Here is a 143,068-nt window from a genome sequence, read left to right as displayed (position 1 = left end):
GTCCCACCTTTAAGAATTGCAAAGGGATTGTCCTGGAGGAATCCCATAGGATGTGCTGCTGAAGAACTTGTTGGCTTCAACCACAGCTCATGCTTGGAGATAGATGTCTGCAAAAGTGTTTTCCTTTGTCTTTCTGTAAGTCGCGTTCTGCTTGAATCTACCTCTCCTCCCCCCAAATGGGTCAGTTCAGCCTGGGCCTTGCAGAAGGGTTGGTGCAAAGGCGGCTCCTGTTTATTTCTCTTTTACCATACTGTGATCCTGCTGTGGTAACTGACAGTGTTACAGCAAAAGTACTGTGATGACTTCATCAAGGAATGTTCCATTATGTATTTTCTTCTTCTAATGCCAACCTGGAGGCCAGCGCTGCATGTGTCAGCTGCGGAGCAGATTATAGTTCCAAGAAGCAGGACTAGCTGTTTTATTGTCTAACAGTAACACATAAAACTCTCATCTCAAAACACTATTTTGAGATTGATAGGAAGCGGTGATTCATTGAAAATTGCCAGGCTGGGCCAAAGCATCGATTGCTGCTGAGCAGATAGATACACAGCGCCTGCTGCAAGTCACTGGTGTGTGGGATGGGGGCATGGTGCACATCCCAGGATGGCATCAGCGTTCCGGTGGGAATCTATGAAGTGTGGGAATCTATGAAGTGTGGGGAGTGGGGAGAAATATCAGCTCATCATGCTGATCAGTCTGACTTCATGGCTTACCCCATGGAAGCTACACAAGTTACACTGTGCATGCATAACACTGGGTAGAAATATGTTACTGAGCCAGATAGGAAGTCAGGACTGCGATGCAGTCAGGGCATGAGGTGTTGGGTGTTCCTTCCTGCAGCATCTGCTCTGGCAGAGGGACGTGCTGGTATTCTTAATAGTGCCTGGTGCCATTGAAGAGGGGGCAACAGCACTTCGTCTCTCTCTGTATAACAACAAAGCACTTCAATTCCAGCAACCAAGGAGGTAATGCTGTTTGATAAATAAACACTTATTGCTTGGTATTTGCTCAAAGCACTCCTGAAAGATGTCCTGGGCAGGCTGCTGGCAGAGAATCCAATGAATATGGCTTTGGAGCAAGGTGTGACAGGGAGAACTCATCGGATTCATCTCTCTAAAGGAAATCTTTTGTAAACATCTTGGTACAGCACTGCCTGATCTGTCCCAAGAACGTAACTTTGATGTCAATCACTTCAGCCACAAGGAATGTCAGGAATGTTCTGAGGTCTCCAAATAAGTCCAAATCACTGGAGGCAGGGAAATCACGTCAGCCTTTACCATTGGTGATGTACCAACGGCCCCTTGGGACACCCCACCATTAACCAAACTCTGGAGGACGTGTGTGAGGTCAGGCTGGGGAGCTGCGGCAGTGCAGGGCCTGGGTCGTGCTGCCTGGGGATGTGTTGCTGTGGGTGCTGCAGCACTACGGGGCACTGTCAGCCCGACCGCTGTCTGCCTCATTTCCTGTGTCCCAAGCATTGTGCTGGCCTGCCAGCCTTTTTGCACTGGGGACAGATGAGCCGACCCTGCAAGCTTGTTCTGGCCATCTGGATGCCAGCTGGTGCTCGGGGAAATGGAAGTGCTCACTGGGGACCCTGAATGCTACATTCAGCAGTGCTGGTGGCAAGAGTTCCTTCTACAAACCGGTGAGCTCCCAAGTTGAGCACAGTTCCTTATTACAGGCAGGATAAGCTTCCCAGCTTGTTTCCATAAATAGGGATTGCATGTGAACGCAGATGGAAGTGTTGGAGCTGGCACATAGCTTGGCTAGAAATCAGCTTTTATTTAGGGAAAGAATAATCTTACAATGGTTTCAATGTACCCTTTAAAACAAAAATATAACCGTAAGGAAGCAGATTTACAAATAATATAAGCTTTTGCTCATAGTCCTGATTAGCCCAGCAGCAATGCTGTGCGCCAGTTACCACTGATCCTTTGTTCCTTTGAACAAAGTGAAAGTGAATTTGTGCAAAGATGGGATGTATGTGACACCTTGTGCAGAAATTATTAGAAAATCTGCCCAGTACTGCTCATCACTCTGTGATTTTTCTCATCTAATAATAATCGAAATCTTGCTCTACAGAAGCTGTCACCAAGCTACCCAAAAAGACGATGATTTAAGTGTTCATTCAGAGCTAAGCAAGAAGGGTGTTTTCCCCCCTATTTTTGGAGGTGTCTGCATAGGGCAAACTGATGTTGCTCAGTGTCTTGGGTGGGGGAGGGAGCTGAGCAGAGCATGGGGGGCTGCCCCTCAGTGAGGCCCATCAGTGTGTTGCCACCGCACAGCAGGTTGGCCTCCATGGTCAGGGAGCTGAAGTGAATAAAATCCTCAGACCTGGAGGGATAAACGTGTTCTATATATATTCTATAACGTAATGCTATAATCAGCTTGCTGCATGAGCTTGTGCTGCAGCTTCAGTTGGGTCTTGGAACGGTGGTGCCATGAACAGGGTTTCACATGTGCTGTGGAATTCCAGAACCTATTGCTGAGCTGTTTGACATGCAAAGTACCAGGCTGCCTTTTTATTAGCAGCGCTGCTTGTCTGACGGGTCTCTCTGCGAGTGCTGTGGATAGACATCTTAGAAGCAAAATGTAATCGAAATTCTGAGCGGATGAGATGAGAATTAGCTGCCTGTCGAGTGCTTCCCTGTTTATCTCCAAATGTCAGCACTCCGCACTCAAAGTTTTGATAGGAAGGCCTCTGCTGTTCTGGGCTAAAGAATTAGCAAATGAGGGTTAGGGTGTGGGGAGAGGGCTAATTAAATCAGCTGTGATGAGTGCAGCCCTGCGAGGTGCTGGGCCAGGAGGAGCGGTGGGGTGCAGCAGGGGAGTCTCACACTGCTTTGCCCTGTACCACCACACACCAGGACAGAGGTGGTGTTCTGTTCAGCGCTCTCTGTGGAGCACTGCCTTCTCCTTCCATCCTCCTCACTCCTCTACTGCCAATATTTCCGTCTTGGAGGCAAACATAAAAAGACCACGAATAACCACTAAGAGCACATCACCAACCTGTGGGCCACAGTGGGAGCGTAACAGCGTGAGCACGATTTGGTTCTGTAAGAGATGAGGGCTGCATTGCTGTGCAGTGAGCAGAAAGGGGTCATCACTGCTTCCCCGTTCCTCACCGCGCTTTGTTCCCACTACAGACACCAGGTAGGAGTGAAGCTCCATCCTTGCTTCCCAGGGCCTTCAGCATAAGTGAAGAGAGGAAAGATCAGGCTTTCCTTCCACGAATGGCTTTGTAAGGCAATTATAGAGCTATAAATACACTTTTTAGGAAGCAGCAGCCTATGAAATCGGTATCAAACAGTTCTGTTACCAGTACAGCTCTCAGTAGCCTTTCAGTTTCAGTTCATCGGAATGTTAAATGGCAGGGAAGGGAGGGGGAGCTGCCAGTATTTCGGATACTATTTGTTCCATTATTCATCTCTTTCATTCCGTGTGAGTCATCCTGAGATGGAACCTCTTCTCAGGAGTATGCAATGTGAAACGCTCAGTGCATGCAGAAAGAGGGCAGTGGGGCTGCTGAGAAGGGCTGTTCTGGGGGGGTGTGGAGTTATTCCTCCTCGTGATAGAGTGTAAATATGGTTCAAAGAAAAAGGTGATGAATTGCAGGTCGAATACATACACTTACAACACCTTGAATTCTGGTGTGAATTATTACACAGCTCTCTTATGTGAATGAGTTGTAAAAGAAAGTGGTGACGTACTGCCAGGTCCTTGTGTGTACTGAGGATTATTGGTGTTAAGAAGCTGGGAGGGATGGTGAATGAGGGAGAGTTTGGGAATAAGTGATTTTTTTTTTTTTTTTTTTTAAGGGAAGAAGACTGAAAAACTTCCCTAAAATTAGGGAGAATAAAATAAATATTGGGGATTAAAAGCCCTGTTTGGTAGTGTTTACAGCAGGAATTTCTTGCCACAGGTGTGGGGGGGAGAAGGAGGGGGGGAAAGCTTATGAGCAGTGAGTTAATACAGTGCTTTCATCTCTCCTTGCATTTAAGGGGAAATCCTGTCCAGCATGAGTAAAAGGGCTTCTTGCATGGCTGCTTGTAGTTGTAAAACCAAATGAACCTTTGCAGTGCTGGAGGTTTTAGGTGGGTTCCTGCCTGCAGCATCAATATGCTCTGTTCACACGTGGTGATGCCGACAGACCTCTGTGTGCCCATACATTGCCATCCACATGTCTCCATCCTGCCTCGTCCTGACCTTCTGCTGGGCTGGGCTGGGACGCAGGCTGCGTTCCGCATCACCTTCCTCTGTGCTCATCATCTCTGGGCTGGAGGAATGGGTTTGATGTGGCTCTGTGGGGACTGACCTCCCCCTGAACTACACATCTGGTGCACAATGCAGACTGATAAGGAATTAATTCTTGCTCTGTGCAGGCAGTGTGGTGGGGAACAATGGGAGCAGTGGCATCCCATGTACCAGCAGTTATCAGCTCTGCTGCGTGCTCCAGTTCAGATCCTCTGTTTTTCCCTGGCAGCAGCATGAAAGGGTGGGAGGAAAGAATAACACCCAGTGCTAATCTCCTCCCCCCACTCGCCTTTGGATACGTGTTTCAGGAATGATTTGTTTCTGTACAAATCCTGTTTTTTACACCTTTTTATTAAACAAAGCCTCCAAATAAATTTTAGCTGCGTTTCTGCCTGCCTAATCCCCATGTTTTTGCACAGATAAATCTTGTATAATTAGCTGTTGCTCTGCAAGCCTGCCGTGCCTGATGAGAATGCAATGAGGCGCTCTGTGGCACAGCTGTGGGCTGCAGGTCAGCATCCTGCATGGGGCAGCCCCACTCTGATCACCGCCACCCAACCCCTGCAGCCCCTGTGTGCAGGTCAATGGGCCCTGACCCCTCCTCAGGGGGCACAAAGCACGTGCCAAGCTTTGGTAATGGTTGGAACATCATATTCCATCTAAATGGAAACATCTGCATCCAAATCTTGTTCCCCTCAGCTCCTCCCCACCACTTCAGCCTGTGAATGGTAAAATAAAGTCACTCAGGCAGAGGGGCTTGGCATGGGACAGGAAAGCTTCCCTTCAGGATTTTGTGTTTTGTGCTAGTAAGGACTTGTGTTACTTCTGGCAATGGTATGTGCTATTTTTCAGGTTTTTCAGGTAATTTTCCTGTTAGCTAGCAGGCTGAGGGAGGCTCCCCAGCTGTGTGAATGACTGAACTAATGGTATTAACAGCAGTAACACTGACACGATTATTTTTTCGAGGCTGATCTCTGCGCTGAGTTACTTTCCTTGCAGAGCAGGAAGCCCAGTTAACCTGTTTCAGCTCACGGCTCTGCCCTCACATCAAGTCTCTGAGATTCAGCTCATCAGCAGAAGGGCAGAATCACACGGTGGATGAGCAGAGCGTTATCCAACAGAACATGTGGGCTTTTTACTTGCTAGCAAGTTGCACAGCTATTGGTAAAGCAGTTTGAAATGAGGCAGTCTATGTCCTTTTCATGGTTCAGGCTCAGTGCAGTTTCTTCCCCCTCTCCCATCAACACAGCTGTGTCAGCTGCCACCCAGCAGCTTTTCCCGAAGTATTTCATTGGCATCGAAATACTGACTTCTTGTGCTGGTTTCTGCCATGACCACACAGCCCTCCTTCAAAGCTGTGTGTAGAGAAAGCACAAGAAGAGAGAAATCAGCAGAACTGTTTTTAAACGTTAGAGCTCTCCTTATCCAAATGTACATCAAAGCATTCAGGCATTAAACCAACCTGCTCCAGAGTTTGGGAGAACATTTCCACTTCAAACCATGCAAGTTTAGTATTTCTCAAGGAAAGTTGTTTCTATGTCATATATATAGCACAAAAGAAGGAGGAGCTGGGGCACAAACACGGGTCTGTGCTGTGTTTGGGTGAGCAGGAAGGACCATGTCAGTGTTCTCCACTCACTCGTGCACCACGACCTGTCTGTGTGCTGTCCTACGGGGCACCATGGAGCTCAGCATTACCAAAGTGCATCGTATGCTTTTTATTCCCTTTTCTCTCAAGAGGGGTTAAAAACACTGTGGTGGAACACGACGTACTGTCTCTTTGCTTTGACCTTGACTGGATCAGAAAGGAAGAGTGTGAGTGAGCTCCTCAGTAAGGAAAGAGGCTGTGTGCTGACCCCAGTGAGCTCAGCTGTTTGGTGGCAGGGGGTGTGGGATGGCAGGCTGCAGGGAGGTGTGGAGAAAGGACTTTGTTGTACTAAGAACATGGCAGACTGATGAGAACAGGAGAGGAAACTTTTGCGAATGCCCTTCCTTCTTTTCCTTCTTCAAATATGAAATCACAAGAAGAGAGGACAAATGTGAGAACCTCTCAGATCCTTTTGGGTTTGGTTTTGTCTCTGCAGCGGCTTTGCCTTGACTCAGAGCTCAGGGGAGAACTGGAACTGAGCACTGCTCTGGGTTGGGTGCACTCAGGTTGCTCCTTGTCCCCCTGGCGCAGGGTTGGTAGCCATGATGGATGCTGCTCCTTGGTGCCACCTCTGCCATGTGCTGTGTGTGCTGGGCTCAGGGCGGGGTACTGTAGGAGCTGTTGTGGTGGTCACATCAGGGCCTGCTTGTGAAATGGGAACAACCTGGGAGGATTTTGGCTTTTTTTCTTTTTTTTCTGGAAAATGAGTGTAAGCAGGTGGTTGTGCATACTGAGGTATTTAAAGTAGCATTTCTGTGTTAATACTCGAAGGAAATGCCCAGCGTTCCTTACCAACGAGATCCCTTCTGGCTCTTCAGCCACCACGTCCTTTGAGCTATCCAGGAACAGCAGAGCTGAGAAGGGGTTGCTGGATTTTCAAAATGAAGCTGAACAAAACCTGAATGCATTCCAACAATAATTGGCTTCTGTACACAGAGATAAGCTGCCAAAAATAACAAGGCTGGTCTGATTCTTACGGAGTGAGGAGGGATGGAGTTCCATCTGAGTAATGGTGCTGTGACAGCACAGAGGGGAGCACCGGGCTCTGTCCCCTTCAGGGCATAGGAATTACATTTGTGTGGGCTTCTGGAAGGCACAGAACCTGTCGTTTTGAAATTACTCTTTAAAGCCTTTCCCAGGAAATGTGGTATTTATGCAGTCACCACAGTGGGACCTTGTTGGTTTTTCAAACAGGAAAGAAAAATCGCGCTGGCATGTTCCATCATCTCCAGGTTGTGAGGCTGCAGAATGAAGGCGGCTGAGCGGCAATAGGTGACTGGGGCAGCAAAATGAGGCAGCTGTGCCAGTGCTGCTGTGTCACTGGGATGCTGCAATGAGCAGGGGGAGAAGGGGGAGCTCCTTGGGAAGGCAGAGATGGGCTGTGGGGTGTAGGGTGTGAATGGAGGGCTGAGAGCTGAAGGGAGGTTCTGGTGGATGTGAGGAACTGCTTTGGGCATGGGGGTAGCTCAATAATGACAAAATGACAAAACAAACAAACAAAAAACAAAAAACCCAACAACAACAAAAAACAGGTGAAGCTGTCACAGGAGCTGTAGAGGCAGGCTGTGATATTGTGAGAATAATTTACCTCCCGTTAGATCAGGCCCTGAATTCCCAAGGATCCTCATTTGCACACATCGTGCCCAGGTGCTCATAGTGTAGCGTATGTGACCCACCACAGGATAGGACTGCAGCCTCCCCTGGTAACAGATGTCCGAGGTGAGGGCTGGCACCGCTCCCTGCGTTGTTGTAGACAGCCACAGCCTGGAGTCATGGGAGTATTTTAAAGGATGGACAGCGTAATGCATAGGATGGGGGAGAATAGTTGGTTTGCTTTTTCTAATACAAAAACCAGTGCATAAATCTGAGCTGAAAGCAGTCATCTATGTGTGGATTAGAAATAAAAAGCATTTGTTTTGCTCCCCCTCATACGTATATCTGTTGGTAGTAATTGAATATATCATTCCCAGGAGGAAAGAAGCAGCTCACCTGCTGGAATCCGTGCATTAATTGGTGCGAACAGTGAGAGTGCTGTGAGAAGGCAGCGCAGTCGGGGTGGTGGCGGTGGCTTATTTTGGCAGCAGTAAATGAATGAAGAATTGCAAATATGCAGTGGCTAAAATGGGAAATCCTGAAGTCAAACTGTGAATGTCAGAGCACATTTACATCAGACAGCAACAAAGGGCTGATTGATATCAATGTCTGCGGCCAGAAAGGTGCTGGGTAGTTCATCATCTGCAGCTGGAACTTCCCTCTCCTTTTTCTTCACTTACAGAAGTGCTGAGCTCAGCTTCACCATGCCAGCTCTATGCTGTTTGATTATGTTCCACTTCGGAGTGAGACGTACCAGTACCTCCGTTCTCAGACAGCCCACCAGAGAACTCACTTGGGTCTGCTCCTCCGATACAGCTCTTGCCAGCAGAAATCACCCACCTTCCTGCACGGCAGAGTGCAACAAACTCAAAAGCTGTCAGTGTTTCTGTATGGGGTTTCTGTGTGGGTGGGGGCAGATCAGGCTGGCTTGCAAGAAAGCAGAGCAGGGCCGGAGCTCATTGCCGTGTTGTGTGCAGTGTGGGCACTGAAACCAGCACTGCATCAGCAAGGAGTGCTGGAGGGAGATGTACCACTGACAGGGTTGTGAGGGGCTTCTGGCGCTGAGATCGTTCTCAAGAACAAAGAATGGCTTTGTGAAGCTGGAATGGTGTCAGACTGTTATGATCACAGCTTTGTCTTTACATGAGGCTCTGTGGGGCAGTGCTGCCCTATGTGCTGATGGTGACCTGGTGGTGCCTCACAGCACTGCCATCCCTGCAGTGCCATTCCAGCGCTCTGTGCTGTGTCTCAGGGCTGCTCTGTGCCCGGATTGCTCTGCTGTAGCCCATTAATATTCTTTATGAGCATTATGCTAATACCCACTTTTAGAAATTCTAGGAACTACAGGAGTGCAATAAAGAGGCCGTTACAAAACTTGCAGACATGCAGATTTCCCACCCTGAAATATCATTGTGGTGGATTGCAGCCATGTAGCTATGATTATGTTGACATAGCATAAAATAAATCTAATCCGGAATGCCTGGCTGCAGTTACGAGGCAGGGGTTGTGCTGAGGAATATATGCTGTTTGCTTTGCACCATTCTGATTACTTTAATCAGTTTTTGTTTGGCTTATTTGTATTAGAGTAATATAGCTTTCAAGACGGCTTCAGCCACATGGACAGTGGGAATTTTAGAAATATTTGTCATCAGCTGTGTACGAATCCCATCCCATCTCGACTTTAAAACATTAAAAAAGAAAAAAAGCGTGCATTGTATCTGCTTCACTCCTATCAGCTGCCTGCACTCACACCTGCCAGGTGTGTTTCAGGTTGTCAGCCCTCGAAGTGACATTTGTGGCTCACGGGGTGCTGTGTGCAGGGCCTCCATCCAGCACAGCGTGCTGAGCTGCTCGCACCCTCAAGGCACCACAGCCAGCATCTGTCAGTGGCTGCAGGGAGCTGGTGGGACACGAGGGCTGGCAACAGGAGGCGTTTTGTCCTTTCTTGTCCTGAGCATTCTAATGACCCGCAGCTCTCTGTGTTCAGGTCTGCTAGCAAAATAACCTGGAAAACAGGGGTGATCTGAGCTGACTTCCAAAAAAAAAAAAAAAAAAAAAAAAAAAGACGTGCTGGAAAGTGGGCAGTTATGGTAAATACAGTGATTTCGGTGTGAAGCAGTTCTGGAACTTTTTCACTGTAGTAATTACAGAAATACTCTCCCATGCCAGTTCTGTAGATGAATTCCCAACAGCAGAAAGAGCTGAGATGCTTCTGTCAGTGCAGGAAATGCATTGCTGCCGGTCTCTGCCCAGGGGGCTTCAAGCTGAGTCCTCCTGCCCTTCTCTGCAGTCATGGGTCATTTGGTTTATCAACCTACAAATCTCCTAATACAAATGTAAGCTGGGATTGACTCAGCTCTGCTTTAATCTTCAGATTCTTATGAATAACACGTTTTTTAGCTTATTTACCATTTATGAATTAGCAGCATATAATATACTGTAACTGAAAATGGGTCTTTGTACTACATGAAACCATGCAGGGATTCCTATTTTAGTTAAACGTAAGGGCTAGCATGGAAATCCACCCAGCAGCTTAGATCTGGAGCGTTACCTTCTCTACACAGACCGATAACCTCCTCAACGTTTAGATCTTTTCTTGCAGTTGTGCTTCAACAGTTTGTAGTGGTATAATCAATGAAAGAGATGAATTAAGTGCAGAAAAAATGTACGTTGATTTTGTGATAGACCTTGTTCTTCCTTTGGGTTCGTACAGGTCTGCTGGTGGGCAGAGCAGGTCAGGAACTTCACAGCCAGTGCTTTCGTTGGGAGGAGCTGGGGTGATGGTGGGGGGCAGCATGCATGTAGCTCCGTGTGCTGGCTCCGTGGGGCACATTCCATTCAGGAGATATCAGAATATTGCTTCTGGCATGAATTTTTTTGTTTCCAGTTAGTGGGAGATAAATACGATTTTGAACTGAATTGGTACAAAAATGAATCTTCAAGTATTAAAATTTTGCTTTAAGGAGATATTGTGAGCTATGGTTTATTGGCTTGTTTATGGTCTGAATCTGAGCTTGCTGAAGGCAAAAGGAGCAGAAGCAGAGCTGGTTTCAGACTAAAAGAGGAGAGATTTAGGCAGGGTGTAGGAAAAGATTATTCACACTAAGGGCAGTGAGGAGCTGAAAAAATGCCCAGAGAAGTGGTGGTGCCCATCCCTGCAGACAGCCCAGGTCAGGCCGGGGGGGCTCTGAGCACCGGTGGAGCTGTGGGTGTCTCTGCTCTTTGTGGGGTTGGGACCCAATGGCCTTTAGCGGTCTTTACTCTTCCAACCCCAATCGTTCTGCGAATGAGGCGCCCCAGGAAGAGGTGCACATAACTGCACGTTATGGCAGTGAGCTGTGGGGGTCTGCAGCTCTTTACTGGCTTAAAAGAGGGAGACTCTGATTGGATAGGATTGCTTCCACCAGCTGGAGGACGGTGCTCAGCCACACGGTGGGCAGCACGTGCAGCCAGCACTGCCCCACTGCTCCCTGCTGTGCTGCCAGCACTGATGAGTGCGGCTGCAGGAGATGAAATCTCACTTTGATGGCGTTGAGGAGCAGGAGCTTTGATGTCAGCCAGTCCATCTGAACGCGCCCTCATTGTTTCTGTACAGAGTTAGGGAACACTTTCTGGTCCTCTTTTATCCTGCATAATGCTTAGTCAAATATTAAGTGGACTGTTAACGAGGGAATAGCATAACAAGAAGTTTAATCTTCTTTGTCAAATCACTCCTGGAGAGAGCCAAATATTTGTGGACCTTATGGTTCCTGCATATTTTATTATAAAGTCATATTTTATGTATCTATCCCTCATCTCTAACAGAACCCATTGCAGGGGGAGCACAGATGATCACTTAATACAGTTCAGACCTCTGAAGTGATTGCACAAATGGAGGGTATCTCTGCAGCAATTCCCTCCCCCAGACAGCAATTATTTGATCAAACCCTGTGCAGCACATCCTGCTCCAGCACAGATCTCTTCTCCAGGAGCAGAGCCCCACTGCTGGCAGAGCCCCGCAGGTGACCTCTTCTCACTTCTGGGTCTGCAGCCAAACCTGCAGTGCTGGGTGACCTGGACTGGGCACAGCAGTGGCGTTAGGCAGCCACGTTGTGCTGCTGACCCCTCAGGGATGTCCTTACGGAGTTCAAATCACAGAAAGGAAGATGATGTGGAGATGTTGGATTTGTGATGGGGAATGCTTGCTTTTCTCTATTTCGGCATGGCATGGCCTCTGGAGAAGACAAAGACAGAGCTGTGCTGTGTTTGGAGGGAGAGAGATGGGATGTAGGGGCTGGGAAGCACCATCTGTGTTATGTGCTCAGAGTATGAATGAAGGCAGAAGAGAGGGGATGGCTTTTTTGAGGCAGGAAATGCAATGAATGCTGTTTGTCATTTATGCTAGCTCTGAGATGCTGAAATGGTAACCAGAAGTGGGTGACTCCAAAACAGCATCTGTCTTCTCTTCTCAGCCCTCCCTGTGCACCTCTGCTCTCACATCACAGAGCAGCCCTCTGTATGAGATGCACAGAGCAGCACAGCTCCTCTGTTATCACTTCTCAACACGGGAGATGCCGCTGTGATTAAAGTGCCAAATGGTTCCCGTTCACATTACAGTGAAATGTGACCACCGATCTCCATGAATGGGATGTTTTTGTCACCTCTTCTCTCTCTTCTCTAATATCTCTCTGCTCTGTGATGGGTAATGTGGATGTCGAGTCATATTTCAGTTCCAGTGAGTTGACGTCTGTTTGACAGATCTCATTATGTCATAGATCATCCAATTGAAAATGTACATAGGCTTGGATTAAAAGCCTTTATGAGGAAGATTTCCAGTCCATGGGGTTTGGGGTAGGCAAACTCCTCTCCTTATGTCTCTTTCTCTCTCTCTCTTTCCTTCTTTCTTTTTTTTAATTAATATAATCTAATACCAGAAAATTGAAGAAACGTAACAAAATCCAATCAAATTAATCATGGTTGTCAAAGAGTGCAATTGAAAATCATAACCTGGACATAACAGAGCAGATGAGTCACAGCTGGCCTCAGAGCGATGTCTCGGGGTTTTTAGACTTCTAAAACCAATATTTTTTCTCCTCGTGGAATTCCATTACCTTTGAAGTGGTGCTACCCTGCTTTTAGAGCTTGCATTGTAACCGAGTGCTGGCACAGCCCTGCACACCGTGAACAGGCACCTGATGATGATCCCTAACAGATTCATGCAGTGCAATTCCTTCCCAGGCAGGGCCCAGAGGGGCTTTCCACAGCAGAGGCAATCTGTGCCAGCGAGCAACCCGTGTTCCTTTGTCCTTGTGAAACTGGAACATACGGAGAGGATGGGTGCCTAATTAGAGCCTCCCAGGGAAACTTCCATTATCTACAGCAGGTATCTAAGCACAGCAATCCAACCAGCATCTGCTGCTCCTTCTGACATTGCCCACCCTTTGGGCCACCCAGAAGCTGTCCTCTCCCTTGTTTTGTATTGTTTCTGCCTCCTGCAGACCAGGGCTGGCCTCTTTGCACATTCTTTCTGACTGGATTGTGTTCTCTCATGTGATGATCTGTTTTGTCACAGAAGTGATCATTTTCATTTAAAAACTGCTGTACCTGTAGGGTCAGCTCTGCCAGTCTCCGAGGCAGGACTGCTCTCTGCTCAGTCACCTGAGAGCTGAAGGAAACCCCCATGCAGGGCTGCCCTGGTGTGAAAGGAGAGACCGAGCTCAGCTTTTTTCCTGAACAGTGTTTTGTTGGACTACATGTCCTGAAAAATTCTTATCCTGATGTGTAATCCACATCCTAATCCTGTATGCTTGTTACCATATGATTGCATTGGATGGGCTTTCATTCCCTGCTTTCAGTGCCCTTTTCGTAATGCTCCACCTGTGCCCGTGTCCCACTGAGACACAGCAGAAGCAGATTAGTGTTTCCAAGAATGTCAGTTAGAAAGTATTCATGAATGGATATCAGGTGAGAGGCCTTCAGCACATCTGCAATGTGATGGGCAGGTGGAACGAGCAGCTCACAGAGCACATGGTGCTGCTGGTGGTCAGTTGTTCCATGCTGCAGTCATCTCTATTTCCTTTGAAGCAGTTACGTATTTGTCTTCCTAGGGAACAGTAGACCTGCTTAATTATTCCATTACTGTTCAGCTAATAAAGGGATGGACCTGGGTAGATACCTTGTGCCTTTGGAAATCTGTGTGTTAATGAGATGTTCTGCTTGGGCAGTTTTGGATAAGTTCCTGTTCTGTGCTCGGTTTTACAGACCAGGAGAAACCTCTTGGTGTTCCACTGGAGAGTTTGTTTAAAAGTCTCAATCTGAAAGACTTCCATAGAAACTCTGTAGAGGTACAACAATGTAAATGTTTATCAGTGATGTCCTCTGGCTTTTCTTTGCTGTTGTGGAACACAGTTCTTCTGTGAAAACCAAAACCATTTTGTCTGAAGTTCTATGCCACATTTCCAGTGATTCCTTTTTTTCTTTCTTCAAGACTTTTTTTCTAAGCTCCCTAATAGCTCCTCATGTTTTTTCGTTACCCCAGGCTTGATTCTTTGGTTCCTTTGTTAATTATTCCATGACAGGACTAAAATACATTCACTGAGGGATTGGGGCGGGAGGGATTTGTCATGTGTTATGGTTTACCTGTTCTTTGGAGAAAACAGACTTCCACCTCCAGCAACATTGGGTTCTATAAACACTGTGCTAATGAGAGCGAGGAAAGAAACTGCATTTGTGCCAATGGTGGGAAGGAAATGCTTAATTTTCCCATTAGTCTATTACGTTAGCTCATATAAACAACATGATGAAATTTTTCTGCATGCGCCACGCTATATAAATAATAACGATAATTAAAAAACCATGCGAAGCCTGAGGATAATAAAATAATGTTGGAGAAGGACTGGGAGGATAGAAATGTTGAAACAAAGATGGAACGAATCCATCAGTGTGAGGGCCGTTCGGTCAGCGGCAGCTGGAGGTGCTCTGAGGGGCTGTGATAACGAGTTGGATTGAAGGAGCTTCGCAGCAGCATCAGCTCCTGGGAGAGGGAGCTTGGAATATCAGCTGGATTCCTCAGATGAATCGACTTTCCCTTTAGTTCAGATTTGCTCTGCAATGTTTGAAGATGCTTCATTTGCAAAACATTCACAAAAGGTGAATGCTGAGGTGCTTTTACTGCAGTTCCTTGTTACTGAGTCCCAGATCCACATGCAGAGGGAAACACACTGTGGAATTGCTTGCACTGATTTTCAATTAGAGAAGACAAATCTCGCCATGTGAGTGATTAGATAAAAAGTAGAATAAGCAACACAATGAATTTTGAGTGTGTTTGATCAGGGGTGTAAAACGGAGAGATGATTTGATTTATTTGCTTGCAGATAGCTGACAAAGCAATTGGAATTCCACCCGTGTTGTATGGGAGGATGCAGTTCTCTGAGGGGCATCAGCAGGTCTGGGGTTGCCCAGCATGGCCCCTCCTCCAGGGGACAGTTCTCACAAAGTGAAAAACTGGAATAAAAGCAGATGTAAAAGTCAGCGAACGACTCGGTGCTTTCCTGAGCTGCAGCTCCTCACGTTAATTTGTAGCAGATGTGGGAAATTAATTCACTGCCTTGACCCTTCACGTGAGATAGGAAGGCAGTCTGTGGTTGAGACTCCTGTGTGGACCAAAGTTTGTGCTGCTGTGTTAAGACTTTCCATAAGCCACCCCAAGTAAGGTCTGAAATACCCAGATAATGCCAGCGATGGCATGCATCCCTCTGCAGGGACTCTGATTTCTATTGATCCATCTGCAGACCTTGTGCATCCCATCAGCTGGACGCTCAGGGCAGTGCTGTGAGCAGGGAGCTGTGTGCTCCGTGTGCTCCGTGTCCCACAGCATTGCTAGCAGGTGCTCGTCTCCTGGGGGCTGTGCTCAGTGCTCCCAGGGCTCTGCTAGCACTGCCCCTGTGTGCATAGGCTGGGAATGGACTGGAATTGCACAGGATGAGGCGATTCAGAGGCTGTGCTACATGGGGCAGTGCCTTGGCACAAGCAGGAGAGCAGCTGGTGGATGAGTTCAGCAGAGCAGCCTCAATTTTGGGTTTGGAGATAATGGTGCTGGGTGGCACAGGGGTGGGTTTGCACCTCCACCGTTGGCTGATGGCCTCAGCATGTAGAACCAGCCCCAGCTCTGAGCTCCTGTCTGCAAGAAGTGGCATTAAATGAAAAGAAAAAGAGGAGTGTATGAAATTATGGAAATGCAGCATTGAAGCATTATGGAAATTGGTGGATATTTGCAGTAATATCATTTACTTAATGTCATGTTGTTCTGATAATAGCTCTATTTCCATTATGGGAAAAAAATCCACAAAAAACACACACAAAAAAAGCACGACTTGATGCTGCTTTATCCTTATCTATTCTCATGAGACCAGCTAGATTGTCAGGCAGCTTAACGTGCAAATCTACATGTATATGATTTAAGGGCACAAGGGACCATGAGGAATCCGTGAGAGCCATTTGAACTGCAGTGACACCATCTGTGGCTGCGCAGTGCTTTTGCCTGTGGAATAGGAATAAGGCTGTGGAACAGGAATAGGGCTGTCCTGCAATGCAGGCTGCAGAGCATCTCCTGGTCTGCACCAAGGGCAGCCACGACTTCAAACCTTTACCACGCTTCTGCCTTGCTGTAGCACTTATTTGCCTTCCAGCACCCACAGGTGAGCAGGAAGAGAAGGGCTCCCTGGATACGCACAGCACTGCACCCACACGGCCCCCAGCTGCTGGAGATCCCAGTGTGTCACTGTGCATCCTCTGTCTGATAGTGCTGCACACGAACCCCACCTCTCCCTGAGTCTGTCCCTTCCCCTCTCAGGCAGGGCAGCGCTACTGAGGCGCAGAGCAGAGGGACACCACAGCCTGCTTTGCTGCCAGTGTTGCTGTTCAGTTTCTGGGCCTGTGCCCTTTTTGTCATGGTTTTGGTAGCCTAGCAAACCTCCACAACCAGCCCATGTGCACCGTGAAATTAGGAATTATTACGTTTAGAAGAGGTTTGTTAGGAAAATTAGTGGGGTGTTATTTTCTCTTGCTTGATGCCCTGATATGGGAGCACAAGGAATCCTCTCAGCTGTGTGCAGTGGTAATGGTCCTCTCTGGGGTCCCAGCGTCACCACATTGTGATTGGTTAAATCTGCTCAGTCCTCGGAAGCGTTATTTGTCAGTGTAATTAGCCCTAGAGGAATTCTTCAAAATAGGACAACGGCTCTGGTATTTCCCAAGAAACACACAGTGACATCAGCAGTGGTGTCAAGTCAAACTAAAGAGTTTATAGCGAGCTCTAAATGGACACCTATAGAGCACTCAGAATCCCTCCTGCAGCCAGCCCTGATGTCCCTGCTCTTTGTGCCCCTCTCCTGACAGTTGCCAGCTTCATTAGGACCAAATTAGTGCAGTGGTACAGCTTTGTGATGTGTCAAATGCTGTTGCGTGGCGAGGAGAGGCAGGTTGGGCTGAGCTGGGGATGGCACTGCTGTCTGTGCCCACCTGCCGGCTGTGGTGAGAGGGCCCCTGCATGCTGATTGCAATTTCAGACAGTTCTTGTTAACGCTGTGCTATTAATTACTCTAATGATGCATTCATTTAGATTGAAAATGTGATACTAGTAAAGTTTAATTAAAAAAATCAATAACTCATTAGCACATTACCCCTACACCTACATGTGCCACCAGATTAATCTCCGGTGTTGCAGCAGTGGTCTCTGCAGCCCTGTGTCGATTTCAGCCTCTCTGTTAGAAATGATTTGCTGGAAGGATAATTGCAAAAGGAGCTATTTGGTCACTGCTTTTGTTAGGCAGCAGCAATGGGCCGGGTGTTGGATCGATGCTCCCTGTGTCAGGGTGAGGCTTATAGGTACTCCTGGGTAGAGTTTATCTTTTCTATATTTTTCAAAGAGAAAACACAACAGTGGTGTCTGTGTGCCCAGCTGGGATTCTGTCTTTTTGCAGTACACAGGAAGGAATAAGGCACAGAGCTATTAATTAGTGGCCACGGTCCTGGCATAGAGCCCAGCAGTGTTACTTACCAGCTGTGTTTCCAGCACTGGGAGCTCTGTGGCCGCTGCTGGACCTGGGGCTGCAGCACAGAGCAGAGCAGCACTGATGGCACGGCCCCTCCCAGATGGGCAGACTGGTGTGTGATGGGGGGTGGTGTGGTGTGTGGAGGGGGGGGTGTGTGAGGGGGGTGTGTGAGGGGGTGTGTGCACGTGCCGTGAGGTCAGAGCGCTGTTTGGTGTTTCTCAGTGGGACGGATGGCAGAAGGAGCAGTGGTGATCTGCTGGAACCCATCCAAGTGTTTCAATGAGAACTGAGTTGAGGAAGGAACGCTTCTGAAATTGTATTTGCTCCTTGATGGATAAAATACATCAGTTATTGCTGAGTTCCCATGCAGCGGCTAGTGTGGGTTTTAATTAAATTATCCCTGATGGGTGTCATGGCACAATTCTCAGACAGCAGACACAAATTGTATGCAGTGTGGGAACCTCAGTGGGCGCTGGGGCCATGGGTGCCCCAAATACCTGCAGAGCTGTCCCTGCTCTGTGGCAGCACTGTGCCCTAGGGCTGAGGTTTGGCTTCAGCTGCTGCTCCGGGAGAAGTGGTGCAGCTCTGCATGGCCACCAGCACAGAGCAGCAGGTTCTCACATGCTGCTGACGCTTCGCTTCTGCTCCCCAAACTGAGGGCTGGGCAGCAGGGCTAGAAAGAAAGGGCTCTGCCTCCTGGTTTGTCAGTTCTTCTCCTTCAGAGTCCGCACTGCTGACTGCAAGCTGCTGCCAAAGCTGATGATGGATTTTTTAATTAATTTTTATTTCCATTTGTAGCAGCACAGAGCGGCTGCAAGCCTGCACACCCAGCCCCATGCTGCTCTCTGGGTACTGAGGACACCTCAGGCCATGCTTCTCCTCAATCAGGAAATTTTAGAGCCTATTATCTTAGTTACTATGTCACATTCTTTTAGATTTAAGGTAGAAGCATGTGCCGGACTTTGCAACAATTGCACCTGAGTCCTCATCTCTGCAGTCCCTATTCCCATTGTTCCCAGGGAACCACTGCTCTGAGCCCCACAGGTGGAGCCTGGCTGTGCCATCCCAGCTCCAAGCTCCACACCCTTCCTGGAGCCACAGCCACGCTAACAATGCTAGCAGCGATTCATTATTAATAATTATGCTTAGCCAATGTGCACTGCTTTTCATTTTCATTGTTATACATACGTTAACAAATAAATCTCTACAGTGTCCCAGTGAGAGTGGTAAGTGCTGTTATTTTTGTTTTATGGACAGCAAAATGAGATACAGAGAGGTTAAGCAAGTCTAATTGGACAATAATTGCCCACTTACCACACTGGAAATTAAGAAATAATCCTCCCATTGTCATCACATCAGCAGAACAAGGAGAGAACAGCACTCCCATCTCTCCTGTCCCACTGCTCAGCCAAACAGCCCACGTGCAATAAAAGCAGAAGGAGCATGAGAACAGACAAAAGCTGTTCTGTTTTGTTTAACATGTATTCCCCACCACTGAGTCACTTCAGGACAGAAAACAGTTGTGCAGTTTCCTTAGAAATGCATTAGGAGATGGTTTAAGTGAGTCCTGCCCATTTGTGAGATGTGTGTTTTGGAGAAATGGAAAAGAGGTCCCGCAGAGCTGCAGGGCCCCATCTCACACTGCTGCACTCACTGCCTTTTCCTCTTCCCTTGCTCACAGGAGCAAAGCCCAGCACCACTCTGGGGGTGGTGGTGTGATGTCAGCATTGGCTATCCTGAAAGAAATGCAGGTTGAGTGAGGAGGGCACTGATTGCAGCTCAGAGTGCTCTCCTCGGGGCTGGTGATGCTCCTCACAGTGCTGTCCCTGCAGGACCTGGTGTCAGCTTGGGGAATGGCAGCAGTGGTGTTTTGTGACACCTTGGCAATGAGATCCGAAGCCTCTCCTACCTTCTGCTACTGCATGCTTCCCCTGTGCTGAGCAGGGAACCACGGGAGGATACAGGACCTGTGTGCAGCACCAGGGTGATGAGAAATGCCCCACTCTAAGCCCGATTTATCCCCCGGACATGAGGGGCTGTGAGCTCCCCAAAGCTGTGTCCCCACAGGGATCAGTGTGAGCAGCAGTGCTGGGCACACCTCAGCATGTCCCTGTCCCCAAAGCCCACGCTTGGCATGGCGAAGGCAAACAGCACTTGAGCCAGGTGTGCTCTGCGTGCTCCTGACCCGCTCCATGGATGGCAGTGCTCACACCTTGCTGCAGGCTGCCCCTCTCCAAGGGATTGTCTCTTTGTGCCCTATGCTTTGCTGCACGCTGAAGGAGAAACTGTATCTCAGTAGTTTTAGTGACTATAAAGTAGTAAGTGCTGAAGGGAAGCCCACGGTCACTTGTTAGTTCTGATCCATGAGCTGATGGCTGCAGAGGGGATGCAGCTGTGCGGGGTGCTGCTGGGCTGTGCTTCGCTGGGTGTTTCCTGAGGGCATTCACTCCAGAGCTGAGTGTTCCTCAGCCACCCGTCTCCTTCCTAATTGCCTTCTGCTGGATGTGTGGGAATCCTGGGTTCTACATTAAACTGATTCACAGTTCATTTACTGCACGCTTCCATATGTCTGTGTATGTATCTGCAAAGTGTGTGAGCGTGCCAGTGAGACACCGGTGTTTAACCAATAAATAAAGCACTCTGTATAACGTGGTAACTGTCTGGGATCTGAAAAATGAAAAGGAATATAAATTGAAGTGTTTTATTTGTTCTGACCCCTCCAGCAGAGGAAAGCGGGGCAAAGCAGAATAGTTTAAACATCCGCGTCTACCCAAATACAAAAGCACACCTACCTTATGGTTAGTTTCCAATGGAAACACTATGCTAATTCATTTCTTCTGAACGTTTAAGCTTTCTTCTACCAAGTAAATATGGCTATTATACAAGTGACAGCCACTATATTAATAAAATGTTTTGAGTATTAGTTCCCAAGTGACCTGTTTCAAAACAAATTTTTTTCTTCCAAATCAGCATTTCAAAAGGTGTTTTGATACACAGAGGAACTCAACTTTCAGTGTAATAAATAAAAGAAGACCAGAAGATATATTGGAGAAAATGTTATGCCTCTTTCTGGGTTAGCACTTGAAGTTGGCTTCATCTTGTTTCCAATTTTTAAAGCAAAAACCATTTGAAAGACGGCGCCTAACAATCCACTGTATTGAAATCATCCATTTGAGTTTTTCCGTAGGAAATGAGAAATACAGCTTGAATTTGGGTTTCTGTGGGTGACTGTAACTCTGCTGGACGGCTCTGCTGAGTGCTGCCTCTCCTCCGAGAGCCTTCCTCTTGGGCTGACCTGTGGGATGAACATACCGAGAAAAATTTCAGGGCGTTCTGTATGATTTTCATTTCTTTCAGACGTAAATATGCTGCTCATTCTTTGCCCATCCTCCAAAGGCATTCTTGCAGCATCCATCACATTGCCACGTCTCCATTCAAAGAAAAGAAGCGAGGCTCACGTGTAATTGATTTTTTAATTCACAAAGGCAAAACAGCTGTAGAATTGTGCCCAGATTATTCACTGTGCAGCTCTTTTTGATAGAAACTTTGCAATACCAGATCCTAGCTTGGGGGCTGCCTTTGGTCTCATTTTTCCAGGTGTAATAACGTGGTTGTTGGAATTAAGGTCTTAATTCGGATTCCTGGCCTCATGTGGTGCACTGCCATGGCTGCTTATCTGTGCAGTGTGTGCAGTCCTGAGGCAGCTGCAGCTCATCCTCACTGTGTGGGGCGTTGTGAGCAGCACTGCATTGCTTAATGTAGAACTAAACTTGTGAAGCTCAAAAGAAATGTAACGGCGTTTTCCAGATTTGTCTCAAAAATCGATGTTGGACGATGTAAAATCCTCTTTGTCCAGAGGTGAATTGTGTAGCACTAATGTAACTTTTGATTAAATTCTCTACAGGAGATAAATAAATCTACAAAAATCTATTATTTGCAATTAAGCTCTATAGAGCTGCTCTATAAAGTGCGAATACAAACGGGGAGCTCAGACAGATCGGCCTTTTGGCGTGCTTTGTTTTGATGGCAGAGCTCCTCCTGATAAAAAGTGATGACAAAAATAGATTTGCTGTCAAGGATGGAGCAGTCTTTTTTTAATGCGCTCCAAGATTTCCGTGAGGCTTCTGCTCTTTAAATACGCGCTGTAGTACATCAGCGGAGCTCCACGAAAGTCAATATCCTTTGCCAATGAGTAACACATTAAAACTGATGACCTGAGCTGCTCCTCATTGAGCTATCTATCTCTCCAGCTTTGTTTTCCTGCCGGGTGCCCCACATCGGGGGGTTTCCTTTTGGGCAGTGGGTGCGGTGTGCTTGGGAAGTGCTGGGGGTGGGCGGCTGTGCTCCCCCCCTGCAGTCAGAGGGCTGTGAGGAGGTGGCCCTTCCCATCCCGAGGAGAGAATTAAAGTGCTCTGAAGCTGGCTTCCGTAAATCAATCCGTTCAGCCCGGCGCTGGAAGAACAGAGGCTCCTGCTTCTTGCTTACACCAATGCTGCCCGGAGTGGGAAAAGTGTATTTTTAGATTATAGATTTTAATTAAGACTGAAAATACTCTCTCAATTATATAACTAAATTGGATGGAAAATTCAGTTCTGCATATGTCTGAGTTGCTTGTTTCAGTGATTTGGGTGATTGAAAGTTGAATTGGAGATGGGAGATATCTGTTACAGGATATCTTAAGTCCTATTCAGTGCCATTGTGAGTAAATAAATACAAGCGGCTGTCACGGGATGAATGAACAAGGAATTACCTGCAGCTCTGCCTCCTGAAAGCACTGCACCACCCAGTGACATAGCTCAGTTTTAAGCATTTTCTAAATCACCGTCAGTGCTGCTGAATACTGGAAAGGGCACTGAGAGCTGTGTGCCAGCTCCTCCTGGAATGGGGGAGAGCTGAATCTGAGGGGTGCACGCCTGTCCCTGACCTACCAGCAGATCTCCTTCCTCCTGCTGTCTCCTGGTGTGCATCTGGAGGTCCCTGCAGCCCACCGACCTGCAGGGGAGGGGCAGGGTGCTCTGGGCTGCACTGAGGCTGCCATCAGCTCAGATCCATCGGTATGCTGAGCATCAGGAACAGCATGGCCCTTCCCATCCCGAGGAGAGAATTAAAGTGCTCTGAAGTTGGCTTCCGTAAATCAATCTGCTGTTCTATGGGAGAAGGCAGTGCCATGTCTGCTCCATGTTCCATAGTCGTTTTTTATCCTCAAACTGTGCTGTCCTGTGTGTGACTGCACTCCTGCTTTGCTCTCTTGCTCAGCTCACTGTGCCCATGCTGGCAGCACCTGGATGGGCAGACAAGGTGCAGGTCTGCAGCAGAGGCTAAAAGTGAGGTCAAAATGCCTAGATGACAGTTTCCCATCCACCAGAACTGACTGTCATTTCCGTGTTTCAGTCACAGAATTTAATGTTAGAGGTTACGTACAGCACCCAGCAGGGGCACTGGGTGGCACTTTGCCCCCTGCCCAGCAGCCAGGCTGGGAGCAGTGCCATCGCAGTGCTGTGCAGGGATTGGGTGCAGCTGGCAAAGTGCAGGCTTTTCAGGCCTAGAAAGGAGCTGCAAGCCAAATTGCCAGCAGGGAAAGCTGGGAAAGCACTGTTTTCTTTCAGATCAAGACAATTTAACCCACATTTCTCAAATAACTTGTGTGTTGGGTTTTGTTCATTCTTGTTTCTCCTGGAGAAGGACAAGCTGCCATCCAGCGCTATCTGCTCTGGCACAGGGAGCATTATCTTGCTCTGCAACCTGTTCTGCGTTTCGTAGAGCAGATAAATTAGAGAAGATTGCTGACTCTCTGCTACTTACATGTGTACCGGCTTTGTTTCCCCATACATGCTATGCCTTGAGGGCCAGCCATGGAGAGGCTGCAAGTGCCAGCAGAAGTGTAGGATCTTGCAGTTGGTGCCTTTCCCCATTCCTTGCTTACCTGCACCGCTTTTCTGTTCCTGTGAGGCTCATGCAAACCTCCCAGGGATGGTTTAATTTTCTATAGCACATTGAGAATCAAAACTTCTCCAGTTCTGCTTTGCTGAAGCACTGTTTGTCTATTACAGAACAGAGACCCTTCTGCCCTTTGCCCACATTAAGCTGAATGCAGCTTTTCCATTCTGCACAAGGAAAGAAAGAACCAAATCGGCACAGAACCTCCATTAGCTGTGACCCCAGGCACCTCCCCAGCTGACAGTGCAGCTCTCACAGAGCACTGAGGTGAGCCCAGAGAGCCCGGCTCACACAGGACCATTTTCCCACTCCTTACAGGAACCTCTGCTGGGTGCTGGTGCTTTTCCTGTATTGTAGGTGAGTGGGAAACGTAAACCACAGCAACTGCACAGCGCCTTGATACAACCCTGCTACAGACCTTACACACCTGTTAGACCAAGCGGAGCTTTATTCGCTGTGCAGCCAGCACAGAAAATCAGAGCTATGCAGAACTTTGGTGTTCTGCTGCACAGTCAGCCTGAGTGCTTGGTGGTTCTCAGAACCACTTAGGAGGTTCCTTCACTGGTAGATTTGGGATCCTACGCCAACCTCAGTGGCTTTGGTATACTTCCTGTTTCAGTTCTCCCCTTCCTGTTAGAGTGGAGCCAGAGTTACAAACTATCATCTGCTTTTGCCTTTCATAGCAGAGCACTCACACACGACTGTAAGACACCATCTGCCCTCGGGGAGTCCTTCCCAGGCACATCTCCAGTGCTCTCTGTTCCACCTGTGGTTCCTGTGGCTGTGACAGCAGTGCTCATCTTCCAGGTTGTGATCTCTACGAAAGTGAAAGGAATGCTGTGCGTAATGCAGCTGATAAGGGCTCATTGTGCGCTTTGCTGCTCGGGATTTGGCTGGCAGTTACCAGGTTGAGATAAAAGCACTTCAGGAAAAGAGAAAAGGGGGGAAAAAGTCCGTACTATGAATATGTGGAGGGGATCATGGTTTTCCAGGTGCATGAAGCATTGTTCAGAGTGCCATCTGCACAGCCAGGCCGGTACCTCAGGATTGTGCAGCTTCCCTGAGCTTGTATGATGCATAGAACATTTGATGGAGTCTCCGGTTTATGGATGCAGGAGGCTTAAGAACCAGAGAATGATAGATGTGTGCCTGAAGCGGATTATTTGAGATAAAAAGATGGAAAGGTATCTGCTTCATCAGAGTACTATCATTAATTTTTATGACTTAGTGGATGGAATTCCCAAATGTTCCAAACCCCGCTGGCTGTCTGCAGCCCCAGGACACTGCTCTGGGCACTGGTTGGGTATCCCCATGTCATCTCCTATTTTCAGAGGTGCTCTGCAGAATGCAGGCTGGGGGTCTGACAGCAGCCTGGGGCAGGGGAGGGTGAGCAGTCCTCCACACTTTGGTGGTAGGGATGGGCTGCGTGGTCACTAAACGCTTGGGTTCAATTCTAGTCTGTTCTCTGTAATCATTAACAGTGACATCTGCTGCTGATGATAATTGTCCCCCAGAATTGAAATGGATACTGACTGATATCCTCAATTCAATCCTTATTAAAACATCAGTGAGCGCTGGTTTTTAATACACATTTTCAGACATGAAAATTGTAGCTATATGCATTACAGTCAAGCCCTAACGTGCTCAACTTGGGACAAAATATCTTGAAAAATGCTTTTCAAGCTATTGCCTGGACTCTCACCTAACACATCTTACCTGTAATAATTGCTCTCCCTTAATAGATTGGGTCATACTAATATCACTGCTAAATTTTAAGAGAGAAAATTGGAAATAGAGAATAGGCATTTTTCCACGCTCATACCCTGGCGTGCATCAAATCCTGTTTTTATAACTTACTAATGATAAATTGATCTCGGGAGATACTAACTCTGTATTTACAGAGTGTTCAGACGTGCCAGAGGCTGTTTTCAATGTACCAGCTCCTCGGTGCTGATTTAAGTACACAGCTGTTCTCATAGCACAGCATTTGGATCCGGTGCTGTCCTTACCCTCACACCCAGTGTGCAGTGATGTGAGCAGAGCAGCACAGCAGCAGGCAGCCCATTGCCCCTCGGCTGCTCAGGCTGGGGTTGAGGCCCGGCTCCGGGTCTCCCAGTGCTGTTCCCCAGGTGCGGTGCAAGGGCAGGGCATGGGGCTCGATCCTGGCTGCGCCCGGCTGCATGGCAGTAGTGGCACCGGCGCTGTGTGGTGTGGAGCTGCTGCTGTCCTTCACTGTGTGCTTGCAGCTCTGTTCTGCCCTTGCTTTGTGTTTTCGAGGCACGGGCTGTAATGGGAGGTAATGTTCAGTGGTCTTTGAACCAAAGGACTGTGTAGTAACGATGGCAAATTGGTGTCTGGCACATTGAATTGCTCGGCGCAGAGATGTGTCTGAATCACCGCTCGGGGTGGCAGCTCCACACAGCTCCACGCAGCCCCTGGTGACTCGAGCCCCAGCCTGGGGTGACGGCCCTGTGTGTTCACTGCAGCATGAGGGCATGGCTCTGCCCTCACCACAAAGCAGCAGAGGCTGTCACGGCACTTCTGAACCAGCCCTGAATTGCCCCAAGTTTTAGTGTGATCTTCATTGGGAAAGAAAAGTTATTTAACTTTTCCTGCTTTATTGGCTATTTTAAAACAATCTTTTTGTTGTTAGCCACAGTGAAAACTGTGATTAACAGTGAAAGAGCAGTCAGCACCAGCACAGCTGCCTGGGGAGAGGGGCAGTCACTGCCATCGGAGCGCTCCAGAACATGGAGATGTGGTGCTGGGGGTCAGGGTCAGTGGGCCTGGTGAGGGGCTGGGGCTGAGCCTGGGGATGTGAGAGGTCTTCTCCAACCGGAATGAATCAGTGATAAAGTCCTTCTGCAAAGGGGCTGCTTTCTGCAGGCTGGAGTGGGATGAATCGTATGAGGTTTCACCAGAACGTCTTCATTCCAGATCAGCCTCAATCCCACCTGCTCCCATGGTCTGTATGACAAGGTCTGAATATTTAGGCCAATATCTAATTTTTGTAGGGGGATTTATTTGGCCTTCCACTTCTTGTTCTGACAGTGAAACCCCCGGATCCCACCCCCAGCCATTTCCTCACAGTGGTGGTTTATGTACATGCGCTTCCTCACATCTATTTTTGTTCACCGTTCCTCCTGGCAGAGCTGTGAGCAGTGCTTGGAGCGGTTGATGTGTTTGAATACCTCCTGGGTTTGGGCTGCACGCTTTCAGCAGCCGGAAGAGATCAGGGCCGTGTGAGTCCCACAGTGAGTGGTTTGCTGCTCCTACACCCCACAGCAGCCATCCAGCTGCCTGGGGAAAGGGAACTGAGGCCAACAGAAGGGCTGGAAATGACTCCAAATGATATCTCGTCAAAGATCTGGGAAATATCACAAAGAATATAACAGAGGCTCAAGAAGGATTTTCCTAGACACGCTGTTATAGAAGCCTTTACCACCCCCTGCAGAGGTAATCAAGACTAATGGGAACATTAGTGCAGCAGAAGGCTGCATATCAAAGAGCCCCCGGAGCACATCACGCCCAGCAACAGAGCATCGCTGGCGCCGCTCCGAGCCACCCTCCTGTCGCAGAAATGAGTAAAAGGGTCATAAACAGCAGAGACAAAATTTTTGCCTTGTGACTGCAAATAAGCACCCAACAGAGCTGTTAAAAGTTACTTGGTGAAGAGAAAAATATGATTCTTCCCATTTTATGGGCCATGTTCAGATAGCTCTTACTCCTATGCCATAAATCCCGTTATCACATAGATCCCACAGCAGAGCTGTCCCAGACCCTGTGGAGTGTTGCTTGGATTGCCACGCATCCAGCACGTTGTGCAGCCAAGCTGAGCCTGGACTGCCAGCCACATGTGGGGAAGAAACACTGCAGGGGCCCCTACAGCACTCCTGGGAAAGCACAGTTTTTATGTCAAGGCCTGCTTGGATCCCTCTGTACTTTTAAAATCTGAATTGAATGAAAAGCAACACCAACAATTCCTGTAACCTCATGATGGAGGTTAGGCTAAAACCACACCTCCAGAGGTGGCCTGGGGAGAACCTGCTGCCTCCAGAGCAACACGGAGCTGCAGGCGGAGCAAAGCCCGGCCCTGGGCACAGGTACTGAGGCATTAACTGGGGTGTCCCTAAATGTCAGCAACAGATCCTACATCTGAGTGGTCTTCAGTGTGTGGTGTGCTGTGCTGTACGGTGTGTTGTGTTCCTTACTGGATGCTGGATGGAAAGAAGCACCCATCGCTGTTTGGTGATCCGGATAACTGAGCAGGTGGTTGATGCAGCACGAGGCGTTCTGGGGTTGTTCCTCACTGTGTTTAGAACAAAGGAAGGGATAAATCTGCAGCCCACCAGGTTTTTTGTGCCCTTTGCAGTTTGGGAACCCTCAGAAAGATCTGTGCTGCTTGCACTGTGGTGAGCATTCTCCTGTCCCTGTGTTCAGCTCAGAGCACGCTGGCCTGTTCCCAGTGCTCAGGGTGTTGTTTCTGCTCTGCACATTGCATCCCTGCTGGCGGTGGTAACTCTGCAATCTGTTCTCGCCGTGATTGCTGATCCTCTGCCGTGTTTGTTGGGTGCAAAGCCACCAGTGAGTGTGGTCTGTACGGCCGCAGCATTTACAGGGCTTTAAGGGAGGGCTTAAAGACAACTTGACTTTCTAGCTGCATCTACTGAAGTGAAGAACAAGATCCCAGGCACGATAAAATCAGTGGGGACGGGGCGTTCCTTCGCCGTGCTGTGCCCCGTATCGCCCAGGGGTGCTGTGCCCCTGTCCCCCGGCTGCTGCCACTGCTGCACCCACCGGGAGCTGGGGGGGCTCTGGGCAAAGCGTCCTGCTGGAGCAGCGCAGTGTGGGTGCGGTGCTGCTGGCTGTGCCCACAGCTCAGCGCCGAGAGCGTCTTGTTCCCGTGAGCCTGAGTGCTTTGGGCTTCAATCTCATGTGAAAATGGGTGGCTAAAAATAAACGTGGCACGGTTCCTGGAAGCAGCGCTGGGTGTGGGTGGGAGAGATGGGGGATGTTTCTGAGATGTCACCTTTTTTCTCACTCAGAAAAATTCAAATTCAAACAAATTTACTGAAATTCAGCACCACGTGTTTGATTTTCAGCAAGACCATCTCACTTAGGTGTTGGCGCATTGCGAGTGTGAGAATTGAATGTTGTTTCTGCATCAGAACAAAATAAGAATTTTGTTAATTTCATGGCCTCTGCTACTGTTTGGATCCTTTATTAGAGCTAATAGTTCTTCTTAGGGGCCTTGCTACTTTATTGGGTTTCTCTGATAAGTTTTCATTGCTAATCCCCTAGATAAATCTTCCCCAACAACACATACTCAGTATATAAGTAAAGTAATATGTATGTATATATATATATATATCCATAGAGAGTAGGTAGATGAAGTAAATTATAAGCACAAAGACTGAAGCTCCTGTCTGTCCAGCCATCTGAAAAACTGGGCCTTCAGTTAAAGGCAAGCTTGACGTAATAAATATCTTTACAAATCAGAAACCTCTCGATGTTGAAAAATGACTAGCTTTTGGTGCTGGATAGACAGGACCTGAGTAATAGAGAATTAAAGGGGGAGAAGTTAAATAATTAAAAACATATATATAAGCTAGTAACAACTTATGTATAGCCAGCATTGAAAATATATGTCACACGTATTGCAAGAGTATCCTGCACAAATGAAAAGGGCGATTCATTACACACCTCAGGGAGTGCCTGAAGAAGGTATTGAGGAAGATCGGCACCTCCCCTCCCTACTCCTTGTTTAACAAGGACTCTGAAGAAAATCACCGTATCAATATGAACAAGAAGAGTGTTGAGACATCTTGGGGACCACAGGACTGACACCAGATAACAAACAAATTAACAAGTAATTAACAAATGTAAACCTTCTGATAAGACTGTGAACTTGGAGTAGCCAGCCAGTGGGGAAATAGGGGAGGCAAGGGGGGAAACAGGGTATAAAGGCTGTCATGTTGTGTCCACAGGTGCCTCTGCTTGCGGGACGCCCGCCATTGCAATCGTGATTAAAACCTGCTTTTATCAGAGATACCGTCCTGACAAAATTATTTGGATATTTCCAACTTGAGGCATTTGGGTTTGTCCTTGGAATGATTTAAAGCCACAAACAAGCAACAGCTTCTAACACAGGTCTCCTCACAACAGAAACCATTTATCCAAAGCGTCCCAGGTGCGAGCAGCTCCTCACTGCCCAGCATTCACTGCTGCAGCACAGCTCAAAATCTGGCTGACCAGCTTCAGCGTGATGCCCAAAGCCCTGTGGGGTGTGGGGCCGCATGTGGGGATGTGATCCCTGGGCAATGTCCAGGTGTGTCCCCCTGGCCCTGCTGCAGTGCAGCTCCCGCATGGAGCTCTGCGAGAGCTCTCTTAGCACAGCACCGATCCATTCGTGGTTTCCTCTGCCTCTGATGTGCAGGCATTGCCTCCCCTGGGCTGCAGCCCATTTGCACACCAGTTGCACGCTGTGAACGTCGGAGCTCTGCTTTGGGCTTGGACTGAAGACTGACAGCTGTGATCAGATGCTGAGTGCTGGTTGGTGCTCTGCCATGCACCACGTGGTGCCTGCAGGTGATGGGCAAAGCCAGAGCAGCAGAAGTTGTTTCCTTCCTCTTCTTTCTGCTATTCTATGCGACCGGTCTGTGATGTGAGCTGCAGAGCTGGGAGGATAACTTGGCACAGGGAATCTCCAAATACAATGCCTCATTCTAATCAAAAACTGATAAAAGAACAGTACAGACTGTTACTCATAATTAGTCCTATCTTGAACTGTGGAGGCCAACAACTTCCAAAACAGCAATTTAACTCCAGAACAGCAAGCATCACAATAGGTGGCAGAGCAGAGACAGAGCTGCTCTCTGCCTGGTTTGGCACCATTGCTCTGCCCCAGCCTGCAGAGATCCGCCTGTGTGCATTCCCCTCCTCCCACAGCTGGAAGTTCTGAGGAGCAGCAGCTCTGGGTATTTCCCTGCTGGGTTTGCAGCACTCACCCAGAAACCTGGATTTCAGCATTGCTGTAGCAGAGAAGGAACCGTGATCAAGGATCTTGCAGTAGAAGAGCTGTGATCTACTTTGAATTATTCTGCACCAAACACAATCTTCAAAAACATCATTTCTGTCTCTACTTGAAAATTGCATTCTCTGCTTTTGAATTAAGCAGAAGAAACAAGGAGCGGTGTTTGTGTGATGAATGAGAGATTTCTTTACAGCGTACAAAATGAAAATTCATTACAAACATAATGCAACAACAAAGAAGCAAACGTTCAGACATGGGTAAATGGAAAGTACCTTCAGCAGAAGTTATGCACTTAGTGGGAAATGACACAGCAGTGGGGTGCCTGCATGACTCAGGTGGGAGGCAGCGCATCCCTTCAGAGCAGGGCTGTGGCTGGCAGCAGCACGCAGTAGGAGCAGCGCTGGGCCTTGTCTGCTGGCTGCAGGGCTGTGCCGCAGTGATGGCCAGTGGTGCATCAGGGCTGCTGGGCCGGGCAGCCCGGTTGGAGAGCACCTTGTGCTGTAGGGCCTGGGGTCATCAACCTGCACGTCTCCTCCTGCCCGCCCCACTGCAGCCTGGCAGAACTGAAGTGAGCTGCATAAACCAGCGCAGAACGGCTCTCATGCAATTGCTCTGCTAGAAATGATCCCTTGGAGGTTCGAGGAGGTTGGTTTCTCTTTGCTCCTTTTAACCTTTTCTCTTCTTACAAATGAAAGGAACTGTTCCAATCAGCTTCGCTTTCTTATTCAGGCGAGCATTCCCATGCTGGGAGATGGAGCCATGAACCAGCGGTGGCTCCGGGGCAGTGAGCACTGCGGGACACGGCCGTGTGTGGTTGGAGGGTTCTGCACCCCACACAAGGAGGGCCCACAGCTCTGCAGCTCGGACCCCAGCACATTGGACTCTGAGGTGCTGATCCTCTGCTGACTGTCTCAGGAAAGCAACAGCCATAGGGGACATACAAGGCGCTGTGCTCAATTCAACAACTATTTCAGTGCACTCCAGCTTTCCAAGCACCGGATAGGATCTCATGTAGGGCCATCTCACTGCCTGATAATGAATCTGGTGGAGAAAGCACTGCCATGCATCTCATGCATTTTTAGGGTAAAGGGACCATTATGTGAAGGTGAACCATTCCGAAGCACCAACACAGCATGAAAAAGCATCAACACATTCAGGAATGCCTCTTGCTGCCAGCAGCAACCTGTTATATGGCTTCAGTCATTTATTTCTGATATATCTGGGGACATTTTTGTGAGTACATTTTGCGAGTGTTAACCTGGGGCTGGGAGATGGTTCAGGGTCACTGCAGGACACTGCATTCATCGTATTTTGGTGCTCATCACTCCTCTCCCTTCTGCACGGAGCTGCTTTGCAGGGGCCAATCCCTGCTCCTGTGGGTCTGACAGCAGCAGGTCCTGCTCCTTTGTGCGTGGCACTTAGGAACAGGATAGGGAAAAGGTCCAACTAATTTTCTGCCATATCTTGCAGCCACATTAGGATGAGATCATTGTGTTGATACAGAGGAAGTGTCTTCCATGGTCATGTATAGATCTGGAGAATATTCTGAAAGCTGTCAGATTCTGCTGCTCACTGCAGCTCAGGCTCAGGCTCCTCTCGTTCCTGTCCCTTCACTCCATTAATTCCTCCTCCTTATGGCAGCGCTGAGCTCTTATCTCCCACACTGGTTCAGCACATCCATTTGTGCTCAACCTGCCTCGCGCCTGAGCCCATGTAAAAGCCTCTGCACTCAGGGGCTTGCTGCAAGGTTTTCCATTTCCTTTTCTTATTTACTGTAGAAAATTGGTGATGGAAGGAAAAAAAAAAAGAAAAAATAGTTCCTCTTTTGTTCACAGAAATGTATCAGAAATCCAGCGTGGCTTCAGGGCAGAGCTGAGGTCTGTTTGGTAAGCAGGAGGGCGGCACCAAGGGGACATGGGCACTGAGTTGGTGTAACACAGCACTGTGGGCACCCAAACGGAGGCACTGAGCTCCGTGTTGCAGCAGTTCCCTGTGCCTTGAGGAACAGCTATGGAAGCTCTCTGAGCTGATTTGATGGGGAATGCTGTGTGGCTGCTCTCTGCCCTCTTCTCCAAGATTCTCACTCCTAATCTGTCACAGCACCTGGGGCCCTTTCCTGTCCTGGCTGGGGGAGCTCTGCACACCGGGACTCGGCAGTGGGGTGGATGGTGGTGAGTGTCAGGTGGGTGCAGCTGAGTGTCCCACTGGGTCATTCTTCTGGTGCAGACCAGCATCCATTAGGAGCTGTACCCCAAATGGCTGCCGAACACAGGTGTTCTGATGGGAACAGAGCAGCATCTCCTGGGGTGCAGTAGGAGCACTAAATCCTGTGTTGGCACTGCACAATTTTCAGTATCTGTGAATTTTCTTCTGTGTAGGAAGGCACTTTCTGCACGGCAACGTGCTGAACAATGCTGAATAATTCAAGTGACCGCAGGTACTGCAGATACAGGCACATGTGCTTCAGCCCTGCGTGCCCCTGGGCTCCTCCCTGAGCACTCCCCTGCTCTACCTTCAGCCCCAGATGAGGTTTCCTTTGCTTCACCCCATTGTGCAAGTTGTTCACAGCCCCTGCAGTCCCATAGAAGAGTATGAATGCAAACACAGGAGGTGTGCTGTGAGGTGCTCCCTGGCTCTGTCCCCACAAGCAGTGCTGCAGCTGCTCCTGCAGTTCTGCAAAGTAGAAGAAGCACCGGATTCATGTGCATAAGCTCTCACTGGAGCACTGCCAGGTCTGCCTGTGCCACGTGCTGCACGCAGAGCACTGCCATGACCTGGGTCTCCCACTCTTGGAGCACACGTTCCAGGCACTACTGGTGGGATTCCATATGACTCAGCCCACTTTGTGCACCTCCCGTGGCTGGAGGTCACAGTCAGAGCCCCAGAGCCGCCTAGGGAGCAGTGTTCCCCAAAGAGCTCTGCCCCAACCCCCGCCAGGCGCCCACTGCACCTCCCTGGGTGCTCACTGGGGACAGCAGTAGTTGAGCACGGCCAGCAGCAGTGCCCATTGAAGTGCAGGAACAGGAGTGTAATGGGAGGTGAACAGTGTTGCGTGTAATGGCTTTTCACATGAATTCATACCAAATTCTACAATGAATGATGAATAACTTTATGGATAGGTAGCAATAAACCATGCACTCATTTCATAGGGAACAGCGGAGCCAGGTGAGCCTCAATTCCACAGCTCCCTCACTGCAAAGCCAACAAGCCAGGTGTTTAATTGCTTTTTTTCCTCCTGGCAGACTGAGAAAGCAGAAGAAGGTGCAGCAATGTCCCCAGCACAGGGCAGCTCCCACAGGCACACAGGCAAACCCAGCACTGTGATGGCACCTGCAGGCCCCAGCTGTGGTCTGTAGCACTTAATTTATGGGAAACCTGAGAAAGCAGAAACCTTTTTGTGCCTTTTCTTCAAAAGAATTTTTTTTGGGGGGTGGGGGGGAGGAGGGCAACATATAGCTTTAATTTAATACTGCCATTTATTTTTCTCAAATTGCAGAGGGCTCAGAGGGGTGATAGGACACAGACATCTAGGCAAAATAATTTAAAATAGTGGGCTTTTTTGTTTGTTTTTAATATAAAAATAATTTCAAATCCACCTCCTGGTTACTCTTGTAACACATGGGGGGCCAGTGGGGTCTGTATGGAGCTGTGCTGGAGGTGGATCTGAAATGAAGGGCTGCCTGGGCACAAAGGCTGCTGCCGGAAACAGCAGTTCTTTCCCCACTCACTCTGCTCTTCCAGGCTCTCACTGGGGCCACGTATGTGGTTTTCTCCCATGGCTGGCAGCAGCAGCAGCAAGAGATTCCTCCCTGCATCAAACAGTGCAGAGGTGCTGGGGATGGCTGCTGGGAGCCGGGCAGTGCCTGCAGGCACAGAGCGTGGCACTGCGCCCTGCGGGGAGGAGGAAGGGGACACTTCCCAGCATGGGTAGAACGATTCCAGTCCTTTCTTGGGCAATTTTTTAAGTATTAGCAACCATGGTAACTGAATAGAAATGTAACCCCTGCGCTGTGCATTCAGCTTGACACAATTATCTCTGCAGAACAGCCACGTTAAAAATAAACACAGCTTGCACCAGCATCCCCAGCCACTGCACGGGGCCCTGCCAGAAGAGCACAGCATGCTGCAGCCGGCAGAGCGAGTTTGGGAAGGAAAAAGGGCTTGAGGACTTCATTTTGTCACCAAACATACCGCGATGTGATATTCAGAGCTGTTTGGATTTGAAATTCCTTCCTCACGATGGTATATTCCCTACAAGAGACAGCAGAATGCGGGGGGCAATCACTACCAAGCTGGTTTGGAATCAGCAGTTCTTGGTTTGTGCATTTCAAACTGCACTCCCACACGGGTGGGCCCACACCACACACCTGAGGTGTTTTTCTCATCTGTAAACTTGTGACAAAACCTTCCCCTGTCTTCAGCAATGGATGGGATTGAATAAAGCCGTGCAAAACACTCCTCCATCTGTGAGCAGACGCTGGCTGCCATGCACGCTTAGGAGGGGGTCACCAATAAACCCCCAGTGCCAAACATTTCGGAACACAACGGAACACACTGAAACCTCTGCTGAGCTGTTGTGGGCTCAAGCACAGTGCCGAGGGAGCTGCCCTGCATCCCTCAGGTGGGGACATCAGGACCGTGCGCTGTGCTGCCCAGCTCTGGGTCACAGCCGAAGTGAAAGTGTTAGACAAAGACACATGGAAGTGGGTGAGTGTGGGCACGAGGAAGTAGGAAAGGGATCTTTTTTCCTGCGCTGTTTCAGTACATGCTGAGGAAATCGAGTGAGAGGCATAGATCGCCAGCTCTTAACTGCTAAAGATATTTGCAAGAGTCATTTCCGCAAATGTCTCCCGTTCCATACATAGATCCATGGAGCCCGTGCTTCTAATGGACTGACAAATGGACCATAACCCCGGATGACTGTTGCTTCATTGCTTGGCTATACAGATAAGAGGAATGCTTCCTTTTGATTGAGATTTTAAATCAATTGTTCCCTTACCCAGCGTCTCGTGGTTATTATCCAAGGAGAAGATAAAGTTTAGGTGGTAAATTGTTAATATTGTAAGAAAAATGTCTGTTGTGTCCTGCTTAAAGTTCCCTGTCTGGATGAAATACACCCTCCTGTAATATTTAAGACTGCACGTGATCCATCAGTGTGCACCTGGCCCTGCTGCTTAGTGCTGCTGCCAGCTGTGAAGCACAGCAGTGCAAGGCCTGCAGCGGGGCTGAGGGACCTTGAAACACTGCGTGGGATCACCATCGCCTCCTCAAGTGCTGGGAGTGGAACAATCAGCGACACCTCCTGACGCTCCTCTACGACTTCTCCATATCCACGTTACCGCATTCCAGGTTCCCTCTCAGGCAGAGGGCATACACAGTCTCACTTTTGTTTCAAAATGAGCAGCAGATGTGATCCTTCCTCTGCCGCTCTCTGAGTAGCTGTGGCCATCACATTTCATGCTAATTTGTTACTGAACTCTCACCCACATCACCAAAAGATGCAGTTCTGTGGTCTCCTGTTGGGGACTCCTGTTGCACCGAATGAACTTAACCCCTCTGGGTCACTTTCATTGATGAATGTCTGTGGGCTGCCCATGTGATCACCAGTCCTTGGGCAGGGGTGTGTCTTTTGCTGAAGAGTAAAATGATCCAAGCATTAAAATCTGTGCTCCGTCATAGGAAGGTGAAGTCGTGACCCATCCCCAGTGCCGGGCAGCCTGGAGCTGCAGTGTCACACAGCAGTGGGTGCTCACACTGCTCCTGAGCAGAGAGCTGGGCTGACCCAGGGCTGGGGGCTGCTCCCATGTGGGACACCCCTGGCAGTGCCCCGTCCCCATCCCTACGCGATGCCCCACTGCTTTCTTCCTTTCAGTACAGCACTGGCAGAGCCTGTGCTGCCGTCTGTGCCTTTCCTGCTTGGGGAACACGCAGCTGACTGTTGCCAGCCCAGGACACCTCACCAACATTAAACATGATTTTTTTCCTTCAAAGACACTTTGGGGATTTTAAATGATCTTTTTGACCTACGTGCTATGCAGCTCCATTGCAGCCACTGCAAATATTCACCTGCAGCAAGTGGCTCTCCTGATTCTTTTCCTACTGACAGGAATCAATAGCAGCAGATATGAGGATGCAGATAAATGCACGTACAGTTGATGAGGGGTGAATGGCCCTTCAGAGCACGCTACTCTCACAGACTTCCTCTCCTCTCTGCCTTGTTACATGCTTTGGCTAAATGCTCTGCGCGTTATCGCTCACCTTGAGTGCCTGAGCTCTCCCATCCCTCTCCAATATGCTTTCAGCATTCTGCAATGTCAGATGTTGCTTCCAGCTGTAGGAGAAATTATCTTTTATTCTTTAAAGGGAAAGCAATTCAGAGCATTTCCATCTGCAGAGGCAGCAGCTCCTGCTGCAGCCCGGCCCCGGGAGGCGCTGCCTTTCCTATGTGATCGGACTCCATCGGAGGCAGCGCTGTGCAGCGGTCATTCACCGCCTTCTCATGGCTCTTCTCACATCCTCGCGTAGTGCCTTTATTATTCATACCAATCTGTCTTTCAGATCAGCTTCCAGAGACACTCCAGATTAAATTTTCTTCGTTATCATTATAGAGCTAGATGAGTAAGTGGCACATCTGTTCACAAAGTGCTTTATTATCTGTTCTGATGGGCTTTGGGATGAATAGTGGAATGGCTTAAATATGGAGCAGACAAACACATACAGGCTTGTGCACGGTCTGAGATGTGCAAACAGCACTGCTAACTCGAGGAATCTGACTCCATACTAAAGAGACAATCATTAACTAACAATCCCGGTCAATTTATCACAAGGGAAAGCTTAATGAAGGGACAAGAGGAGGCAGAACACAGACGTGCATGTGGAATTGCACTAATGAGGACCCACACACTGTGCAACTGGTTCTCATTCCATCACCGTAGAGGAAAACGATAAATATTTTACAAACACAGCATTCCAGCCATGCAAAGCCAAATTGCACCAATAAATCTATTTATCCGGAAGTTATTTCCCAATTTCTTACAGCTGCACCGCTCACAAAGGAGGACAGGATCGTTTGTCTCTCAGACAGAGGCTGTGCTCCCACTTTCACCCACACGTCCCAGCAGTCCCCAGGAGGACTCCGGGTGCAGGTGGGTGTGAGCAGCGGGCACTGCTGGGGCAGCGGGGAAACGAGGCAGCAGGGAAACAAGACAGCGTGTCGCTGGGATCCTCATACCTTCGTGCTGGGGAAGGGAAATGTCAGTGGATTGTGCATAAAGCATGGGCCCATGTAAGACGGAGGGCTGCATCATCTTGAGATCCAAGTGACAAATCACTCGAGCTGCAGGAGCTGTCACAGCATACAAGGTTGCCAGGAACAATCAATGAAATTATAGCCCTGTGCTACATGGTTGTTTATCTGCTATTATGGAAATAAGGTACCATCAAAACTGTTGAAAAAACTTCAAGATTACAGTAGGCACAATTTTGGGGGATGACAGCAACATTTTATCATGTTATTCTGACAGGTCCTGTTAAAAAAAAACCCTGACTTCTGCTGTTGTTGCCTGCATCAAGCTGGGAGGGTAGCAGGGAATGCTGTTTGTCAGCTGTCGTGCAAGAGCAGACCTGGTGTTCTGTGCGGGGTCTCAGAGCAGCACGGTGATGATGTCAGCAGCAAAGAGGTGCTCACGGCTGGTACAGCTCCTACCGAGCCCATGGGAGAGCTGAGGCACAGCACAGCCACAGAGCATCCACACATAGTGTCCACACAGCATCTTCTGAAATAACCGAGAGGCGTGGAGCAGCACGCCATCAGATGATGAATCCGGACCTCCCCATCCCCGCTTGGAGCCACACCTAATGGGGTCATTGCAGGAGTCAGTGGCTGAGGTCCCCCAGCAGGGATGTGGGGCAGCCTGAGCAGCCCAGCTCAGCCCAGGGAGCATCCATTAAACGCGATTCTATTGACTAAAGATACCAACAAGTGGATATCGACATTGTCAGAAACAGTGCAGACAAATAATTTGCCCCAGACTGTCCTCACCATACCGTTACCTGCATATTTTGAGTTGTTTTTATTATCTATTCTCCAGTTTTATGAATCAGAAAGTCTTGGCTCTGGCTTTTGTGAGGAGGAATGATTTACACCTGGATTGCTGTTGTTGGAATTTTAAATATTAAAAGCTAACGTTCGGTCTAGATTAGCTCTACATCATCACTCCAATGGGAGCTGCTGTGCTGAACATTTCTATCTGTTTCTGAGCACAGTATCAACCACCTCTGTCCTTGACAAGCCCTAAGGAAAGGAACATTTACCAGACTATGAGAATGGTCTGAAAAATATCTGGAAATAGCATTTTATGAGAGAGTGTGCTCTGGCTGGAAGATATCAGAAGGTTGGTGTCTTGTCTTAGAAGTTCTGTTTCCTCCCTATACAATCGCTGTCATCACAGCACCCCCACCTCACTGTGCTTATTTTAGGAGATGCTTTCTCTGTGCTCTCACGTCAGTCTCAGTGGGGAAGCTTCCAAAAGGGGCAGGAAGGATCTGCAGTCTATTTGTGGCTGCCACAGCACCTCCTGCACCACGCACCGCTCCGTGCTGCCCGCAGAGCTGCTGAGCACAGCACCCACCGCACACTGAGCAGTGCCCACACACAGCAGATATCACTGAGTTTGGGCCCCGGTGCCTCTGGAAGTTTCCCCACATCAATCACAACGATGCAGGTCTCTCCTCTATGTTCATACTTTGAATTCCCATGTATTCCACCTATGTAACACAGAAGGAACACCTACCATGACAAACTCACAGGGTTGGGCAGCACGATGCTCCCTCTCCTTTTGGCTGCTTCCTGGCTATCTGCGCTTGCAGGGTCTTAGGAGACCTCTGCGGTTGTTTTGAGGAGTATCCTTCCTGCATTTTCCATATGTGGTCATCTAAGGACGAGCCAGTCATGTCTCCTCTTGCCAGCTTGCCAAGGAGAATGGTTGTCCTTAATTATTCAGATAAAATCAATGGCCAAGCTGCTCCGCGTTAGTATAAGCAGCTCTGGATCAAAGGATTGTACGTCCATGATGATTAGACACAGCCAGTGGCCCATCCTTCCAAGGGAAGGTCGTGGTTTCCACCACACGCATCTCCCCCCTTCCAAAGGCTCAGACACCCACCTAGGATCCATCTGGGGCAGCCGTGCTCTGGCTGTGTCTGTACCACATCCAGCCCCGTGGCATCACTTCCCTTTCCCCTCACCATGGTCCAGCCATGGCCCCACATCGCAGGGCAGCAGGGCTGGCACGCACGGCTCCAGCAGCACAGCACTGCGTGGGCAGGCAGCTGTGTGCCCAGGGCCCCGAGCTGACACCGCACGCTTGGCTCGAATAGTAAAATCAGGGGACTATTAAAGTAGATTATGCACTAATAATTATGCAAATATTCCTTCAGTGAAACTATAAAAATCTCATGAAGATTTAGCACCTGGCTATTATATGGAGAGAAATATGTGGAAATGAAAATGAAGATCATTAACTTTAAGGAGTTAGGGGAATTTTTTCTGCTATCATTTAAACACATGGCTTGGGATGCCTTTGAAGGTTTAACTTGGAGGAGATTATCAGTATAACACTGCTGAAATGCAGCTGCAGGCTGACAATGGGCTCTGCTTGGAGGAGGGAGGGCAGCGAAGAAGAGCCCACCCAGCACATCTCCTCAGAGAGAAAACCACAGCACCGCAGTGCTTCTAGAGAGCTGAACGTTGGCATCCCAGACAAGTGCAGGAGCAGCTCCCAGACTGCAGTGAGGATGGAGCAGCAGAACCCACCCACTCAGCTGCTCTGATCCCCACTGAAGAACCCAGAGCTACACCACATACTGGGACATGTGAGGAAATTTGATAGGAGCCACCTGAAGGAGCAAATCAATTCACTGATTGCAGCTGGGTTCAGCACCCAGGTCCTGCCATAACAAAGCATTGCATTAACTTTAAAAGTGCAGGAACCTCTGAAAGACTGGATATCAGCTGGTGGGTGAAGCTCAGAGAGGGATGGCTATCCTGATGGAAAAAATCAAAGCAAAACCTTTATTTTGTTAAGTGGGTGTGTTGGGAATGGGGCACACGGTGCTGCTCGTTATTTGGCCCCAGCATGGTACAGTTGCAGCTCTCTGTGGTGTCTGCAGGTGTCTCGGAGCTCTGAGCACAGAGTGCTGGTTGGACTCCCTGCACGAGGCCTTGGTGCTCACCTGCTGGGGGGGGCAATGGGAGGGAAGCAGCACTGCTTCCTTGCCAAACTGAGGGGGCACTGGGGCTGTGATTGGCAGAACTCACACAGCAGTGCTTGAGAGTTGCAGCCTGGCATGGTGCTGGGTGCAGAGAGCTTGCCTGCTGCTGATGGAGGGGAAATAACGTGGTTTATGAGTTTATTCACTCATTAATAAACAGAAAATGCACAGGCAGTTCCTGAGGCAGAAACAGAGACCAGAAGTAATGCCCCACTTGCTCACTGAGCTGTACTCCTTCCTGAATATTCAAGCTTTCTGGCCCGGTGAGCCTCAGTTCTGGGCAGTGGTGACCTCCCCGCTCCTGCAGCGCCTGGGGCTGCCTGACCCCGATGCCCATCCCAGCTGCACTGGTGGGTGCTGAGCTGCAAGCAGTGCCTGAGGGGGTTGTGGAATCATAGAGATGCTGGCATTGGAAGGGGTGCTTCATATGCTTGGGTTGCATTTGAAGGACTTCAATGTTAAGAGTCATGGAATCATTAACATTGAAAAAGATCTCTAAAATCATCAAGTCCAACAGCCAGCCCCTTCCCACCTCATCTCCAATGGAACCATTATTCCCAAGCTTCTCTTTGGGCTGTGGCTGCTTTATGCACAGTGATGTCACTCTGTGGAGCTATCTCAGTGTGCTACGAACACACCGCCCTCCGCTTCCCACCACCCAGCAGCTGAGCTGCCTCTGCCTCCCACCCCACGGCTGCTGCCAGCACAGCTTTCCCCATGGACCGGGGGAGGACTCAGGATTGCAGCCAGGCTCTCCCTCCCCTCATTTGGAGGGCACTCACTGCACACCACGGGGATTCTCCCCGTCCAGACCTGGGCTGGGTCACACACAGCACCCAACACCTCTTTGTCTTTGGTTGGTTTTTATTTACCAATAAACGATACTACAAAACATGGGAAACATCTGCTTGAAATACAGACTGCAGTCACACTGCCAGCCTTTAACCTGCTGTATTTACAGATTTCCCCACCCCCTCAGAGGAGCTTCAGCCTCTTCTTCCTCCTCCTCCTCTTCCTCCTCCTCTGGGCACTGCTGTGCTCACTGCTCTGTGTTGGGGCACAGCAGTAACTCAGCCCCACTGCTCCGGCCATGGGGGTCAGTGCCACCACCGGGCAGAACGGCCGTGGGTCCATCGGCATAGGAAAGATACACGTGTGTGTGCAGATACGTCTATATATAAGTGCTTTTAATTATATAGTTGTAAGGCAGATTAAAATTATTTTCTGACACCAGCTGGTATCAAAGGACACCACTCCTACCTCCCATGCACTTTGTGCAGTGTGTATGGGAGGTAATTAAGTCTGCAGTAATTATCATACAGGTAATGCAATCTGAACAACCTCTGCTCCTTCACATCCACCCCGTGTGAGGCTCTTGCTCTGCACCCCCAAGCAGTGCAGCCCCCAGCACTATGGGGCTCTGTGCTGCTGCCCCTTGGCACATGGGGGCACATGGGTAGATGGGAGGCGATCAGAAGCCCCAAACCCTTCCGTGTGCTGGGAGAAGGCAGGACTGCCTCTGAGCAGGGTTTCTCTCATTACCACTGGATTGTCCTCATCCTGGCTGCCAGTGAAGGGCAAGCTTTTTATTTCTTTGCACATGAAAAGAAATGAAGATAATAATGTATTCCAGAACAGTTCCTCTTCTCCCAAGAATTATTATCAGGGAGTTGGAGCCCTGCTAATTGGCTTTGTTCTGCAGCACCGAGTGGCTGCTGCTGGCTCCTCATGCACACAGCCCCGCAGCCCCAGACCCTGTGGCACAGCCAATGAACTTCGCAGCAGCACCGGGTTCTGGACAGACCTCCTCGAAGATGAGCACACGGTGCTCCTCAGTGCTGCTCCAGGCAGCAGTGCAGGCAGTGCAGCAGTACAGCAGACAGGAGGTGCGGGTGCAGTAGCACGAGGTGCAGCAGTGAGGAGGTGCAGGTGCAGCAGTCTAGGAGTGCAGCGGTGCAGGAGGTGCAACAGTGCAGAAGTGTAGGAAATGCAGCAGTGTGGGAGGTGCAGGTGCAGGAGGTGCCGTCAGAATGGGCTCTGCTGAGGAACAGGCAAGTACCAAAGACTAACAATAATTTAAAAACCCTTCTCCCGGAACATGCAGCCACACAGGTGCTCAGCTGCTGCTCTTCAAGCTCTTCTGTCCCAGTATTGCCAACCCCATTGGAGTCATGCTGGTGCAGAGCAGTGACTCTAAGAAACTGTGCAAGGAGGGGATGAACAGAAGCCCACGTCCAGCGGCTGCCACCCGGAGGGCCCTGCAGGGGCGTACAGCAGAGGGCTGCTCCCAGCTCCGGCAGCCGCCTCGACCCGTGAATGTGACAGAGCCTTCCCCTCACAGGGGGCCTCGAAGAACATAGGAGAGCTGCATCGTGGTGTTCTTCGGAATGCTCCATCAGGTGAACCCAGTGCAGTACCAGCTGTTCCAGATGAGCTGCAGCTGTGGCGGTGCTCCCATCTCTTAAGGTGGAGGGAGGAGGGCTGCAGTTCACAGTTGCTCTGTGCTGCCTTCAGCTTCTCGTGAGTACAAACGGGGCAAAACAAAAAACGTCGCGGGAGAGAGACCCCCATTCTGCAGGGACCTGGTGCGCATGGAGCAATGTGGAATCACAGCAGGCGAGGAGGCATGGAGGCACCTACTGTGCATTTCTGTGTGTGTGTGTGGTAGGTGAAGGTTGGTGGCCCTGCATGTGGCAGGGGGTTGGAGATTCAAGATCCTTGAGGTCCCTTCCAACCCTGGCCATTCTGCGATTCTGTGATTCTGTGAAGGGCACCAACTCGCTTAGCCCTGCCTGTACTCTCACAGTACGTGTGCACACAGTGGCACTGAGCTGCAGGTCTCACCTCCGACACAAAGCGCCGAGAGCTGCTCTCCCACCAGCACATTGCTGACACCCACCCATGCAGGACCCATTCCTGCACCATCACGCTGCGCTTATCGGGCTCCTAAGGCAGAGCTCAGCTCTCTGCCACAGCACCAACCCCTCCCTGACCCCCAGCACCTCCCCAGAGGGACACAGCATAGCAGGCCATGCTCGGGCACGGCTATTTCCCCCATTTCCATGCTATCTCGTTGTTACGTGTCCCAGGGAAATACAGCAGGCTAAAAGCTACTTTGTTGTTGCTGTTGTTTTTTTTTTTTTACATACCACAGTAGAAACAGTAACTGAGTTATATTTGTCAGAGTCACAGCAGTGTATGCGTATTTGCTATTCACAGACCGCAGAATATTGCCAATAACCTCACTGGTGGGGACTGACGACACGGAGATACATGCATTCGTGTGAGACCACAACCGATGATGTCTATACTGCATTAAGCACATTCATTGTTAAACACCTTCCAGTCAAATCGGTTCCTTTACGTTTGTTAAAACTTTAGTTTTTCTTCCACGATTAAGCACAAAGTAACCTGTAAACAAGTTGACATTACACTTATATACAAGTGAACCACGTCGGAGATAGAAGAGGTAATTCGGTGGGTGCCACTTAACCTACGTCGATGTGCAATAGATGGACTCCGCCGCAGCGAAGTCACCGCGTGCCATGGGAGGTCCGGGCTGGGAGGTGAGCGGGGCGGGGAGGCACTGCCCACAGCCCCCACCCCACCACGGCCCCCAGAGCCGCATCCCGTGCTTGGTCATTGCTATAGATTAAAATCTGCAATAGCATTCTTACAAACTGATTTGTAGCTAAGTGATATCGATGCCAAGAAAAATAAAGAATGTCTTTTTATAATATAAATAATTTAAAAGTGCTTTTTTTTTGTTGTTGTCATTGTTGTTCTTTTACTATTAATCTACAAAACCCCGCGGGGGCATAATCTATCCATAGGACTGGACAAGTAGTTCGTACCATGGTACACATGGGGCTGACACGTCAGGGACTCAGAACACCGCATGCAGCAGCGCTGTGGGGCAGGGAGGGGGAGGGGCTCCCTCCTGGGCCTGGGGGCACTTGGGGGGCGCGGGGGGGTCCCAGCTACCACACTCACTGCCGGCCCCGGGCAGCCCAGCACTGCCCTCTGCACACAGCTTTGCAAAGAAAGGAACAAACCGACTCCCAGGCTGGAACTAAAACCCCACAGACTGTCCACCAGAGCGCTGTAAAGCATCTTTGTGGTGCATATAGGAGAAAAATAGAGGGGAAAAGTATAGGGGAAGAAAATTATTTGGTCCACATAGGTCCATGTGCACCCTCACCAATACCCTCCCGCAGCTGCACCATGGGTATGATGCCCTGTTCGTGCAGCCCTTATGATCCTCCTGGCAAAACAAAAGCTCCCCAATTTGGGAACAGCAGAGCCCTGCAGGCACAGAGGAGCCCCTCACTGGAACCGCCTTAGGATCAGCAGAGATAACCTGTGCACACTGACATCATTTCCCACGGCGGACTCAAACTCAGGAGCTCTGGAGCCTGGATGATGCTAAATAAGTCTGAGACAAGCTGCTCATTCCAGCCGGCCCCATATCAGCATGTTTCTCTCTTTTTGTGCTGTCTGACAATGAATAATTTCTCTGAGCACCTCAGTGCTCGTTCCTCCCCCTGCAGCGGTGCCACCCCGCACCCACAACAGCCCCGGGGACACTCCGTGCAGCTCATTTCCTGTTCTCTGGAATGCACACAGCTGCTGACCCAGAGACCCATTCCCTTCCACTCAGAGCATTAAGCACGTCTCATCAGGCCGATCATCTCCAGCATCTGCTTCCACACCAGATGGGAGCCCGCTATGCCTGCCCTGCCATCAGCATGGGCTGAGCCCATGGCCCCCACACAGCCTGGGGGCACAGCAGGGGCGAGGGACAATGGAGGGAGAGCACCAGAAACGCACGGAACACAGCAACAGAGAGCCCTGTCCCTGTCTGCCGGGAAATGCATTCATGGCGCCTCAGAAAACGGAAAGGAGAGAGAGACAGAGCGAGGGGGTTCTGCTGCAGCCCTCAGAGGCTGCAAAGAGCCGACCATCCACGGCTGCTATCAGTGCTCTTTCCTGAGAAAGTGCAGTGATCAGGAGGGAGCCAATCTGCCAGCAATGTATTCTGATATATATACACATATATATACACGGAGATGTATATACACACATATATATATGTGCGCACACCCACACCCAGGTGCTGAAGGCAATGCTGTCCTGGCACAGTGCTCACAGCCCTGCTGCCCCCAGGCACGGAGCTGCAGACCCCCAGAGAGCAAAGCAGCGCTCACTGCCGGCCCTGCGTGCCCTTAAGGTACTCTGCTTGTGTAAGACTCAGAGTTGACAAAGAAAAACATTTGTCATTGTGCTTCCACAACTGGAAAAATATCGTTACCCTACGACTATAAATGTTAAGGTGAGATAGGCAAATTAGGCAGTACTATAGAGATGGATTGTTTTTTGTGACCTAACACATAATTACTATTGGGAATTATTTCCGTATCACTCCGTATCCCACTGTAACAGCAATGGGCATCATCCCACCTATAGGTGGTACTTCCGCAGCAGTTCCGACTGCCAGGGATGCTTTCTTTCTGGAAACCTGTCTGGGATTTTGATCTTGAGGAAATCCTGGATGCACTTCTCCAGCTCCTCCTCGATGGAGAGCTTCTCCTTCACTGCCTTCTTCTTGCCGGCGGTGGACTCGCGGGAGCCCGAGGTGAGCGTCCGCAGCAGGTCGCTCTTGCGCCGGCTCTCGGAGTGCTGCAGCAGCAGCACGGGGCCCTTCTTGGCCGGGCGGTCCAGTGTCTGGATGTTGGGCTGTCGCGTGACGGGGCCGCAGATGACGGTCTCCTGCGGGGAGCTGCCCTCCGACTGGCTGTCACAGCTGGACGTCGACAGCTCGTTGCAGGACGTGCCGCTCTCACCCTCCTTCTCGCCTTTGCCGTTCTTGCAGCAGCAGTCGCAGTGGGACGAGGTCCAGCGGGACGGCTCACCTGGAGGGAGAGAGCGAGATTAGAGTCTGCAGCAGCTCCCTGAGCCCACGGTTCCCCTGGAGCAGAGCCCTCGGGGCCATCAATGCCACAGTTCCCATGGCCACCCACTGATGGCACTGCCCTGGGCACATTTGGGATGCTCAGCAGGAACGGATGTGCTGATGGTGCAGGGAGCTGGTTAAGCAGCTCCATGAAAACTGAATTGTTCGGGACTGATGGCTGCAGTGACCGAGGTCCTGTGCACAGTCCTGCTCCCTGTACTCCTTGCATGCACTGCCTGGAGCCACGCGTGTGTCCAGCGGCACAGAGCACAAGCACAGTGCGGTGGTCTCATGGGAACAAAGCATGCAGGGAATGCCACTGCCTGCCCAGGGCAGTGCTCACTGTCACTGCAGCTTGTGCTCACTGCAGCTTCATGCTTTCATTGGATCCAATGGAACTACTTGTTATTTCTGAAAGTAACAAATCAAAGCCATAATGCCGAATTGGATGCTGCATCAATGACATCCACCCTGCAGCAGGAGGGATAAACAGAGCCCTCTCCAAAGGCCTCAACTGGGCATCACAGGCTCACAGAATCACAAAGAATTGGAAAAAACCTCCAAGATCACCAAGCCCAACCCCATCACACCCTCTGAATCATGTCCCTAAATAGAATCCCAGAATCATCAAATTGGAGGACTGGGAAGCAAAGCGCAGCTCTGGGGCACTCTGCCCTCAGTCCATTCCTTTTGCAGCCACAAGCACAATGCACATCATGGGTATAAATGGGGAAAGAAACAAACAGCTGAAAGCCTCCTCCTGTCTCAACAGTGGAGGAGTCTCCCAGTGTCCCTGTGTCTGAACTGAATTCAAGGCTTGCTTCGGGACCTGCTCTTTGTCTTGTCTGATGAAAGTCAATAATGGCCAAACTGAAATTTCTCATCATTTGCTTGGCTGTGACAAAGGCACGGAACCTTCCACCATGCAGCCCCCTGCCCACGTCTCATCCCACACGGGGCAGCCCTGGCACCCCTAGTGCTCCTGATCAGAGACACATGCCAGATGCCCCATGCACAGGGCAGTGCAGGGCAGTGCTGGCCCCCCAGCAGCCCCTGTCCTTGCAGAGATGTGCACACTGCAGAGATGTGCACACTGCAGAGATGTGCACACAGCACCGATGTGACCGCGCACTTTGGTAATTACCGCCTGCCTGCTCAGTGATGCTGGGATAAAAGGGGCTCATTAATCCCAGCCCGGCTCTGCTGCCTCTCTCCCTGATCTTAGAACATTTCTCTCCTACTGCCTTACGTATAATTATTATTAGAAGGTTCTGAAGCAGCAGCAAAGCCTCTGATGTGTGACACACAAGTATCCTTCGCGTGCTTCTCCTCTCCCCCTTAGAGCAAATGCCCCGTGAGCTGGGAATGGGAAACCTGAGCTGCTGCATGCAGCAACCCCATGGACAGGGAGCACTCATGGTCCGAGATGTGCACGGGGCCTTCAGACTGAAAGCAATGAAAATGTGTGGGTTTCTTGTTGATTTCTGTTGTTTGAAATGGTGCACAGACACCAACTCCAGCACTGCACAGCCCATGGCAGACACAGAGCTGGAATTCTGCAACCTGAGTGTGGGGAACATGGCCCCACGGTGCTCCTCCTGCCCCTGTCCCCCAGCACAGCCATACTGCTCTGGGAGCGGAGCTTCATAGGAATGCTGCCATGTGCCCAACACCACCCCGCAGTGTGGCTGCAGCACATGGGGCATCTGCTGCCCACCTGTATGGGCTCCGAGAAGTACGATATGTGCCAGCTCACCAAAACATCAATCATTCAGATGCGAGTGCCACCAGTCCCCAAGGGACCCCACAGCAGTGTGCTGCGAACACACAGACAGTGCCAGGGACACATCTCCATGTGGCCCCTGCAAGAGCAGGAGCCCCTGAGCCGGCCTTGAGCCCACAGGTTCCCGGTGAGCAGGGGCTGACAGGATGGGCTCCCCCTGGGTAAGTCCTTGCCACTGGCACTGCCTCCTGGAGCTGCGGTATTCCAAAAGCATAAGGTGACTACGATGACATTTGCACTGGGAAAGCACTCAGCTTTTCATCACCTCCCTTCGTTTTGACATCTATCTAATAATATTAGTTTTAATACCACACTACGTACAATCAATTTTCTTTTTAGTTTCAGATCTATAAAATCATAATGTTGTGATATTTCGGAATGAATCTGCCACAGATTACCAAGATCACCAAGGCCAGTCCCCAGCCTACCCCCATCATGACACTAAGCCACTAAATAGAACTTCAGCCCAGTGCCCCACATCCCACTCCTGCCCCTCCCAGCCCCACGGCTGAGGCACTGAAAACTACCACACCTTATTTGGCAGGTAAATAAAGCCTGGATGGCCCAGGCCTGAGGCAGGCAATGGTGGCCCAGTGACAATTTGATGTAAATCACTCGTTCACACACGCACAATGCCTCAAATTGCAAATGGGTTTTGCATCCATGCATGAATTAAAGGTGTTGTGATTGATGAGGGACTGAGGTCTAATTGGTATTTTAATAAATACGTTCTGAGTTGGTAATCTAGCCAGATCATCAGAAAATACCTCTGTCCAAATAAAATTACAAGGTAAAGCTCAGGAACAACGACAAGTGCTATGCAGTAATTGGCTCTGGTACCAGCACTGGCAGCAGGATGGATGTGCAGCAGAGTTATGTGCATTTTGGACCAGGGACTCTTCAGACAAACAGACCAGGGGAGGCCCCAGCAGTGACAGCACTGCTCTGAATGTGCTCATCTGCACTCTGGCCGGCACTGCCCGAGTGTCTTCTCTCCTCCACATCCTGCTCACTGCCAAACTCACCACTGGGCTTTGAGCTGCGCTCCACAGATGCCTGGTTCCTTCCCAATGCATTCTGATGCTTTTGAAGTTCTGTTTGTAATGTGCTTTTACCATATACATTTTCTGATGTGTAAAAGCAGCAACATTTGCTAAAGTCCCTGTGTGGGGCCTAACTATGTGCAGGATGACACAGCCCCAGCCTGTGCACACACATCAGCCTCCCAGCATGCTGCCATTTATCAGTGCTCCCATGGTGGTCATAGGACCACCATTACCATTACTATAGAACCAGTACCATTCAGGTTGGAACAGACCCCTCAGACCCCCAGCCCAGCCCACCTCACCATGCCCTCCAACCACATCCCCCAGTGCCACATCCCACGTTATGGAGCGCCTCAGGATGGTGACCCCCCACTCCCTGGACAGCTGTGCCACTGCTGATCATTCTTTTGGAGAAGACATTGCCCCTAATATCCAACCTGAACCTCCCTTTCCCTATAACACTCTGTGCTTGAAATGCAGCCCCTTTCCTTTCCAAATACTGCAACTGGAAAAAATATTTGGCCATTAGGACTGTGGCATTTATCTTCCTCCAAGAGAATTACAGTGAAATGAAAAAATGGTGCAGAAGTTTTCTTCCACCAATAGCATTTACTCTTCCTGCCCTCTCTCAAACGTCTCCAGCTTGTTTAAGTTGGGCGCACCAGGAATCAGCAGCTCCCCTTACAACATCTTCCCTTACATCCAGCCCTGCCTCCACCAGTGTAAGACTGTTCTGTATCTTTATTACTATGGTTTTAATATTTTATCTTAATACAATCCTGTTACTTAAAATTTATACTCGAGTTCTGGAAAGTGAAGTTGGAATAAAGGAGCAGGGGCTGCCCTGCCCCAGGGTACGGAGGCAGAGCATCCAGCAGGATGCAGACCCCCAGGTCAGAGCCCAGTGATGCAGTGCAGGTGGATGGTGGATTGAATCCTCAGACATTCAGCACCGACGTGCTCCTGCTATCTACTGAGAAAGGAGTTAAAATCCTCCATTAATTAAAACAGAGGTAAAACCATCTAGGCTAACCAGTCAGAAAGAACGTCCCTCTCGGTGCCCTAATTTTAGAATTACCCACATGAGCATTGCTCCAGACTCCCTCAGTGCATAATGCAAACATTCAGAGCCGGCTCAGTGCCACAAGGCACCACGGCCCCACCGCGGGCACTGCCAGCCCTACAGCCCCACCGCCTGCACTCAGCTGCTGCAAAACACCAGGAGATGCACACATATAAATACATGCATTTGCACACATACAGGTAGAAACTCACCCCAGTGTTTTCCTTTGTTCTGCCCTTCACCGTTTACATTTGAACTTGAGCCCCTCCTAAAACCTGTTTAATTAGCAAAGACAAAGCACACGGGCGTCCTGCTTCTGGAAGACTTACACTGCAAATTGCCAACAGATGGTTATGATAATATGGGAGCCACAGTTTCTGAATTTTTAAAAATTAGGACTCATAACAGATAAATGCTCTAGAGATATGAAGGCATCATGTCAATCTATGTTGTTCCAATTAATTGCAATCAATTGCTAATTGAGAGCTATTTTAAGACTCGTCATTACTTTGAACAAAATGTGGAATAATCTGTGTGGATCCCTTCATCTGCTGCAGGTGCCATCGGTGCAGAGAACTCTCGGGACACATAAGGAGAGCAGCCCCAGCAGTCTGCCTCCTGCCAACCCTCTGCTTCATGGGCAGAAACAGCCAAATGTGCAGCTGCGGATCCCAAACCTTCAGAGATGGGGCACCTCAGTCTCTTGTTGGATTTCTGCTTGCAAAGCTTTCTGAAGTGGCAGCTCTGATGTTACTGAACAAATACATCTGCCTTCTCTTTGGGTTTCCAGATGGCACCAACATCTCTTTGGGCAGCTGGAGCCAACATCTCCAAGGACACCCAAGCAGTAACAGTGGCACGGTGCTAAAGGCAGGAGGGGAAGGGGAGCCCATTTTTTTTATTACAGTATGGGAAAGGGTTGTCCAAAGACACATCGCAGATTCTAAAGAGAAATTAGGAATTTCTCTTTGCTTTTGCAGACAGAAAAAATACCAAAATAAACCCATACTTGGATGACGTGTTGGCAATGGCAGCACTCATACAGGGCCCTGCAGCCACCAGGTGCCGGAAGGACACAGCAGGAGTGGCATGGCTCTGGGCAACGGATGTGCTCGGTGGTGTGCTATGAACCATGGAATCATAGGATCATATCATAGAACCATGAAATGGTATGGTTGAAATGGACCTTACAGCCCTCCCAGCCCCACCTCTGCCATGGGCTGGCTGCCCCCGAGCTCAGGCTGCACTGCTCCCCATCCATGGCCTCGGGCACCTCCAACTCTGGGCAGCAGTGCCAGGGCCTGACCGCCTTCTGAATAAAGAATTTCCTCCTAACATCTGACCTAAATCTCCCTTCTTTCAGTTCAAAGACATTTCCCCTTGTCCTATCACTACCTGTGTGTAAAGAATCACTCTCTCTTTTCCTTATAGGCTGCCTTTAGGCACTGAATGTGAAGACAAAACAAAGTCCACAGTGCTATTTACATGGCTGCACATGCACCAGTGCTGTGCTGCAAGGATGTGTCCTCAAATATCTTTTCTGGTCACCAGTAACGATTACAGCAAGGGGACAGCTGAGTGCAGAGCTGCCAGCAGGGTCCCCACCCTTGGAGTGCTCAGCATCACAGAGACTCCGCGTGGTACAGCACAGCAGGTGCCAAAACATAACTCACGGTCTTTGCTGTTGCGCTGCATTTCCAGCAGCACTGAACCAAGCTCCATTTTCCACAAATGGCTTTCTCAGACTGGCACTGCATGGCTCTGGCACAGCAGCCACTGATAACCGGCTGCTGCCACCCCAAGCCAGCCCCACTGCTCCACAGCCCCACTGCTCAGCCCTGGCTAACGTGATGGCTACATGGCAATCAGGGCACATGGAGGTGGCCCTTCAGGGCTGCTGCTCATTAATTATCTGGAACCCAGCTCTGAGAAGCAGCTCTCTGAGACAGCTGCACTGAACAAAGTGGGGAGTGGAGCCCTCAGCACCCGGAGCTGATACCACACTTCTGGAGGATGGGAGAGCCCTGTCCAGAGGGGCACACACTTGGTTTTTATGAGCTATTCAAGACACTCTCTCTGGAAGCCTTTATATTTTTTTTCCTGTCTGAACCTCATAAAACAGCCTTCTGCTCTGTAGAGATAAATGTGGTTTATATGAGAGAAGCGTTCCCAGCCACAGTGGGTTTTGCCTTAAACCCTGTATCTTGCAGTTTAATCTTGCTGTGGGTTAGCTTTATTTACTGTCCTGTAAGTGGAGAATTGAACTTTAGGAAATGAATGGCGTGGTTTATCCATTTTAGCATCTAGAGCAAAGCACTTTTGCATTAAATGAATGCATGCAGCGGGACACCCCTCAGACACAGCTTGGAACAGCCCACAGCATTGCCAGCAGAAGCGCCAGGTTGATGCAGGCACCCACACCCAGCACTCCAACAAGGGCACTCCATGGGGCCAGCGCGGTGCTGAGCAGCTCACTGTGCCCGTGGCACGGCAAAACCCTGTTTCCATACACAGCCTCTGCTCTGCATTTGTAGGAGAAAACAGGGTTATTTTTGTTCTTTTGCTGCAGAATCAAATAGATTATTAGAAATTTTCTTCAATATGTTTCTAGTGGAGGATGAAAAAGCTCTTTAGGGATTGTTTAGTGGCTCCTATTGAACTCCATAGGGTTTTAGTGTCATTTAAGGAGAGCCTGCTGCTATCTGCATTATTAAATCCCATATAACTTCCTCATAAGAAAGTAGAAAATCTCAGCGATTATAAACCCAGCATCTCTGCAGATGAAAAATGTTCTCACAAGAAATCTCAGAGCATTACAGATGTATTCAAAATAATAACACCAGAAGGATTTTCTACAAGCTTAAACACGGAAAAATGGGACTAAGTGTCCTTTGACCCAGAGGAAATGTTGGAAATGGAGCTCTCAGCACGGCCTGATCCTATCCTTGTGAGAGTAACGTGAGCATTGCTACTGACCAGAGGATCTCAGAGGAGCACAGCGGCTCAGCTGTAGCACGGCGTGCACACGCTGCTTCTTCAGAAGTCACTGCACTTCTTCGCTGCCTGGAAGCCAGCAGAGCCCATCTCAAGGCAGGCTGAGTTGGGAAAAAACACAACATCGGACGGCAGCGCTGCAGGGAGAGCCCAGCCGTGGGTCTGCAGCAGCGCTGTGCTGCCCAGAGCAGGTCAGAGCAGGGCTGTGCCTCCAGGCTCTGCTTAGAGAGTCAAAGTGTCACAGAACGGCGTGGGTTGGAAGGGATCTCAAAGACCAGCTAGTTCCAACCCCTGCATCTGTTGCTGCAGCCCAGGACACAGCTGGCTGTCTGAGCTGGGAGGGCACATGCTGGCTCATGGCAGAGTGCCACCCACCAGTAAGGCAGGCACGGCAAGGCAGCAAAAGGAACGGAGCGCTGCCAGCCAGGAGCTCACAATGCTCTGCCTTCTCACAGCTCTCACTGCATCCGAGAGCCGTAAAATAAGCACCAAAGTAATTTACTTCTGCTTCAAGGCCCCTTTACAGAGTCAAAATGATTAACGGGGCCCCGGTGCACATGACCGACAGCTCCTTAATATTTAACGGCGGTAAAAAATAGTGCACAAACGGTGTGTTACGGAGCCGCTTTTGGCCTACAAACACATTAAGGTAACTCTGCGTACATTGCAACTGCTCAAATATTAATCATTGAATAATTTAGGCTGTGAATTTATTTGTTTAAAGCAATACTTCAGCAGATATATTCATCCACCGTAGTGCAAATCCATATTTATGATACGGTTATTGGTCTAACATGTGTTTTCCTTATCCTTATTTTGGCTGTAAGAGTCAAACCCAGCACTGGGAGTGCACCCATCTCTTTGGGCGCCACTCCCCACCTCTGTGCCAGGTGTTGCTCATCCCCCTGTCCCGCACAAGCACTGCACTCACCCTGGCATCCCCACACCCAGAGCCGTCCCCAGCACAAGGAACCCAGCAGAACTGCCTCCCCGCACCCCACGGCACCACGAGGCTCACAGCAGCATTTTGCTTGTTCCATTTTATTTCTTCATTATGAGCCTGCTGGCAGCACTGGGATGTTCACTTGGAGCAAGAACTTTCTCCCAGGTTGAATGTGCTGCTAAAACCATCCCAAAGACTGCTGAGGAGAGAGCTGGAGGTCTGACTGTGGCACAGAGCAGAGGGCCCTCCTCAGGGCAAAGCTCCTGGTTCCCAGCCTGTGCCAGCACTGCATCACTCAGACGTTAAAATCAGGACTGACAAGCAGCAACAGCCTGCAGCAGCTCTGGGAGTGCTGGCATGGGAAGCTGGAATGTGGGGGAGTATAAGAGGTCCCTGAGCTGCCCCCATCACAGCAATGAGGCCGGTGTTCTGGTAGGAAAATACAAACTTGATTTTAGGTCCCCTGGGAAATTCTGCTAAGCGATTTATCATGCAACTGATGAAACTGCTATTTAACTTCAAAGCCCTACATAGTGCTAAGGAAAGCCTTGAGTTCAAACGAACAGTAAAATATTTGGCACCTGAAATTATGGTAACAGCACATAGCACTGCTCCCCAATTACCTGGTGCTGTGGATTGCTGTGGGGGCTGGCATTCAGCAGGTAGGCACAGAGCCCTGCATGGGCTGAGCCTGCAGCCCCCGGGCAATGCCCCCACATGGGTAGCAGGGGAGCGGTAGGAAACAGTGCTCAGCCAGTGAATGCTGATTAGAGCAAAGCCACCCCACATTAGTAGCATGAGAAGGAGGTTCTGCTCTCCCTGAGGCTGGAGGAAGGAAGGGGACGGACTCTTTACGAGGGTCTGAGTGATGGGACAAAGGAAAATGGTTTCAAACTATAACGGGAGATTTAGATTGGACGTGACAAAAAAGATCTTTACGATAAGAGTGGTGTTATGGGCACACTGCTGAAGAACAATTTCCAGCACCATTGAAGAGATTTGTGATTAAACCAGACAGAGGATAGCTGAAAATAGCTAAGGTGAAGTTGTGCACAGCCAAGCTCTCTGGCAGGCGTGTTTTATTTTAGCCAACCAGCAGCGATGGCAGGAATTCAAGCTTTGCAGGTGCCCAGATAGGAGCTCAAATCCCCTCCTAAGCCTCCATGCAATCATGGCACACAAATTGCGCCCTTTCCACATTGCTCAGATTTAGGAAGGATTCATGGTTTTCCTATTTCAGACATGTTTTAAAAGACATAACAGCTGCTTTGTGTAAGATGGAGTGGCTGCCAACGACATTTGGGTCCTTGAGAGTCATATGTCCTCCAGTCTTCAGCTCTATGATTACTGAGTTGTTTTACTGGCTCTTTTCTTGATTAAGCGGAATCAGAGTGACAATCGTGCATCCTATCGCTACTTTCTAAGGAACTCTACAACTACATATTTTAATTAATATTCTTGTTCATTTCAGAAAAAAAATTTGGTTTTAAAGCTGCTTTTTTTCTGCAACCAAATTGCTTCCACACCACAGAGTGAGAGCTTTCCTGCTGCAGCTTCGGACAAAGCACCAATCCCAAACAGTGCCATTCAGGAATGATAGTTTTCCACATTAAAACACTGGATTTAGGCCATGCAAGCAGAGATCCATCCTTCCCAGCCCTCCTGCAGCCACAAGACTGCAGCAGATGCCGGTGGCAGCAGGCAGTGCCCACAGCTCCCTGAGGTGCAGAGCCCTGCAGTGCTGGTGCAGCCATGGCCCGGCCCGGCAGTGCTGGGTGCTTCCACTGTGCGCAGTGCCGAGAGCCATTACTCAATTGCTTTGATCTGTGCCCTTGTGAGATCTGTGCACTGTAATTATATTCTTGCTTTAAAAAGAGTGAAGAGGGAGAAAAAGTGTTATTTTGATGTTTTAGTGTTTGTTTCTCAGCAGCATGTGCTTGAAGGGAACTACAGCGATTTATCTTCCCCAATCCCTGCTCTCTACATCTAAAAAAAAAATAATAATGGGAAGAGCTGCTGTGCATTTGCATCTCAATTTTAGCTCAAGCAACGTGACAAGGATTCAGCTAAACGCCTTGGCACAGTTAGCAAGGAAAGCACTGAAGTAAACAAAACCTCCAGGGATGCCGCTGAAAAAAGCATTGAAACCAGGACCTGCTCATGGCACAGGAAGCCCAGCACAGGGGTGGGACTCCAAGTGCCTGGAGCCAGGCCAGGACCCAAAGGCACTGCACTCACTGCTGCTGGGCTGAGTGTGGTCAGACGCAGAGCCCCTGGGGTTTGTTCCACAATGCTCTTTCAAAGTTTCATCTGAAATGGAGAAAAATCTCTTTTTCAATTCCTGCAAGTTAAAAATACTGACTGCTCACAGGTTTCTGGGGAAAGCATTATCCAGTACAGACCACAAAACCCACTAGGACAGCACTATTTAAGGTTCAGACACCTGTTTGCATTTTACATAGAATGTGCACTGCATCCAGGTCCGGGGCCCCAGCACCAGGACACAGAGCCGTCGGAGTGGGTCCAGGGGAGGGCACGAGGGTAATCAGAGGCTGCAGCACCTGAGGTGGTGAAGGGAGGAAGGCTGAGGAGGCTGGGGATGTTCTGCCTGGAAAACAGGAGGCTTTGGGGAGACTTCGATGTGGCCTTTGGTGCCTGAACCGATGAACAGGAGGAGAGCGACTTTTTACACAAGCAGATAGCGATAGGACAAGGGGAAACAGAAACTAAAAGCAGAGATTAAGGCCAGATGTCAGGAAGAAATCTTTCACCCAGAGGCCAGTGAGGCCCTGGCACTGCTGCCCAGAGCTGTGGGTGCCCCAGACTTGCCCACTGCCTGCTGACCCCATGCCTGGGGGTGCATGCAGACGTCACAATGCGATTTCTCCTACAGACCATCGCAGATGTACTTAAAGCTTTCACTGCAAACACCTCACACTCCATTTTCTGTTGCTGTACTGTATGGGAACTGCTGAGTCCTGGCCTGAACCACTGTTTGAGACTTGGGAAAGGACCCGGTCAGCCCTGGGGGCACAGGTGAAAGCAATTCAGCTGTGTGATAGGAAGGGCTGCAGCCTGGCTGCACCTCTCTTAGACCTCATTTAAGGGCTGACTGCCACTAGGAAGGAGCTCTGGTTGGAGATTCCTTTTTGGTGGAGCTTTCCTCTGTGAGCCTGGAATCTTCTGATACAGGTAAGCAATCTTTCTTTATAGAACCTCTCTATTGTGCCAGTCCTTTTGTCATCACACCGTTGTTATAAAGCCTTTCCCATTGTACTGATCTGCCCAATTGCTACACTGTACTAATAAATGCTTCATTCAAGGCTTGGTTTTCCCTAGTGCATCTCAGGACAGATGTTTCTGCTGAGCGAGATAGGGCAAGCAGCTATGGGCTGCTCCTGTCAGAGTGCCTGAATAACCACTGTTCTCTGAGGCACAGGGGAAGAAAAGCTTCAGGCACTATCTCATGAAATACCTCAGGAGCACACTGAGCTCCAGCAAACAAGAAGCTTCCCTCCAGCAACAGATTGCTTTCTAATTCACAGAATGCAAATGCAGATGCTGTTCTTGGCTCCCAACCAAATTATTGCACGTGTTTGTTTCTAAAGTAGCAGCATTTAATACAGTAAAGATAAAAGGGAAAACAACATCCCACATCCACCTGTGTATGTGTGGCTTTGTCACTCCTGCATGGCACTACCAAGATCCCAAACATAAGGGAAAAGCTAAAGCTGCAGAGATCTTGGGCTGCCTACCTGCAAAGGACAGACAGGGAGGAAAAGTAACACAGCCTACTGCAGTGTGCTGCTGTGGTCCCGAGGTCATTTTGGTAATGAGTTCCCCTCCATAAATACCACCTGTGTCTCCATCCTGCACCACCTCCACTGCTCACAGCTCCAGAAGCATATTGTGGCTGGCAGCATGTGGAGCTATCCTGATCCATCCCCATGTCTGTCCCAGGCTCTGGGCATAACAACAGCCATGGCCGTGGGACTGCAGGTACAGCCACATCTGCAGGGGAGCCGAGCACCCCCTGCTCCTCTTCCGTCCTTGCACAGAAACCCCTGCCTCTGGCTGCAGGCTCTTCAGTACACACTTTTCTCAAGGTAAAGCCAATCGCGTGCTTCTACGCTTCAGGCCATTTTAGTACACTAGGTGTTAACTGCAAGGGTCCCCCCAGTTAAGCTGCACATAGCACTTCCCCTGGCTTTCTCCCCCAGGATCAGCCCATGGCTCTCCATCAGTGCCATCCTCCCCTGTACAGCCACTCTGAGGTGCTGGGATTACCAAGTCCCTAGCACTTCCCACAAATTGCATCTTATCAAAGAAGCACAGAAGTACATAATGCAATTACTCAAAGAACATCGTTCTGCTGCCAGAGACAGCATTCTATGCATGCCACTGAATTTACAGTTTAAGACTAAATACAGTCAATGAGCACCGATGTGATAAAAGTTCCTTTGTTTTTTTTCTTCCTTCCTCCCCCTTCCCCGCCCTGACTCACACTGACTACAGCAGGACCCAATGGGGGTGAGGTGACACCCAGGGATGCTCAGCAGCCCTGCTGGGGGGTCAGCGCCCACAGCCTAGAGGCAAAGACCCACTGCAGGGCCCTTGGGCTGAAGGAGGAGCCCCCACAGCAGCTCCCTGCAGCAAGTTGCACAGGAAAGCATTCAGGTGGGTTTGAATCTCTCCAGAAAAGGAGACTCCTCACTTCTCTGTGGGCTGCCTGCAGTCTTCATAGCTGGGCTTTTATCTGTCTACCTCGATTTATACAAATACAGTAAGTGCATTTGCCTCAAAATGCTGTTGTGTCGATGGGCACTGTTTGAACCCTAAACATCACTACTAATAAAAATATCAGCTCAAAAATCAATTAAGTCCCATGTAACCAAGCTCTCGGCAGAGATGAGCCGGTTTATTTCTGCTGAAGTCAATTAAGTTAAACTAATTTACACAGCTGCTAATGCCATCCAGATTTCTGAACAGTAATAAATAGTCTGTTCTCTCCTTTATTTAAACAAAAATGCATTTCTTTTTTAAATAGCAGAAGACCTTTCTGCATTAGCTGCAGAGATTTTTGCTTACATCAGATGCTGCTTTATTCATTTATTTTTAAACCAACAAGCTAAAACTGTTCTCTGAATTGTTCACCTTCTGTAACGGAAACTATACTTGATATGGCCTTAACAAAACCAATGTCAAAAAGGCAAAGTGTCCTACTTTGGTCTCTGACCAATTTCAGGATGAAGGGAGCATTGCTGCAGGCACTGCACCGCACAGGGCTGCAAGGAAGGAGCCTGCTGTTAATTCCACCTAATGAAACCTCCCACATATTAAGGCCCTGTGAGATCTACCAAACCAGGTTTCAAGTCTACTTTACCAGCCCGAACTACAAACTGTGGCAATGTGACTTAGGAGGATAGACACAAGTGCCAAACCAGCGCGCGCCCCGCAGAAGGCGTTCATTTGGAGAGCAGCCCAGCCAGAGGCCACTGTGCACTCACAGCCCTCATGTGCCCCTCAAATTCAGGTATTTTATAGAGATGAAAGCTACGCCTCGTCACGATTTAATTACAGGTGGTTAATGGAAATTCATAAAAATCCCAAGGTAGAATGTGTAAATGTAACAAGAAACTTTTGACAAAAATATACTAGGATTGAGTATGCTCTGAGTAGAACACTGAAGGTCTGCTTAACTAGACACGTCCAGGTTAATTAAATCACGGTTATGAAGAGCTGCTTTTTTTTGTTCCCTGTTTGTTAGAGAAGGCACTGCCAAGCACGCTCCCATGGTGCTACGCATTCAGTAATTATACATACATTTTGATAACTTCTTGTTTTAGTCTTTGTAAACTTGGGCAATCGAGATGAGATGCTCAGGGTGAGCCCAGAGCAGCTCCCCAAACACTCACGCTTCCCCAGGCTGCCAAATCCCAGCAGAATCGTGGAATTGCAGAACTGTGAAGGCTGGAGAAGACCCTTCAGATCGCCAGCCCACCCCGCCATGCCCACTGAACACATCCTGCCGTGCCGCATCCCTGCAGCTCTGGTGCACCTCCAGGATGGTGCCTCCCCACTCTCTGGGCAGCTGTGCCAGTGCTGACTGCTCTTTGGAGAAGAAATTGTTCCCAACATCCAACCTGAACCTGCACCGGTGCAACATGAAGCCGTCACCTCTAGGCTCACCAGCAGAGCAGCTCTGAGCAGTGACTGCTGTGTGTGGGCTGCAACAGCCCTGCTGCACAGGGCCATCGCTGGGCTGTTCCAAACAGTGTAATAAATTGGCTTTTTGTTTCAGTTAGCAAGATCAGAATGAGTTTAGTTGTGGGAAAGAATAATTAGGCACTGACTATGAAATCTGAAGGGGGATGGAGATGAGGATTTTATTACATTTATCACAGCTATAACATTATCTCCACGCAGGCAATGGGAGCTTTAAACTGAGTTTAAACTCTTCGGTGGGCTACAGAGCAAGTTAATAGTGCTCTTAAGATGTGGTGCTGTGTACCGTTTGTGATCTTTAAACTATTATCATAATATGAAGCAATTATCAACACTCAGAAATTAGCAAGTTAAACAGTTAACAAGTAAAACAGGGTCAATGAATGAAAATACATTATAATTACATTAAAGAATCAAAGAACTATAGAATGCCTTGGGTTGGAAGGGACCTTACAGCCCCCCAGGCCACCCACTGCCGTGTGCTGGTTGCCCCCCACCAGGTCGGGCACCAATGCTGTTCTGCACAAGCACCATCAGTGCCGACCTGGCAGCCCATTCCCTGTCCTTGTTTGTGGTCAGGGGTTGAAGGCATTGGATAACACGAGCGAAGGACAGAGCTGAAGGGCTGAACAGCATGAGTACAGAAAACAAGGATGAAATTTGAGACCTTATCACAAGTCTGCTGAAGTCCTCAAAAGCTTTTTAAGCTGAAGGTCTACTGCGATGCCCGTGGCCTTTCTAGAATAACAGCTTACTGGCATCGATTGCTTTTTTAGATCCATTTGTCCTGAACACTTGCTAGGGCTATAAATGCAAATCAGAGCAGCGGTAAATGGAAGGCAGCTCCGTCTGCTACCAGGGGACACGGTCACCTCCGCCGCACTGAGCCCAGCAGGATTGCGCTGTGCTGGGGGCAATGTGGGACAGCGAGGGGTCCACACAGCCACCAAGCATGTGAGCTGCCCACCAACACGTTTGCTAGGTGCCCAGCGACCTGGATGGGGAGCACGAGTGTGTGTGTGTTCCCACACAGAGCTTCAGGTGACACCCATGGGTAGGAGGCAGGTGTTATGGAGTGCCAGCTGCAGCCATCCTGAGACCCACACGTTTACAAGAGAATTCTCTTCACCACCTTTGTAAATGTTCCGTGCAGCTCTCAGAGAATGACCTGCTTTGTCTTTGCCTTTCATATGTCCCTGCAGAACTTCATCCACCAACACGTCTTTAATGCATTATCTGTGCCAATGACTCACAGCATAGCTTCCAGCTCCAGAACTTTCCCTTCCAGCAAAGACTGCCCTGCTCCATCCCAGGGAGCTCCACCCTTTGCGACCAGAGGGACTTGGAGCATCTCCACCTTTTCTTGCTGCACCATCATGCACTTCACCGCTATGGCCAACATCACGACTGTATGAGCAGCTCCATGTAAGCAAAATTCTCACCCCCAGAACTGCAAACTCACCCCTGCAGCTGTGGGGGACACCGTGAGCTGGGGGACCCTCTGGTCCTGACACCTGCAAACAGGGACCTGAATGGGAAACAACCTCAGCAGCCTGAGTGAGCCCTGGAAACACCCCGCTAGCCTGCAGCAGCTCTGCCCGGGGTGGCACCAGCCAAGCTACCTGCTGATCCTGCCTGTCGTTATTCATAGGAAGCAACAAAGAGAATGGCAGGCTTTAAGGCAACTCACTTGGGACTCATTAAAAATTGGGGGGGGAGAGGGGGAGGAGGTGGGGGGAGGTCCTTCCTATGTATCCAGTGCAAGTAAAAGGAAAGTGAAGCTTTTGCATCTTTAGCATTCAGAAGCCAGCATCCAAAGAAGAGGATGTTCTTCACGCAGCAAAGAAACTGACACAGAATGAAAAAAGACACTGGAAAACAAAGGAGGAGATCACATGCTGCACTGCATGGCCAAGGAGAGGGGAAGGAGAAGGAAAGTGAGAATTAAAAAAGAGATTCATGATTTGGTTTGTTTCTTTTTTAAAAAGGAAAAAGGGAATCTTAAGCTGGAATGTTTTTGGCTCAGTGCTGAGCAGTTGCTCACCCATGTGCTGGCACTCTTCTCTGCTCTTCCCACTCATGGGGAAGCTGCAGCCCAGGGGGCAGCACCGCCATCAGTGATGGGGGAATGCATTGCTGCTGCCTGTGCTCACCTGTGCCAAGGTGGAAACAAACAGTCATAGAAATTCCAATCACTAGGGTGAGGAATTATTAACAACGGGTTGATGAACACAATGTTAATTCTCCAACAACATTTCCTCCAAACTGTTTCCTTAGGAATTTTCCCCAGAGCCCAGAAAGCAGCTCCATGGAGCCCTCGTTAAGTACTGACTGCTGCTGTGGGACCATCACACTGCGGATAGGGCAGTGTTCCCAGGGCAGTCTGATCGGGGCTGATGTCTGCTATGGGCAGTGCCTCTTCTGTCCCAGGACGGAGGGGTGGGGGAAAATTCCCAACACCAACAAAAGGCATTTTCAGCCCAGGAGCAGAACACATGGATCTCAGCAGGGATAGAGCAAGGTTCAGCAATGGACTTGGTGTAGAGCATGTGTTTGTGACACCCAGCAGGACACGCACTGCTACATCTCTTTCTTCTGAATAAGAAAGCACCAACTTAGCAATGAAACCCATGGATAAATGGCTCAAAAATAATGTCATTTTCCAACATGATCTGCACTGAGTGCTGCAGCTCACACGCTTTATGCTGAGGGAATGCCAATTCCCCGATTTTCCAGACTCTGTAAGCTCATAATGAAGAGCACACGTTGGGGATTTCAGTCAGCTGCAGAAGCTGTTCTTCCTCTCTGGCTAAGAGGGTAAAACCACAGCCATGCACTTCTGCACTGTGTGCCACTGGTGTCATACAGAGGCCTGGATGCAGCGCAGCAGCAGCAGCCCTCGTGCAGCACCCAGCTGCAGGAGGAACAGAGGAGCACTCTTTGGACACAGTTCCCCTTTCCCTGAGGCAGCCGCCCACTGGCACATACAATTCCTTTTCTGCCTCTTACAGTTTACGATCTGATTTCCAGATTTCCCCAGCACAGAAGGATTTCCGGGGAAGGCAGAGATGAGCAGCACAAGAATACAGGAGCTGCAATGCTTCCCTTCTTTTTCAGCTACTGAAGGACACCGGTGGCAGCACGGCCCTTGTGCATCACTCACTATTACTGGGGCATGACATTTATTTCCATGCAACACAAACACTGTATGGAGGAGGGAAGAGCGACCAGGTACATCTTCTATGTTGGATTCAATTTTCCTAGTAAGACTCTCTGTCCAACATCGCTGTTCTGGCTTTTAATAATTGTAGTTTGGAGACGAAAAAACACTTTTTTCCTTAAAATTAAAATTCACTGATGATCCATTCAGCAGCTACACAGCTCAGCTCTGCTTATCATCATCAAGAAGCATTTGACTGACAAAGCTGAGTTTAAAAGCCCTGATTAGCACATGGAATTACAGAGAAAAAAAAAATCAGAGAAAAGCAGAGCTTCTCCCCTACATACGTGAACCCTTTTGGGTTTGTGGGGTATTCAGCATGAGAGAGGAGGATCCCCATCTGGGGGGAGAAAGAGCAGGGAGATGTTTCCAAGTGTGCTGCACATCAGCCATTAACGTAGCGGACGTGGCAGCGTAAGGTGGGAGTGAGCTGCAGTAGATCTTCCGATCTACCGAACAATCGGTGCCGATTCCACGTCTTTGTGCACCAACCCACCTCTGTCCTGAGGCCCTGCCTGGCACCAGCACCCTGCCCTGCTCCACCAGCACCCTGCCCTGCTCCACCACCCCCAGCACAGCCCTGGGAAGCAGTGATAAAGCCGGGGTGGTGGAAGTGATGGAAAAGTGCCTTTTGTCCCTCACATCTTCCTGCAGGAACTTAATGAGTGCAGCAGAGCAAGAGAAAAAAGACCTCATTCAGTTTTAAAGACATTTAAAGCCTGTTGTTCCTAATGGATCATCACGGTTTAAAGTCAAACCAGCTCAGATGCGTGCAGCTGAGCTCATCCCATAGCACCAGCAGCTTTCAGACTGGTCTCAGAGCGCTCCCATTAAAATCCCATCAAATCATTACCATCCGTTTGGCTGAGGACAGAGTTTTAACCTTACACTGAGTAATTTGGGGGAAAACTCAGAAATGTGGACGCAGCCCATTACTCATTCAGGGTGTTCATTTGTTCTGCTCCCTCTTCCTGGCGGTACCTCAGGGGCATCCCCGAGTCTGGACACATGGGCAGGGTCTGGTGCTGTGTCCCTGCTCCCCACAGGGTTTGTTGATGACCTCAGGGCCCCAGCTGGGCACGCAGAGGCCCCAGTGCCCACAGGGTCCCAATCAGAGCTTCCATTCAGGCTCTACCATACACTGCTACAAACCCACACCAGACATCCATACCAGATGGGCCCTTGCAGGGACAGGGGGCTGCACAGTATCAGGGATTCACCCAGACTCTTCCCACTCCAAGAACACTGAACTGCTCCATCTAAAGCTGCTCTACATGCTGCCGGGGTGGTCCTGGCTTTGCAGAGATGCACAGTGGGGGCCCCTTTTAATTTCAGCCCATGGATCACACACTTGTTTGGATTTTAATATTGAGTCTACGTTTCAGTGATTTGCATTTAAATGTGTTGTCAGAGAACTTCCAGAAATCTTTAATAACAAGAGCGATTTGCATTTTAATGTGCACTTAAAGAATTTCAAGAAATCTTTTCATGTGAATTGTGTTATCTGAGCAGTGCTTCTATTTGAGGGGCATGAGAGCTGCCAGTTTGTGAAGTAAAAGTCAAACCAAACCATTTTTGGAGATAGCCCAGATTTGCTGTGCTCTGCTTGAGAACTCCTCGCTGAACACTGTACTCCCAGGGGAGAGGGGGTCTGCAGAGCCCAGAGCACTCCATTGCACCTCTCTGCCTGCAGCCCTGCACAGCTCCTGTGTGGGAACTGCTGAGTCCTGGCCTGAACCACTGATTGAGCACCTGGGAAAGGACCCGGTCAGCCCTGGGGGCACAGGTGAAGGCAGTTTACCTGTGTGATAGGAAGGGGTGGAGCCTGGCTGCACCTCTCTTAGACCTCATTTAAGGGCTGACTGCCACTGGGAAGGAGCTCTGGTTGGAGATTCCTTTTTGGTGGAGCTTTCCTCTGTGAGCTTGGAATCTTCTGATAAAGGTAAGCAATCTTTCCTTCCCTTATTGTGCCTTTCTATTATGCCAATCCTTCCATCATTCCACCTTTTCCCTTCATATCGATCTGTCCAATTACTACAGCCCTGCTCCTCACACGCAGTCTGGCCCCCAGGAGACCCCAGCACCTCTGTGGGACATCCCAAAAACTTTCCCCAAGGCAGCCCCTAAGGGACCTGTGACCCATGGCTGCCTGGGGCTGGGGAGCAGTACAGGACTTCATGGCCATTTCATCACATTGATCATTGCAAGCAGCATGGCTTCAGAAATCAGAAGAGACTGCTCTTCTGCCTATCAGCTTGATCTCATACGTGCTCTTATGTAGGAAAGAGCCCCTGAGGTGGAAACAAGTTTTTACTTATATTGGCAGTAGCTTCTTTAGCTTGGATTTTCTTACAAACACTTTATATGTGGCTACAGATTATGTCAGCAGAAAGTTAAGTTTCTGTTGCTACCATGGTAATAGCTGCTCTATTCAATAGAAGAAATTAGATTCATAAGAACAACAGGTGGAAGAACTTGAAGCCCATCACATGATACAAATTAGCTCTTTTTAAGTGTGTTTCTAGGTTATAAGAACATAGAAAGCAGATCACCCCCAAAAACACACATACACTCAAAGTACTGAAGAAACACAGAGTCCAACCACAGCTCCAGTTCATCCCCAGCACCAATCCCACTTCAAAAGGTGGCTCAGACCTCATAAACCACAGCTGCAAACAAAACTGAGCCACCACAGCAGCTGCGTTCAATAAATAGCTGAAAGCAAACTCATATGAGCAGTAGGTGGAGGACCTTCAGGACCATTGCATGATTCAAAGCAGCCCTTGTGAGATATCTGCAGCTGAAACAATGCCCACAGAACACAGGAACTCCGTACTGCTGCCAAACAAATGCAAGGCTGAGGCATTTATCAAAAATGAATGACTTCAGGAAAGCAGGACACTATTTTTAGAAGGCACAGCGCTGCCTGACAGCATTGCCATCAGTTTGCATCACTTCACACAGACTTGTGCAGCTGTGACCCTCCCCAGGGGATGTGGGCACACACACACACACACACACAGCTCGCTGTGCCACCACCCCATTCTGTTGCTGCTGCTTTTGCTTCCTCTGGGCTCAGGGGTGAACAGAATCGCTCAGGACCAGCATCACTGCAATGTTCTCACAACCTGAGATGTGCTAAAAAATGGAGTGCTCCTGATCTGTGCACACACCCATTGGTAAGCCACTTACAAACAAGCATGCTTTCCCAGCAGAGCTGCAGCCCGCAGCATTGCATACCTGCAGGTACTTTGCAGTGCAATCAGAAGTTAAAAAGCCTTAAATCAGCAAGGTGGGGATAGATATAAGGAGGCAGCACAATTTGTGAAAAGCAATCAGATATTTTGGAGCTTAAATGATCTAACACGTAATCTGTAGGTAAGTAAGAATATTTATTTGCTTTTGGGTCACCCATTGCTTCCAGGGAACAAAGCTGTCAGTGACTCTAAATGCATCAGGCTTCTGTTTTCCAGCCAATTGTTTGTTCACCAGAGATCAGAGCATCAATAAAAATGAGCAATTAAAGCAGCTTTTGATCATATAAAGCTTTGTTTCTGTAGGATTTTGTCATATTCTTTATTGCATAGAACATAAACAGAGTACTGCCTATGCACGGGCATTGCCAACTCGTCGTTTGTCTGAGTGCTTCATGACAGCTGATGTGTATCCTCATCCACCTGTCTGGAGACACAGCCGTGGTGGGTTTGGAGGATTGGGGATGTTTTTAAGAACAAGTGACTGCCTAGGGACACGTGGGTACGTCCCTGTCCCATGGAGGGGAGCAGCTCTGTGTGAGCTGTATGCAGGTGGACGTGCACAGAGCTGCTCAGCATGGCTGTGAGCCATGTATAGCCAAACAGCTCCTGGCAAGCTATGTCTAGGTGGGTTTTTCAAAGTGGCTGTGTCACTGCACACAGCACAGGATGTGATGGAGCTGTGGTGACGGGCAAAACTACGAAGGAGCTCTTTGATGAGTACACAAGTGTCTCCAAGTTTACATTTTCAAATAGGAGCAAAGGAAAATGCTTTGGGTTAGAAACGCGGTGTCTGTAAAGGTCTGCAGGCTGCCTCCTCGCAGCCCTGGGGTAGCACAGCTGCATCCACAGAACCCTTCAGGGGAAGGAAGGAGGTAGGAAGGAATGGAGGGGAAGGGAGTAAGATTCACCAGCCCTGCCTGCACCTGTCCTGGTTGAACTCATGTGTTGTGAATGTAGAGCTGCAGGATGCACAGCCAAGAGGCTGATCGCTGTGCTCTAGCAATGAGTATGGTTGACATGAATAATGGAAAATGCAAACCATCAGATACCAGTAACCTTACGCAAAGCAGTTTTAAAAGAAATGTGATTTTTCCCTAAGAAAACATTCTTTAAGATTTAACTTAATCTGTTCTCCTCAGTTACTTTGTCTCTTGGGAATAAGCACATTATAACAACGACGATCTGTACAAGCAAGAAAAGGCATTACAATGCCATTATCAATACAAACCAATTTAGAACGCTTCCAGTATTTAAGGAAGAGTTACAGCAGGATTGCAAACAAAACCTCTGATCATTTTTTTAAACAACACTTAATCTGTTCTATTGCCATGGCTCTGTAAAGCTGTGAACAAAAATTACAGCATGTAACTGAAGTTGTCACCACAGCTGAGTAAATGCATTCCAGCTGATATTTCACATATTTTGCTTCTTTCAAATCTATTCAAAGCCACAGCTTTGCAGTGCTTCAGGGTCACTGGCTCTCCCAGGCTACTCCGTACAGCTCTGCCCTGCAGCAGCAGCCCTCGGAGCACAGGGGAGCCTGAACCTGCTCTGTGCTGGGCCAGACGTGCAGGGGAGCGGTGGGTTCCTGAAGGCTGTACACAAAGTGCAAGGCATTATCAGCACAGAGCTCTTTCATCCCCTCCCTCAGAAGCAGCAACACAGCTCTGATATTTCTGCAGCTGGGGGATGTGTGGTGGTCCAACTGGTTCTCCCCATTCTGGTAAAAACAGCACAGGAAAAACATACTGGCTGCAGTGAGGAAGCATCAGTGCATGTGCAGTGATGTCAGCTGCTTCACATACAGTCTTGTAATGGCTTTTCATGAAATATTCATTATTCATCCCACCCCCATCAGGACATGAGTATCACAAAGCTGCAGAATAGGAGCTGTTCTGTGTGGCCTTCCCTGACCCGGTGGGGCCAGGCAGCCACTTCTTCAAGTGCTAAAACAACCCTGGCACCATTGGGCTACTCAGCATCATCCCGGCCAAGATAACTTTGAAAAATACTAATTATAAGTAATAGGTAGGAGGCTACAATTTCTGCACTCTAGGAGATCCTGAGAGCCCTAGGTGCATCATGGCTGCCCTATGGGGTGGGACAGGATGCTTCCTGGGGAGGCCCCCACCACCCTCTGGGCATCACTCCCTGCTCCAGCCGCAGCCTTTTGGTGTGGGAGCAGCATCTGAAGGCTGCGGGTCTGACAGGCACTGCGATGCTTGCTGTTTGCATGCAATGCACTGAGTAATGACAGCAGGTATGAGGGAAGAATAAATGAACCTGATCATGCCTCCACCTGCAGCTGTCGGCTTTGCCCTCCTGCCATATGTTTTCATCATCTTTCGTGGAAATCTCTCAGCCGTTATTGCCAGGATGTAAATGTGAAATGCATCAAGGACAGGCAATAGATGAAGATTTATTTTTGCTTGTCCCATCACAGGCAGAGCTCATGCACTCCCAGGTTAGCAGTGAGCTGGGTTATAATGCCTTCTCAGTCCAGCGCTGTACCGATGATCTCCAAAAGGAAAGAAGATAAGGAGATGGGGAAAAAAGGATGTCAGGTGGGCTCTGGAGCCCACATCACCTGAAGACATCTGAGGAACAAGAAGACCCAGAGCAGCAGAGCCTCTGCCCTGCTCCTTATTACCACCCTGTGCTAGTGGAGCCAGATGGAAGCACAATGGCACGTGTGGGTGGAGTGTGGGGCAGGGGCAGTCGGCAGCAGCACCAAACAGACCCCACTGAGCGGCCGCAGTGAACCACAGGCCCTGGCAGGACAAAGGCTGGCACATGCATGAGTCCTTCTCTGAGCATCAGACATGAGCCAGAGAGCAATGTGGGAAATGCATGTGGGTGGTTCTGCAGAACACTGCTGGGGGCACAGGGGGTGCGGTACAGGGGGTGCAGAGCTGCCCCTTCCTGCAGCTCTGCTCCGTGTGTGTCTGAGGGGAAGCGAGGGGCGGCTGGGGGAGGCAGCTACACAGAGAGGGGCTGTGGACAGAGCAGGATGCTTTCAGCTTACGAGGAAGAGAGATTTTGAGAACATGGGCACGTGTGCGTGCACACACAGAGAAAGAAGAAGCGATGAGGAGAGCAATAATATCAGTCAAAAAGTAATTTGTTCTTAACCTGTTCAAAATAAAAATAGCTGGTGTACAAGTTCACTACATGGACCATCTGCATCTCATAAGCATAAGTTAAAATCCTGACACCATCTGTTCAACTGGAATTTTAATACTGTACCAATATGCCAAATCACAGTTACGTGAGCGAGGACGGCACTTTCCTCACTCACCCACAGCTCCCTGCCATGCCTAAATGAGGCAGGGAGCTAAAAGCAGCCCCTGGGAGCAGAACTCAGTAGCCCAGCAAAGGGGAATGTGCAGAGCTGGTAGGAGGACCTTGAGCAGGTGCAGGTGGGATGTCTGAGTCTGGTGGGCATCGAGAACACATTCCCTGGATTCTCACAGCATGTCCAAGAGTTACAGAATCCCAGAAACATAGAGGTTGGAAGGGACATCTTCCAGAAGGGAGCAGCCCTGTGACTCTCATCCTGTCCACATCAGGACGTTCTCCAGGCCCCCCATCTCTGCACCGTCCTCTGGGCTCTCTCCAGCAATCCCTATCTGCCTGCAGCTGGGGAGCCCCACACTGTGCTATGTGCTCCAGATCTGCTCTCCCCAGGGCAGAGCAGAGGGAAGAAGACCCTCCTTCACCCAGTTGTCACGCTCTTTGTGATGCATCCCCACGTTCTCAGTACCAGAAGCACACTGCCATCCTCCAAAGCTTGCTACTCCAACAAAGCCCTCCCCGAAGAGAGGTCCATCACCACTATGCATGGCTCTAGCCAGCCAATGCTGTGCCAAGGCTGCTCACTGCAGCGTGTGCTGAAGCTGCTGGGAAAGCTGCAGCACCTCAAGCACTGTGCTGGGGCAGGGAGCAGTGCTGAGATCGCAGTGCAGGGCCAATGGTCAGCACTGGGAATTCAGGTTGAGTTTGAATTTGGTGGCAAAGTAAGTTTTGTGAAGTGTCTAAAAAAACCCTACCTTGATAAATGAGCCCAGTGAGATCTACGCCATCTTTTAACTAATTAGTACTAGAGAGGCTGTTGAAAGCTTTCACATAAATTTTATTGGTCCTAGTGGGAAAAAAATCCATTGTAAAATGGAAATGAATGTAGTACCCATCAAGCCTCCTTCTGTTTTGGGGGGATTTTTGCTTAGCCATCCTGTATAGTTACAAAGCACATATCATGTTCTTTATGTCTTAGGATTGATTTCTTCAAGAAAGAAAAATAGAAACGCATTCCTTCGGCATTGCAGGATGTAGAATGAATGAAACTGGCACAGGAGAGGGGAGGATGGCAGAACACTGCCGGGCGAGTAAATCTCCAAGGCATAGCGCACATTTGTTTCCTGATCAATGGAACTACGTGAGCATGAGCATGAAATTTAATTAAGTTCTGTGCCTCAAAGAAATCTATGTGCGATGGCTCCCTGCAATTATTTATTTACTGTCTGCCATGTAGCTTTTAGCTTTCATCCAGAAAATGACTGGTTTCCCACGTGCCCATTAGCGGGCGGCGGTGAGGAGGCAGCATCCCACACACCTGGGGAAGGCTCCCGCCTGCACACACACCACAATCTGTCGCTGAGTTCAGGCACGCTTCAGGCAGGTGCGGTTTGTGCTGAAGCGCTCAGCAAAAGTTCTCTCTGCAGACACCTCCAGCCCTGCGCTCTGCCCCGTGTGGCACAAAGTGCCCCCAGCCCAGTGCTGCTCAGCGTGGCGCACAGTGGAGCAGCCGCTCCGCAAAGCCGATGACTTTTTATTTCCTTTTGTTGTTATCTTTCTGTTTTTGAACTGCCATGTTTTCATGCAGCAATTTTTCCCGAAGGAGAAGATGTTTAGATCCAGAATTTGGTTTCAGATCCCATAGGGGGTTTGAACTGTCAGCTTGGATTGGGTTTCAACAACCTCATCTCTTTGTAGGATGCAGATCTGTAGCGCTGCATCAGTTCAGCTCGTCTCATCTGTAACACCCAGCCCAAACCAAGAAATAGCTCAGCAGCACGGAGTGCAGTTTGGAAGAGAAATGAATGAAAGAACAGCATCCAGCTCCGCCAGTAGATGCGGGTGCTGTGGGAGCCATGGCTCCTGTTTGCATCCAGGCTCAGTTTGATCCTGGGTCTGTTCCTGCCGATAGCAAACATGAGCACACCTCAGTGTATTGCAGGGAATCTATTTGGGCACAGCAGCTGGAGCAGCGGTGTGCAAAGTCTGGTGGAGGGAGGTGGAAGCGGGGCCTGACGCTCCCAACAAGCAGCCTACTGCAGATCTGCGAGTCTCCACAGGGCTAGAACTGCCAAACTTCAGACAAAAGCACCAATTATCCATACAGGTGTTACATTTAGTTTAGCTGATGACCCGTTTCCACATTTTCATGTGACTATGCCAAGAGTGCATTTGTAAAAGCTGCCTTCGCCTTCCAGGCTTGAGCTCAGCCTCTGCAATCCTTCTGTTCCTATATGGAACAAAATGCTGAACTTCCCCACACTACTGGTGCAAACCCCGAGCCGAGAAAAGATCAGTAAAATTCTCTTTGTAGGAGCACAAATAAACACATTTTCAGGCTCTCTGATGGCATGTTTTTGCTCAGTAAATTTTTGCTCTGAGCTTTTGGCCTTCAGAATATTTGAAGTGTAATATTCAGTCAAAATCAGCACGTTCCTTTGGGTTCTATTCCAGCCTGATTTAATTCTGGTGCAAAAATATATTCTGATTCATTTTGATAGAAATTCAATTTGAAGTTCTTAAAATAAGACTCCTCCAAAAAGAGAAGGAACTTTTCTACAAGCCGGGCTCCCAGCCCTGACCAAAGGTGTGCACAGAGCAGAGCACTGCTGCCCTGCACCCACAGCTGGCTGTGCTTCGCCAGGCACTGTGCCTGTCCTGCTGCTCTCCTCCCGAGTGATCCCATTCTACAAACACAACCCAAAACTCCAACTCGTGATCATGTGATCATGAAATTAAACATCTGGGGCTGTTGGATTTGTCCCAGTGCTCCCCAGGGCAGCAGGATGCCAGACCGAGCCACCCCCACTGACCAGGCACGGCAGCAGTTGGTGCTCACCGTGTTTTCAGGTGGATTTACAAAGCAAGGCAGACACCGATTTCTCCACTCTATTTTGGGTAAGGGAATATTTTAGCTGCCTTAGCAGCTAATCAATGAGCTCCTACAAATTGCTGATCACTTTGTTAGTAGACTCAGAAGAAGTGCTAATAATTTTTTAGCAGCAGTGATTTACAAACTAGCTTCCAAAGCCCATGCAGTTCTTACAGCTGCTCAGTGCTCACACCAACGCTCACTTAAGGACAGAAGGGTGTTTTACACAACGGGAAGTCAATACAAAGTGGTCAACTGGAACACGTTCCGATCAAACAATTTATATCTATGGGTATTTCAACAACGTTCATAACCAGCTATTGAAATGTAAGAAGTATCATCACAGCCCCAGGCTTCCCATTTAAAAAGACACATAATTAGAAAACTAATACAAGAAAGTAATTTAGAAAACATCCTACGTGGTACTCTGCTGTCGTTTTCCCCTACTTTATCCACCCAGCTCCTACTAGCAGAGATAAAACCAAGGACTTCTGACTCCAAAAGAGAAGTTCAAAGTTCTCACAAAGGCCTCAGTGAGGGCCATTAGCTCTGAAATAAATCCAGTCTCCTACACTGGACCAGTAAAATGAGATGGTATCTTCTGTACCAATCTTGGATCCAACATTTGAGTCATCAGATTTGAATCTGTACAGACTTGCAAAGCATTGCAGGTGTTCAGCACTCCTCACGTCACCAAATAATCAGCTCAGTTACAGCACCAGGTTTAAAGCTCCGCATCCATTACTCCTTAAGACTCACCCTAACGTAGCACATCTGAAACATGTGAATTGAAGCAATTGGTTTAACGTTAGCTTGTACGATAATGGCACAAATGTTTTATTTTATTCTGGTATTAGCTTGAGCATGCCTTCTGAAAACAGCTGGGCAAAATCACTCAACCAACTCATTCACCATTACACTTCAGAAGCAACTGAAGCAATTCCACCAAGTCTAACTCCTTTAGGTCTATTTTCTTCCTTTAAAAAAAAATAAAAATCATTTTGAGTAAGATTCATAAGAGATTACTTTTACTCTTTTCAAAGATGTAATTTAGATTTTGCTTCTTGTCTCTATATTTACTGTATGTAAGCCTTGAACTTGAAAAGCTGAAAAAAAAAGGAGAAGAAACTGAGAAAATGTTGTGGTTACAAATTTAAACAAATCCAGGATGACTTGAAAAGAAAACCAAAAAAAACAACCTGCTCCAAGGAAGTGTTTGTCTGTATTTACAATATGTTGCTGATATTCACTGAATGGCAATATCTGTGTTATGTTTTCATATTTTCACTGCTTGCTCTTTCTGATTTTGTTTTCCCTAAGTAACAGCAAGTTTTAAGATTTGAACCCATCAGGCACGGTGAGGCTGCAGAGTGGCTGCTGGGAGAACCCTTCACTCTCAGCTGGGACGTTTTCCCCTCCAGCCCGACAGCTCCACGTGCCGTTTGCCGAGCTGTGCCCCGAGCCACAGTGGGCAGTGCTCCCTGCCCCTATGGCCCCAGACCGGCAGCACCAGGCTGGTACATACAGACATGTACCTCCAGTTGTTACAGTAAACCCCTCCTCTGATCAGCCACCTACAGGAATGGTTCGCTGGGATGTGTACATATCACTCTTAGGTAGCACCCAGCTCGAGCTGCCCAGGGTACAGTGCAGGGCCAGCTGTCCTACATGGCCGCTCTACTTGGTTACCCTCTGTGTGCCGCAGCCCTTCTCTGCCTCGGGAGCAGAGGACAGACCTTACAGGGCTCTGCCTCCAGGTGCCCCTGCCCACTGCACAGGGCAGGTTGCTGGGACCATCCAACCTGGTGCAAATATCCTCGTTTTCTCCCTTACTTGTACAGCACTGAGCCTGCACAGCCCTCCAGGTGGTTTGAAAAGACAGGAAAACCACAAACATCCAGCAACTTAACCAGGCCAAAGCCTCAGCCATAGCACTGGTTTCCTCGCGTGACCTCAGCAGTCCATTGTGTGCAGAGGCCTGCGGGACCGTGGGACAGATGGAGCAGTGTTCTGGGCAGGAAATCTGTCAGGCTGCCAAGCAGGGGTTGCAGCGGGGGGAAGATGTGCACCACTGAAATGTTCCTTAGAGCAGCAAGAAAACATATCTATATATCCATGCCAAACATTTATAACAAACATCCAGATCAACAAAGATCATACCAAAGGGATGGGAAACAGCCAGCCATGCCATGGGCACTGGGGAGGACTCAGAGCACTACCCAAAGCCAGCCTTGCTGGTTCCTGAACACCACTATTGTACATCACTAGAATGAACTCAGAGCTCTACATCCAACCAATCTTTTTTACAGAGCTGTGCTTCAGTTATCCACCGAGCTGAAGATTCTTAGACTAATCTAAGAGTCAGATTTGCTGTTATTGGTTTCCAATAGCATTTTGCATCTATGGAATAACTCTAATCAGACTGACAACCTATGCAGGACACGACAAAGTGGGAAAGCATCAACCAACACTCAAATATGACCAAAAAAGCTGACAGCAACGTTCTTGTACACCCACAAACACTCTAGCAAACCCAGCACATTGCTCTGCACCCCCGCCATGTGCAGACGAGCACCCATGTGAGAATTCAGAGAGGTTTGCTCAGCAAGGTGGACCAGATTCACTGACGATGTCAATAATTACCTGGAAACCAACAACTCCTGTCAACAGGAAAGGAAGAGTGCATAATTCATTGGATTAGATTTTATTCTGTTATCTTTTGGGTCATTTTCTTCTTTACCAGTTTGAAAACAGAACAAATTACTAGAACATAAAATGGTATCAGTATAAAGATGTAGGAAAATAGGCGATACTCATGTTCCACATCTAACCACTTGACAGCAGAGCTGTGGGTGTCCCTGTACAAGAGGATTCAGTCTTGTTAGTCAAGTTTCTACCACGCAGTTCATTTATGAGTCAGCCACATGTACATCAGCGTGCGATCTCTCAGCTCTGTTCACATGCACCACAGGGCTGGCTGCGGACATTCTGGCATTCAGCTTTCCTCCTGCCCAGCCCCACCCAACAGAACTCGTCTGTTTACCCCAGCAAAATCCAAAACCTACTTCAGAAATATCTCAGCCTCCTAGCAGGCAAATGACAACCGCACACAACCAGCATCTTCTTGAAAGAGAAAGGTGAGAAGGGCAAAACGCACCCTGCGCTGGAGGCAGTGCACGACCTTCAGGAGCAAGAGCCTTGTAAAGTCATTTTTTCCTTTCAGAGCTCCGCTGCCAGGAATACCTCACAGTTCCCTTGCATCATTTGCAGGTGCTTGAGCTGCTCTGAAAGATGTGAAGTGGCCGGCACAAGGCAAGGGTAAGAAACCAGGCCAGTTGTTTGTTTTTTTTCACACTTGCTCAGACTTGGAAAATGGCCTGAGGAAGGGTAGGGGCAGCCATCTGTCTAAATCTCTGCATTCTTTTTTGTAGTGAACTTGAAGGAGGTTTTCTCAACCCATCTCCACCTGCTTGTTGCAGAGAAACATTTGTGATAAACTGCCGGCTTGACGCTCCTGACAAATCCTCCTTCCCCACGCCCTGATATAGCTGTCAGTACCTCCATCTTTTCCCTAGTTCTTTCCCTCCAGACTGAGTGTGAATTTTCTATCTCTTTTCTCCATCTGTACTTCTATATTTGCTCCTTTTTGCCTAGCAGCTCTCCTCTCACCTCCTTCGTTGCTCCAGCTGAGCAGAGGGCAACCGGCTCCTCACGGTGCACCCCGCAGCCACTGGGAGCAGGGGCAGGGACTAACGGGCCATGCTGGCATCAAAGTCTCCCCTCTGTACCATGAGCTGCTCTGAGAGCCTACCATAATGGGGAGAAACGCAGAGAGAAGGAAGGGATGTGACATCAGGATTCCAGGGGGAAACAGCGATACACGGTGGGGCTGTGCTGCAGTTTCTCCCCATCCCACTCCACTGCCATGATGCACTACAGACACGCAGGCACCCAGCTGTGATGCTGACCTGCTGCCTGACGCCAAAGCCTCCTCCACTCCCAACCTGTTGTTTTGCACTCTGGCACTGACAGTGTGTGCGTGCAGGACCGTCACCAGCAGTCCTGGCAATGCTTTGTGCTGGGATCCAAGCAAAAAGGGCTGCTGTGTAGGTTATGGGAGGAGGTGAGAAAGAGCCTGCCTCTGCCTCTGTCAGGGATAGGACCTGGCTGAGCCAGCCCATATGCTTTAACGCCACCGCCCCCCAACATTCACCAGTTGTGCCAGTGAGCAATTTTGATTCATTCCATTGTAAAGGTTGAAAACATTTTAAAATGTAAATTCCAGCACAGGCGATAATCCGTGTCAAAAAGGAATGTTTGGAGATGGGGCTTTACTTCAAGATCACTGAAAAAACAGTAGAGGAAAATATAACAACATTCAGTGGAGAAACCCAACCTCAACTGATAATTTTTAAAAAATTCCTTGTCAAAAGAGAATCTGGAGGGAAAGAAAATGCATGTGCAGAACTCCACCTGCGAGCAGATGCACAGGCTGCGGCTCCTGCCTACCCACTGCAAAGCTACCACATTTCAAAGAACTGCTTAATTATGGGCCTAATGGACCCACACTGCCTGTCTCCAAATCCTCCTTTGCCTCGGCCTACTTGAAACTGGAGTGATGCCCAGCTGCACTGCCAGGATTGCACTGTCATCCTGTGTGCAGGCTTTGCAGCCCATCTCACCTCTCACTCAGCAAAACAGCTGCAGGTTTGCTGTTCTGGATACTTCCTGCGTGCCCTGCATTTCGGGAAAATCTCCTCCATAGAGAACATGAATCTCCCATTAGCTGTAGGAGTGTCTGAACTTGAACAAGGGGAGAAAATGCCATACAATATTAATTGTCCAATTTTGTTAATAGCACACACTGTGCCCACGTGAATAGCTGCACGATTTACATCCTCATTGGTCCATCTGCTTTGCTTTCAAAAGGATTTGTACATGAAGAATGGTCTTTATCTTCAAGCCAACCACAGAAATTTGCTTCTGTATGTATTTGGTGCATCAAAACATCGTTGCCCCCTTCTATTCCTTCTCCTTTGGAAACAATCATCCTTCTCCAGCTCTGGACTCCCTCAATTGCACATTTCACATTTCACTAAGCTGCTCTGCAGAAACCACCTTTGTACCAGTCTATCCAGTTGTATTAGGCACCTCCCATGCTTAGGACCATTAACCTGATCACAACAGCTTGATGAATTCATCCTTATACAGACACAGTTGGCAGCTTCTAATTAAATAATTATGACTAAACAGCTGCAGAGAAGTTGTAATGTTCCACTAAAAAGCCAGATGTCAATTTTAGTGGTCCTCAAAGTTTAAAAAGATATGGCTCTGGGAGATTTGGAAAAGGACTTCTGCCACCACAGGTGAATGCTGGAGGCACTGTGCTGCCCTTCTGCTGCAGCCCGGCCCCACACACACTGCTGGTGAGCCCTGCAGCCCAGCAGCAGCTCTGTCAGAGCGAGCAGCAACCACCATGAAGAGTAACAGAGACATCTGGGTCAAGATACAAAAGAATCACAGTCCTTGCTTGGCCTAGGGAAGGATCCTTCGAAAAGCCCGTCTTTGAAAAAGCATCAGTGTCAAAAATCCACAAAATCGGCATGAGCCAAATACGAAACATATTGAACTGGATAAACCTTTCCAGGAACTTGTATGGGAACTGCTGAGTCCTGGCCTGAACCACTGATTGAGCACCTGGGGAAAGGACCCGGTCAGTCCTGGGAGCACAGGTGAAAGCAATTCAGCTGTGTGATTGGAAGGACTGCAGCCTGGCTGCACCTCTCCTAGACCCCACTTAAGGGCTGACTGCCACTGGGAATGGATCTTTTTCTGGAGATCTCTGTTTAGCCGAGTCTTTCCTGTAAGCCTAGATCTCCAGAGACAGGTGAGCACCTTTCTTTCCCTTTGAAATACCATCCTATCTGCACTGGCCCCTTTGCTGTTACATTCCCATATCACTCTTCCAGCACGTTAAACTTTCCCATTCTAATAGCACCTGTATTGGATTTGGAGTCTCTGCATTAATGAGAGAAGATTTTGTGAAGCTTGTTGAAGTTTCACTGTCCAAAATTTATGCGGTTCTTCTTATCTTGGTACCTTAACCATAATGGTGTGGAAGCAATGAGCAATCCTTGAAGGTAATAATGTGAGTAATAAGGAAGTTATTAGTCCACGTTTCCTAAGTGGTGTCAAACCTACTTTCATCCTCTCTTCAATTAGCAAAACACTGGGTCTATTAAAAACTTTTCTGATTTATATTTGAATAATTCATTTTAATTCATCTATCTACATGAATTGTTCTCCTCTGTCTTGCACAAGACACTGATCTTCAAACATAGAATGGCCTGAGTTGAAAAGGACCACAGTCATCCATCCTTGTTAGCATCCTTTGGACCTTTGAGAAATCCATCTAGAAAACTAATTTTAAATAAATCTATGTGTGTCAAAAATACATATGGCTCTTCAGGATGCTAACTTAAGCATCATTACATAAGCAGATTAGGACTGCCTGTTGAGCTGAGACACGAGTAGATGGCACTGAATCCAGTATTACACACAAGCAATTCAGTTCCTGATTTATCATCTTTCACCTAAAACTTTCATCAGCTCTCCATGTTACCAAGCCTGCCAAATGTAAGTGCTGCACACAGCGCAGTAGGTCTGCAGGCTAAGTAATTTTTATCCCTCTTTAAATCCTTTTGCCCAAAGCTGCAGCTAGCTAAAGCCCATTTGTACAAATGACCAGTGAAATGTTCCATTCTTCTCCATTTTCATCTCAAGAGGGTGAAGAACATCCTCACGAACTTCTTGCATATTTATGAATAGCAGCTGAGGAATGATTTTCTGATATAGGAATATAGAATCAAAATCATCCCCATGTTTCCATTGGTAACAGTGCCTCTACCTGAATATCAACTTAGAAAGTTAATGAGCCTGCTAGAGCGATCAGCTAAAATTACCACAACAGTATGTGATCCGATGTGATTGCAGTAAGCAGGGCAGATACTTCTCATTATGAGGACTGTTTTTCATAGGCATGTTGCATAACAGGGCACAACAACTCGCCTCTCTGCTCCAAGCCCTCATTTCAGAGCACATCAGTTGGATCTGAGAAGGCTCCCTGTTGAAAAGCAGCCAGGGGACAGGATTTTTTTTCCCCTTCCCTGCATGTAAGTGTGTCAGGCATGCTGACAGATGGTTTGCTGGCTATGCTCGACTATTATCGAACAGCTATTACCTTTGTAAATTAAATCCAATTTGAAGGTTTTCTGTAATTAAATCTGCAGCGTGTTTGCATGGCTTACATTGCATTCTGCTTGCACTCAGGAGGTGTGCAAGCCGTCAGATGGCTGATTTACACAGCCAGAGACAGCGGCATCCTTCAGGCACAGGACTGGGTGCTTTTGGCAGTCTGTGCTGCCACCTAGCAAAGACCAAGCCACAGAGTTCAGCCTGGCCTTATAGTTTGAAAGATAAACTGAAGCATATCACCTCAGATCAAAATAAAGCTCCAATCTGCAGCAGATACAAAGAAATCTGCACTTCTCATGCTTTGCGGACTGCACGGTCAGCAGAAGAGACAGGCTTCAAACAGGCAGTTACGTTTCCCTCAGAAATGTCTCGTACTTACGGTAGAAGACATATTCAGTGTAGCTGGACCAGACCTTGTCATCAGTGTACTGATTGACAAAGGACGCCGTCACAGAGGAGTTGCAGGCCACCATGTGGAATCCACACTCAGATAACATGTCAAAAGCCCTCTCCAGATGCTTGAACTTGAGATAAAACCTGGAGGTGTACCTTTCTGGAGCTCTGTCTGGATCTCTGCTTTCATTCAAACTTTCTCCAAAGACCTCTTTGACCAAAGCGATCCTTCCACAAACCAAAATCCTTGGGACCCTCCTGAATTTGGCATCTGCTTGGCTCTCCCTGCCAATAGTGCATGACCCCCGGTACCCAATGGTAATGAATCCCCACTTTCGATCTGATGGTAAGAGAGATGGAGGGGGGCATATTCTCGTGTCACTGCCTTGGGAGACCTCTTCATAGTCACTGTGGCAATAATCATCGGGGCTTTGCTTGCTGTCATCAGGAGTCAGGAGTTTGACCAAGTCTGGGAGCTGGAAGTACTCAGCCTCCCTCTTGAGCCTTCCCTTTTCAGGGAAGTGGTCAGGCAGAACAACTTGCTTGTCCCTGAGATAGTCCAGAATATAGCGAAAAAGGAAACCATCTCTGTCAATGAAGAATCTTCCCTTGGAGTCCTTGGCCAGATCGTTGGCTGTGTCTCTTTTTGGAGTGAACATTTTCCACAGCAAGGAGTGAGGGGTGCCAACCAAGGTGGAGTGGCGAGTGAAGTAAACCTGGCCACCCACATTTAGCTCCACAACCTCCGGGAAGGGTTGCAGCCCAGGGCCCTGCTCCCGGGCAGGGAGGTAAGTCCTGCAGTTGCCACTTAGTGCCATTGTACTTCAAAAAAGAAAACAGCAGCACGGAGCAGGAGGATGGTCAGTCACATCAAAGTCTAGAATAAGGCTCCCAGTATTAAGGAGAAATGGGAGGGAAGGAGAAGAGAGGAAAGAAAAAAAAAAAAAACCCAAAAGATATGTCTAAAAAAATATTTGAATTGTCCATAAGTAATAGCGTGATAGAAGCGTCTTATATCCTATGCCATTGGGGCTGGAGAGAAATCCCTTCATGAAACACAATCACATCATTAGATCTTCCAACAAAGCCATCAAAATCAAGGTCAAGCCCAGCCTACGGTAATTCACTGGTCTTCTAAAAGGGAAAACAAAATAAGATTCAAATTAACCTCTTAAGCATGCCAGCAATTGCAATAGAGAAAAACAACTCATTCTAGGAAGCTGTTAGCCTTCCTGCTAAATATATCTAATTTTTTCAAGTTCTCCCCCTTCTTTTTCAGAAATACTAATCAATGGAACGACTCGGTGTGATCCTGCAGTTTAAAGAATATGCATAGTTTATCTTCAAACAAACATCTAATTTAAACATGCAGATGAGACAGTGAGAACATCAGCTCTTACCTTGGTTACAAATAATGCATAGCTCTTGTAAAGGAAAGCAAAATTTCAAGACACTCAGAACACACATACAGGCACATAGAGTCCAGATAGTATCGGATCCGATCCCAGCAAGGGACAGCAAAGGCAAGAAAAGTGCTCTTAACAACATTCATGTAGATCTCGAGAGTTAAACCGAGTCACGAAAAAAGTTAACCGTGGCAGGTGACGAGAAAACAATACACACAGCACGAAGGGGGAGAGGGGGAAAAAAAGCACAAAAATCCCAAATAAATCCGATCGGGTTCCTTGAGAGCGGGGCCAAGGGAGAGCGGGGAACACGCTGCGGGGGACGCTGCCTCAGATGACTTGCAGAAACCCCGCAGCCCGCTCTAAGGGCTGAGACGCTCCGGCGACTCCCGCGGCCGCCCGGGCAGCGCGGAACGCGGCTCTCCCACGTCCGCCCGCCGCCCCCGCGCCCTGCCGCTCCGTTCGGATCCGCTCCGCTCAGCGGCGCGGGGACGGGAGCGCAGAGGGCGATGCCGATTGCATCATCCTGAAGGAGCCGGGACCGGAGACGGCGCCAGAAGCCCGGGCGGCGGCAGCACCGCGGACAGCGCCGGGCCGCGCTCCGCCGAGCGGGTTGGCCGCCCCCGGGGCGCCGCCGCCGCGGCCCTGCGAGCCCGAGTTCGGGTAAAGTTCTCCCGCTCCGCTCCGCTCCGCTCCTCTCGGCGGCTCCGGGCGGCGGCTCCCGGCCCCTGCCCGCCCGCCGACACGTGCCCGTCCGCGGCTCCGCGCAGGCGAGGCGGTGATTTCACCCAGCGACGCAGGCGGGCAGGGTGGGAGCAGCCGGTGGGTGGGCGCTCCCGGCACGCTCGCCCGAGGCTCTCCGGCAGGAGCGCGGTTTTATCGCGCCGCTCGCGCTCCTCATCTCCCCAGCAGTGACCCAGAAAGGGCAGAAGCCAGAAGCGAGGAGCCGTGCAATTACCGCGGGAACGGCAGGGAGGAGGTGGGGCGGTTTGGCAGGAGCGCTGCAGGACTCGCTTCGTTTGCCGGACTGTGATGGGGAGGGGGCAGGACGGGGCAGGACGGGGGCAGGACGGGGGCAGGGGCTCCCGCCGCGCCCCGCTCTCCTCGCGGCCGTGGCCGTGCTGGCACCGCCACCTCGCGTCCGGCCCTGGCCCTGCTCCCGGCTCTTCCCGGCCGCTTAACAGGGCAAACGCTGCGGGAAAGGCGAGCTGAAAAACGCCGGGAAAACGGGCTGCTGCTGCCGAGTGTGGGCTGTGGCCGCAAATCGGGCACCCCGGGCTCTCCTCAGCGTGAACTACACGTCTCGGGTTAAATAAACACCGCATGCAGCATAAGATGGAAGGAAGTGACCGGGCTGCTCAACTGGCTCACAAAATCGGCACCGCAACGTGCAGTCACCGATGATTTCACAGATAATTACACAGTGGTATCAGAAAAGTTCAGTGTATTTTGGCAGACATCAGTTAAAATGAGGATACTCAGAATAATGAACATAATGATAAAGAGCCCTGCACTCAAACAGCAAAGAAAACCCAACGGGGAAGTTTTAGAATGAAATCTTTGTGCATGGAAGTTACCGAGCTGTCAGTTTCTGCTGGCTGCACTGAAGTTGCAGATACTTCAGGAGGAACGAAGGAAGGGAGGAACGGAGGAGGACACTGACTTAAACAGTACAGTCCTATAGCCTGAGGGAGGAAAGTACTGATCTGTGTACTTATAGCTTCTAAATTTCAAGCCCGAGAGTTAAATAGTATATCAAACCCTTGCTTTTGACCTTAATCAATTCATTAATTCAGAAGCAGCTGTGAGGCTCCTGAGCCAAGGTTCTGTTTCTTACTGCTGGACCTGACTTTTAAATTGCAAACCAGCAGAATATGGGACTGCTGTACATTGTATCTCAGAAAAAGACAAAATTTTGTGCATCTTCACTTGCTGTTCCCACACACCAGCTGAAGAAGAACTTGTCGGTGCTGCCATAAGGTTTAGAATGAGGATTTAAAAGGGTTAGTGTGAGGACGTGTTAACTTAGATGCCTTCATCACATGTTTAAGTCTGGTAGAGTCAAAGCATACGGGCTTTAACATCTCCATGACCAGATAGATGAAATGATAGGCTTCCTTTAGGATTTAAACTCCTTAGTGCTGCCTTGGTTGACAGTAGAGAGTATTCTACCAGCTTTTTCAAATACTTTAGATATTAATGTTAGTTAATGTGATTTAATAATATCTAAATCAATTTCATGAAGCCAGTGCTGTCCTATTGGCAAGGCTTGGAGAATCAATTTACTGTGCCCAGCAAAAAATCGATCCTGTCCAAACAAACACTGAAATCATTTGTGATCACATGGCGTGGTTAAGACCCGAGTCCCCAAGGGAGGCAGACAGGATCCCCTGGGCAGAAGTCCTGAGGGCAGAGTGGAAGCAAGGCAGGCTCAATGTGCAGGCAACAGCACGGGGATGAGTCTAATAAAGAGCTGTGATTCCTGACGAGGTGCTGTGAAGTATTCTGACATCAATACTGTGTGATTAGTGAATACAGACGTATTTAAACTCCAAGTCTTTTTGAAAAATTATAATCAGAATTGTCCTTTGAAAAGAACAAAAACCTTAGAATTTTAATCACAACAGCTTTAGAAAAGCATCTGCACTTTTCAAATAATAAATGAAAGGAATTCAACTCCTACCTTTATTTCTTTACACAGGATGTTCCAATCATTTTACTGTAATACAATTTCCTTTGATGCAGTGATTTCAATTGTAGAAGCATCACGCGATGCTTCCTTGCTAAATAGAAGGCAGTGGCCAAATCCATCAAAATGCTGCCTGAGACAAGTAAACTTGAAAATCTGGGCCAAACGCACCAGTGACCTAAATGTAAAATATGTGTCAGCACCACACTAAGGACCTTACCTATTCAGCTGCGAAACTGAAGCAGCTCATCTCAAGTGCAGTTACAGTTCTGTGATGGAAAAGAAAAGCGGCATCTATCAGAAGGAAGAGGATGAAGCTTGTCCCACTTTTAGAGATGCCTATGTAACCTTTGATTTAGCTGGGGGAAAATTTAGTCCAAGCTTAAAGTGTATGTTCCAAAGGTCACAGCAGAGCTATGCTGAAACCCGGCACACCAGTGATATGACATCATTCACAGGTTTGAGGCCCTTCCTTATGGCAAAGTGCTATGATAGCGCTCCAGCTTTCACTAATCATGGGACTCTGACTTCATCAAATTTCGTGGGTGCTAAAATAGGCGTCTTTAAAGAAGCAGCAGTGAATGTTAGAAGGGTAGTACTCAGTTTGGTCTCTAGTAGCAATGGTACGTACACATCTCACCTTCCATCTCGCAGTGCAAAAGCACAAGCTGTAAATACCAATCAAGCTACCCACGCATAATGAGAAATGTAGGAGCTGTTTATCAGCATTTAGCTGCACCACACTGAACTTCGAGGCACCCAGGGATACAGCAATAATTTCTAGTGGAAATTGAAGGAGTTATTCTGAGAAGAAAGAAATACTGAAGTTCCAGACCGATGCTTTGATTTGGAAATCACTTCACGGTGCCACCCAAGGAGCCTTCAGCCACATTTTCTGTAACTGCCAGTGCTCCTCAGCAGCCTCCTGTCTAAATACGAAGCAAAAGCAACACTCTACCAGGGCAAGGCTCAGATAAACCACAGAAAAGAGCACAGTTGCTGAGGAGAATGGTATGACAAAGAGAAGCAGAAATGTATGACTCCAGCAGGTGCTTCAGGCTTACTGTCAGAGCACTGTAAAGGGACACTGGTTCCAGAGAGAGCCACCAGCAGATCCTACAGGCGGCTGGCAGCACTTTCAATTCAATCTCAATCCATAGCTACAGACATTAACCACGTCCTGGTAGGAACTCTGCTGTAACAGAGACCTTTAACCTAGGTGCTGTCATGAAAGATTTCTAGTACTTCTAGAGTAGAGCAGTCTTCACATCCCTCAGGCAGCTCGAGTTCCCTAGAAGTGAGGCAGGCAAGAAAAGAATAATAGTGAGATAAAATAATAAGTTATCCACTGACCCAGCAATGCGAATTACATACAGTGCAGATCTCATCTGCTGAAATCCAGCAGTGTGTGTGAAGTCATAACAGATCTTTCACTTTGCAGAATAAGCAGAAAGAAACACTAAATGATAGAATCTCCCCAAGAAGAGATCTGCTAGCAAAAGAATGAGTGCCATAAAGTAGGGTTTATTACAAAGAACATGGTAAAACATTATACAGCTTTGCTCTTGATCTTTTATTTATTACTCAAGTGCGTAATGCATTTTCATCAAAAAAAGGCAGAGGAAGAACAGCTTTCATGGTTGCTCAATGTGTAAGCATGGGCAAGCTTAAGCAAGTGTAAGTAAGACAGAAAATTCAAACAGAAAACATGAGACAACAATTTTTTTTCCCCTATCATATAAGACACAGAATGTGGGCATAGCTTCAGCAAAGAAAACAGTTTGCACCTTTTATAAGACACTAAATCCAAAGCAAACTCATTGTACAAGGTGCTATATTTTCAAAGATGGAGCATTTCAAATCTGCAAGTTAAACTTCATCATTAGTGGATCATCTCTGAGTGTCTTATAGGAAAAAACTTGTGAACTGTGAGGCGTGTACTGGCAGAAACCGGTGCATCTCCTTCACTGTCTTGAAGCTGCCCTTTCATGCAGTCTCACAAAATCATTTCTATTTTGCTTTACCAGAAAATGAAGAGTTCTCTCATCTGCATAGCTCCAGAAAGAATATGTTGGTGGAAAAGATGATGACAAACTTCACCCTGTTCCCATTAGCACTGCCTAGCATGATGCACTTTCTAAGTACCTACATGCAAGTAGGAAATGGTTGAGTAAGTGCAATGTCTTGCCTTCTCTTGCACCCTCAGGCCTACCAGGCTACACTCTGATACAGATGAGGACGAATTTGTCCTGCAAAGCTGGAGCTGACAACTAATACCCTAAAAATATGTTGAGAAGCTCAGTGCAAACAGAGAGAGATAATTAATGAAAGCTCAAACCTAAGCTGAGAGTAAATTCTAATAATCTAAGCAAATCCAAATAGATTTCTAGCCAAAGAGCATTTCACCAGCAAATCACAATTAAACAGCCCACTGCTTGGGATTTGGGTCTCATTTCACTGTCTAGTGAACTGCAACAAAGTCACACAGTTCAGCAAAGTGGCACTAAGCCATCAACATCAGATGTAGCCTGCACACTCTACAGGTCTTCCGTGAAAGCTTGGATCTTCTCAGGCTCCAAACACTAATTTACCTAAAGTATAAATTTGTGGGAAGCAGCTTATACCACAGTCACTGATCTCTGCATTATCTGTGACTATAATTCCCCCATCATTATTTCATTCAGTTCTACAAACATGCATGTTTTCTGTGAGGCTGTTCTCAGGAGATACTGCATACACTGCACCACAAGTTACATTTTTGCAGAAGCTTATAACAGAACTGTAATTTAAATACAGTAATCTCACTAGAAGAAGATTATATCCAAGAGTTTGTAACAAAATAACTGCAATTGTGTCCAAAGCCACGATGAATTAAAATAAATAAGTAAAATGATAGCAATAAAAAAATAAAGCAAAGCAAAGAAAAAATGTACTTCAAAACAGGGAATTTACTTTTGCAGAAGTATGTGTACGCAAGTGGCAAGCAACGAGAATGGGATTGCAGCTGTTTATGTATGCACAACTAACTTCTAAACCTCATTGCCGTGCACCTATTCAGCAACAACAATAATGTGGCAATTATGATTCATTTCATTCAGAAGTTTCACCTAAACAACCTCAGTTGGGCTTCTCCCTTATTCTGTCTACAGCAAAGCCCATCTGGGTCAAAAATGCATCTTTATTTTTTCCTGCACTCTGCACCAGTACCTTAGGTACTTAATAAAAACAAATTCTAATTAACAGCCAGCGTATAATCTTTTCTGCTGGCCAAGCATGAAAAAAAGGAGCAAAATGATGGAACTAGATGGATAAACAGAGTGACCAGCAAAGACTGGGCAGTGAAGGAAGGGAGCTCCTTCATATTAATCTCTTCTTTAGTTAGACTCTCCTGTCCCTCTTCTTCTATTTCTCACATAACAGCACCTGCAGACTTTTTTCTCAGATCTCTCCCAGTCCATGGCAATTTCATCTCCATCCTGGGCTGTCTCAGTCATTTTTTTCTCTCAGTTCCACAGTAACCCTAACTCCTGCAGCTTACTAAAAGGTAAAGGTTGACAGCTGGTCTTTAGTAAAGACAAGAAGCTCCACGGCTCTAGCAAATGTCTCATCTGGTCTCAGCAAAATATTCATTTTATTTGATTGAATGCCAGCAATTACTTACTTTTCTCTCAGTAGCACCATCACCCACAAAGTCTGCTTCACACAAAACTTTCCCATTCATGCAGTGAGCAGCACGTTCTATTCCAACTGGGAGATGAAGGAAGATCCCAGGGAAAGATATTGAACCTGGAGACAAAACCACCTCATGTAATTAAGCTCTGGCCTTGGAGAAAAAAAACAAACAACAAAACGCAGAACCAACAAAACAAACAAAATCACGTTCAACAGATAAGGGCTGAGGAAAAATTTTTCTCTCAAATGGTGGTCAGGCACTGGAATGGCTGCACAGGGAGGTGGTGGAGTCGCCGGCCCTGGCAGTGTTCAAGAGGCGTCTGGATGAGGAGCTACGAGATGTGGTTTAGTGCTTGTGGTGGCAGCGGTGATGGGAGGGCGGTTGGACTGGATGATCTTATAGGTCGTTTCCAACCCTGTGATTCTATTATGTATGATTCTATGATTTTAGACAAAATGGTAGGAAACAGAAGCGAAGCTTCCAGGCCTCAGATCTTACAGGGAGACTGGAAAACATGAGGATAACGCCGCGCGGAGCAGCGCGCCGGTAAGGAGCCAACCGAGCCCAGCAGGAGCAGCGCCACGGCACCAAACGCCCGTCCGCCATCTTCCCGCCGCCCCGCTCCACGTTCCCATGGCAACGCGACACTTCGCGGGCGCCACGCAGGCAGAAGGCGGTGCCGCGAGCGGCGCGTGCTCAGCTGGGGGCGCCCCGCCGCCTCTCTGTGCGCGTGCGCGAGGTCACCGCCCCGGAAGCGCTCGCGCGGCGCGTTGACACGTCGCAGGGCCGGGCGGGCGTGGGCCGAGCTGAGGCTGCGGTGAGCGCGGCGGGAATAAGTCGCTCCTGTCCGACCGTAGCGGGGGGGCGGCACCGGGAGCGGCTCCTGAGGCTGCGGGAGCGCTCCGAGGGCCGCTGCCCTTGTGGAGATCCGCGGGTCCCCCGGGCCGAGCGCCCCGCGGCTGGCGGCGATGTCCGGGTTCGACAGCTTCAACACGGAGTTCTTCCAGACCAGCTACAGCATCGACGAGCAGGCCCAGCCCTACGAGTACGGCGGCGGGAGGCCCTACGGCAGGTAGCGGGGCTGCGGGGCCTTTTTGTGGTCATCTGTTCGTACGTGGTGCTTCCCGTCCTTTCTGCGGCTCGGGACGCGTTGCGGAGGCGCGTTGAAGTCTTTGTGTCACGCAGTCGGTGTTTGCTTAGGGACGGGACGTGGCTCTAAGGAGGCTATTCTTTAATTAAAAAAACATGCGGCAATATATATTTTTATGTGCGTGAAATCTACAAGGAGAGTATTCCAAAGGCAGCATAAATTGACTTAGTGAATCGCTGAGAAGATGTGAAACAGAAACTGGAAAGTCGTTTTTCTCCCGTATCATATCCTGGAGGTAGGAAGTGTTTAACTTCCATTCAGTAACTCCTTCCTCTGTGCTGTAATGCTGACGCTCGTGATGCGGCAGTGGAAGGAAACGGGGCTTTTAATTTCACCTTACTTTTTGTCTTTAATTCCTTTAACTTTAGAGGCGGGCAGAAGTGATAGCGTGAGCTGATGATGGCATCAAATGAGATGTCAGTAGTGATTAAGGTACACATTAATTAGTTTCTGACAGTTTTCCTATTCTTATGTGCTGCAATAGTAATTCTTGATTGTGCAGGCCTATGACTTGAAAGCAGAAAGAATGCTAGCACATGCAGCAGTAGTTACTTGTTTAGCTGGTAGCAGCGTGTCGTCTTTAGCTGATCAGTACTGTTTGTAAGGGCTTCGGTGGAAGAAAGCAGCAAAATGCTCAGCAGATCTGAGGAGGGATTGTAGAAGGTAACTAAAGCAAAAAATGGGCAGGACTGTTTGCTTACTGTGCATGAGCTTTGATTTTTGCATGGAGGTGCTTCAAATCAAATTCTTTATCTATCCATGATCTGATGTAATTCTTTATAGGCAGTATGGAGGCTACGAGTACTCTCAACAGAGTGGATTTGTCCCTCCCGAGATGATGCAGCAGCAGCCTTACACAGGGCAGATTTACCAGCCAACGCAGACATATACTCCAACTTCAGCACAGTCGTTCTATGGAAGTAATTTTGAGGATGAGCCTCCTCTGTTAGAAGGTATAACTTGTGCTTTATAGCCAAAATGCAGAACTCCTTCCACCTGGTCCCCAGTTTGAGTGATTTGAGTAGTAGGGTGCAGATGCTGTTTTGAAAGTGAGCAGTTGAGTGGATGTTTCCGTCATCTTTTCTTATTTAACTGTATTTCACTATACAGAAAGCATATTCTTATGTGAATTTCTAGACAGAGTTGTAGCATTATGCTTTATTTATACTAGCTGTTCTGTGGAAGCCAGGATAAATTAAATGGATTTTATACAACACAATAAAATGCTAATTTTTTTCTATTGCAAATTAAAAAATACTTAAAATTGTCTGCTTTGTATGGAAACAAATTGATGCTGTTAGTTTCAGTTGATTCTGTGGTTAGAACTGCAGGCTTTCATTGCTGAAGGCAAGTGCTAAACATTGCAGAAATTCTGTCCAGAATACAGACTGCCAAATGCCAGAATGGATACGTAGTGAGTGCCTGGATGGATGCATCACTGTTAATTACCCAATAACTGAAGGAGCTCTTTCAGTTGCTGATTTGGAGTTGTTGTGTTTTTCTTCCACTCATCTGGCCTTGCGTATATTATTCGTGAAGTGCATTTGTTTATGTAGATGCTTCTCAGGGCCCAAGGTGAGCAGACGATCACTGCATTCATAACTAGGTTTGCGTGTGCAACTGTGATGGAATCGTGTGGATGGAGACTCGAAATCATTTCCAGCTGCATGGAGCTGTAAAATGTGTGTCATGAGACATCAGTGTTAAAAGAGGTGACTGTTTTTTTTTGAGTGGATTCACTGGTAGGATGGCTGGTTTGTGAAAGAGGAGCTAAGTATAGAGAAAGTACTTAGAATTAGAAATCTTTGAGCCACCGATCACTGGAAACCTGGGGACTGTTGGAGCAATCTGCATATTGTGTTCTGATATTTTTGTGTGCATGTGCTTTAGGCCACGTACAAGGACAGCGATATACTGGGCTAACTGAACTTTGGTCTGACACAGAACCCTGCTTCTGTGCTCTTATCTGGTTCTCTAGAAGTCAGCTTGTCACTGCAGAGCATTTGAGACCTGGGATCTGTAGAAGCAGCATTCTCAGCAGCTGAAGGAAAGGTGTTCCTGTAGGATAATTCCTGGGGACGACTTTGGAGTGGAGTGGCAGGAAAAAGTGACAGCAAAACAAAGGGGGGAAGGGGAGGAAATGTACATGCGTAATTCTTTTCATGTAACTTGTAGAATTGGGGATCAATTTTGACCACATCTGGCAGAAGACACTAACAGTTCTGCACCCATTAAAAGTAGCGGATGGCAGCATCATGAATGAGACTGACCTGGCTGGACCAATGGTCTTCTGTCTAGCTTTCGGAGCCACATTGTTACTGGTAAGACCCTAACTGCCTCGTGTTGCTATTTATGCTTTCGTGCCTGGAGACAGTGGGGGAAAAAGCCAAATCACGTGTGGCCTTGTTGGAAGTGACTCCTTAGACTGGTGGATGCATCCTGGGTGAGAGTTTCTAGCTCAGTGGAAGAGGAGCTGGGCTTAGTACAGTGCTCGTTGGAGTTAATAAGTTAATTATTCTTTTTCTTCTGCAGGGTTCAAATGAAGCTTTTAGAGCTTGCTTTCTGCATGATGCTGATTTAACTGGAATGCATATCTCTCTTTATGCTTTGTTTTAAGGAATATGGGTCCTTTTGTCACAGAACAGACGTGTGACCCATGTTCTCAGACTTTACATGTTGGGAGATTGAGCTGTTTTACTTTCACAGCCATGTGTTGTCTTTTTGAAGCACCTGGTTCTGATCAGGAATTGGGAAAATGTGCTCATTCAATATTTGAATATTCTTTTTTTTTCTAGCACTCGTGTTTCATACTTGAGGCCTCTGTTCTGTTTCCCTGTGTCTTTGATGCTTTGTTCATTGTTTCTACTCTGTTCCTCCAGGTTTGAGGAGGCTCATGAGGTGGGATTTCACCAATGCTGTTACAGTTGATACGTTTGGTTTGTCTGCTGGTATAAATAGCCAATCTTAAAACACTTTTTACAGTAAATCTGCTTCCAAATAGTTTATACTTCTTAATAAGTTAGCATGTGATTAAGCCTTCTTTTTAATTGAGCTTCATTGAAATTAGATGGTGGTTTAACAACTCAAGTGTCAACTATTAAGTGACAGAGTAACAGGAGGCAGAATCCTTGTCTTAGGAAGCCTCAGTATTTTTCATCAGTTTGCATTTATTTTTTTCTGAAGATGCACTTTGCAGTGCAGTGCTTTGGCACCAAGGGCAGCGTAAGCCTACTTTTATACCTAACTTCATTTATGGCAACTGGGACAGCAGAATTAATGAATGTGTTCATAATAGGTAATTTTGAATGTGCTCTTACTGAGAAATTACCACTTTTTCCTGTGTGGTGTTTTGAGCCCTGACAGTGTTATTTTTATCTGAGTTTTAAGTGGAAATACTGAGTAAGAATGTTAGAGTGTAGTGAGAGAAAGCAAATATAGGCTGGGAAAAAGAAAGGATTAAAGCAGGTTTTGTAGCACTTGAGGGAGGGGGGAGCTGAGCTGTAGGTGCTGTACTGGGGGAGGCAGGCTGGCATAGGAGCTGTGCACCAGGGGAGCACTGCACTCCTCGTGGCCCTGTTTTTCTGCAGGGCTGGAATTGTGGTGTTCTGCTACTAAGATCATATGGTTGGAAAAGCAAATATAGCCATGGGATGCACGTGTGTTACAAAATAACTTACTTGCAAGTTAAGCAGAGCTCTGGTTTTGACTCTTTTTTTAAAAAAATCTACACAACTTAATTCTGCTCTTCATATGCAGTACTTTGCAGCTCAGCTTCTGCCTCTTAGGGGACTCTTGTAGAGGAGTTCAGTTGGAAGGGAACTGCAGTTAAAGCACATTTCTGAGGGCGTTGTTCAAACTCCTCCTGAACGCTGACTGGCATGAGGCAGCATTTGCTCCTCTGAGAAGCCTGTCAGTGTCGTACCACCCTCACAGTGAGAAATTGTCTCCTGACATCTGAGCCTGATTTGGCACAGCTTTGGGGTGATCCCACATGTCTGTGCAGGGCTGGAGGCTGTCATCTCTCCTGTGCTCCCCCCCACAAGAAGTTGATCGCTCAGAGCAGTGAGGTCGCTGCTTATTTATGATTTGCATTGTACAGCAATGCTGTAAAGTCTACTGCAAATCCAGACAAATAATTTAATGGATTTGTAAAGGAGTTCCAAACTTCTTAAATCTTCAAATGTTTCTTCTGCTAAGGTTGTTATTGCAAGAACTCTTTAGAGCCATACTAACAAGTTGGTTGCTGAAAGCTCATAGGCTTTTGCAGCCCAGATCAGAGAATAGCAGTTCGATGAAAGTCTACTTACTGAAATACGTAACCTTAGAATAAACATGCTTCTATGCCTGGGGTGCATAGGTGCACAATTTGGGTTGTTGGAAGATACTGCATGTTGAATTTCAGTGTGGCTGTTGGGATTGGAGGGATGAAAATGAGGATGTTCTGTAAATGTTCATTCTTCCTTTTTTTCCCCCTCTTGGGAGGGGCATTACCTATCCTGGTAATTAACATGCACTGCTCTGCTTGACTTTCAGGCTGGTAAAATTCAGTTTGGCTACGTGTATGGAATAAGTGCAATTGGATGCTTAGGGATGTTCTGTCTCCTGAACCTGATGAGCATGACGGGCGTCTCGTTCGGCTGCGTCGCCAGTGTCCTTGGATACTGCCTTCTTCCTATGATCCTGCTCTCCACTTTTGCCATTGTATTTTCATTGCAGTAAGTACATAAAGTGTAACTTGTTTGTAGAGCCCTCTCCTGTGAGATGAAGGCAGCTTTTAAAAGAGATCTCGATGTTCAGTGATGAAGGTGCCTGTAATTTGGATATGACAGGAATTTGTAGTAAGTGTAAAATTAGAAGCGTCGACACTCTTCAGGTGGAAAAAAAGAAAGGTGGGAATACAGCTTGTAAGTCAGTCAACAGCTTTTAAATGCACAGAGTCAAATAACAGTATTGTTTTCAATCTGCTTTGAATCTGATAAATCTTGGTAGGTACTAAGTCTAAAAGCTAATTGTAAGTTAAGATGCAAAATTGAATTTTTCAAACAAAAGGAAATTAGTGTGACTTGTCTTAAATCAAGAGAGAGATGTGAATTTGAAGGTTTCTCTTTTAAGAGGTGTTGGATCCAACTGCAGTTCCTGTAAGTATATGCACAAGTCATAAACGAGTTCTGATTTTATTTTTATCTTTACAGGGGAGTGATGGGAATTATCCTCACAGCTGGGATCATTGGCTGGTGCAGCTTTTCTGCTTCCAAAATCTTTATTTCTGCCTTAGCAATGGAAGGACAGCAACTTCTAGTAGCATACCCCTGTGCTTTATTGTATGGGGTCTTTGCTCTCATTTCTGTGTTCTGAATAGACTGTCCAAACCCTTGGACTCCAGTGGGCCAAACTGAAGACATCAACTCGGGATATTTCATTGGACCAGAAGCAGTTGCAAACACCTGTATAGTGGGGACATCACAAACTTAGACCAGTTTTAAACCATCTGGAAAATGGAAACAAACGTCTTGTGTTCACTTTTTTAGAACTTTGAATACTGTTCTCAATTGACCTGAGGTGTCTATAGCTTTAATAAGTGTTCATGCTTATCAAGTTAATGTAATTTTTTTTTCCCATTCCTATATCTTCAGAAAAGTAACTTTTGGTTGTTTATGTGAGATGGGGGGTCTAGTTTGGTTTTTTGGGGGGAGTGAAGGAGAGGGGAGGGAGAAGGGTAACACACTAAGATTTTTCTTAGCAGAAGTTACCAGAGCCACAGACAGTGTGGGACTGGCATTCTTTTTGAAGAAATCTGCAGTAACGAAGAACCTGTTTCTCTCTCCTCTTGCCAGGCGCACGGAACGTATGCAATTACTTCCTGTATTTTAACAAATACACTCTTAAGTTCTTCAGTCTCAGTTACGTGTTCATTTGATGTGATAGTATTTCAGGATGTCAGAAACTGAAATCATGAATTAGAAAACAGATGCTTTAAAAATTAGAAGTTTCTGTAATTCTGTCACACTTGAAATATGAATCCACCTGGATGTCTGAGTAGCTATGTGTTAACTTGAATTTCTGAAGACTTCAGCTAGAGTTTTTTTCCTAATGGTGCACAAATTAGTAGACAGAGGTAATCTCTTCAAGTACTACCAAGAGAAACACCATTTCGAAAACGCTTGTCAGTATTGTTGTTACTGTAAAAGTAATTTAAGGCAACATTGATTAAATTTTCCTTAGATTTTGAAAATGGTGTTTGCTTCTCCCAACCTTTATTTTTGAGTGAACTTCAGTTACTAAAATAAACTTTCATATAGCAGCAAAATCACATTTAAAAGTATGTTCAGTCAGTGGATTTGGTATTTGCTTCAGCCAGAAATATTTGATTGTACTTTAGAAACATGAGACTTTTTGCAAACAACTGTTATCACAAAGTAGATTACAGGTATGAGAAGTGGGAAAGCAAAGGTGCTTGGTCTGCACGTCAGCTCTTGTTAATTCCCAAAATAAGCAAGGAAGGGATGCAGACACTGAACCTTTCACAGGGAGGGGATGTGGTTGTCACCCCCCTAGAAATGAAGACTCTCCCATGAAGCATTACTATTTTGTTGGCAATTTAATCCAGGGGATTTCATTTCATGGAGTTTATAGCATTTGTCTCATATTCATCTGCCAGCTATGTACAGAGCTCTGTTTGTTGGTCCTGGAGCTGAATCAGTGTGCAAATGGGTCTTACTTCAAAGGCAAGCTTGGTGGAAAACTGCCATTGCTTGCATAGTGAGCCTTCATCTTAGTGAGACAAGGGTCTCACTTTGCGTGCTTCAGCATGCATCGTTCTTTGCTCTTCCCTCAATTCTTTGTGTTCTCCTAAAAATGCCTTCCTAGTGCTGCTGGAAGTTACTGACAAGATCCTCTTCTATTGGCCAGAGCTGTTCTATCCTGTGTTACTGGGAGTTGTGGGATGCACTGAATGAGTGTAGAACCATTAAGAACCAGTTACCAATGCACTGAGCTGTTCTACTATAGCTGGCTATGGTAATGAATTTTAAAACTTGTGCACATGAGAGGAAAAAAAACCTTCAATTTTCTTCTGGAATTGAATTCAAGAACCCAGATAATGTTCTGCTTTGCTACCTTATTACGAGTTATTATCATCCTAAATAAAATTGTTGCATTTATTTAGTGAAATGCTTTAGTCTGTGCTCTCTAGTTCTGTTCTTTGAGCCGGCCCTGGTGCAGAGTTGTTACTGTTTCCAACAAGGAGCCTTGCCTGGTGGAGCATGCTGTCCTGTTCTGCTGCAGATAAGTTACAGTGATTGTCTTTACAAATGAGACCTAATTAAATAGTTTGTTTTTAGTAAGTGCAGAAGCTCACAAACTTTCTTGTGCATAGCAGGTTCTAATACTCACGCACTGCTTTATTTGTGTTGTCTGATGAGGCTTACCTTACATATATGGATATGGTTCATTTCTTTACAGCTTGCACTGATTTTGTAGGTAGTATCCTCGTGTTGTGACAGAAAAAGTTATTAAAAACAGTTTAACAAATATTCATCCTAGTGCACAGTGGAAAACATCAAAACCACTTGTTTCAGTGTAGCACTAACAGTACAACTGCTGAGTTTGGAAAATACACCCAGGGCCTTGCTCTGACAGCTGGAGCACTGCGTGCTGTGCTGGAGCACTGGGATTGGCCTGATGGGTTCAGGAGAGCTTCGTGTCCTTCAGCGCGTGGTGGAGAACTTAGCCCTGATTTCCACATGGGCTGTTGGGTGTGGGAGAGGCTGGGAGCAAAATGTCAAATGCTAATTCACAGCTTCATAAAAAGCATTAATGTGGTGGTCTTAAATATCCCAACTTTCTGATAGGGAGTTAATGTGATTCCGTTGGCCCTGTTTATTGCCTATCCACAATCAATTCTATTGTTTTTTTTTCTCTGATATTATTTGTCCTGAATCTTGTTTCACTGTTAGTTACATTTCAGAGTGTCAGACTACTGAGTCTTGCCATCACGTGGAACGACAAGATTGTGTGCTGTAACTCTTCTCTTCCTTGTGGAAGTGCCTTTTTTTAACTTCATAAAGCTGGGCGCTCTCCCCCTGCCTAACCTTAAAGTCTCACCTCGTTTCACAGAAGTTTTGACCTTCTCTGCTTCATTCTACGTTCTCTTGACATCTGTTATTCAGCTTAAAGAATTCAAGTATGGGTGCTGGCAACCTTTTTAAAAATTTTTTTTCCTCATCTGCACCCACTCTGTTGTGCAAAGTTCCAGCTCCTGCAGGAGATGAGCGCAGTGACTGCGCTAACTGGAACTGGGCCTTGCTGTTTCCAGCAGCTCCACTGGGTGGGCCCGTAAACCTCTGCTGTGCAGCAACGCGCCTGGTTTGCTGGCAGGCAGGGCTGGCAGCTGGCACAGCTCAGCATCAGGTCTGCCCTGCTCTTCGGGGCTCCGTTTCAGCCCTGGCCTGGGCAATGAGCAGAGCTGTGTGCGTGCGGGGTAGCCCTCGTGGCAACGGGAAATCTTTGCTACCTCCCGTTCGTGGTAGAAGTCTTCATTTTCTCTATTTGGTGCAAAAGCAGAAATACTTTTTCACTTCCCAGCTGCTGCTTTCCAACGGGTTCATTGAGCCAAAGTCCACCAAAAGCCCGTTGGTTTATTTGAAAGGTCACAAATCTGCTCAGTGAGCTGCCGACCCACCGCCTTCCTGCAGGTCCTGCTGCAGGGATGTGACACAACCGCCCGCACACCTCCTCAGTGCCCTGCTGCTATCTTTGTGAGCAGAAAATGGGCCCTGATGTCAGGCTCGTTTCTTCCTACCTCTTCCTTCCTTTAATGCACATTGTTATTACTCTGCTCTCCACAATAGATGTGTCAGACAGCTCATTTGCTTCCTTTTGGCAGCAGCCTCTTACATAATAGTGGACTCATTCTCATTTCCCATGTCATTCTTCTCCTTGAAAGGACTCTGACTATCCCTGCAATCCCCAAACCTTCGTCTGCAGAAACGCTGCTGAGCCCGATGGTTTCCCATCTTGTTCGTATGCACTGGCACTTCTTTGAAACAGGATTGTGTGCTTTGCTGAACTCCCTCAGAGCAGTTCCCATCATTTCTCCAGTTTATGGAGATCAATTTGAACTCCGCTTCACCTGCGATGCCTTCTGAAGCCTCAGCAGCCAAAGCAGCACCAATGTGAGCAGTGTGGGCTGCGGGCACTAATCTCACTACAGTAATGAAGTCGTGTAATTATTGCCACAACAATTGTATTGTTCTTAAGAGTTGAAGAAAGGGAAAGGACGTACAAATATCATCTGATGTGGGAAAGTGGTGCCCCGAGTGCAGATTCATTCCAGCAGCGGTGATTCAGAACCAAGAACATCTCCTTGATTACCCGCAGTTGGCTCTCAGTATCTCTGCCCATCTCGTACTCCCCTGGAATCCTCACACTCGGTCCTTTTATCTCAGCTGGACGTCCTGGGCCATCCTGTGATGGCAGTTTGATCTGCAGGCTGAGAATTCACTTCTGCACGTCAGCACCGCCATTGAGCAGCGCAGAAACGCCACGGTCATCTGATTGCAGAATCTTTCAGATCAAAAGCATTTATTTATTCCTACATTTACACAGCCGAGATATCGGTTCCGAAGCAATAGGCCGGTTTATTTCCTTATTTGGTTACAGTTTACATCACGTTATCTGCATTAAATATTACGGGTGGTTTAATCGAACAGGCCTTTCTCCTCTCACTGCCTAATCTCCGGCCATTTCTCTGTCATACCGGATGAAGCGTTAGTGTTGGAAGTTAAGTATGCATACTGACACGAGACAGGGAGGCCGTAATTCCAAGTGGCTGAGTGGTGCCAGCCCACCTCGTTGGAATCTTCGTTCCTTTGCACCACCGTTAATTTGGAATGCATGTGCAGCAATGAGACGATATCAGCTTGTGTGATAATGTGGAGATCGTAATGTTCTGCCTGAGCCTTAATGGGGCTCAAAAGGCCTAATTCTGCCTCAGATCCTTTTTGCTTCAGATCTGGAGTGAATCTGTAGCTCATAGCTGAAAATGTGCATATCCTGTGTGTGACAGCCAGCGCAGCTCTGCCTCCGTCAGCGCTGCAGTCAGTTCTGCCGTTGGCCGTCCAGGGTGCTGCTGAGCGGCTCACCCCACGTGTGACATCATTTAAACACACATGGAGGGAAAGAGGTGATGTTTTCTGCGTGTAACTTCTATCGCTTCAGTAAGACCTGCTGCAAACGTGCAGCGATTCATTTGGGGAACTGCAAAAGGCAATAAGGTGCAGAAGTTCTCAGCTCTAGCATGAGGCAAAGAGCAGGTCTTAATATATTTAACAAACGACCACGAAAAGCACAGGAAAAGAGAGAGAGGAAAAATACGTTCCCTGGCAATCAGTTGTTTAAATACGAGCGTCAGGAGTGCTGTTCAGTCGGGATTATTTTTTTGGCTTTTCTCCATGTATGTAAATCCTTGTGGTATGCACAGCCTGCAGGAGCCCTGCTGCTGCTCCCTGCAATGCCAGCCCTGGTGCAGCATGGAGGGGCTCAGGAATTGTCCCATTTCAAGTAGCATGTAAACATTCAGGCTAGACGGATTCACATCATGCGTTTAAAAACAAGGATTTCCTTATTTGTCATTAAAATACCCTAGCAATATTGTAGAGTACGTACAAAAATATGCATCATGTTAGTACAAAAAATGCAGTAATTCTGCAGCACGATGCCTCATTCTTACCCTGGAGCTCAGCTCTGGTGAGAAAACCAGGTTTTCTGACCTGGTGATTCTCACCAGCTGAAATCAGCGGAGCTTTATATGCTGGGAATCCTGAGGGGCTTTAAATACTTGAGATCCAAGTAGGTATTTTAAGTCCTGTGGTCCATTTCCTCACCACTGCAGAGCTGTGCCTCCCTGTGCACGGCCTGGGTGCTTTAATCACAGCAGTGAGCTGCTGCTGCCCTGCAGAAGGGGGGAATGTGTCCCCAAAGGCAATCTTCCCATATAGCCATGAGTTGCCCTTTAACCGTGAGCACAGGGAACATACATTACAGACCTGACATTACAGAAATACAACGGGAGCTCTTGTCTTTCTTCCGTAGTCTCCATGTTAAATTGCTTCATTAATTCGGAGGGAGTTTTCTGCTGTTTCCTTGTGATTAATTTGTTTGTGTGCACAGTGGGCCCGCTCTGCGTGCGCAGCATTTCTGAAGAGCTGCTCCTGCTTCGTGCTGTAAGTAGCTCTGAAGTGTTCACATTCAGCTCTCCCAGCCCCTTCCTCCAGAGTGTTTGTTTGCCTGTTTTCGCTCTGGATTGCTCAGCAGATGATGAATAATCACAGAGGCCATTTCTTGTTCCTTCATTATTTCTGAAAGCAAACATAGGCAGAATTCAGAACCCCAGAGAAAAGACAGCTAAACTAAATTTTGAAATAGTAAAGCGCCGGCAGCAGCCAGACAGTGCCCATTAAAACATCATGCTGGAGCTCTGAAACATCTCTCTGGTTTACACAGTAATTCAGCTGGGAGTATGTTTGAGGGGAGGTTTTTCCATGGAAACCTGAAGTATAATCCCCCAAACAACTCACTTCACTCTAATGTACATGGGCTTAGTGTTTAGATACCACCCAGCTGTGTTAGGCTGGTTGCTATGGTCCTGCTTTCCGTTTCAGAGCCTTTGATTAATGCACAACCACCGAAGGAGCGGGGGAGCTGCTGTGTGCAAATGCCACGGGGAGGGCAGTGGGCAGTGCGGTGCGCAGGGAGCCCTAAGGCTGTGCCCACGGAGCTCCGCATCCTGGCGTGCTGCCGCCCGGATCTCTCTGTGCAGATCCTTCTGCACTCTGTGCTGCTTCCCAACCACAACCAGCAGTGCTGATGGCTTCCTGTGGGAGCCCACACCAACCTCACCCAAAGCAACAAGACAATGTCCCGACCCAGCGTGGCCCTGCAGCCTCTCTCTGTTACCATCAGGTTTCCGTTCAGCCGGGAGATGAGCAGGGCAGCAGGCCTCCGGTGGGTGCGTCTTGGCAGAAGCGTTGGCTTTCATGCACAGAGCAACCCGTGGATGCAGCACATGGTGGAGCACAGAGAGCCAGCGAGACTTCAGGGATTAAAGCTATCCAGCTGCTCTGCTCAGTTTCTTCCCCTACAAAATACATTTTCCCCCTTTGCCAATCTTAACCAACCCAGTGGATAAGGAACGTGGTGATTTACTGTCACCTGTGTGCCACAGAGGGGGAAACTGAGGCACAGAGACGTGCAGCACTGCACTGTGACCCCATCAGGCAGAGCTGAGCTCACATCCCCACAGCAGCACCGCCGCTCTGCTGGGAACACAAAACCAGAACAAAAGTGCATCGTTATCTCTTGCTGTTAATCAATGCTGTTATCAGCTGTGCAACTGCATCGTTTTCTGAGCCAGTAAAATTTTTAACTGTTATATTCACGTATCTGTGGTTTCTCAATACTTCTCTCTGCTCTCAGGCTGTATTTTAACTCATCTTCTTTGGGATCCGCCCAAACAGGCACAGATATCTGTAATGCAAATGTAGACAGGAGTAAATCATTTGGGGCCTTACAGGCAATGGTAAGAAATGGGCTCTACTTGCTCCTCCTTCTCTCTTGGAGCAACGACGGCACCGAGCAGAGCCTCTGACCGCAGATGGAGCCGCTGCCGGGGGGCGGTGCCGGCTGTGAGCGTCGTCGGCACGGAGGTGCCGGACCCCCCGGTGCGGGGCGGCCGAAGAGCGGAGCGCCGTTCGCCCCGCCGCACATCTCCCAGGGGCAGCGCCAACCCGAACTTGTTCCGGAGGGGTCCAAACTTCCTCCCACACCGCCCCGGCTCCGCTCTTTGCCCAAACTGCCCCGAACGTTTACAGCACGCGATTCGTCCCTGCGTTCTCCGTCCCCGCCGGGCGCACGCGGCGGTCGGGCCGTTGGCCGCGCGGGCCTTCGAAGCCGGACTCGCTGCCGTCCGTCCTGCGGCCACCGGGGGGCGCTCCGCGCGCGGCTCTGCACGGGGCGCCCGTTGGCAACGCGGCGGCGCGGCCGAGGGGACGGCCGGAGCCGCTCCGTGACCTCGGAGCCGGGGATGGAAACACCTCCCTCGGGTCTCCGGCCGGTTACAGTTACTGCGCACATTTGCTGCACAGCTGGAGTTTTGAAAGAGAACTCCGTTCGTCTTCCGACAAAGATGGCAGTTTGCGTCCGTTCCCCCCCACCCCGAGAGTAACGGTCAGCGGTGCCCCCGGAGGTTCCCGCGGCTGAATCGGTCCGGCGCTGCCCGTGCCGTCCTGTTTGTGCACCCACAGCGGCTGCTGTCCCCCCCGACGGACCTTAACGACTCCATGGAACCATAACTGCAGAGGGAAGGGGAGGAGGATGGGGTTTTTGTCCCGCTGCCTCTGCGAGGAGCCAATGGCTGAGAGCAGAGAGATGCTGAGGGCTGCCCCAGTGACCTCTGCCACCACCGCGCTCGTGTCCCAGTCACACCTCGTTGTGCTGAGTAATGCACGCATTCCATACGTCCTGCAAGCAAATTCCACTTCATTCGATGGGAAACAGAAGCCAGCAGAGGCAGAACGCCCATTCCCCACAGCACTGCCTTATCATCTATTTTTAACTGAATTTCTCCATCTTCTTTGTAAAGGAATAACACTCCTCCATTGCCTCTGGCCATAATTAATATGCCATATGTCAGGTCCAAGAGACGCACAAAAACAGACTGAAACAGAGCAAATAACTTTGGAGAAGAACTGTGTTTTCTATATTGAAACTCTTTCTTTCCAGTGGCTGCAATTAAAGGTACTCAGCTGCCCGAGGCCTCAGGAGCTGAGGCAAGACAGCACTGAGGAGAGCAGCTGGTGCTGGGACACCAGGGACTGTCACTGTTAGGAAGCAACCTGCCCTGCAACAGCCACAGAGCTGGTTAGTGAGCTAGGTAGTTGATCAGTTGATTGCCTGCGGGTTCTGCCCCTCTGCACAGCTGTAATCCATCTGCATAGGTGAGCCCTATCTGCAGGGGCTGCCCCTCCCCACTACGCCTGTTAGTGCTGCCAGCCCAGGGAGCTGCTTTCTTCTGAGGTGGCCACGTGCTACAGAGATCAGGGTGCAGGTAAGGGCTGCCCTGGAGGGATGGGAAGTGCTGAGAGGGTCTGCGTGCCCAGGAGGGGCTCCTGGGAGAACTGGGGCTGTGTGGTGGCCCCCGCAACACAAGGAGCGGCAGGGCTGGGGCTGCCTTGTGCTGAGCAAACCCAGGTTGGGGGGGAGCTGGCCCAGGAGCTCTTTTCTGTACTTGTGTGTATGCCCTGATGTGGTCAAAGCCAGAACTGAGCAGAGTGCCTATGGCTGTGGCCCTCATTCTAGGGGTCCTGTTGCTGTGGGTCCCTTCCTGCTCTCTGCTGCACTGATGGCAGCCAGCTCTGATGCACACTAAGGAACAGGCTCACTTTAGTTTATAGTAAAATGCTTTCTGTTGTTATGGCAACTGAAATGCTTAAATAAGCCAAAGAGCAAGAGATGATGTACATCAAAATGACCATGCTATTTTGATTAGGAGTTGGCTTTTTTTAAAAAAAAAAAAAAAAAAAAAAAGCCTTCTGTGCAAAGAATTCTGAACTTCAAGCCTTCCTCAACCCTGAAACTTGCCAGCCCTGAGCAGCCGAGCACCTCAGGCACTGCTGCAGGGGGTGTGCAGTGCTCCTTCTCTCACGTCAGCTCAGCCATGGCACAGCTCTATGCTGGGGCGTAGGGGATGGGGCTGAGCTGTGGGGCTCTTTTCAGGAGTTGAACTGAATTCATTAACTGCATTTGAAGGGAGATCAATTGGAGTTTAATCTTTGGGATACCTCAGTCTGTAACCGAGCTTTGTGGCAAAAACCAGGAGAGCAGCAATAGCAGCTGTAGGGCTGTATCTGCAAACACCAAGGGATGGTACAGCTTCTGGGCCAGGGGCTGTAGGGAGGAATAGTGACAATGATTGGGCTGCTCTTTAAAATCCTGTACTGGGGTTGTGAGCCACTGACTTCGTGGTGATCTCCATCCATCTGTGTCACTCTGCTGTTATGTCCTGAGCTGGCAGCAGTCCCCATTTCCCAGTAACTGAGGTTGGGCACCTTCACTTCTCTGCTTTTCCATCACTTCTGTGTAGCAGAAGGTGTGATGTAACTGAATGCATTGTTTTCTCTAGTCGGTGGTAACACGCACACTTGCTTTGTTGGGCTCTCCAAAGCTGGCCGTTCCACCCCGGTAAGCTTTAGGGCTCTGGTTTAGCAGAAAGAGCCCTCAGGAGCTCCCACCTACCGCCGGGCTGCCATCAAACCGGGATTTGAGCGGGGAGCTGAAGTCATCCTCGGAATGGCTGCAGAGATGAGCTTTGTTGTGTCGCAGCCTGGCTGCAGCCGCGATCCTTCCGTTAACCATCATTAAACGTTGCCTCGTGCCGGGAACTCAGCGCCGCGGGGCGGATCGTTCAGCTCCGGGCACGACGACGGCGACGGACCGCCCTGCCTCCCTGTGAAGTGCTGGGGTGCAGCGCTGCCCTCCTCATCCCGAGCTGCTGCCGGGTCCGGTCCCTGCCCTGCCGCAGGGGTGGGTTGCAGGAGAGCTGTGAGTGCAGGCGAGCGGCGTGCGTGGGAGAGGTGGATGTAACTGACGGTAACGAAAAGGGAAATGTGCGTTCGTGCAGTGTGTGCCACGGGGTGAGGGTGTTCCCAAAGCACCGCAAGGGGAAGCTGTGGGTGTGAGGCTGCTGCTGGTGCCCTCCATTCCAGAGCAAACTGGCTGCCAAAGCTGCGCTGTTGCTCTCTGTGCGTATGGACACACCAACAGGGCACGTGTGCTTGCTGTGTGCTGGGAGGTTTTTTTAGGTGCTATAAATTTAATGCCTCTTCCAAATATTTGAGCGCTCCTCTGACCTTTTAACCAAAACACTGTAAGTAAACTGTATGAAATCCATACATACAGCGGTTGTTGTTGGAAGCTAACATTTATTCGTAGTCATTGCTGTTTATACTGCAAGAACATGAAAAATGGCAAACGTGGAGGCAAGGGCTGCTCTGCAAAGCTCTGGGACCCGGGCAGCCCCGGCTGACAGTGGGGCACAGCGGTTGGGCTCTTCTACCCTCTGAGCATCCCCCGGCACACAGAGCCCTCGCTCCTGCTTGGGTGTTCTCTATTTGTTTGCCATCCCACTTGTTTTCCTTCACCCCACGTCTCTCCGCAGTGCCGATGATGCCTGAACTCAGGGCTCTGTGTGGGTAGGGAGCAGCACTCAGCCTTGTGTGGCTGCTCCTCATTGGGAGCCCAACCCCCAGTGCCCCGAGGCCCAAAGGGATGTGCCTGGTGCTCTCATCCTGCTGGCAGCCCGGGCAGTGGCTCTTCTTCCAGGGGCAGAAAGCAGTGCTTTGCCTCTGCCCATTGGCACACACGCACCGGGGCCTGGGCTGTCCGAGGGCGATGCTCTGCCTTTCCCACTCCAACCACCCAAGCTGCACAACTGGTTGTTGCAACTCAGGTGTTTGTAGCTCCTCTTCCAAGTGAGGAGTCTGTGTCCAGAAGGACCTTATCATCTTCACTGGATGGCAATTAGGTGTATGAGGTGCCTGGGAAGGCAGCCTGTGTTGCTGGGTGTCTGACTTTACCTCAACCGTGCTCCTTTCATTCTAATAATTTACTCTCCAAAAGCACTTTGATAATAAGTGCCAGCCCAAAGCTCGTACTGCTGCCTGGTGCTGACTTCAGGAGGAAGCGATGCAGGGTGCGGGTGCTTGGTGCACCAGGAAGAGGTTAATGGCACAGCAGCTCTGCTCTGCAGCACTGGGCAGCCACAGCAACAGCCGAAGGAATGGCAGAGAGCCACGTGTGTAAGTCAGTGTGACATTTTAATGCTGCATTGCAATGTTTGTGTTTTATGCTGAACCAAGAGGCTGCTTGAACTATTGCCCTACTTACTCTATCAGTCTTTTCTATGAGGAGTGTTTGCTCTCTGGAGCAAGACTTGTGTCTCCATGTGCTGATCTCTGTCCTCGAGAGCCCTTGCTGGGCAGTAATACACACCAAAATGTAGAGAACCACTTGGACCTAAATTGAAGGTCTGGTGAAAACACAGTGTTATGTTTAGGACTATTTTAAAAGCCAACAGCCTGATGAGTGTGGTGTCATTATTTGGTTAATTAAATGTAATTGGAACTGCTGGGGCAGACTCTGCAGGCGGTGCTGAAGATGCAGTGTAACTGACCACAGAGGTGAACTACTGAAGATCAGGGCAGAGAAGCTCAGGAGGGTGTTTGAGCTGATTGCTGTTCTGCTATCGGTGTTAATCACAGTAGTTACTGGTGGTGATGGAGATGGATAGGAGCAGCGTGCTGCTGCTGTGTTTGGTGCAGCTGCACTCATGTGCTCTGTGGCACGATGTGCAGCTCTGCAGTTCAGCATCCAACGAAGCATGTTTGTAACTCTCCACTCTCCAACTTTTGCCTCTAACTTGTGTGGTGTCCTCACTGCTCCCAGCCTCCTGTTGGGTGCTTCTGCCAAAAGTGTCACATAAATAACATCGTTAAATTATTACCCAAAGTAAGAAGAACGAACTCAAAGTGCACCCACGGTTATCTGTCAGGAAATAAGGAAAATGGCCTTGGGCCCATGCTGACAGCAGGACACTTGGATGTGCTGGGGACATGGAGGTGCTTGTACATCATCCTGCTCTGTAGCTGGAGGGCTCCCTGGGAGAGGGAGTGGGGAATTGAGGTCATGGCCACGCCATGCAGGAAGGCGCCCGAGCAGCCAATTCAATTGCAGTGGGCAGAAAGGTGAATCATAGCCCATGGGAACACAATTACCTGCTGGACTGATGACGGCTTAAACTTGTTTGTCACTTTTCTGTCCCAAAGGAATACATCCAGAAACCGCGTCACCCCCAGCAGCTCCATGGAGCGGTGATAATCCACAGCCTGTGTGGGGCTGCAGGATTCTGGGGGGGTGAAAGGACCAATCCAGCCGTATAGAACTGCACGGTGCCTGCAGCCTGGCAGTTAGAGCTGGCCGGGGTGTGCTGCCCTGGGATTGGGAAGGGCAGCGATGTCTGTGTCAGTCCCGTGGGTGAGAGCTGCGCTCCAGTGCTTTGGGGCTGAGCTGTGCCATCCTGCTGTGCTGAGCTCACGCCTGCGCTGCGTTGGCCCTATTTCTGCTCCTGGTGGGCGCAGCGAGGCTCAATTCGTTATGTGAGAGTTCTCACCTCCCACTGTTTGGGAAAGGATATTTGGACATAATTGCACGTATGCTCAGCTGCTCAGGACGGGCAGAGGAGAATAATGCTGTCATTTTTAAAAACTTGGGGGAAAATACAGAGGAGCAGCGTGGAGCTAGCAGTGTTGGGGTGGACATATGATAGGTGTCGTTATGTTTCTAATTACCGAAGTAATCGTGGCATTCATTTGTGGCAGTCTGGAAAAATTAAGACCACTTTTTCCATTGGAAAATATTCATTTGTGAAACAAAAATAATTCATAAAAAGGGGATGTTTCTTCCAAGTTGTCTAGGTTAGGATCTCAGAAAAGGGCTTCTTTCAAACTGACCTGCTGAACAGCGAGCAATGTTCCTTTTGAAACCTCCAGTGAGTATTTATGGAAAAGAAGTTAAAAGGAAAATGTTGAAGTGAAGCCTTCGGAACGTTTCTGATGAGCGATTTTGGTGAGCTGCCCCCAGGACCAACGCGCCGTCACTTCCATGGTGGTGTGGGCCCTTCCCCCGTCCTACAAATGCTGTTTTGGAGGAGCTCCTGGGAGCTCTGCGGGCATCTCCTTGTTAAGGTCTGCTCAGGAATAGCCGTGTGCTCCTGGTAACGTGAATGAACCACGGTTTTGCTGTATCACATCTCCCCTCAAAAATGAATGAAATGATATCTGATTGGGAACACTTAATGGGCATTAAATTAGACATTAAAAAAAAAAAAAGAGCCCGGCCATCTCCATAGACAGCTGTGGGAGGAAAAAAGCTCCCCTTGTGCCAAATGGGAGGAGGTTCCTCAAGCCCAGCACTACCCAGAGCTGTGCTGGAAGCGGCGCTTGGAAGGCTGCGGGCGTTCCGAGCTGTGCTGTTTTCCTTGGCCATCTGCTTGGCTGCGTCTCTGCTGACTTCTGGACCAGGTCCTGATTTTTTTCTGAAGTTAATGGAAATTTGCATGGGCTCTGGTCTTGGATTTGCCCTTCTTTTCTGTTGCAGGTTTGTGCTTTTTTAAAAAACAAACAAACAAAAAAAAAACCAACATTTTTCTTTATTGTTACACTTCTGCAGTCTGGTATTCCTCAGCATATGTTTCTGTATTCCACAGGCCTGAAATAGCTGAGAATTGGTCAGTAAGTGTAAGATTTCAGAAACTGACTGCTTTATTGTTCATAATCTCTCCCCTCGCTGCTCCTTATCCCCCTCAAACCACTCTGCCTGTGTAAGGATCCTTGTGCTGAGAGAAGTGAGAGAGCTTGTGTGCTGTAATGCAAACGTTCAGTGAGCACTGCAGCACAGCTTGCTCACAGATTGGAGATAACACAGCTGTTTCTGTACAGTTGATATTACAGATTTGCTGCACCCCGCTTTGCAGATAAAGAGTTGGATTATTTGTAATGAAGTTATGCAACTCAGCTTTGTCTCTTGCTTTTGTTCCATGGGTGTGAAATATCAAAAATCGATGAAGAACTCAGCATGCAAACAAGGTCGCTCTGCAGCAGCAATAGAGCCCTCAGCTGGGCACAGAACATCGATGTTGGCCTGGGATGCCCCATGGTTGGGGCTGCCCTGAGCTGGGGGTGCTGCGGGCCGGGCAGGAAGCAGCTCACTTGGAGTTGCTTCTTGCATCCTGGGCATCTCCTTTCAGCTGAAGGGAAAAAGGTGGTCTGGCTTGGGAATGAGCTCCTCTGCACTGCTGCACACATCTGCAGCTCAATGGGCCCCGGGGGTAATGCCCTGGAAGAAGCTGGAGCTTTTCTGGTCAGGCTGAGGACAGCCAACGTGGGGGTGGGGAGCAGCAGAACCATTGCTGCCAGCAGGGCTTCGTGCCTGGGGCCATTGATGGGAGCAGCAGAGGGGTGCTGGGGCTCAGAGTGGTGTTTTGTCTGCATGCGGCTCTCCAACATTTGTCCTCATCCCCTCTGATGTAACTCTGAGTATTGCACACGGTTAAGGCTCTTGCATTCGACGCGATGAGAGCCTTGAAAGAGTGCAATCCTTGCAGCAGAGCTCATGTCTGGGTGCCCGACTCGCTCTGTAGGAGCCTCACAGCCCTTCCCATGGCAGCACTGCAGCTGCCTGGGCAGGGAGCAGAATGTGCATACAGCAGCAAGTCAGGTGCAGCCAGAGTGAAATGAGCTGAGCTCCTCATTAATGTGATCATTATAAAGCTGATAACAAACAGACCTTAAGTTCTGCTGTACATCGTTGTGAAGAGGTGTTGGAGGTTAATCTGTGTTTGCTGCTCCTTAAAAATATCCTCAAAATATTGCAACAGTAATTGGGCTTTGCGAGACTTTTTGGTGGTAAGATTGCAAAAAAGCCTTGGGGAGGAGAGGTCACATGTAACAACAGTGCTTTCTTAGGATCCCACTTGAAGAAATGCTGCTGTGCACCACGTAGGTCTGATGGTGAAATGTGCAGCCTCTCCTCCCCCCCCATCTCCCTTTTCCTCCCCCAACGCAGGGAGCACCTTTTGGTGCACAGTGAGCTCTGAGTGGGAAGGTGCTGCCAGGAGGGCAGCTCTGCCTCTGGCGGTGGCACTGGGCTGGTCCTGCTGGGCTGCTCTCCCGTGGCACACATGCAGTGCTGATGCACCCTTGGAGAAGCAGCAGCAGATTGTTCGGGTTATGCAGCACTCAAGATTTTCTTCCAGAACAATATGGGCTTTGTGCAGCAGATGAGGTTTTCTTACAGGGAGTTTAGCACAGAATGACCGAACGCCTTCTGCAGCCTTGGAAAGAGCTGGAGCTGTATGGCTGCAGCTGAACAAAAGGAGAAATTCCACGCAACAGAAACGAGATCTGGGAGCGAAGTGAACGCAGCCAAGCTATAGAAATAGATCACAGGCTGCCTCAAGTCTACACCAGCAGTAAGGAAAGCTTTGGTCCTCGTCCACAAGCACATTAAAAATCTGAGATGGCAGCGCTTGCTGAAACAAACACAAACCATTTGTTGGTGTTGGCAAACACCACGTCCTTCAGGAACAGGGATTTCTTCAGCCACGAGTGCACAGCTTCCAAGCTGAGCGCGACGCTGGGGAGATGTGGTAGCTCCGACCCTTCGAGAAGAGCAGACAGATTTCCAAAATAAAACAAACAGCGATGCCCCTTCCAGCTCTGGGCGTGGGGAGGAATGCAGGCTGCCATGGCCCTGCTGTGCCTGCACTGCAGCTGCTGCCAGAGGCCCGGGAGGAATGTGCTCTAAATGGAGCGATGAAGCATTTTCCCTTCAAGATCTGAGTCACATCTTTACCTCCTGCTTCTCTCGCCTGACTTCCTGGTGCTGTCTTGGAGTAACAAAGCTCCGTTGGCCTCTGCTCAAAGCGAACTGGAACTGCAACTTGAGCACTGCTCCAAAGCTGAGCAGCAGGGATGGGCAGGAGGTCTGATGGCTGAGCACTGCGTTACCGGAGCTGCAGTTTTCTTCCCCTTTGCTGCCACCGTGTTCTGTTGTGCTGGCTGGTGCGTGGTTGTCAGGGTCGAAGTTTGACTTCACTGAGAAGCACTGAGACCCAGAGTTGCCCCAGCAGCCCTGACATGGCACCATTGGTGTGGATTGGGCAGGAGATGCTCCTGGTCCTGTTTGCCTACACGATCCTACTCAAAACCAAACCAGAATTGGGGCAGCACTACCCTGGTGTAGCACTCTGCCCCGGTGCATGCAGCTGGAGTTTGGCCCCTGGCAGCAGCCTTCCCAACCTGCCGTGTCTGTCACTGATATGTGGTGCCATCTGATCAGACAACGTACCGAAATACGGCTCAAAATAATTGGTTTGGACAGTGGTGTGCTGCTGGAGCTGAGCTGCCAGCTGCTCTCAGCAGGCTGCACAGGAGGGCCAGCTTTCCTCCTGCTCTTTCTACTTCATGCTTGTAGCAACTGCTATGGACCATTACTTCAGCCTGTCAGCCTCGCCCCATGCTGAGCTCTGCCTCTGCCTTGCTTGCTTTTCCCCTGTTCTACCATTCCAGATATGTATCACCTTTGTTCTGTTGCTGCACGCCTCTCCTGAGCTGCAGCATCACACGCAGAGCTGGGAGCAGGAACACCGCAGGTTCCATCTTTGATTCAGGTTCCATCTTTGATTTCTGGCAAATCTTGAGGCTCGATACTGAAGCAGCACCACCTCATGGTACTTAAATGCCTTCTGTCTAAGGCAACGTGTGTTATCTCTGCTCCCTCTCCCCTCCATCCCCAGGTTTGGGGTTTTATCTGTGCAGACTGAGGAGCTGCATGCAGAGTGGCTATCTCCTGTGCTGTGTAACATGCCAGAAGGAATGGGCCTGCCTGGAGGTTACCACGGCTGAGGAGTGGCACAGATGTGTTGCAGAGAGCTGTCAGAGCTCAGACTGGTGCCTGCTTAAGTGAATGCAGAACAGACAGGGGTACATTTTGTGCATGTAGTGTCTGCTGATGACTCAATATTTCAGCTCAACATATTTACCTGAATATTCATAGTCCCTGAGGTGGCTGGATCTCCTGAGCTCAGCTCTTCATTTACATTCTGGTAACTGCTTTGCTCTTCTCCGTACCGCTGCTTGCAACAATGTACTACACATCTTTAATATCTGCCTGGGCTCAGGTTGGGACCTCTGGCAATGGAGGTATGTACTGTGTCGCCTTTTATAAAGACTGCTTTCATCCTTCTTCAGGTATGCAGAGGACCAAGGGCGATGCCAATGGATACCAGGGCAGATCTGTTGGTGGAGGAGGCAGGGCAGGAGCGGAGAGGTGCTGCTGCGGGTGCAGGGCCAGGGCAAAAGGATCGAGGTTGTCTTCAAGTCACAGCAGGATGGCTGCCAATGGGCATCTTCCTGCACAGGACCAGAAAACAACTCTGAAGGTGTCCTCAGGTGAAGGTTGCACCTGCAGAGACACAGAACCCAAATGTCTGCTGCTACAGTGCCTGCACAGCTTTCTCTGACTGCACTGTTTGAATGGCAAGAGTCATTCGACGTTCTGCCTGGCAAAAGCAAACAGCCAGGTTGCTCTGAGTCTGCCAACACACCTGGAAGCCCTGCAGCCATGTGAAGCACCGCACTGGATCCTGGCTGCTGCCCACACCTGGCACGGTGGGACATGGAGCGAGGCTGGGAGCATACAGCATCAGGGCTGAGACACGGCCCGTTGGTGTGCCTGCCCCTTCAGGAGGGCTTCGTCAGGGAACAGATGGTGCTAAGATGCTGCTGAATCTCAATGTCACCTTCGTTAATCCTCTGTGAAGTCTTGAGGTTTCTCTGAAAGCGGTGGCTGCCAGCTCTGGCTGCTGTGCAGGCAGTCCCAGTTTGGCAGGAGCTCTGTCTGACAGAGCCAGGAGTGCCACGGGGCTGTGCAACAGCAGGAGCAGGGCCTGTTGGAGTGCTGTTTGGAGAGCATTGGGCTTAAAGAGAGTCCTTCAGAAAGCAGGAAGATAGCTCAAGCTAGGAATTAAGGAACGGGCGTCACAAAAGAAACCCTACAATGCAGCTTCCCCTGCAGCAGTGCTAACTGGCTGCGAGGCTGCAAAGGAATCCAACAGTTTGGGGGAGAACAGCCGCCAGCTGCAAAGCACACTGCAGCCAGGGAGCGCCTAGCTGTGCTGCAGGGAGCTGCTGGATGGGGCAGGGACTGAGGGCACCCAGCTGTGCTGTTGGATGGGGCAGGGGCTCCCAAGGGCAGCTCTGCGAGTGCCGTGCCCTGAGCAGCAGCTCTGGTGTTCCACCAGCTGAACGACTTCAGTGCCACGTGCACTGTCTGTAGAGCAGCCCTCCATAAATTCCTGGTGATTGCATATCTGCCTGCAGTTAATCAATTTTATGAAAGCAGCTAATTAGGACGTGCTGCATGTGCTCCCGCAGTTGCGGTAAGCTGGTAACTGTTTGCTGCCCAGAGGTGTGGGCAGAAGCAGCTGCTGTGAGCTTGGCAGGTGTGCCACAGGCGTGGCAGTTGAACTAAAGATAAATGGGTTGTCTGGCGCTATTGGCCCCACCGAGCGGCACCCCAGCACTGCTCAGAGTTCCCATCGGCTGTGCTGTGCTGCCATCGTCTCCTGCCTGCCATTTGGGGAGCACACCGCACAGCAAAGCCATCATCAACATGAAGGCTACAGTTGCAACCATCGTTGCATTATTTTTAGTGTACGTTTTACAACTAAAGATAAGCTGTAACATGAGATACCTGCAGGTGAATGAGTTTAGCTTTCTCTCGCGGAGCAGCATTGGTTTTAGTTGGATGTGTGTGGGCTGAGGGGGAGAAAAGAGGAACAGCTTCATCTCCAGGACACCCATCTCTGTTAATCAGTTGTACGTCAGGTATTGGGTTCTTCCTGCTCAGACCATCCTGCAGGACAGATCTCAGCTCTTGGCTCAGGTGCTTCTGTACATGTGCTGGGGCTTTCTGGGAATTTTAAAAACGAAACTGAGGAGCTGTCAAAGTAACAAAAAACCATGTGCTCAGTGCCTGAATTCCATTGGTGCTACTGACTTCTATCATCCCAGCTGGACTTCAGACCCTCCCAGACATCAACGTTAAATGAGATAACACCATGTTCCTTCTGACGTATCCCTTCTTCAGTTAATAGCTATGAAAATCAGTGAAAATCCCAGCACACACAGGGCTAGGAGCATTAGCTGTTCTGTGTTAGTGGGAGCCCTGTCAGGCACTTATGTCCATTCCCCGTGATTAATCTTGGACACATACTGTAGTAATGTGCATAAAATACTGTACACATGTGATGTATGTGGGTGGAGGGGAAGGTGGACATGACGAAATGGCAGGGCTGTAATGGTCTGTGAAGTCTTAGGACATAAGAAAACAATAAAAATTGAGACAAAGCAGAGGGAGGATATGATTTTAATTGTATTGGCCCAGTACCAAAGAAATGACAAGAAGCTGCGTGGAGCACAGAGATCCAGCCTGTAAAACATTAGAATGTGCTGCAGAGAGCTTCCCTTCCCTTCCAGCTGCACAGCTGCCCCGTGACCCTGGGCAGTTTGCTCCCAGCCCAGCCACTGCCCTCTCCTGGGCTCATCTCTTGCAAACATGGTTTCTTGCAGCACACGCTTAGGCAAGAGCTGACACGGGGATTTTGTCTTCACTGAGATCAGCAAGAGCTGCCAGAATCAAAGCATAACCGTTCATCTCGTTTTCTGTATAGCACTCCCATTTAATTTCCATGGGGCTGTCTGTGTAATCGAGGACGTGGGTGGACCAGGTGAGATGCACCCACTGAGCAGGTAGGACCTGGCTGGCTGCGTCGGTGCTCACGTGGATGGTGGTGAGGCAGCAGTGCTCCCAGCAGGCTGTGCTGCTGCAGGGATGGCCGGCTGCACCTCGGCCCTTTTCTGCACTGATGGACCAAATTCAGTTTAAATGCAGGCAGAGAGCAGTGGAAAACAGACTACCCGGGGGAACTGAATTTTTAACTTTGTAGATTTGGAAAAGGGGAGTATCAAGCACTTTGCTCAGCACTGATCTGATTCTTCAGCTTTAGTGAGAGGTTTGGAGGGGAATTGCCTCTGTGACAAAACAAACGCAGGTTCCTGAATTAGTAATTGAAAAATGAATTGTGCAGCAGTGAAAGGTGGAAGGCCTGGAGGAACCCAGGCAGTTCTGTGTTCTAAAGGAGCTCAGCACAGCAGTGCTTACACAGACCACAGTGCGTCCACGAGGAGAAGGATCTCATAAGGCTTTTTGGTGTAAATGGCTCTAAGAGCCACCATTCTTTCCTTCACCTCGTTGCTGAGGAATTTGTACCTCTGAAATGGACGGAGAGGGAGCGCTGCACCATGGGCCTTTATGACCTGAAGAGACACCACTGAGTCTGCATGCTGTCCATAACCATTAAGTGTAATATAATCTAATTTATAGTCAGGAACAGAACATAAAAGAATTATAAGGGCTTTCACTGAAGGTTTAATGCTTACAGTAAAATCTGTTTGCACTAATGCTCCCACTCTGGTGAGGATTTCACAAGCCGTTGCAGTTCATTGGGTGAGCAGGGCACAGGAGAGCCTCACGCCACGTGGGTGCGAAGTGTCAGCAATGCACTCCTGCCTGACTTCCTCATCTCTGGTCTTCCTGCTCAGGAGTGGCTCGGAATGCTGGCTATGCTGCAGCAGAGCCCCATTGCATTGCTGGCTCCCTGCTCCCATTGCCCTGCTGTGTGCCCTGGGACAGGAGGCAGGCAGCGTGCACCAAGCGTGCATCTTCAAACTTACGGCCAGCTTTGCTCGAGCAGGGAGGTGCTGATATGTCTGAAACTGATTATTTTAAATGCTAAATGGGAGACAGGCTTCCAAAAGCTTCAGTCATGGGAACAGTTTCCTGCTTCCCATTTAAGAAAACCAGATCTCAGCTGCTGGGGGTGCCCCGTGCCCCCCGGCTCAGCGCAGTGCTCCAAGTGCTGCGCTCACCCCTGGCTCCCAGCTGCAGGGTTGGCTGTGGCTGAACCCACGAGGCCCTTTTGACTGACCGATGGCCTCACAGCACTGCGGGCACAAAGGGCTGAGTGTGCACACCTTCCAGCAGGGCTCAGAATGTGGGCTTACTCAGTGCAACATTGCAGAGGCAGCCATGGTCATCAATAGGGTGTTGCAAATCTTAATGCTGTTAACTGTGTCTCATTTTAGTTTTCCTTGTTGCTTACTTCTCATGTTCCTTCCTGTCTTAGGATCCAAAACCACATCTGTTTGCATGCCTCCAGACACAGTCGGACTGGTGGTACAGGCAGGAGAGCAGTGGGGTTCCCACAATGCTCCCAATGGGCGCACACTGATACCCAGCCTGGCACGCAGCCGTGGCAACAGAACTGGTGTGGGGCGATGCTGGGCTCCTCAAAGGCACAGCTGCACCAACTGCAGAGCAGGAGCTCAGATCTCCATTCTGTTGCACCATTTGGCCCCAGTCTGTGCCCACGGATGGCAGACTTCTGCTGCTCTCAGCAAGGTGAGACTCAGCTCTTCCAAACCCAGTACATAAATTACCTTTCTGGGGCCACTGTGATAACAAATTCTGAATTCTGTGCCGAGTCATTTAATTAGTGTGCTGGTACTCCTGTGATCTGTGAAAAGGTCACAGTCATATCTATTTTTTCCCACTATTAAAGTGAGCAGTAAAAATCAGCTCCACAGTGCAGCCATGAGTTTATTTATCAATGACTTCAGAGCGTGTGTGTACCATTCAGCTCTAACCCACAGCACCTGAGTCTCAGGGACTGTTGTTGCTGTGGTTATTTGCAAACTGGTCATTGCAGCCCCGTTTGCTTGTCAGCCAGGCTCCACATGCATCTTGTCTTTATCCTCAAAGCACGTCTCAGTGTACTGATGGGGGTATATCCCCGAGCCAACAAACACACCTTCATTGCTCTGCAGTTATTGCCTTCTTTCTTTCCAACTCTGTTACTTGCGGTAAAAACTGCAGGTGGTGACCACCAGCAAAGTTTCTGTGCTATGTCAGCACCTTGTGGGGCTGGCGAGAGCAAGTAAATATTTCTGATGTAAAAGTCGATGATTAATAAGTTTGAGCGGATGAGCATCCTTCTTCCATGCATTCTGAGCATTTGTGTTGGGCTCACGTGCTGAACAAGGCTGGTAATTCCAGCCCTCTGGATTTATTTCTGTATGGCAGTGTCATTCACTCCCCAGTTTTGTTCAGAATATTTCTCGACATTTGGGAAGGTCTTTAGCTGCAAATACCTGATTTCTTATTCAACATTCAGATTTCCAAACAAAATAAATGATCTATTTACATGCATCGCTAGGCCATCTGCTTCCATATGAGAATTCAACAAAGAGGTTATTAATTGTCATACATGTTTATTCATCGTTCCCAATTCACAGTTCTTATAAATAATTATATTAGAGGGTCTTCTGCAAATAAACAAACCAAATGATTATTTTGAAGCTCCAACTTCCATATCTAAAAGAAAATAAAATTAATAACTCATGTAAATATCCAAGAAAAGGAAAACATTCAATGACATGAATACACAGAGCACTATAATTTTCTGCAGCCATCTGAGTCCCTTCTCTCTATGAAAAACAATTGGCAATTACAATTGCCAACACACTGCAGAAGGCAAAAGAAAGGCAGAACGATGTATAGAAAGAAGGAGCTAAGATAACTGATGTGAAAGCAGCAAGATAAGGCAATTCAACTGATCTTCCTTGTTTCCATGGCTCTCCCCCCACAGCAGCAAGGGTGCCCATGTATTTATCAGACCGTAGAGAACATAACAATACAGGGAGAATGAGATACTTAGACCCGTGTTCAGCTTCCAAGCAGAGCCTGGCCCTGCCTGCAGGCTGCCTCTCCTCACAGCCCGCTTCTCAGCCAGCACACAGCAGCAGCTCACTCTGCTCCATGAATGAAAGGCAAGCTTCTTCCTTTCACCCAGAGCTGCCTGTTGAACAGCCTCCCATCACAATGCTCCAAGCTACGTGGAATTTACATCACAGCCATGAGATTTATTTTCCTCATGTCCCTACCCAATAATGCTGGTAGGAAGGCTGTCAGGCTTCCTGCATTGCCCATGTAAAATCCACAGTTGATGATGATGTTCTCTGCTGCTCACACTGGTGAGCACTGTTCATGAACCACCCTTGGATGCAGTCTAAGGTACTCATCTCCATTACCAGGTATACAAACAGGAATCAGAATGAGTACAATTGCAACCACACGTGTGAGTCCTGTGGATGTCAGCAGCAGGAGAGCTCCCCTCCTTCAGACGGCACCAACAAACCACCGAGGCACCATTTGTGGTGTGCACACAGCCCTCCGCTGGTTTCTTTCCCTGCTGTGTTGGTTGGGTTTTTGCGTAGTGCTGAGGTGAGGCTGAGGATGCTCCTGAGAAAGAAAATGAGCTCCTGACTCCACAACTGCAACCGTCCAGGGTCAGTTCCAACTGTGGGGAAAAAAAAGCAATTGTCAGACAGGAAGAAGGGGAAGGATGGTACACTGCTCTGTGCTTTGTGCTGCTGCTCTGTGCTGGTGCTGAAGTACTGCTCCATCCTGTCCTCACAGATCACTCAGAACGTTCATGTGGTACTTATTCCTACATTTTCACTGAACATAGCTGGTGAGAGAAAGCAAAGGACCAGCTTCTTTGGGAGGATAGTTGGACGTGTGGTGTGTGACAGGGACAAGGTCAAGGGTGTCCTTGTTCTCCCTGGGGCCTAGAGCTGTGCATTGGGCATTACAGCACCGGGGGAAGCCTGGAGCAGGTCCTGCATGGAGCTGTGAGTGGCTTCTAAGGACAAGCACACACACAGGGAATGTGAGTTATTCACTTGTAAATTTGCTGCGTCCAATTCAACCCCTGAGTGACAAGAATAAACTACCCTGCAATTGTTCGTCCCTTTTTTAACGAACTCATAGCCTCGTTTGTGTGCTAAGCGAGGAATCAATGCGATCAGACCACAAAAAATACATATTCTGTATAGATTGGGCTCGGAGATATTAGCAACCGAAATGTTACCATATGTTATGCCACCATCTATGGAAGTAATGGAAAATATTGATTTCAAATGCCATTGTTAAATATGAGTGTGCATTTTGAAACTGACTCATTCTTGGAATTTCATCTCTGCCTTCAGAAACTTTGTGAGGATTCCTGAACAATTCTCCATAGGGTTTTCTCTTCTGGGCCTGGTTAGTGTAGAAGTATCTCAACACCACAGAGGTTTTTTGTCAGCCTGTGGCAGAGGCAGGCGGTGTCCCTGGGATGGCATATCATCAGAGCTGAGTGACAGCAATCAGAACAGCCATGGCGGATATTAATGAAAATGTCTGTCCTGCCTCAGGCTTGTGCAGCACTTCATGTCCAAGCGTTGTTTTACATCACATCCCAACAACATGAGCTACAAATCAATGGTTGTTTACATAACATGGGCACGTCTGTTTACGCAGCATAGGCACGGCTTTTACTTCGTTACCACTCATGCAGGAACAGCGCCGTCCCCGACCCCATGCTAAATGCTTGCAGCTGAAGCAATGATGGAGCAGCAGTGATGGAGCAGCAGTGACAGTTCTATGTGTGACGTATGGGAACACCAAAGAAGCGTGGAGCCAGCAGGCAGCGAGGAGCAGCTCTGCCAAATGCTTCATCTACACTGTCACTGCTGAAAGTCCATTTCTGAGAGGATGGAGGCACTGACGAGATGATGCATTCGTGCAGTGTTGTACATCCCATCTCAAAATCTTTTGAATGATATGTTCCACACTTTCTTTCCAGGTGCCTTTGTACTTCTTTGTTTTGATACTCCATTATCTCTGTATCTTTCTTCCCATCGGAAGGTGTCACATTCTCCCAGAGTGCAGTGTTGTCAGTCAGGTCTGCACACCTGTGCAGAACCTCTTACAGCTCAGGAAAACAGCACATCTTATGGCTCCTATTTTCCAGTTTCTATTATCTGTGATCATTTGGGAACCAAGGTGGGAAATGAATCCCTGCCTGGGGCGGCAGCAGGGGTTCCCCAGGTGAATGATGGACACCCCAGACTTAGGCTAAGTTGCGTCTTACACGAACACAAACCTTGCCCCTAAATGCCTCAGATTTTCTTTATTCTTTCATCTGCCACAGCCTCAGTGAAAGGCTAAATGAAAAAACATTGCTGTTGGGTCCCGAGCAGCCCACGCCCTCAGGAGCTGCAGTGGGGCTGTGTATGGGAACTGCTGAGTCCCAGCCTGAACCACTGATTGAGCACCTGGGAAAGGACCCGGTCAGCCCTGGGAGCACAGGTGAAGGCAATTCAGCTGTGTGATTGGAAGGACTGCAGCCTGGCTGCACCTCTCTTAGATCTCACTTAAGGGCTGACTGCCACCGAGGAACTGATCTTCTAGAGATTCTTCCTTGGTGAAGCTTTCCCCTGTGAACCTGGAATCTTCTTTCCTTCCTTTATAGTGCCTTTCTATTGTGCCAGTCCTTTTGTCATTACGTTTTTGTTGTAATGTCTTTCCCATTTTATTGATCTGTCTAATTGCTACAGGCTGATTTGAAGGCCAGGGTCATCCCCAATATTCAGGCCTTTTCCTGCAGCTTGCAGGGATATATACATAGGATGCAACCACAAAGCACATGTGCAAATGGAGAGCCTATGTGGGTGAAGGTTCTGCAGCAACTTTGGTGGGAGGCTTTGTATTTTCCTCTGTTTGCCATCCGTATGTGGTGGCAGCTGCATGTTTGGCAGTTTGGGTTTTGCTATTGATTCCCCTTTTCAAGGCTAAATGAAAGACCCTCATGCTTTACAAAATGTAAATGTGCCCCGTAGGAGAGCTGGGCGAGTCCTCTGTCTGTGAGAGTGGTATCGCCGAGAGAGAAAATTTCCTGTGGTGAGAGTAGAGCAGCGCTTATGTAAACTGAAAGCCCTGAAACTTGAGATTATTTATAAAACATCTGCTAATACATTTGTGGTGGCTGCTACAGTTAAATAGAAAGTCCATAGGAAAGGGAAGAGGAACACTCGCTTCTGGAGTGCTGTTAGCCCATAGCCACTGCAACAACCCGTGTGCTGGGGCTCAGAGCAGTGCTATGAAAGCAATGTAATAAAACATGGTAGAGCCGGGCGGGGAGGCTGCAGATGTGATAGAAGTGAGTGATGCTGGATGGGATCACGCTTCTGCCTGACCAGGGGGAACTGTGTGCAGCTGGTCCCACCTTGGGGGGACATCGCTGGACTCTTGCGGTGCTTAAAGCACGATAGGATGGCAGCAGCAGGAAGGGAAAAGGCATCTCTGATCCTCAGGTCAAACCCCAACCCACCCCACCATGCACACAGATCACGTCCCCCAATGCTGTATCTCCACTGTTCTGAACACCCCCCAGGGATGGTGACTCCCCCACCTCCCTGGGCAGCCTGTGCCAGTGCCTGAAATACTTCCCAGTACCCAACTGACCCTCCCCTGGTGCAGTATGAGGCTGTCACCTCTGCTCCATCCCTGCAGCAGCCCCTTCCCCTGCAATAGGGATCAGAGTGAGCACCCCCCCCCCCCCCCCCGGTGTCTGCTGGGGGCTGGAGGGGACGGGTTGTGGTCTAACTCCCGAGCTATCTGAGTTGATGTTATTATCTGTCATGTTCAGGCTGACTCATTCCAGGATTATGTGGGCTTCTTATTCATAGTGCTACTATAGGAAAGTACTTTCTGCATAGGTTTGGACTATGAAACTGAAAATATTCTGATTGTAAACTGTCTAAGACAATAGGAAGTGCACTGTGAAGGTGCCGTCTGTGCTACACTAATTCCACAACTGCAGAGGCTGCAGTGTGTGTTCCTGCTGCCATGCAAGTGCTTTGGTAACTGCCAAAATTGAGGTTCTCACCATGGATGAGTCTGCTGCCTGCCTTCTTTTCACACGTGTGTTTTAGTTGCCTTTTGCTGCATTGCTGCAGGGTGAAGAGCTTTTCCTTGTGCAATGGCTGCAGCTTCCCCCCAGAGCTAGTCTAACTGTGGCTGCTTTCCCCCTGAGAGCAGAAATGCTCTCCCCACGGAGCAGGTTTCCCTCCTGCAGCTCCCAGCCATCTTCTTCAGGCTCTGGTGAGTGTTTTTCCTTCCTGCTCACTCCTGGCAGTGCGAGGAGCTCTGCAACACAAATATTTATGGATGAGGCAGTGTTTGGATTGGGGAGTGAGGACCACAGGTCAGCTGCACTGCTTATCTCTTGGAGATAATGGATATGAAGCACGTGGGCATAACATCTTACAGCTCTGATTCCATGGGACATGCTCAATTAAAATGTAGTCCAAAGAAGGCAGAGGCTCCTTCACAGCAGATATTCACTGCAGAGCTGCACAGCTTGGCACCACTTTGCGGTCTCTTGGCAGCATGTCCAAGCCTGTGGAGAGCAGCTGAGAAAGCACGGCTCCAAAACCCATTGGGCAGTGCCACACAGTGCGGGGCAGCACTGAGCACAGCATGGGGGGGTCCTGGCCCCACCACCCCAGAGACAGGGGCAGAGAGCACCGACCCTCTGGGAGCTGCTCTGCGGCTGTTCTGTGGGCACACAGTGAGCTCTTCCTGAGCTCTGCCAGTCCTGCCTCTCCCCAACACACTGAGATTGTAGGAAAATAATAAAAATAATGGCCCAGCTAATGAATGCCCTAGGAATTCTCTAGGAGGCCTTCAGACACCTGCATTAATACCGAATGAGTTCATTCTGATTAATGTTATTGAAACAAATGTCACGGGAATGAATAATGGCTCGGTCATTATTTTAAAGTGTTGCTACTGGATCTATAAAAGCCAATGATTCAATTCTGGGGAAGTAATTCTGCATTTCACATCTAAAACCTGTGCAGGATTTAAACTTTTCTGAGAAAAATAGCCACGAAGAGAACACGGAGAGCTGTGTCTGTGTTCTGTGAAGGCAAACAGAGCGCATTCTGCTCCTGATGGCAGCACTGCCCATCCATGGGGTGCCCTTGCGCGGCGGATTTCTGTGCTGCTGGTGACTGCAGAGCTGCTCCTGCTGGCTTGGGTTGGGTTTGGACCAGGCCAGCCTTTTTTTTTTTACTTTTTTTTTTTTTTCTTCCTTTCTGAAGGACAGTTTGGCTTCACCCTGTGAATTCAGGATGAGGTCATTCCGAGATCCATATGTCCAAATGTTTTTTGCTCTGTGTTGTTTGCAACTGATATTTTTGTGTAAATAATTTGCAAGTGAGAAGAGCTGGAGTGGGAGCACACATCCGTGGAGTGGTGCAATGCATTGTGTGCTGAGCAGGCAGATCCCGCAGCCAACACCACGAGACTGTGAGGCTCCCAGTGCCCCGCGGGCCCATGGGTGCCACAGGGGCTCCCACGTCCCAGCAGCACAGCCTTTGCTGTCCCCAAGGTGTCCCAAGGCAGTGCTCACCCCGGCTGCTCTCACTGCTCTGAGATTGCTCAATATTTAGAATGAAATATTAATGTTTGAAAATGGCTCTAAAGATGAGGAACTGATCTTCATTTCAGACTTTTCACAGTGCTTGGGAGCCTTGGAGGAGGGGAAAGGGAGCGTGCAGCAGGGCAGTGCACTGAGCTGCAGGCTGTGTGCTGTTGTGAAGGGCTAGGTAAATGTTAAGCATCATCATTATTATTCATTGATTTATATAGCTTTTTTGTGGCATTCGCAGGCATTAGCTCACCTTCACCTTCAATCCTAAGAACACGTTCTGTTTGTTCAAAACAACTGGAACTTAGTCAGAATGGTAGAAATCAGACCTCCACTGGGTTGATCTGAAATCGCTATTGACAAGAGCGGCCCGCTTTGTGCTCCTGAGTTCTATGCTCAAATTGCTGTCTTTCTGTTATTCACCTCTTACATTGATTTTTCCCAACACTTAAGCACAGCATCCTACTTATCTTTACCAAAAAAATGAGAAGCTAAGAATGAGCACTTTAATTTACATTACCGATGTTTTTCAATGCAATGGTTTTTACCTATGCAGATCTTTGTAGCAGTTTGTGAAGCCTTACGAGACATTCCTTAGAAACTTGATTAGAGTCTCAGCTGGAATAAAATATTTAGGCAAAGATGTTCCCATACTCTTCAATTACTCCATAATGAATCATCTCTGTTAACCTACTCGGAGGCATTCAGTTTCACTCAAAGCCTACTTGTAAGTGTTCCCTTTTGGATTAGCATGACACATGTGAATTCATTTTAGATTCTATAATCCAGTTGTAAACTGAGAATAATCCTTCTTTGCCTGTCACAAAGGGGCAAAGCAAGGAGCTATGGGCTCCGTGCTGCCCGTGTGTTCTGTGCTGCCTATGGTCGATATGCTCCATACCAGTGCACCTCTCCTTGCTGCCTTCTCTGTGCCGGCTCCTTGGGTCTGAACTCTTGCTGGGAGGTGAGGGCATTGCCACTGGGTTTGGGGCTACTGCAGCTGGGGCAGGGCAACACTGTCCTTAGGAGATGTCATAGAGGTACAGAACATGAAGAAAGCAATCTATATTGGATTTTGAGTATTGGCAAAAGAATGCAGTGAGGTTTAAGGGGCATGTCTTGCTGGGAAGGTAAAACCATCAAAGGTGGAAGAAGTGTAATAAAGGATAAAATTTATGCAATTTATTTCTTTAATTTTAAGGCACTGCATTTGCCAGCTCACAAAACTATTTTAGCTGTGGTGATGTAAGGTCTATTGAATGACATGACATTGGGAGGAGAGGTGTGGATCTGCAGTGTGCATTTCCCTCTGCAGCCATGGGGCAGCGGCTGTAAGCATTGCAGTGGGGAGGGCTGCAGGGTGTGAGCACTGTGGATGGGACAGCACTGAGCTGCCTGCAGGCTGCTGCAGAGGGTCCTCAGTGCCAACTGACTCTGAGATGAAAGGGCAGATGGAATTTGGTGTAAACCAATGTGAAGAGGGAACGGAATCCCACCTGACCTACCTAGCTACACTAGTAGTGTTTAGAGTGACCAGTTCCCTCGAGGGACCTGGGCTGCAGTCAATAATAATATTGTCTCAGTGCTCAGAGGTGCTTTCAAAATGTGCAGTGTTGGAGAATTAAGAAAGGAGAAAAGCAGGGAGAGCATGGCCATGCATCTGAGTCCCAAACAATCCTGTCTTAAGAAACTTTGGATGTAAACAAGGTATGGAGGAGATCATGGGAGCAAGGAATGCGGAATTTCTTCTGTTATTGTTTCTGGGAACATGTGAATAGATAATGGCTTTTCAGCCTGAGCATGAGTGGTGTGCACAATCCTGGATGTTGTGGAGACAGCTGGGAGGATGCAAGTGTGCTGCGGCTTCCAGCAGCAGGATGGGCAGCTGCCAAAGACACCCAGCAGTGTTCAGATGGACACAGATCAAAGGGAGAGCTTCCAGAGGATGTGCATGGCTGCAGGGCTCCTTCCCTGAGGATGCTGAGGAGGCTGAAGGCATGGCACCTGATGGAAGGAAAAGCTAATGGCTACAAATCCAAAGATGGGGCTCTACTGGCCATGGAATCAGGAGCTCCTGTGAGCCCTGCCTGGGGAGGAGAAGGACTTCAGGCCTGGGTGGGACATGACCTGACCGTGCTGTCTGCCTGGGACTGGAGCTCAGTGCAGTGCTGAGCCAACACGTGTTGTGGGTTTTGTTTGTGAGTGCCTTAAGCCTCCTAATTCCTGAGTAGGTGTTTAATTTATTTTCCTCTTGAATTTTTTTAGCTTTAAGAGGCATGAGTCATTCCGTTCCATTTACCAAAGGACTATGCTCCTGGATGTTGCTTCAGTGGATATTTGCAGCAGCTGCCTGCTGTGAGTGGGATGCCGCTGCTGCTGTATTACAGGGCAAGATGCTGGGAAGGGAAGCTGAGAAAACTGAGTAATTTCTGGGTTGTAAGCCACTGAAAGAAGTCCCACATGTTGATGAGAGAGATAGTGTGTGCACCAGCAGCACAAGAACCAGAGCTTTAAGTAAATGAGGTTGGAGATGGAGTGATATGTTGTAAATGGGTGCAGCAGCAGTGGTGGTTGCCAGAACTCAGTTGCTGTTTCTTTCCTCACAGTTTTTCGACTGTGCAGAAATATTAAACATAACTAAAGGATGTGGCAACCCCTCTTTGCTTATCTCCTTGTTCTGAATGTTTTCTCTTCATGCTTCACAAGGGAAGGCTCATGTCTTTGTGCACTGGGACAGCTGTGTGCGTGCTTTGCACCAGAGCAACATTGCAAACAATAGGGAGAAAAAAGATAGGAAACAAAGAGTCATGTTCTGTTATGTAACTAGAGGTTGATAATTTAATCTTCTGCCGAACAGTATGCAAAACCCCCACTTGTATCCACATGCAAACCATACAGCTTGTGGCACAGATGTTGGGGAGGCCACAGAGATAAATTGAACACAGTAATTAAATTCAATGGCTGGGATTCAAACCTAGGTCAAACATCTAATTTCTCAGAGTTATTATGGCCATATCTCCAGTTATTTCTATAATATATGCAGCTGTCATAAATACCTGCCATGAAAACCTGCAGAAGTTGCAATAAGATCCTTATACACCTTTGGGTACAGCAATAGATATTTCCTCAAGATGGGATTTTCATTGGAGCATTGGACCCTTTTTGATCTGCTCCTGGAAATAGCCTGCTGCCCTACAGCTGAGCTGCCACCCTCACACTGCTGTGTGGGTCTGCAGCTGCTGTGTGTGCACGGCTCACTGCCGGCAGCCACGGCTGCTTGTGCTCTATGAGCGGTCACCTAAGCAACAGGTTTCACATCCGGAATTAATGTGGAGCAGCTCTTGTTGCACAGAACGGAGCAGTGCGTGAGCTGGGTCTGGAAACAGCTGCGTTACAAAGCGCTGTCCTTGTGGCAAAGAGGAAACCTTCGGAGGGGCCGCACATGGTTCCACTTGGTGTGCCCAGCACTGAGCTCCATTGCTGTGTCCTCTGCTGGGACCCGAGCTCTGGGCAGACAGGCAGAGATGTTCCAGACACGGACTCCCTTTCCCCTTAGAGCAGGACATAAAGCATGCTGTTGGTGTGGTGCCTGCCTGCCCGATGTGGAGCTCTTTACGATTTCTGGTCACGCAAGGAGCTGCGTCGCTACAGGCAGGATTCACAGGAATGTAGCTCTGCTGGGGGATGCAGACAGGCAGGGATCCTCCCCATGAGCTGTTTCACATTATCTGGAATGTTTATGGATGGAGATAAATCTCTCCTGACCGACGTGACCCCTTGGCAAGCAGGAGCAGGTCCCACTGTGCCTGGGCCCAGCTTCTTTTCATATTTCTGAAAACTGTGGGGTATTTATCCCTCCTCATAAACATGACAAAGGAGATTTGATCTTGTCCTCTTTGCAGCCCCAAGCTCACAGGGTCTGACTTCTTGCTATCTGCAGACCTCCACTTATCTCCCTGCAATCTGATGTTGCTCCTACCTTCAGCTCTGACAGGACATCACAGCACAGTGCCGTATCCCCCAGGAGGGCTGTGGCTGATGGGGAGGGGCACTCTGTGCTGCACTTCCCCACTGCCGTGTGCAGGCTAGGAGTGACGTGTTGCTGGCTGAGCAACCTGGACGGGAGACCTCTGCCAACCCCTGCTACTCAGGCCTCCATTCCGACAGCCTTTGTGTTCCCAGAAATGCCAGTAAATATCCTCATGCTTGAAATAATAGTCAAGGACGGATGTTAAATGCTTTGCTGTTTGCAGACACGTTCACACAGCTCTCCTTTTAGCATAGCAGGATTCTTAATAAAGTGTAATAACTACGTTCAAGTTTTTTTGGGGAAGGTTTCCATTGCCTTGCTGCCAGCCACAATCACAGCATTGGAAATTCATGAGCTCAGTCAGTGCTGCAATCATATTGCTGGAGAAGCTGCCTGGAAGGCTGTGACCACACAGCTCTGTGCTCCCTGCAGCACTCCTGTTCCCCTCCTTGTACCATCAGCAGCACAGGGACGTTCAGCTGTGGCTCAGGCTGCGCACAGGGCTGTGCTGACAGCTTTGCAGCTGCTCTGGGGCTCGCTTTGTGGCCAGGTGGGTTTGCTGTGAGAGCCATCTAGATGAACAGCCTTCTGGATGCAGTGCTCCTCCGGTGGGTGTGTGATGGCAAGGCAGGTTTGTTCATTTGTAATGCAAACATGCCCCTGGAAAAAAGAGTCTGCTGTGGGATTTCTTGAATGAAAACCCCTTTTCTTCTGAAGGGTGACTTGAGACCTACATTTCTGTTCCCTTCTGCTGCTGTATTTTCAGCTTTCCCATTTGGGCACTGGATTTCCTGGGGAAAAAAAGAAAAAAAAAGAAAAAAAAAAAGGGTGAGGTGAAAATGCTGAGCCCCTCAGAAAGTGCTCATATTTAGCAAAGACCCACAGCTGTGCAAACATGAGGTCTCACATGGAACAAGTGGACTGAAACCCACCTGGCTGCATTGCTTTCCCTCACTGTGCTTACCTCAAACAGAGGGAGGGCTGAGCTTCCATGGCCATTTTTCAGGGGCAATGCAAAACCCAGTGGGCAGCCTTGGCTTGGCCTCTTGCTCAGATTCCTCTTTAAGGCCACCTCCTGCCATTGACAACCACAGCTGCCAGCAGTTCTGTAAGACTGAGTGTCGGACCTGCTCTGAAATGGCTGTTGCAGGGGATCCCTGTAACTGGGGGAACGTATCCTAATGGTGAGGAGAGAAGGCCCCGAATTGAGACAGGCTTTTGCCCAGGGATGTCACTGCTGGCTCCTCGCTGCCTGCTGGTGCATTGCTCTGCATCCATACTCTGCTCTGTGCCATGCTCTGCTCTGCACCCACGCTCAAGCCTTTCTCTCCTGTTCTGTTGACCATTCTACTTTAGATTATGAATTTAGCCATAACAACAATGGTGTGTTGTTATGAATTTAGCTCGTTATTGAATTGTTTGAGCATGGCTTAGCCCTGAGTGAACTTATGGTAATAATGTAAGATCAGAGCCAAGAGAAACAGAAAAATCCTCAGCATGTCAGCAGGGAGAGAGCGCTCACCTTGCTGTGCTGTAAGGACAACAAAGCAATGTCCAGGCACTCTCAGCCCTATCCAGCATCTGCGTGGTGCTCTCTCTAGGGCAGAGCAGCAGTGCAGAGTATCACAGCTGTGAGCAGGTGAGATATTTTGTTACCTCTGTGGCACACAACTCTTGTACGAGAATTGCAAGGCAGCACAATAAAAAGAAAAATGCTGCAAGTGTTTTTCATCAAAAAGCATCTACTTACCGAGTTATATATCATTAGAAAGGTACTTTAAAACAATTATTATCCAGTCCTGTAAAACGGAGTGCTGTCATTAAGCATGTGAAAATGGTTGTTCCATTCCACCACCTGTGTCCATGCCAACAGGAGACAGAACACAAGGTACTTGTATTGGTCGTTGATAGCAGGTTTGCTCCCTTGCGGCTGGGGGTTTGGTGGCAGAATTGGTCTCACAGAGCTCATGGAAAACCCCAGCCTTACATCAGTCATCTCTCTTTATTTCTAGTGGAGGCACAGGGCTCCCTGGGACTGCAGTGATGCTGGAAATAGCTCTACTATCTTTAGCTCCCCTTCATGGTCCCCTGAAGAGAGCTCCTGAGTCAGAAAGGTCAGCAGATGCCAGCCCCAAAGCCATAGGTGTTCTGGGAGGAATGCAATAGAAAATAATCTGCCTCTTTTAAAATAGTGAACTCTATTAAATGTAGATGACTTTTAAATAAACTCCTGCAGAAACCTATTAGTTAAGTGGATTAAGTATTATAAGAGTTCCTTGCAGGGCCAGAGGAGCCTACATGGTGCTGCTGTTTGCAGAGCAGGGCTGCCAGCCCCGAGCCAACAGCTGCAGCACATCACAACGCAACAGTGCAGCATGCCTCAGCTTACAGGGAGAGGTTAAGCCCCAAAATCACAATGACACAAAATCCAACTCCGCTTTAGGATCCAGCAGTGCTGTGTTCTGTTACCAGCAGCGATGCTGTGCGGAGCTGTGACTCCCCGAGTGTATTTACCCTTTGGATCTGATTTTAATCCTGTCTATTTCTATCAGTTTTAATAAGTAGATTTATATTGGACACCAAATGTTGAAATTACCTCAACTTGAAACGCCTGCCTATGAAATGAGTCGGAATAGATTCTCCATGGAAGTTACTGCAGCGCCAATAAGGATTAATTAAAACTCAAATGTTCTTCATTGTATGTTAATTGAGGAATTGCTATTCAGCCAACCTTCTTGATTTTGCTCTGTGTTAAATAATCATGGAAGTATTTCACCTAGTCTCACTGTTTCCTTAACCAATTAATTAAGGAGGGGGATATTCTGCATTTATTAATATTTTAATTGGAGAATTGTATTCCCGGTGGCCCAACCATCTACATATGTTCAGTTTTTGTGTTTATCTTTCTTGTCTCTTAAATGACCAATGTTCCTGATTGTACACACTGCAAATTTAAGAACAGATTTGAAATACTCCGCACAGCCGAGGGCTGGGAAGCAGCGCTGGGCTCGATCCCAGCTGTGCTCGTGTAAATCTGAATTTACTCCCCTGCCACAATAACAGTTACTGCTACCAGGGGACCAGAGTTACATGCAGTTTAAGGATTTAACTGTTACCAGTTCAAAGAAGTATCTTAAGTGGTTACTGATGTATGGAAGTGCACTTTGTAGCCATGCAGGGTTGGGCAGGTGCCTCAAAGCTCCCGCGGCAGCTCCCTGTAGCGGTGGTGCCCTTCGTGGCTTTGTACGTGCTGCTAATGCTTTGAGAACTGAGACTGCTCCGCTTTGTCTTCAGGAGGAGACAAAATGGGAAAGACTGTAGCTGCTAGGATGGGGGAAAGAGAAGTGCTGGAGGGGCTCCTGGCCACAGCAGGCCCCCTGGCCGAGGAGTTTGGAGATGCTGAGTTTCTCAAATACGAAAACTCCTGATTTCTGAACTCCGGCTGCTGCAGACAGGATGAACGCTTTGGTTTGCTCTCCTCCGTTGGCTTCAACACAATGGCAAGGAGGAACTGCCGCAGCTGGAAGGAGCTGCAGATAACTTTGGGCTGGTATCTTCACTGGTGTGGTTTCTTCTGCTGAAAGCAGGGAAACGTGCTGGGATGGGCACAGCAGCTGGGGGTGGTGGTTATCTGACAGCCATCTGTGTGTAAGTGGGCCGGAGTGCTTCACCCCCAGCAGCACAGCGCCCTTTGCTGTGGGAGAAACGGGAACCGTGCCCACAGCAGGTGAGTTCTGGCCTCTGCTCCATGCCAGGTGCTGATGGTTGGTCCATACGGGTGGGGTAAATGCTTGCAGCTTTACACTTTGTTTTTATACCTACACACAGGGAAGGAAAAAGAAAAAGGAGTGAAGTGGCACCCTTTAGAGATTTATTTCCTCCTAGAACATAAGAGCAAAGTAATCAACATTTGTGACTCTGAAGTGGAAATGAAGCACTTCAGTATTTTTCTCCTGCATGCTTTCTTTCCCACGCTCTGGCACAGCTTCTGCTCTCCAGGTGCCCTCCCAGGGCTCTTTTTTTTTTTTTTTTTCTTTCTTTCTTTTCCCTCTCTATTTAAATTCTTCTCTAAATTAATACAAATTATTTTTAAAGCCCATGCTCCGACCACAGTCCCTGGTTTAGCAATACCAGTGGTATCTAGTTGCATTTAAAGCTGTGAACTAGCAGCCTGCAGCCAGTGAAGCACTCAGGCACTTGCATAAATCCTGATGGATTTAATGGGATGTGACCATTTAGTTGAAGTCAGGTCACTGCACTAAATATAGGCAGTCCAGTTCGCAGATACCGGCATGCTGCCATCAGCTCACCTGAGCCCGTAGCATCCAAATTTCACACCTTATCTCCTCTGAGACCTCAGTTCATCCTCTTAGAGTTGCCATCTGAGCTTCTCTTTTGTATTGCGTCATCCCTGCTACTCTTAATTTACGATCTCCTTGGTGCCTGCCCGTTCATTTATTTATATCTGGTATTAAACGTTTAGGAAAAGACCCTCGTGGTGATTCACTAAAACACTGGTTGTAGGCAGAAAGACACAGGCGTTACAAACGGGTGCACAGCATGCCTGGGAATGAGAAGCTTTGCCACATCAGCACCAACTTTGGCCGCACCACTCGGGTGTGCCAGCACTGAAGTGCACAAAACCTTGGATGAACGTTCTCTGTTCTATTGCTCATGGCCCCGTGGGAGTCATAAAGCCCTGTACTGATATTGGATGACACTGAATACTGGCAAATCACCAGAACTGAAAATTAGGGTGAATCATAATTTGTGCTCTTATAAGAAAAAATAAAATAAAAAAAAAAAATCCCATTATATACATCTACCACAGCCCACCCATCCAAATTGCCTCGGAGAAGTCTGCCATTAGCCAATCTCTTTTGGGTAATTGCTTTCCTCATAAGAGCCCTCTCCCATAGAAGTACTGTCAAAACAAGGGCAAGTTTGGGTCCATCAACCTTGCCAATGTCCTCTGACATTATTAGCTGAATTCATCAGCCATTAATGACTGCAAGATATATGGGATATGCTCTGGTTAGCACTTGGATAGACTCTTTCTAGCTCTATTTATGCATTTAGTCTGAATGGAGTTATTAAAGGTCGTGACTTCATTTCCAAAGTATCAGGTGAAAATAGTTTCCAATTTAACAAACAGAGGAGACTGCTCGCAATGAAATGAAACATCTTTAGTAGTTTCTTTCATTTTAAGAGGTATTTATTAAGAGTTTGACTTTCATTAACTAAATCCAGGTGGGGCCTGGAGGAATGAATGATGGCACACGGTGCTCAAAGGAGCTCTGTTGACTCCAGCAATGAATTTGGGGACTTTGGGTTTTCAGAGACCAGCAGCAGGATCTCTTGTCCTTCTTGGCGCTGGATGACAAGGAAAGCCTGCAATGTAATCACTCCCACGTGCAGAGGGGTTTTACTGTAACACTCCCATTTTCATTTTATAACCTGAGAGTTAGCTGCAGAACACGAGTGAGTCAGCCAGCTGGTCCTCACTGCTCTCATGTTCCTTGAGCAGGGCCTATGCTAAAAACCTTTTGGCTGAATGTGTTTGTTAAGGTGATTTGATACAGACATGGCACTGAGAGTTACAGATACCGCTATACTAAAAGTGTGCCACTTCTTTTCCCCAGCAGGAATTCTGGAGCAGCCATCTGCACTGCTGTTTTCTGCCAGGAGATCCGGGTTCACTTTTTCACGTCCTACAACAATTTATGCCCTCAGCAACCTGCACTGTGGCACCAGGGTTCCCTCATTGCCGGCTGAGAAATCTGAAAACGTGCATTGCTTTGTTTTGCCCCATTTCTTCAGGGAAAGTTGAGGCTCTTGAGCAGAATCAGACAGAACTCTGAATTGTCTCCGCTGTTCTGGCAGTGGTGAAGAGTGATGCAGTTTGGGTCACCAAGTCCTCCATCCACGGGCAAGCTGTGACCACAGAAACCTGCTTCTTCGTTTGGTGGCTATGAGGAGAATGCTGCTTCTTCTGGGAAGAGTTGCTTTGGGAATGACCAGGCCAGGGGCTGGATGTGTGTGCGTTGCACCAGGCCAGAATAAGGAAATGCTTTTTATACAAGCAGGTAAGTGTATTGCGAGCATAACACCAGAAATATATAATGGCCTTTGTGAGGTTTTACCTCACGGTTTGGGGCTCTGTGCACCTTCATTCTGCTGGAGCTATGTAGTCAGGACTCCAAACAATAAAGCCCGGTGGTGATCAGTCAGAACCAGAGGGTGGTTCACACTCACTGTTCCCCAGGAGGAGCCGTTATGGTTGCAGGAGCTGAGAATTTATTTGAGAGGATGACTGAGGCCTCAGCACACATCTGGGCACTGTGCTTGTGACCATACCAAATGAAAAGCATTTCCTCCAAGGTCCAGGCTGCCAATGTTACAAATGTTAAATAGTAAATAACATTTAAAAAATTGTTAAGTGGTAAATAGCAGTTAATTGGCACTGCTGGTAAGAGCTCGTTCTGCGGCTGTGAGCAGGACGGCAGAGCTGCAGCTGCTGTGTCAGAAGGGTCGCACCGCTGTGCCGGGTTGCAGGGTGTGTGGTTGGGCTGCTGAGCTCCCCCACCTCCCCAGTCACCATGGCCGAGCTGTGCTGATGCAGACCGTGGCCTATTCTCACCGCACTGTTTCGGACAGAGGTGGCCCTGTGACCCACGATCGCGCTCTGTTTGGAATGGAAATGGGAGCTCCCAGCTGACTGCTGTCCAAGAGCTGATGAGGAGCAGAGAAAGGGAGAGAGGCAGCCAGCCTCCACACAGCCGTGCCGCTACAGACAGTGTCACTCGCTGGGGTTTTGTAATGAATTGTATAGGGCCTTCTCTTCTCCTCAGGAGGTGGCAAAGTGACAGAACTGTGAGATAGGAGCAGCCACCAGGACTGCTGGCAGCCCTCCCCGAGCAGAAGGCACAGCCCTCCCATGCTGCAGAGCCCACTGCTGCTGCCCACTGTCATTCCATGGGCGCCTTGGGCTGCTCCTAGAACTGACTCACCAAAGGCAGTGTTACTCGTCTGTTTTTCCTGGAGCAGTCTGGCTTGGGCATTTATGAGTGCCTTGTATTGCCTGTTGCACAGCTATCCAGACCACCTGACAAGTTGGTAAAAATAATAATATCAATAATAATAATATTAATCTACAGTATTCTTGAAAAGATGCCCTGCTATTGATGTCTTAGAGTGACAAAACCAAGCTCTTTATTAAGAAAGTTTGATTTAAAGCCCAGAGGTGTCCCCTAATGTTTACAGGGAAATAAAAAGGTAGAGTCCCTGCCATTGGTGGGAAGAGAGGGGTCATAAATACGTGCAACAGTTTTTAAAAGTAATTTTTAATAAAGAGTTTAAAGCAATCCTTCCTATTTTTGCATTTCAGGTGACATGCAAGCAGCACAGCAAGCAGCAATGCCTAAAGCAAAACAAACCAAAGAGAAAATCCGGGAAGGTTTAGCAACACAGGTAGGGTGGTTTGGTTTCTTTTACTGCAAGGAAGAAAAGTTTGGACTAAGAATGCTACTTCGAGATCTTTTTGCTTTCGGTGAGAGTTTGAGGAGTAATTAACACAAATGCCATCAAGGCACTGATCCATCCAATGCTCAGAGGTCAAAACGCTTCATCAGATTAAGGGATTAAGAGATCTTGAGAAGATTGGTGAAGGTCACTTCAAAGTTACGGTGGCCAGATTTTATCTTAGTGGTTGCCAAAATGAGAGAGATGGATGCTTGGACTTCTGAAGCACTGTGACTCACATAGTATAGAATGTAACCGCTTTCAGGGGTTTACGTTTTCCTGCAAAGCAAGTTGTTCCTGAGGGGGTTGAATGCAAATGGCGGTTTGTACCTTTTGCAAATCTGGAAATGTACCACAGAGGTTTCCACAGAGAGCATCAGGAGGAGGGGTTGAGTGGGGCTGGGGCTGCACAGCCCCGCTCAGTGCTGCGGGGCACAGGGACCCACAGGCAGAGCAGCACAGGGCCTAAGGCTCTCATAGGAGCTGACTTCTCCTTGCTGATGGATTATGCTTTAATGCCTTCTTTCAGAGATGGCTAGAAATAGTCACTAATTAAAGTAAATAGATGGATGAAAGATGTGCTGAAAAATATCTGTCTGCTTGCCAAGGGGATGTGTAAGATGATGGCAAGTGTGAGGAAGCGCCGTGCTTGGAATTTCCCGGTGTGGTGCTCCACATGTGTTTGTGTTAGCTGGTTTGTGCTGGTTTGAAAGGAAATGTGCAATGAAGAACTGCTGCAAAAGCACCGATAGCGGCACCAAACACTGCACTCCATGACCGCCCAACAGACAGACAGCACAAAACACAGCAAAAATACGTGGGTGCCTTTTGGAACTCCCAGGGGAGCACTGCACCCACCCACACAGTGCCTCATCCGAAGTGTTGCTCTGTGTGGCACCTCTGTCTGTGCACCCCCAGCAGCACAGCACTGCTGGCAGGCGGCACAGCACCGTGGGCTGAACTCATCCTGGACACCATCCAGGGGTACCGCGCTCAGCACTGTGCACGTGGGGCAGCCCAGAGCCAGAACTCACCAGGGGGCCCTCCTGCATTTCCACCTTTGAAAAGAGTCTGCACAACTCTGTAAATGTGCCGGCTTTGCCTGAACAAGTAAAAAAATCAAAATCTTCCAAGAATGAGAACAAACCTCCGGAGCAGGAGGAAAGCGGCTGCACGGAGCTGAGCCCGATGAAATCATCTGCTCAGGGTTCGCCCCGCGGTCACAGGGATGGGAGCTGATTGCTGCATCCCTGCAGGGCCTGGAGCCCCCGAGTGGGTCGGTGCTGAGCCCCACACAGCGCTGAGCAGCACTGCAGGGCTGTGCCAGAGCGGGGCTGTGAGCAGGGCCAGGGGAACGCTGTGGGTCCTTCGGTACACTGAGCTTGCTGGCTCCTCTGCTCTTACTGAGCAATGCATCTCCTAATTTCCAGCAATCTGATGTGTGTGTGAAAGCAGAGAGGCTTTGCTGCATGATACCGATTGGGGTGGGGGGTCGCTCACTCTCTGGCAGCAAACAGGTTGCATGCACTTAAGGAGAAAAGTGATACATGGGTGGGAGAAGGTGGGCGAAGTCTGAGTTGAAGTCACAGGAAGCTCAGCGTTAGCCCGTCTGAAACTGTGTCAGAGTGGGAGTCTGAATTTATAACATCCCTGTAAGCACTGCTCAGCATTTAAATTTAGGATTCTTTCTGTGGGTGACGCTGAACACAAGTGTGTGAGGAACTCGTGCCATTGCCCTGCACCCGACCTCGTGTGTTGGCAGTGCACTGCTGGCCCTCCTGCTCCCAGCACACCTCAGAGCAGTGTGGGAGCCTCTGTGATGTGTGACACAGCACTGCTGGGTGCTGCAGATTCTGCCTTCTTGGTTCCCTGTCTGTGCTGGGAAATGCGTAGCTAGAAGCACACAAGGCAAACCTACCCACCACCCCACGCTGCAGTCCTGTGTGTGTTGCCTGTGTGTCTGTAGTGCTGAGGTTATGAGACGTGTCTGTGCCAGGGAACCCTTGCTCTATGATGTGCTTTCATTTTGGAGTCATGACAATAATTTCCAAAGCAGAATTTTGTTGGGCTACTTATCTGACACTACTGTCTAATTTAAGATGTCTCAGACTTTGATTTGGTTCTGGTTTTAATTAGGTAATGATTCTGCTTAACTGTAATCTCAGCATCCGAGAAGAAAACAGCAAGAACTGTGATTGGCTGACTGCAGTATATCACTGCTGCTCTCAGGAGCGGGCAGGTAATTGGCCATGCTTCACCTAACGTGGTTAGCACGGTTGTTAATTACTTCACTCACCAGATAAGTGAATGCTTGTAAGCAATTAGGGCTCAATTCCATGAGGAAGGACACGCACAGGGGTTTGTTCACCTTCTTTTTGCCATATGCTCTGGGAGTTTGAGTTGTGCCTCCGAACGCGTGGCTGTGAGGAGCTCCTAGCAGTGAGAGGAGGGTGCTGGGGTGTGGGGGGATGGAGCTGTGGGACAGAGAGCAAACCAGAGGTGGAGTGAGTCCCTGTGCTGTCATCCAGCACTCGGCGAGGATGGGGAAGTGTCTGTAAGACCCAATGCTGCTGCGTTCTCTCATCAGTTCTCCTCTGCAGTTTTCTCCTGGCAAGCTCTACTCCAGGATTTGCAGGGGAGACCTCAAAGGATGTATTAAAAAAAAAAAAAAAAAAAAGGCTTTTTGTCAAGGCTGAGAAATGCGATGCTTCGTTAAAATGAAATCACGGATCACTGAAAGAGCCGGATGCCTCCAGAGAGCCTCTTGGCCTGAGCAGATACGAAGATACGATGCTGCTGGGGTGTGAATGCGGGTGGGTGTGAGCTGGGGGTTCAGCTCCATCCCCCGCGCTGCCCCACCCTGCACTGCGGCCAGGAGGGGGGGATGTGATGGAGGGATGTGATGGAGGGATGTGATGAGGGGATGCCATGAGGGAAATGGAGTGTGTGGGCCAGGGGGAGATGAAGCAGGCACTCAGCATTTGCATAGAGCTGCAGAAAAAAGCATCTGCTCTGCATACTTCTCCAACCAGAAAGTGTTACTGCATGCACTCACCAAGAGAAAGTGTGGGGTGGCACCCACGGCAGTGGAGGAAATTTGTTGCATGCACTCACGTGGATTCAGATGGACTATTTTGTACTTGGTTGTTATCATGTTGCATTGTTGTTTCTGTGTCAGAAATTGTTGCTGTATAATGTATATTGACACTGCAAGTCGATAGATCTGAATAATCGGTTTGAACGCAGTTTGTGTGCTTTTCTTAAAGAAAAAGAAAGAAGAAAAATGAAACACTGCTGCCTTTCAGAATTGCTGTTTTCAGGAATGTTGTGCAGGGAGAGTGGGCCATGCAGCTGTTCGCTTCGCTGCGGATGGATGAGTTCACAGGAGCCCAACTCACTTCTAAGTTTGTCAGGTAAATGCACGCAAACGTGCCAGACCTCTGTTCCTCCTCCTCATTCAACCTTCTTTCACAGTAATTGGAGGTTATTGAGCTTCCTGATTCCTCTGTCATTTTAATGTCCTGTAAAAGGTGTCACGCATACGCACTTCTTGTGCTGAAGAATCCATGACTCTTGACCTATAATCTTTGTAATTTAATGGATGAAGCAGGAGGAGCTGTGCTGTGCTGTTCAGCTCCAGGATAGGCTGAAGCAGAGCAGTGTTGGTGTGCCCACACCTGAGCTGGGCACTGAGCTCATTGCTCTCCTGTAGTGCCTTCTGTTACACAAATGCATTCACCCCAATGCTTGAGAGATCAGCGTGCTTTCACTCACACTCATGTGTGGATGTACTGATGCTCACCTCATGTTTCCAGGTGTGAAAGAAGTTTGGGTACACTGAAAAACATCGGTCTCTTCTGTTGCCCATTTGTTTTGATGCTGAAAGTAAAATAGAGAATGGAAAATACCTCTGGAGACTTGAAGAAGAAATGAAAAAGCGGTTGGTTCATGGAAGGTAACTTAAGAAAGATGTTTTGGGAAGGGTGATGAACAGTGCATGGGGAAGGAGAGCTGATCAGGAGCAGGAACAGGCTCCAGAAGGCATAGCATCCATGAGAGACACGCAGAGAAATGATTGCTTAGCCTCTATATGAGTGGAAGGATGCTGAGGTCATGACTGGTCCTGCAGCAAAAAGTCCTGGCTCTGCTTGGAGCTGCCAAGGGGGGCAGAGTCTCTGCCCCTCCTCTGCTGCTCAGGTGAAGAACCTGGAGGAGCCCATCCAGCTCAGCACGGAGCTCTTGGTGTGGTGCTGGCAGCTGCACGGTGTGGTTGTGTGAGCCCTGCAGCCTCAGAAAGGAGAAAAAATGCCCCACAACAGGCATGTGCTTTGAACCATGCCATGCCTCTGTAATGGCATGTCTTCGCTTTTTGCTCCCATGTGAATACCAGGAAAGGCCTTGAAAAGAATTATTTTGGTTTAGATCTCATTAGTATGGTTACACAACTAGAAGTCCGTGATGGCAAAATATTTTGTGGTGTGAGTGAGGCAGACTGGCACTGGAAGGAAGAGAGCCTCGTCTGCAGCAGGTGTGCCCAACAGCTTGGTGCTCCACTCCAACCACTACTGGCCACCTCTGAGTGAGGGCTGAGTGTGTCCTGGGACATCCAGCACTTACTGCTCCATTAATGTGGTCTGACCCATTATATATCCAGGGGGTGACTTTTTTTCTTTTTTTTGTTTTGTTTCCCAGACAAAGAATCCTACCCTTCTTGTAGATTTTGCTTGAATTGAAGCCTATTTCTCCTTAGCATGTGTTTCATTTCTGTTCACTGCTGGGACATGTAAAGCAGCAAATCTGCATGGGGTTAATGCCTCAGCACACTAAAAAAAGCAGAGGCTGGCAAGGAGGAGTGGGAGAAAGTAGATCAAGAGAGAGTGCTTTGTTCCAGTTCAAGGCTTAAAGTATGAGATGCTGTTATTGGAGGCTGAAATAATTCTGTTAAAGGGATGGGATCTCATTTTGCTTCAGTTCAAGATTTAATATTTCCTTGGCTGAGCTAATAACATGGGGAAGGCCCTCCCCACAAATATTCCCATTGCAGGCACTTCGCTGCAGCCTCATGCACTTTTCAGATGGCTGTGAGAGCAAATCCATGCTGCAAAGTGAAAACTTTCCCAAAACACTGAGGATACGCAGCACTGCAAATCACTAAAATCTGAGCCTCATTACCACAAACATCATTAACAATCACTTATGCCCTTTGCAGATACGATATGTTGAATATCATCAGTTGAAATATTGAGTAATTCTGTCCTCCTCTGAGAAGCAGAGTAGCTGTGGATCTGCACTGGGGCATGGGAGTTGAGTCTTGCTTCTCCTCTGCCTGCAGTCTGTATTGTACATCTCCAGTTCGATCTCCTGCAGCACTGTGTTCTCTTTCTTCACGGAGACACACCAGAAGACTTGATGGGGAGAGGTCCTTGATTTCTAGGAAAGGTGTGGAGAGAATTCAGGGACTCTCCGGCACAGCAGGAGCTGTAATGGGAGGAGCGGGTGTGCAGTGTGCCTGAGGGGCTGCAGCTGCTGAGGGGGGCACAGGAATAGAATGGGCAGTGCTCAGCCCCTGAGTGGGGGAGAAACGTGGCACAGATGGGATGAGGGCTCTTCTGTCTGTGGTTCAAAATTCACCAGAGCCATCTCAAGAGTCGTGTTCTTGTTTGCTTCTCTTTGCTGTGGATGGGAGCAGCTCAGGCTTGGCAGGGCAGGGAACTTGTCATCTTCTCATTTTCATACACTTCAGCGCTTTGCAGTCTTGGCAGAAGCGACATGCTGAAGGGGTTCTGTTCTTCAGTTTCCAATTCTTGTATTCCCAATGGTGATTAAACAAGAAAATCTCCTACAAGCCTTTTCTTGTTGGATTCTTCAGACCTATTTCGAGATCAAATAGGCTTTAAGCAGGTCTGGATAAGCTCAGGCGCTTAATCTGCTTGAAAGGAGGGGACGGGGCGGCGTGCTCAGCACGGTGATGGATCACTGCGTGTCGAGTAGCACTCCTGTCCTCACCGTGAGCTGCTGCCCAGCCCTGGGCACCAGCACTCTGCAGCACTGTGCATCCTGCATGGCAGTGCAGGGATGGATGCAGTCACCTCGCGTTGTCTGCTGCTAATGCTTGAGCAGGATCGTCGTTATTGAGGCTAATTAGAATTCAGTGAGAACGGATTGTTCATTAGAGAGAGGAAAAAATGTTCCACGGAGCCCCGGATTTGGTAGAACTATTTCACATAATTAAACAATTCCACATCTTGGCATTTTATCCCTCTTGTTATCATTGAACTTTGTTAATAAGTTTTTAATTGCAAATTATCTCTATGACACAAATTACACTGTGTTTACTGATCAGCAAAAATACCATGATAACCGTCTTGTGTGCCAAGTCCTTCAGAAATACCAGCTGCCAAGTTCTCTCTCTTACACAATTTGGCATTAAAATATCTTCTGGTTAATTAAAATACAGTGACTTCCGGTTTGAAGTGCTATGGACGGCACGGATTTCTGGCTAAAGCTCCGGTAGGGAAAGGAGGGCTTTCATAAGGGGTTCAGTTGCACAGCACAAGTTTGTCCATGCTTCTCTGCCAGTCTGGTCTGTGTTCTGCACTGTGAAGGAAACGTGTGAACATCCATTTACATTCAGGTGTGTCGTTTCTGTTGAAGTGACTAAAAATTATTGAAATTAGCAGATAATTTGGTTGGGAGAATAGGATAAAGTTTTCAGAAAGTCTCAGTGAGTCTTGTATCTGTTTCTGAGGGGGTTTATCTTTTAGTGTTTCTTTTTTTTTTTTTTTTTTACATATGCAAAAGAAAATTATTTTAAAATCACAGAATCACAGAGAATCACAGAATTGTAGGGGTTGGAAGGGACCTCTAGAAACCATTGAGTCCAACCCCCATTGACTTACATCAAGACTTTATAAGTATTCAGGTATCAAACAGGAACCAAACTGGAAAAAAGAAAAGTTTCCATGTCAAACCAAATGCTTAACTCTAATGTAGCACGTACCAGCAGTGCCCACGGCACAGCAGGCTGGGTGCTCAGCAAGCAGTAGGGCATGGCTGCCGTTTCATCAGGCTGCCAAAGAGACACGGTGCGCTGAGCCCCTGCTGCCTGACCCCTGAAATAAGCGCAGCACAGTTCTGAAATGAGCCAGGTGTTTAATTGGGATAGCTCATTAGCTGTGATCGTCAGCCGCTGGCACGTGGCCGGCCCACTGCGTGGAGATGCGCTGGGGCTCCGCTGGTCCACGGGGCTGACAGCAGCAGCATCTGTGAGACCTGAATTTTTTTTTGTGTGTCCCGCTCTGTTGACTTTCTGTGGGATCTCGAGCAAACATTTATCCCTCGTGTTGAACTGACGGCATCTGTAAAGCATTCAGAGCCGCTCCTCGGAGCGCCCAGGGAGCAGTGAGCAGAGGCACATCCCGTCCTGGCCCCACAGCCATTTCACAGCTCACCTTCAGCCTCTTTAGAAGAAAACAGTCAG

At 48.6% G+C, this 143,068-nt stretch overlaps 2 protein-coding genes and 1 long non-coding RNA gene across 4 annotated transcripts; 1 reads left to right on the top strand and 2 right to left on the bottom strand.

Moving 5' to 3' along the window:
• Positions 1 to 41,689: 41,689 nt before the first annotated feature.
• KCTD16 (potassium channel tetramerization domain containing 16) lies at positions 41,690 to 83,408 on the bottom strand. Its single transcript, XM_003210502.4, has 2 exons — positions 81,052 to 83,408; positions 41,690 to 46,680 (listed from the first exon to the last, which is right to left on the bottom strand). The coding sequence occupies exons 1-2, from the start codon at positions 81,881 to 81,883 to the stop codon at positions 46,229 to 46,231; spliced, it is 1,284 nt and encodes a 427-aa protein (XP_003210550.1). The 5' UTR covers positions 81,884 to 83,408; the 3' UTR covers positions 41,690 to 46,228.
• Positions 83,409 to 83,984: 576 nt separating this feature from the next.
• LOC146543358 (uncharacterized) lies at positions 83,985 to 89,574 on the bottom strand. Of its 2 annotated transcripts, XR_014886560.1 has the most exons (3): positions 89,332 to 89,574; positions 88,822 to 88,946; positions 83,985 to 86,451 (listed from the first exon to the last, which is right to left on the bottom strand). It is a non-coding gene; the product is annotated as an uncharacterized LOC146543358 (long non-coding RNA). The 2 variants fall into 2 exon arrangements; XR_014886559.1 differs by lacking the exon at positions 83,985 to 86,451 and having other exon boundaries at positions 86,665 to 88,946.
• Positions 89,575 to 89,586: 12 nt separating this feature from the next.
• YIPF5 (Yip1 domain family member 5) lies at positions 89,587 to 97,153 on the top strand. The gene is made up of 5 exons (XM_010719227.4): positions 89,587 to 89,905; positions 90,767 to 90,936; positions 92,159 to 92,304; positions 94,517 to 94,698; positions 95,176 to 97,153. The coding sequence occupies exons 1-5, from the start codon at positions 89,802 to 89,804 to the stop codon at positions 95,336 to 95,338; spliced, it is 765 nt and encodes a 254-aa protein (XP_010717529.1). The 5' UTR covers positions 89,587 to 89,801; the 3' UTR covers positions 95,339 to 97,153.
• The last annotated feature ends 45,915 nt before the right edge of the window (positions 97,154 to 143,068 follow it).

This window comes from Meleagris gallopavo, chromosome 15, assembly GCF_905368555.1.
Source record: "Meleagris gallopavo chromosome 15, MGAL_WU_HG_1.1, whole genome shotgun sequence".
NCBI lineage: Eukaryota > Metazoa > Chordata > Aves > Galliformes > Phasianidae > Meleagris > Meleagris gallopavo.
The sequence above is the reverse complement of the archived record's forward strand: the minus strand, read 5'-3'. Positions and strand labels throughout refer to the sequence as shown.

Coding starts and splice junctions, on each gene's coding strand:
- KCTD16 (XM_003210502.4), bottom strand. CDS start 81,883: ATGGCACTAAGTGGCAACTGCAGGACTTACCTCCCTGCCCGGGAGCAG. Junction 46,681..81,051: donor CACTGAATATGTCTTCTACC/GTAAGTACGAGA, acceptor CTCTCCCTCCAG/GTGAGCCGTCCCGCTGGACC.
- YIPF5 (XM_010719227.4), top strand. CDS start 89,802: ATGTCCGGGTTCGACAGCTTCAACACGGAGTTCTTCCAGACCAGCTAC. Junction 90,937..92,158: donor TGAGCCTCCTCTGTTAGAAG/GTATAACTTGTG, acceptor TGTAACTTGTAG/AATTGGGGATCAATTTTGAC. Junction 94,699..95,175: donor GCCATTGTATTTTCATTGCA/GTAAGTACATAA, acceptor TTATCTTTACAG/GGGAGTGATGGGAATTATCC.